At 37.9% G+C, this 107,006-nt stretch overlaps 4 protein-coding genes and 1 long non-coding RNA gene across 12 annotated transcripts; 1 reads left to right on the top strand and 4 right to left on the bottom strand.

The window, feature by feature from the left end:
• Positions 1-8,965: 8,965 nt before the first annotated feature.
• On the bottom strand, positions 8,966-12,675 carry LOC107790187 (uncharacterized). Of its 2 annotated transcripts, none has more exons than XM_075227808.1 (7): positions 12,566-12,675; positions 12,185-12,296; positions 11,082-11,121; positions 10,850-10,945; positions 10,143-10,339; positions 9,962-10,045; positions 8,966-9,626 (listed from the first exon to the last, which is right to left on the bottom strand). In XM_075227808.1, the coding sequence occupies exons 2-7, from the start codon at positions 12,289-12,291 to the stop codon at positions 9,242-9,244; spliced, it is 909 nt and encodes a 302-aa protein (XP_075083909.1). In that variant the 5' UTR covers positions 12,292-12,296; positions 12,566-12,675; the 3' UTR covers positions 8,966-9,241. The 2 variants fall into 2 exon arrangements, with proteins under 2 accessions (XP_075083909.1, XP_075083910.1); XM_075227809.1 differs by having other exon boundaries at positions 11,082-11,353; positions 12,566-12,629.
• A 39,404-nt stretch (positions 12,676-52,079) lies between these two features.
• Positions 52,080-69,041, top strand: LOC107781834 (SAC3 family protein A). Of its 4 annotated transcripts, none has more exons than XR_012697944.1 (15): positions 52,080-52,474; positions 53,306-53,380; positions 55,557-56,540; positions 58,377-58,823; positions 60,587-60,688; positions 61,844-61,941; positions 62,444-62,606; positions 63,495-63,989; positions 64,108-64,248; positions 64,432-64,491; positions 65,515-65,645; positions 66,770-66,903; positions 66,986-67,215; positions 67,430-67,553; positions 68,484-68,618. XR_012697944.1 is itself a non-coding variant. In XM_075227803.1 (15 exons), exons 3-15 carry the CDS (start codon positions 55,744-55,746, stop codon positions 68,583-68,585), a joined length of 2,802 nt encoding a protein of 933 aa, XP_075083904.1. In that variant the 5' UTR covers positions 52,196-52,474; positions 53,306-53,380; positions 55,557-55,743; the 3' UTR covers positions 68,586-69,041. The 4 variants fall into 4 exon arrangements, 3 of the variants coding, with proteins under 3 accessions (XP_016458110.2, XP_016458111.2, XP_075083904.1); XM_075227803.1 differs by lacking the exon at positions 67,430-67,553 and having other exon boundaries at positions 52,196-52,474; positions 55,557-56,073; positions 56,172-56,540; positions 68,484-69,041; XM_016602624.2 differs by lacking the exon at positions 67,430-67,553 and having other exon boundaries at positions 68,484-69,041.
• A 1,652-nt stretch (positions 69,042-70,693) lies between these two features.
• Positions 70,694-71,973, bottom strand: LOC107781835 (stellacyanin-like). Its single transcript, XM_016602626.2, has 2 exons — positions 71,781-71,973; positions 70,694-71,115 (listed from the first exon to the last, which is right to left on the bottom strand). The coding sequence occupies exons 1-2, from the start codon at positions 71,938-71,940 to the stop codon at positions 70,739-70,741; spliced, it is 537 nt and encodes a 178-aa protein (XP_016458112.1). The 5' UTR covers positions 71,941-71,973; the 3' UTR covers positions 70,694-70,738.
• A 9,247-nt stretch (positions 71,974-81,220) lies between these two features.
• LOC107781833 (uncharacterized) lies at positions 81,221-86,753 on the bottom strand. 4 transcript variants are annotated; one of them, XR_012697943.1, is made up of 5 exons: positions 85,931-86,720; positions 85,723-85,797; positions 84,902-85,640; positions 84,186-84,822; positions 81,221-81,574 (listed from the first exon to the last, which is right to left on the bottom strand). It is a non-coding gene; the product is annotated as an uncharacterized LOC107781833 (long non-coding RNA). The 4 variants fall into 4 exon arrangements; XR_001647086.2 differs by lacking the exon at positions 81,221-81,574 and having other exon boundaries at positions 84,114-84,822; positions 85,723-85,806; positions 85,931-86,753; XR_001647090.2 differs by lacking the exon at positions 81,221-81,574 and having other exon boundaries at positions 84,114-84,822; positions 85,931-86,719.
• Positions 86,754-90,019: 3,266 nt separating this feature from the next.
• Positions 90,020-93,564, bottom strand: LOC107781832 (ABC transporter G family member 1-like). The gene is made up of 2 exons (XM_016602621.2): positions 92,457-93,564; positions 90,020-91,801 (listed from the first exon to the last, which is right to left on the bottom strand). The coding sequence occupies exons 1-2, from the start codon at positions 93,198-93,200 to the stop codon at positions 90,293-90,295; spliced, it is 2,253 nt and encodes a 750-aa protein (XP_016458107.1). The 5' UTR covers positions 93,201-93,564; the 3' UTR covers positions 90,020-90,292.
• Positions 93,565-107,006: the final 13,442 nt, after the last annotated feature.

The raw sequence follows: 107,006 nt of genomic DNA, 5'->3' as shown, positions 1-107,006 counted from the left end.
AAAATTTATACTTTCTCATTTAAAGTACTAAATATTCTTCTAAAAATAAATTAATATATAACCTATTAGAAAAATTTGGGCCCCAAAATTTATGACGCAAGCAGTTGTTGCAGCAGCCTTACCCTTGGGTCGGCACTGATCCAGAGCAGCCTTACCCTTGGGTCGACACTGATCCAGAGGTCTTCAACGGAGGAACAAATATTTCAGACTATCGGCTGTTAGGATCGGAAACCCGGATAGTGCGGAATATAGCCAAACAACGGTCTAATGACAATAACAAAGACAATTGAAGTTGATAACAACGACAATTAAAGTAGATAAAGAAGACACAAATTTAACGTGGTTCGGTCAAAGTGACCTACGTCCACAAGTAGAGAGGAGCAATTTACTATAGCAATAAGAGTACAAAAGAGAGTACAAAATTAGAGTAAATACTCTAATTAATCCCAAATACCCTAAGGGAATAACCTCACAAAATTACTCCAAAGAAAGGGTTCACACAAGTGCTTCCCAACACTAACTCTCATACAAAACACTCTTAATAAAGGAAGAAAGGAAGAAACAAGAATTGAAGACAAGTCTTATTGGTGTGTCTAAAATGAACTAATGGCCTTCCCTTTTATAGGTAAAAAAGTCTTAACCTCTTAGATGTAAAAGAAGAGATACAACTTGTGCAAATGATGTCCAACACACAATGCAATATTTTTGGGTCCCAAAAAATATTGCCAACAAAGTCTATTTTTTGCAAAGATGCTTATGATTATGTGAGATAGACTCCATTTGACAAAATAATGATCATATTACAAATCTTCACATTAGCCTAATTTTGGATGATATAGTAAATTTGCTCCACCTTCTCCGCAAAAGCCCCAATGGGCATATGTCAAAATTTAATGCCATCAAAATCAGACAAGTTATATGATACCGAAACTGTAGTAGGGCCTATAACAGTGGATCCCAATAAAGTATACAACGAACCAGATGTGTGTGCTTTCATGATCAAACGAGCACCTTGAAAAATTTTCAGAACTCCACCTTCACCAGTGAATTTGCACCCAAGGGATTCTAAAGTGCCTATAGAGATGAGATTTTTCTTCAACTCAGGAACATATCTAACATCGGTGAGAGTTCTCACCACATCATCGTGCATTCTGACCCGAATTGTACCTTTGCCAATAACGTTACAAGTAACATTGTTACCCAGTTGGACAACTCTACCTGCAACTGAATCATATGTAGAAAACAAGTCCCTGCTATGACACATATGATATGAACAACCGGAATCTAAAATCCACTAATTGTCTAATCTAAAACTAGTTTCAGTTGCTAAAAATATAGTTCCCTCAATCTCATCAGTTGCTACACTAGCTTCGGCGGTGTCAGTATTTTTGTGCTCATTTTTTCTTTCCTTATGTTTTTCTTTATTTTTCAGCTTATAGCATTCGGAGATAATGTGACGTTTCTTATGACAATAGCAACACTGTAAATTATTGTATCTGGATATGGAGTCGGGTTTTCCCCTAACAAACAAGCCAACTTCCGCTTGAGTTCCACTAGCTTCCCCAGTAATATCACTATCTATCTGTTTTTTTGATTTTAAGATAGATTTAATATCCTTATAAGAGATATTATCCTTTGCATAAAGTATAGTATCTCTTATATGCTTAAAAGATGGGGGTAGAGAACAAAACAGTAACACGGCTTGATCCTCATCTTTAATTTTAGCATCTATATTACTCAAATCCATAAGAATGGAATCAAAGGTGTCAAGATGAGAGAGAATAGAGGTACCTTCACCCATACGAATTGTATAAAGCTTCTGCTTCAGGTAAAGTCTATTTTCCACCGTCCTCTTCATATATAAGGTTTTCAATTTTTCCCACATGCCTTTAGCTGTGGTTTCTACAGAAACTTCACGTAAAACCTCATTTGAGAGATTTAAAATAATACCTGCTTTTGCCTTTTTGTCTATGATGACAAACTCCCCGTCCGTCATTTTATCCGGCTTCTTCTCCTTTCCTTGCAACGCCAAGTCTAAGCCATCCTGAATTAGGATAACTTCCATCTTTAATTGTCACATTCCGAAGTTTGCTCTTCGGTCAAATTTCTCAACATAGGTTTTTGTTAGAGTCATTTTGGCTATTGAAACTAACCCGGTTAGATCCGGCTTTGATACTAATTTGTTAGGATCGGGAACTCGGGTAGTGCGGAATATAGCCAAACAACGGTCTAATGACAATAACAAAGACAATTGAAATTGATAACAACGACAATTAAAGTAGATAAAGAAGATACAAATTTAACGTGGTTCGGTCAAAGTGACCTACGTCCACAAGCAGAGAGGAGCAATTTACTATAACAATAAGAGTACAAAAGAGAGTACAAAATTAGAGTAAATACTCTAATTAATCCCAAATACCCTAAGGGAATAACCTCACAAGATCACTCCAAAGAAAGGGTTCACACAAGTGCTTCCCAACACTAACTCTCATACAAAACACTCTTAATAAAGTAAGAAAGGAAGAAACAAGAATTGAAGACAAGTCTTGTTGGTGTGTCTAAAATGAACTAATGGCCTTCTCTTTTATAGGTAAAAAAGTCTTGACCTCTTAGGTGTAAAAGAAGAGATACAACTTGTGCAAATGATGTCCAACACACAATGCAATATTTTTGGGTCCCAAATAATATTGTCAACAAAGTCTATACTTTGCAAAGATACTTATGCTTATGTGAGATGGACTCCATTTGACAAAATAATGGCCATATTACATCATCCATTCAATTAAGGTCACGAAGGATTCATAGTCTAAGGATTTGGCTGAAATTCGTTCCCTGCTACAGGAGTTAGTTGGAAACCTTGTGACAAGTAAGCCCACTCCAGTGGAATTCCGACGATTCTGTGGCGAGAAATCCACAGGCTGAACGATACTTTGCATTATATGAAATTTCAGAAAACAACAAGTTACTTCTCGCCTCGTCCTATCTCGATGGAGAAGCTTTAGACTGGTACCGATGGCTCTTCCGGAACAACCAACTGGTGGATTGGGAACATTTTATTGCGAAGGTGCGAATTCGTTTCCGTCAAAAGGGACTAGAATCAGTCGAAGGACGTTTGGCGAAGCTCCGGCAAACAACTACTGTGTCTGAGTACCGGAGTCATTTTAAAGGTATTTTATTAGGCTTTGGCGAGTCGGAGCAATCTGACTAGAGAGGCAAAACGGAAGCATGCAAGGTGTTCGATGAAATGTTTGAAAAAGGAGATCGATCGTAAGCATAACATGGATGTTGGTTGTTTGGCACAGGAAATTTCGGGAACACCAACGGCCAAGTAGTCAACATTAGTTCTCTTTCAAACGTAACTACCTTACTCCCTATAACACCAATGGAGTCTACCTTCAAGGATGGAAAGTCCGAGGAAGGGAGCGATGTGAAGGTGCTAGTCGAAGGCTCAGTGCCTGCGGTTCAACAGCAGCTGACTGCTGCTAGCCTAATCAAGGAAGCTGCAAATATCAAACAGGAATTGGTTCCAGGGCATTTTTGCCCAATCTTACGGCATCTCGCTCACAGGACAGATACAGAACATCGTAAGAAAATCCTGTCGAAACCTTTGGAGTATATTATCAAGTCTCGGGTTCCAAGTCTTCAATCTCTTACCAACCAAACTATGACTGAGCTAGAAATTGAGTTGAACCCTCTTAGAAATCACATTATCTCTGCACCAGGGATAAATTCCAAGACCTTAACTCTAAGATTCTATTCAGAGTATGTGGTTTCTAACTCTATGACTCATGTGTGGGATCCGGGATGGCAATGGTATATGTATTTCTCCATTTTTCTATTTGATTTTACATTGGTAATTGCTACTTCTTCAATTTTTAATCTCTTTTATAATTACTTAGAAAAGAATAAGCAGAATAAGGAAAGAAAGAAGATGGAATTGTTTGTGTTCTCTTATCACTGCATGAGTTTGACATATGAAGATGGATGCCAAGTCTTGCTCGATGCCTGTGCATTGGATCCTAAAGACATGGGTAACTTGGGAATTTATTTTTCTCATCGTCCCTCCCTTATTTTCTCTCTCTACAAGACCTATGAAATCATTGACATTCAAATTGCTGGTTCAGAGACTAGGGACATATTAATGAAGGATGATTCTCAAGTTGAAGCTTTAACGCTTTCTTGTTTTAGCTTGCACTCAACGGAAAATGACTTGGTATTGGTTCTAGTTGAACCTTTGTGGTCTTATTTTATAATTGTAGGTAATCACACATTGTCCAATGGGTTGTATGTTGTCTATGACTATAGTGCATCCACATGTCCTTCAATTTCAGGGGAAGAATATACAATAGTCTTAGATGAATATTCGGATGTTAAACATAAAGTTTTGGTGGAGAACTTCACATGGTCAATAGTTTCACAACATGATTTTAGTACTGCTCTTGATTGCGAAACTGAGAATTGTTACATGGTGCTTGTTGGAATGAATCATATTGCACTGCTTGATGCTGTTATTGGGTTCCAGAACTATGGTGCGCAATTTGACGAGATTCAAACTAGTGTTCGTGGGCCTGTGGAAATAGTAGAAAGAAATGGTGATGAGCATTTAGTTAAAGTCGTGTATGCCAACAACTGGTCCCCCATGATTTGTTTACGTGGACTTATCATTCATTTGTTTGTTGGAAGAAAAAGTTGGTATACTTATATTGTTACTCTAGGTGATGTTGGGGTGTTACAATATTTTGAATCTGTGGTGGTAGCAGATATTGGAGCAATATTCTCGGCAATGGAAATTATTTGTATGTTGCAGGTTCTTTATCAAGATAAGGCTCTTTTTCTGTATACCCTTACAACTATTGTTATGGTCATTAGTACACTGGTCTTTGGCTTCTTGACAAAATCACTTGTTAGCCATCTACTTTCTTATCATGACAGTACTAAGAGTATAGACTGAGAACCAAGCATCTCAAAAGATAGGCCCTTGCTTGTAATGGCAGAATCTGCAACAATCACCTTTCTATGCGCAATGGATATTTTCTCGTGTTGTTTGAAAGAGGCTCAATGCTCGCTTCCTATGCACTCCATTCCTGATGGAGGCTCAATGCTCGCTTACATCGGGCCAATATTTGGTGTGGGACGTGTTGCTAGCAGTGTTCCTAACTCGAACCTTGAGGACAAGGTTCTTTTTGAGGAGGGGAGTATTATTGTGAACAAGTCTGATCCAGTTAGGACTATTGGGTCAGGACCTAATTTAAGAGAAAACCCTAGGATTAAACAACCGAATAGAATATCGGGGAGTTATATTTGGGATCCGGGGAATATGCAGGGCATGCGAATACTGTTAAGAAAAATGTCCGGATCCTCTCCTCCCCAATTCTGAGTCTAGCATCCCTTTCTTTGGTTCTATTTTATCTTAACTTCTGCATTTTGTATTTCCATTACTGTTGTTCTACTTCGTTGAGTTGTAATCGTTAGATACTACCATCAATATAATCTGTATTTTGAAGTTGTTACAGCTATTTCTCATTAGCCCCATTAATATTGATATTAGGTAACTATGTCCACCAAAATTTAAGCAGATGAAAAGAAGACGAAAAGAAGACGTGATTTCTTTTTGCTCGTAGGTATTTGAACACTAATTTGTTAGAATTTTCACTCACTTTATTGACTACTAAACCATAACATAAAAACCTCTCTGAATTTGATGACTAGTCCCAATTGTAGCCGCGTTCTTTTCTATTTGGTCCAAATATCACTTGATGGATGTTGTTCTCTTTTTTGTTTTACTCCTGATTTCTCAAATATTAGACTATTGTGCTTTTGGTGCTTTTTCATGTAGGAACTAGGAATCGTATCTGATTTTTTCTTACTATAGTACTTATCTCTTTCAGTGATTGACATTAACGGCGAAGTCAGTAATTTTCTCTCAAATTTGAAAGAATTAAAAAAAAAATTGAAAATATTGATAAAGGGTGTTCAATATATATTATATACCTCTAAAATCTAATATTTTACCTACATACATATGCAGTATAATTTTCCGACGAGACCACCCTTACCGGAGTGTAACTTCGCCCTGATTGACATCTATTATGCATCTTATATGTATCGAACGGCAAAACCTTCATAATACATCAAAGAAATCACATCTTCTTTTGCATCTTTCTGTTTTCTGTTTTTTCGTTTTCTTGCAGCAGCAGCAGCACTCCCCCCACCCCCACCCCCACCCCCCCAACCCGCACCCCAACCCGCAAAATATTTTTTAACTTACACATTTTAAATACTAATTTGTTATTTAAGAAAATATATTTTGATTCTCAAAATACTAATAGTATTTATTTACATTTTATACATAGGTGTATAAAGGTAAAAGGCTTTGTTTATACAAAATGAGCATGGTTCTAAAACATAGGGCAAGTTGGGCGGGTTGGGCTATGACCCATTATTTAGCCCATCTTGATTCAGCCCATCTTAGCCTAAGTAAACTTTGAGCTGGATTGGGCAATGACACATTTATTGACCTAACCCATTTTGATCCGCCCAAATTCAGTCCAACCCGCCCATTTGACACCCCTACTTTTAATGACATACACTGCAAGAAATGGATGAGGTTAACTAGTTTTAATTTTTAAGCATACATGGATTTGGCCGATGCAGTAGGATTCTCATGGCAATCTTAACAAACCATCCTTTATATGGAGGTAATTCTTTGCCTGCTAAGCAAGGGAATAGCGGGCAGGGGATCTCTTAATTATCCAAAGGGAGTTCGAACGTATCAATTCCATTGAAGAATTATATTGTGCAAATAGGATAAAAACTATTTTTAGTAAATTAATAGTTGTAAATCTCTTTAGAGCATGTTTGGCCAAAGCTTCTGAAAGGCCAAAAGTACTTTTTTTTCCTCAAAAAAGTACCTTTTTAGAAAATTGAAACTGTTTGGCCAAGACGGAGAAGTACTTTTGGCCAGCAGCAGAAGCAATTTTTCTGCTTTTGGGAAGAAGCAGAAAATTCTAGCTTCTTCCAAGAAGTAGAAGCAGAAACAGAAAATTAATTTATTCAAGACAAAAATATCCTAACTATAAATTTATATTTTCCAAATTATTCTTTATTGATGTAAGTTTTTTTTTTCTAGTTTTTTCCATTCTTTTAAATTTAAATTTAAAGATATCATATACATGAATCATATTGTAACTTTCCAAAAATTTTATTGACTTTTTTTATTTTTTGATTTTTTCTTTGTGTAATATCTTGTAACTTTCCAAATTATCTTCATCTTTTCTCACACTAAAGCAAATTATCTACGTCCTTTGGATTATCAATTCTCTTCTTACAAATAATCATTTATAATTTCTTCTCTTATAGGCTATTAATTCCCCGATCTTTAAAATTATTGTCAAATCTAATTTGTGAAAATTTTCTACAAATAAGTAATAAATTTATAATTGTATTGCATAATCTATATATTATTAAAAGAAGAAGAAAAAGCCGATGCCACATTAAGCCAAATGACAGTCTCACAATAGGTCACTTGGCAATTTAGGACAAAGTTAGTTGGGTTGGGTAATAATTAGTTTTTTTAATTTAAATTTTTAAAAAATTAAATTATGCATTATGTGTTATTAATAATTAGTTACTCTTTTTGAATTTGAATTTGAATTTAAACATACTTAACTATTATTTTTTATGAAAATAATATTTTTTTTATATATTTAAATTTATTTTTATTTTACGTTCAATGCCATATTTCAAGTTTGACACTCAGAATTATCTTGTTACAACTACCATAGTTATACAAAATTTTATCCGACGAAATTCTTCTACCGATAAGGAATTCAACTATTATGCTAACGAAGACATTACTGTAGATATTGAGGAAGGAGATGGGCCTTCTGGTATTCCTTTAGAAATGCAAGGCAAGTCTTCTACTAATATAGAGGCGTTGTGTGATAGAACTAAAGATGAAATTATTGAGAATTGTTATCATGTGTGAGTGACTTTGCTTATTATTTTATGGTTTATTATCAATACATAGTAATTTGTGGAATAGACTTCTAATTCATACTGAATGATGTATTTTGATTATTCAAATCATCATGTAACAATAAGTAATTATACTAGATAATATTATATGCTTTGGTATAACTATATATGTAAAATTGATTTAAATCTTTAATATGTATATTTACTTTATATTGTATATTTTAATAAAATAAAATAAAAAATAATAAAAGTCTTTTACAATAAATATTTAAGTTCATTTTCCTCTTTAAAATAATTATAAGACCTTGATACTATCCTTTTTGATAATTTGACATTCAAAAGTACTTTTTAGAAAGATCGGTCAAACACAATTTGTTTCCCAAATATTGCAAAAGGTACTTCTTAAATGAATTAGCCAAACACAAATTATTTTGTTTCAAAAGTATTTTTGGATAAAGCCCTTCTGGAAAAAAATACTTTTCAAAATAAGCAGTTTTTGGCAGCTTGGCCAAACGGGCTCTTAATATAAGTGAAGCTTTTAGTGTAGCGGCAAGGGTAGCTAACCCTTGCCCTACAACAAGCTTCTATTCAAGGCTTATGCTTCACAATTCTATGTTACCAATTGGACCGTCCATAACCAGAAATAATGGACAATAATACACCAACTTCTTAATGCCTAGAACTGCTCTCAGAGCTTTTCGCTATTCACACAATGTCTATACTGTAGTTAAAACAAATTTACTACTCCATGGAATGGTTTAACATTTTGTTAACAGACGGTCATAAGCATGATATCTGCCACTTCCAACAACAGGTCATAAGATACAAAGAGACGGGCAACACAAATAGCAGAACGGTATTCATGCGAGTCTCACCATATTTCCAATCGATTTGCCAGATGAATCTCAAATTTGCACCAACTGCTGTACTTCAACTTCACAAATGGTGCATGCTATAATACAGTATTTAAGAAGTGATATAACAAGAGTTGGCCAACAAGGAACTTTAAGTTCATAGTTAAAGCACTTCCAACCAGTGTCCCACACCTAACCGAATTCAAGCTGAAGAAAGTAACAAGCCGCTTACAGCGTTCTCGAAGAAAGAGCATGCCATGTGCAAGACAGTTTCAAATTCAGGTCATTCCAAATAACTCAATTACATGTTTCCAAATAGAAGGAGAAATACTTTAAAAATTAAAAGGCAAGGACAATAATTACTTGTGATTAACACACACTTGCCAAGCTGACTGTATCATATGCACCTTTTAAGGTGACTCGCTGCCCCTTGGAGAACCATGATTTTCATCATCACCCATTGGGCTCCCGTTCTCTCTATGGATGGGGCTATTGCTGTGACTGCGGCCATTTTCTTCAATAGGGCTCAAATTTCTGCGTTCGTCTATTCCAGCATCGTCTGTAGGGCTCCTGCTATACTCGGAACCATTGGCTGCCCTATCACCCTTAGGGGACGGCGTACCTCTCTCTTGTGGACTTCTTTCATCAGGTGAAGGGCTGTATTTCCTTCCTTTTGATGGAGGTGGTGATGATCTTCGAGGGCGAGGACTACTTGATCTTCTCTCTTCATGCTCAATGCTTTGGTCCCTCTTCACAGGAGACCTGGAGTCCCTCCTCACAGGAGACCTGGATCGGCTGCGAAGAAATCAAACACAACATCTGTTAATACTTTATTTATTTATTTAGATAGGTGATGGTAAAGATGTTTCAATATCATAAAAGCCAAATGAGATAACCAGAATGTGTTAGTAGTGATGGCACAACAGTAACAATTTCTTGGTTTATCAATGCAAGCTTTCACATATTATCCACACGATACATCATGAAATGACAAATGCAATTACTTTTCCGATGGTATTATTTCAACCATGAGTGACAATGCCAATTCAGTATCTCAAAACATAAGGCCAAAGCCATCAACGAAGTGAAACGGGGCACATTCCAAAAGGAGGAAGAGCAAATAGAGAGACCTGTAGCTACGACCTCTGCTGTAACTGCGGCTGCGACTTCTGCCACGACGAGGAGACGGTGAGCGGGAATAACTTCGTCCACGTCTGTTTATTAAAAAACAAATAAAAAACTTGACCATTAAAGCAAACTAGAACATCAAAGAATACACAGCGTGAAATAAGATGGCAACTAGGAAAATACTTCAATTTCTTGGGGCTATTCTGACAGTTTCTTTCTATATGACCTCGCTCCCCACAGCGGTAACACTTGTTCTTCCAGTCCCCAGCCTTACAATCTCGAGCCCAATGGCCATCAAGTCCACAATTAAAGCAACGACCTGTACCTGGAGGAGGACCTCTGCCGCCAAACTCTCGAGATCCACCTGGACCACGAGGTACCTGCAATGCAAATAAATTTTAATAAAAAAAGACGTCTTGTTTTAAACAATCTGAAAACAACAGATAGATCAAGGCAGAAAAATAATGAAATCACATGATCAAGGCATACCTTGACAAAATACCAAGAAAACCAGATCCTTGAAAGCAACTTAATTACTGAAAGGGATAGCGACAAACCAAGATCCTCCTCCCCCCACCCCCGGGCGACATGCCAAAGGTAAATAAAGCTATATCGAGAATTGAAACATTATCTCCAAATCTTCCAAAAGCATGTTCCCAAAAATAATTATGTCCAACCAGCTCCATGATATTTTCCTACTCATTGGCCATACAGCCTGACAGTGTTTTCATGTATCTTTTTTACTAATATTCAAAATGCAAATGTCATGTTAATGCAAATGTCATGTGAATGTAAATTTCTAGTGTTGTACGAATAACAACATAAAGATACTACAACTAAAGCATATAACATTTAGGAACATATAGCAAATGCAGTCTGTGTAAACTCACCCCTTTTGCGAATTCCACAGTAATACGGCTTCCATCAACGTCCCGCCCATTTAGGCCGTATCTTGCATCATCAGCATCTCGAGGATCACTAAATTCCTAGATTTAGCAGTATATGAAAAGCAGACAGAAGCTTATATCTCAAATATATGAGACAAGGATTAGGTAATCCCAGTGCAACCTTAAGAAATATCATTAACAGAAAAGGGAAGAAAAAAAAATAAGAAAGACGTACCACAAAAGCATAGTCACGCTTCATATCCACATCACGTACTCTGCGTAAATGGGTTCCAGAAAGAGTAAGGCCATCAAGTCATAAGAACCGAAGGGTTGATTACTTCGCCCCTCAAAGATGAACTAAACACCACTTTGGGATTGTGCCATTTCCATCAAAAAAACACGCAATAACATTATAGAAAGAATCGCCACACTCCGCAAGAATGGGAACCAATTCCACCAAGGCAACCTCCCACCACAAACCTCCAGGATGGGCAAAAACATAGAAACCTTCATAAACATCATTCGAGTTAAAAACACTACGACACGAGGGATGTTGCTCTCACACATTTTGTACAAATTCAAAAAACAAAGAACAGCCATTTTAACGGCTTGGGTGCCCCCCCTCCCCCAGTATTATCAAGGCGAAAAGCGCAAAAAACTCTAAGGTCCGTTGGGGCTGTAAGCAAAGAGCAAATAAAGCATGGGCTTTAATGAAGAAAGGCACAAATGGAGAAAAAATAAAAACATATATGTGTAGCTTATAAGCATGAATAACAAATATGTGGACAAAGATATGGAGAAAAAGTTAGGATTAAGTGAAATATCAATTGTTTAGTGTCGCCTCTTTAGGATTACACTCATTGGCAAGGAAAAGTATGTCTTATTAAGCGAAGCAAAGCGCTCAACAGGTTTTGTGCCTTGCTTCAGGGTTTAAGTGCGCGCCTTTGACAACACTGTCTCCCACCCACCAAACCCCCCCCCCCCCCCCAAAAAAAAAAAAAACCAACCCCAACAAAAAGACCACCTTACTTCCTAGAACGGAGATCTCTGAACTACTAAAAAAGCAAAATCATATCTTAAAAGTGATCACAATAAGATAATCAATATGCACATCACTCAACTAATCAACTATATCTCAATTCTGAACAAGCTTGGGTCAGCTATAGAATCCTTAATATCCATTCTACTCTATTCAGGCCCATTTCATTCCACTACTAAATAAACCACTAAAAGTTTAGTCTTGGTCCTATTGGACCTCAATTTACAACTACTCAAAATTAATTTACGATCACATGTGTTCAATCATTAACCGAAACTTACGAATGGTTAAAAATTTACCTCCCGTATCTGCTAAAGACGTCCTCCAAGTCTCGAGATCGCGTTCTGGAAGACAAATGTCCAACATAGAGGCGTGTACCACCATACCTATCATCATACCGCGGCATCTTCTCTGCAACAAAACAATCTAATCAGCTCCATTACTTTTTTACTTATCAGTATAATTAGCTCCATTACTTTCAAATGAATTGACACAAATGGCAACTCAATTAAAACATCAAACAAAGCTAAAAACAAGAAAAACACCTCTTCAACAAATTTGTCGATTAAAAAAGCAATTCCTAAATGAATTACGCATACGCATTTCGTCTGTCCATTTATAAGTGAATGTTTTATATGAATGTGTGTGAGAAAATAGATTGAAAAGCGCAATTTGCTTACCTGAAGGTCGAAGAAGGCACAAAATTTTGCAAGAACCCTAGATCCGATTCGATCGAAGAGAGGAAGGGAGCATATTCTCTCTCTGACATTTATAGTTCAGTGTCTGGGCCTCAACAGCTAATGGGTTTGTTGTTTCGTAGAGCGGGCTTCTCACTTCAAGCCCATTGAGGTTTCCCTAATGTGGTACATTCTCATTTGGGATCTTTGCAGAAGTAGCCGGCCTAATTCATTATTTATTTTTTTTAATCGGTACACAAAGATTATACACTTATTACTCGATGAGGAAAGGCTATACGGGCCCAATATTGTAATTTTTTTGGGAAATTATCAGTTATGTCAATTTATAAGTAGCTTATTATAAAAATTAGTCAATTCAATAAATATTACTCCTATTAATATTAGCCAAATGTTAGCAATTAGTTATTTGTAGCCAAAAAGTATTAAATTTCTGTTTTTTTTTGAGTGGTTGTTATTAGATTAGACTGAGTACATTTTAAGGAGTTTGAATCTCAATTTTGGGATAATTTGGTGGAGTTTTGAGATGGTTTGAATTGAAAAATCTGAAATAGAAGATAAAACCTGATAAAAATGAGATGTGTATCGTATTGTGCATCATTTGTGTATCACATTTGTATAAAAGATATATCACATGTATATCCATATATTTTTGTATGTGTGATACATGTGTCGGAGAAAAAAAATTGAATTCGATTTTAACTACGATTTTTTATACCAAATCAATCCAAATCATCTTCAATCTTCCTAAAAAATCGTATATTGACCCATCTATTTGTTTTCAATGAATTGCAACCATACCCATTGAAAAATGTCCCCTTTTACTTAGAAAGAACCTTATTTCTTTTCGGCTTACATCTAATGTTGTTGATCACGCTTAAAAATATGGAAGGTAATCTTTGCATGTGATTCTTGGAGAGAAAGAACCTTATTTATTTAAATTTTTAATTTTTATATGTGCTTGACTAGTGTTGATAAGTCTATGATTAATGGCTAGATGTTGGTAAGTTTGAACTTATTTGAGACATTTATATAATATTCTCATTTTAAAAATGTTATTTGCCGGTGCTCAGTTAATTTTTTGATAAAAAATTATCATTATTATATCCCTTTCATCATGGATAGAGAATGATATTGGGGATCACAATTTACAATTAATTTATTTTAATAATTTACATAAAATTAAGCTATAAATTATAACCTGTTTAAGTTGCTTCAATTAGCATAAAACGATTACGTGCTATAATACTCATTTTAACCTCCGTTTAGTGTCAAACACAAACATCAAATTGAAAAATTGATATCAATGATATTATTTCCCCACTGTATTTGAATATATATTTTAAAAGAGAATACATTAAAAAGTTGCAAGTGTCGTCTATATTAATATAATTTTATAGAATAAAAAGAATACCAATCTATCTTCTATAAACTAATCTGGAATACATCCAAACTTGTCTTGCAAGTGTTTTAACAGTGGGACCAAATAGCTACTTGATGAAAGAAATGTCATTCTTTATAATACGATAAAAGATGAAAAAAGTTATGATTTTACTTCATATCTTGTATACATCAAAATTAAGGATTATTTTTAGTTCAATAAGCAAAGAGAACTTCCAAGGTGATTTGCATTCCTAATGAGGCAATTTACTACTTCAAACAAAGAGAACAATAGGCACTAAAACAAATATTAATATGATATAGATTGCCTTTTTATTATTATATTTTACATGATATAAATTGTAGGAATTCAATATAGCAGTTCAAATTATATTTCATTATAACTCATTTAAAATGATGTTAACTGGTGATAAAATAATAAATATTTGATAAAAGTCTATATAAATTATACGAATTTTAATTTTTTCCCCTCAATTTAAGGAGATGGGAGAAATATTTTTATTTTTTTACAGAATTATCAATGTTAATTTTCATAATGAAACAATATAAAAATTATAACAAGTAATATTTAAGACAATTTATTGACAGTTGAAAACTTATCATGGAAGAATAGATAACAAAAAAAAAAAAAAAAAAAATCCAGTGTAATCCCACAAGTGAGGTGTGGGAAGGGTACTGTGTAACCCCTAGATTATATTTTTACATCAATTAAGTATATAAGAGATAGTTTCCGGTAGGAACAAATCTCATTACTTAAATTAACTTTTGAGGTTTAACAAACTATACTTTTTAAAATTACTTTTAAATATAATTTTTTTTAGTTTGAAATCGCTTTCAAATAGTGTGGATAAGTGAAACCATTTAATTCTATTTACAAACTGCTTTAAAATAGTATGGGTAAATATGAAAAACTTGTAAATTTTTGTTGCCCTATTATTTAAAAACTAGTTTTAGGGTACGCGCGTTGCGTGTGTATTCTATTTTAATGAGCATAAATACTTTAAAATTACGCAAATACTATTAAACCATGTAATTGAGTTATTGAATATTATTTTAAAAAACATAAACACTGAAAAATAACTAATACTGATCATATTTAGCCAACGTAGTGCTGGAAAAAAACTATGCCACACAAAAGTAATCTAATGCTTTATTATAACGTCAATGTATGGATTATGCGTTTGCTTTAGTAGGTTAGACTCGAATATATAGTATGTTGACTTATAGTTAAATATAATGCAACAATACTATGTTCTTCATTGTCCTAGAAATATGAATTATATTTGCTCAAATACCTAATATGAACTTCATCTTATTCGTCTTGGAACTCAAATTGAAAATCCGAAAAAAAAAAAAGAGTTCATATTATTAAGTTTAGTTATCATACGAAGAACTTAATTGGATGGTAATATTTAAATCCAGCTAAATTTATTTCTGGATTGAAATAAAATATTGTCATAAAAATTTAAGGTAGAAAATTAATAAAAAGGTAGCCTAGTGCACTAAGCTTCCGATATGCGCGGAGTCCGAAAAAGAGTCGGACCACGAGGGTCTATTATACGTAGCCTTAAGGTAGAAAATTAGTGCTTATTATTATTTTATTATAGACATTCAACAATATTTTGATGGTGAAATAATTTTTCTTAGACCCTTATAATTAATAAAAAGAAATAGTAAAAACAGAATGTATCCTAATTGTACAGATTAATTTTTATCTTCCGACGAAGGCTTGACACATTCTAATTTAGCTACAACTGAAAGTTTAAGATCTTCTATTCCAATGCAAATTCAGTGTTATATTACTTGTTATTATGAACTATTCTATTTTTGAGCTGGAAAGAAAATTCTTTTTTAATTAATTAAAAAGATAAAAAGTTTTAAAAAGGAAAAGTGGTAAATTATGAATTTAGAATCCTACATATTAGCTGATTTATATTTTTTAAATATTGGCAATATCCAATTCATTTTATTTTTTTTTACTTTTTAAATTTTGAAGGACTTTTAACAAAAGAGGTCTACTTTGCTTTGGACGTTAACGTTAGTAGTTTTGATTTAGTTACATGTCGGTTGAAGTCTAAATGTAAGGACTTTTACATAATTCAAATCAGGAAAAAAAAAATAATAACTAAAATTTTAGTTGATTTCAAATTCATAAAAATTAGGAAAATAATTAAATGATTATTTTGTCTAGTGTGAAATCAAATTTTAGATGGTATAAACGGCGAAAGACATTTCGCTAAAGCCTTCGTGCTTTTAATATAGTATAGATTAATTTTACTTTCTCTATGGAAACGTCTATTTGACTAAAATAAAATTAATAATTTTACAGAAAAAAGGTTCACAATACTTCCTGCAAAAATAGTCTAATTGACACTAACATACAATGCATTTAAGAAAAAATATTCAAAATACTTCATGGAATAAGGAGAGTTGTGGCTACTGGCTAGGGGAATGCGGGGTCCACGTGTATCAAACATTACCTGTTAAGAAATGCAAGGAGGGGTATTATTTAAAAAATGCAAAGAACACATGAGTTTATGAAATGACATATATGCTCGTGGTCGACCATCTTTTCATTTCTATATAATAGAAAAATATAGCTGGCCGATTCAGTTTAATATCTGGTCGGATTAAATTAACCTAAATAGCCGAAAGTGGGTATTGTTGAAAAGGTTTGGAAAAAACTGTAAGGGAATATTGAGCCCGTTGGGAAATAAGAAATTTTTCCCTTTTTTTCTAAAAACAAAATCATGTTTTTTCGAAATCAGCGTTTGTTCATAAAATTTTCAATTTTCATTTGAAGATGCATTTTGAAAATTTTCAAAAATTTGGAAAACTCCAAAAAGTTATTTTTCAAAATTTTCACTCAAATCACTCACAAAATTTCAAAAACAACCCAAAATTATATTCATGTCCAAACACAACTCTAGATTTCAAATATCATTTTTACTTGAAAAATTTTTTCCCCCTATTTTGGAATTTTACAATTCTCATGTCCAAACGCCCACTAAGATTGATTATTTGAACTACTCTCAATTTGACATCTTATGTCTCTGATATTTCGCACCAGGAGGAGAAGAATATTTAAGAGATATCTAAACTTTATGCACAAATACCTCAAGTTTGCTTGCTTCTAGATTGGCTGATAAAAACTGGTATAATGGTATGGCATGAAATTTTCTTTCATTAAATTTATTTTTCCATTATTTGATTACTACGAGTTATAAAAAAAATATTTTTTTAAATAAAAAGTATTGTCACCAAATTGTAGAAATAATACACTTCACCCAACAACAATAACAAGTCAAATGTATACCCAAACCTTACCCATGCATTGTGAAAATAAGAATGTTGTTTTCGACAGACCCTCGGCTCAAAGGCACGAGGAAAAAAAACAGTAACAACAAGTAACAACAACATCAAAATAAGATGATAATATAATCGAAGTGAAAGAAACAACATATAGTAATAGAAATATATTAATTGGCAACTACGGAAATAGTACTAACACTACTAATATGGAAAAGAGATATGCTCGACTCCCTACTAACTTTTTGTAACGACCCGATCGGTCGTTTTGAGTATTTATGCTCCTTTCAACTATTTGAAGTCTTGAATAGCTTCATACGATGTACTATGACTTGTGTGAATTGTCAGTTTTGATTTTTAGGTGTTTCGAAATTAGTTCGGAATAATGAATTTCATGTTTGAAACTTTGAGTTGGAAAAGTTAATCAAGTTTGACTTTTAGTATTCGACCTCGGATCGGAGTTTGGATGATTCCAATAGCTCTGTATGGTGATTTTGGACTTAGGAGCGTGTCCGAAAAATTATTTGGAAGTCCGTAGTTAAATTAGGCTTGAAATGGCTAAAATGGAAATTTAAGTTTGGAAGTTTGACCGAGCAGTTGACTTTTTGATATCGGGGTCAGAATCCGATTCTGGAAATTGGAATAGGTTCGTTATGTCATTTATAACTTGTGTGCAAAATTTGAGGTTAATCGGACTTGATTTGTTAGGTTTCGGCATTGAATATAGAAGTTGAAAATTGTTAGTTTTCGTTAGGCTTGAACTGGAGTGCAATTTGTGTTTTTGATGTGATTTGAGGACACGACTAAGTTCGTATCGTATTTTATTACTTGTTGGTATATTCGGACGGGGTCCCGAGTAGTTCGGGTGTATTTCGGGGTGAGTTTTGAGCGAGTCTGGGCATTTCGGCACTCTGATGTTGTTCCAGAACTTTGGAAGTGCGCGAGGGGGAGGGGAAACATTTTGGAGTACTGAGGCAAAACCTCGGGTGCTGACCGCAGAGAAAAAATGCGGACCGCACAAATCCTCTTGCGTCCGTAGAAAGAAGATGTTGCACATTTAATGGTCCGATTTTAGAAGCTTATATCTTTTAATCTACAAGGAATTCAGAGATGATTCAAAAACGAAAGTTGTAGCTCTTTCAATCTAGTTTTCAGAAAGGTAACCCAATTATCAGTTGGATATTTGTAGAGAACGTTATGGTCAATTTACTGAAGCATGGTAGTGCAGAGGTTGTTGAAGTGCGGCTGCACAATTTGAATTGTGGTCGCAGAACCCGGAATGTGCGGACCGCACAAAAATATTGCGGTCAAAACAATGAGGGATCACATTTTGTACTATATGAAGGTGGGTTTCATCTCATTTTTTATTTTTGGACTTTGGGAGCTCGATTTGTGGCGATTTTTTATCGAATTTTCAAGAAATTCATTGGGGTAAGTGATCCTAACTCGGATTTGGTTAACATACATGAATATATCATTATTTTCATCATTTAATTAGTATTTTGAGCTGAAAATTTAGGAAAAATTGTAGAAATTTCATAACACACATTTTTGGAATTTGAATGTCGATTCGGAGTCGGATTTGAGTGAAACTAGTATGGTTGGACTCACAATGAATGTTTGTTAGATTTTGTGAGTTTCGCCGGATTCAGAGACGTGGGCCCCGCAAGCGATTTTTTAGTCCAATTTCGGATTTTGTTGGAAAATTAGTATTTTCATATGGAATTAATTCCTATAATATTTATTGACTGAATCGAATTAATTGTGACTAGAGGCGAGGCTTTCGGAGGCTAATTCGCGAGGCAAAGGCACAACGGAGTAAAGAATTACACGACTTGAGGTAAGTAACACTTCTAAACTTGGTTCTAAGTGTATGAATCCCCGAATTTGGTGTTATATCAATTGTTTAGAGGTGACGCACATGCTAGGTGACGAGCGCGTGGGCGTGCACCATAGAAATTGTGACTTGAATAAATTATGTGGAGTTGTAAAATGTAAGAATCATGTTATTATCCGCATATTCTCCACATGTTAGAGAAATTGAGCTGAGACTCGTATTAAAGATCATGTTTAGGCTATGTGCCGATATTTTGGGACCCATAGAGTCGTGTTGTTGTTGAATTTAATTGTTTTAAACTATACATTTCATACTCAGTCATGCTCATCCATTGTGAGAATATTTATGTGATCGGGGTTTCCCGCCTGCATAAGGCCTTATAGGCTTTATATATATTACATGGATCGGGGTTACCCGCCTGCAGCAGGCCATATAGGCTTTATATCACGCTTGGACTGAAGGTGCCCCTCCGGCACCCCCACAGTGAGCGTAAATAATTTATATTAGGGATGGAGTTCCCTAGTCATGGAGTTGCCTTATTTATTTATATTAAGGATGGAGTTCCCCGGGCATGGAGTTGCCTTATCTATTTATATTTGGGATGGAGTTCCCTAGTGTCACGACCCGAAATTCCCACCTTCGGACCGTGATGGCACCTAACATTTCACTTGCTAGGCAAGCCAATGTTAGAATGATATTAACCAATTTTTAAACAATCTTTAGATTTATTAATAATAAAGAAATAAATGCGGAAGTAAGGTCTGAAATATAGTAATTAATCCATAAAAATGACGGTGTCTAAATACCATCCTAGAATTTGTGTCACAAGTGCACGAGCTTCTAGAATAAATACAAATAAAGGTCAGAATAAAATAAAGCTGTCTAGAAACAGACACACAACTAAAGTAAAGTAGACGGGGACTTCAGAACTGCGAACGCTGTGCAGTTATACCTTAAGTCTCCTCTGGTAGCTGAAATCCGAGCAAGTCTATGGTACGTCTCTGGTAGCTGAAATCCGAGCAGAGTGTAGTATCAGTACAACCGACCCCATATACTGGTAAGTGCTGAGCCTAACTTCGACGAAGTAGTGACGAGGCTAAGGCGGGTCACTTACATTACCTGTACGCAATATTAGTAACAACAACAATAATAGAAATAAATCAGGTAACTCGTTTATAATAATTGAAGCCAACTCATCAGTCATAACCAATTATCATTTTCATCAATTCTGTTGCAGCGTGCAACCCGCTCTCACAATATATTCACATTCAGTTCTGTTGCAGCGTACAACCCGCTCCTCCAATATATTCATTTTAATCAAGTCTGTTGCGGCGTGCAACCCGATATATTTGCGGCGTGTAACCCGATCCACCAATAAATATATGTATGTCGACTTTTAAATAAGTCTGTTGCGGCGTGCAACCCGATCCTCCAATATGAACTTTTAATAAGTCTGTTGCGGCGTGCAACCCGATCCTCCAATATGGACTTTTAATAAGTCTGTTGCGACGTGCAACCCGATCCTCCAATATATTTATTATAATTAATTATGTTGCGGCGTGCAACCCAATCCTCCAATGTATTCATTATCATTAATTCTGTTGCGGCGTGCAACCCGATCCTCCAATATTCATTATAATCAATCCTGTTGCGGGGTGCAACTCGCTCCTCCAACATATTCATTTACCAATTCTTATAGAAGAAATTTTTCCAATAAATGCAATAATTAATACAAAAGTATAAGACAACAAATATACAATAATTGTGATTTAATTATGAAACAAACAAAGGCAAATAGCAAATTATTATGGAAATCAGAGAGAAAATATGCAGTTTAATATTTAATATGCTAAATGTCAAATAACAATTAAGGCACATAATTCAAATAGCATGTAACAATTAATGCACGAAATCAAGAATTAATATTTGACAAATAATACGAGAGAAATAATTATTATAATAATTAATTCATGTTTTAAAATAATTTAGAATTTTTCAAGTAATTATGCAACAATTAACCACAACTTCTCCTTTTAAATTTATCTCCGAAAGCTTCAAATCTATTCACAAATAATTCAATATACTCAATACGAATCATAGGAATTGATTCCATATGAATATACTATTTTTCGGATAAAATCCAAAATTTATTAAAATAGTTGGTAGTGGGACCCACGTCTCAAATCTCAGAAAAACTTACGAAATCTGAACACCCATTCCGAGACGAGTCCAACCATACAAAAATTATCCAATTCCGATATCAAATGGACCTTCAAATCTTAAATTTTCGTTTTTAGAAGAATTTATAAAAATATGATTTTCTTCCATAAATTCACGGATTCATGATATAAATGAGTATGAAATCATGAAATATAATCAACATAGGATAAGGAATACTTACCCCAATGTTTTCCCGTGAAAATCGCCCAAAAATCACCTCTTGAGGTTTAGGGTTCGAAAAATTGAAGAATGAATGACATCACATGATCAAATCAAAAGTCTAAAAATTAAACATGCACGCAAGCTTAAAAACATCATATGAACTTGCTCGTTCGATCAAATCACAAAAATAACACCTAAAACTATGGATTTAACACCAAAACTCATGAATTCCTCAAGAACATTTCAAAACTACTATCTTCTCAACCGGACGTCCGAATCACATCAAATCAACTCCGATTTCTACCATATTTCACAGACATGACTTATATATTATATTAAACCCGTAACAGGCTCCGGAACCAAAATACGGACCCGATACCAACGAGATCAAATATTAATCAATTTCTTTAAATCCATAGAATTTCAATCTTACAATTTTCATCAAAAATTCATTTATCGAGCTAAGGACCTCGGAATTCGATTCCGGGCATACGCCCAAGTCCCATATTTTACTACGGACCTTCCGGGAACGTCGAAACACGAATCCGAGTCCGTTTACTCAAAACGTTGACCAAAGTCAACTAAAAATTAATTTTAAATCCCAAAAATTATTACTTCATAAATTTCCACATAAAGGCTTTTCGGATTTACGCCCGGACTGCGCACACAAATCGAGGTAAGTAATAATAAGGTTTTAAGGCTAACAGGACCGGAATAGAGTCTTAATTCACAAGATGACCCTTTGGGTCATCACAATCTTCACCTCTAAAATAATCGTTCATCCTCGAACAGACATAGAAAAGTACCTGAACTGGCGAACAAGTGGGGATATCTACTCCGCATGTCCGACTCGGACTCCCAAGTAGCTGCCTCAATAGGCTGACCTCTCCACTCCACTCGAACTGAAGGGTAACTCTTTGACCTCAACTGACAAACCTGCCTGTCTAGAATGGCTACCAGCTCCTCCTCATAAGTCAAATCATTGTCCAATTGGACAGAGCTGAAATCTAGCACATGGGACGGGTCACCATGATATTTTCGGAGCATACACACATGGAACACCGGATGAACCACTGATAAACTAGGTGGTAATACAAGCCTGTAGGCTACTTCACCTACCCTTTCAAGAATTTCAAAGGGTCCGATATACCTAGGGCTCAACTTGCCCTTCTTTCTGAACCTCATTACACCTTTCACAAGTGAAACCAGCAGCAATATTCTTTCTCCAACCATGAATGCAATATCATAAACTTTACGGTCGGTATAACTCTTTTGCCTTGACTGAGCTGTGCGAAGTTGATCCTGAATAATCTTGACCTTATCCAAGGCATCCTGTACCAAATTGGTACCTAACATCCGAGCCTCTCCCGATTCAAACCAACCAACTGGTGATCGGCATCGCTTTCCGTATAATGCCTCATATGGAGCCATCTGAATGCTCGACTGGTAGCTATTATTATAAGCAAACTCCGCAAGTGGCAAGAAATGATCCCAAGAACCCCCAAAGTCTATAACACAAGGGTGGAGCATATCTTCCAATATTTGAATAGTGCGCTCTGATTGTCCGTCTGTCTGTGGATGAAATGTTGTACTCAACTCCACCCGCGTGCCTAACTCACATTGTACAACCCTCCAGAAATGTGAAGTAAACTGCGTACCTCGATCTGAAATAATAGACACGGGCACCCCGTGAATGCGGACAATCTCCCGAATGTAAATTTCAGCTAACCTCTCTGAAGAATAGGTAACTGTCACTGGAATAAAATATGCTGACTTGGTCAACCTGTCCACAATGACCCAAACTGCGTCAACTTTTCTCCGAGTCTGTCTTTCCAATTAGGAATTTCTGAATCAAACCACCAGGTCTCTAATGCTCGTACTTAACTTGCTGACAATTTAGACACCGAGCTACATATGCAACTATATCCTTTTTCATTCTCCTCCACCAATAATGTTACCGCAAATCTTGATATATTTTGGCGGTACCTGGATAAATAAAATACCTGGAAGTGTGTGCTTCTTCAAGAATTAATTCACGAAGCTCATCCACGTTAGGCACACAAATACGACCCTGCATTCGCAAAACCCCATCTTCCCCCACAACAACCTGTCTGGCATCACCGTGCTGCACCGTGTCCTTAAGGACAAGTAAATGAGGATCATCATACTGCCTCTCTCTGATGTGCTCATATAAAGAAGACCGAGAGACTGCAAGCTAAAACCCGACTGGGTTCTGAAATATCTAACCTCACGAACTAATTAGCCAAAGTCTGAACATCTGTAGCTAATGGCCTCTCACCAACCGGAATATACGCAAGACTGCCCATACTCACAGCTTTTCTACTCAAAGCATCAGCCACCATATTGGCCTTTCCGGGGGTGATACAAAATGGTGATATCATAGTCTTTCAACAACTCCAACCATCTTCTCTGCCTCAAATTAAGATCTGTTTGTTTGAACAGATACTGAAGGTTACGATGATCAATAAATACCTCACACGAGACACCGTAGAGGTAATGCCTCCAAATCTTCAACGCATGAACAATGGCTGCCAATTCTAAGTCATGAACATGATAATTCTTCTCGTGAACTTTCAACTGCCGCGACGCATATGCAATTACCTTGCCATTTTGCATTAATACTGCACTAAGCCCAATGTGAGATGCGTCACAATATACCGTATACGATCCTGAACCTGTGGGTAATACCAACACTGGCGTCGTAGTCAAAGCGTTCTTGAACTTCTGAAAGTTCAACTCACACTCGTCTGACCATCTGAATGGGACACCTTTCTGGGTCAATCTGGTCAACGGGCTTGCTATAGATGAAAACCCTTCCATGAACCGACAATAATTACCTGTTAGACCTAGGAAACTCTAGATCTCTGTAACTGAAGTAGGTCTAGGCCAATTCTGAACAACCTCAATCTTCTTAGGATCCACCTTTATGCCTTATGCCGATACAACATGCCCCAAAAAGGCAACTGAGTCTAACCAAAACTCAAATTTTGAAAACTTGGCATATAACTAATTATTCTTCAAGGTGTGAAGCACACTTCGAAGATGCTGCTCATGTTCCTCTCGACTGTTGGAGTAAATCAAGATATCATCAATGAATACAACCACAAAAGAATCCAAATAAGGCTTGAACACCCGATTCATCAAATCCATAAATATTGTTGGGGCATTTGTCAACCCAAATGACATCACTAAGAATTCGTAATGCCCATACCGAATTCAAAAAGCTGTTTTAGGGACATCAGATGACCTAATCTTCAACTGATGGTAACCAGACCTCAAATCAATCTTCGAAAATACCTTGGCACCCTGAAGCTGATCAAATAAGTCATCAATTCTTGGCAGCAGATATTTGTTTTTGATAGTGGCTTTGTTCAACTGCCGATAATCTATACACATTCGCGTAGAGCCATCTTTCCTCTTTATAAATAATACTGGTGCACCCCAGGACGAGACACTGGGTCTAATGAATCCCTGATCAAGCAAGTCTTGTAACTGCTCTTTCAATTCTTTCAACTCTGGCAGGGCCATACGGTATGGTGGAATAGAAATGGGCTGAGTGCCCGGAGCCAAATCAATACAGAAGTCAATATCTCTGTCGGGTGGCATCCCCGGCAAATCTGTATGAAATACTTCTGGAAATTCACGAACAACTGGTACTGAGTCCATAGAAGGAGCATCCGTATTGGGATCGCGAATATAAGCCAAATAGGCTAGACACCCTTTCTCTACCATACGCCGAGATTTCATATAAGAAATAACCCTGCTGGCAGAATGACCAGGAGTTCCTTTCCACTCCAACCGAGGTAACCCCGGCATAGCTAGGGTCACTGTCTTGGCATGACAATCCAATATAGCATGATAAGATGACAGTCAATCCATACCCAAGATGATATCAAAATCTACCATATCAAGAAGTAGAAGATCCACACTAGTCTCAAGATTACCAATAGTAACCACACACGAATGATAGACATGATCTACTACAACAGAGTCTCCCACCGGTGTAGATATACACACAGAAGCACTCAGAGAATCACGAGACATAACCAGATATGAAGCAAAATAGGAGGACATATATGAATAAGTAGATCCTGGATCAAATAGAACTGAAGCATCTCTATGGAAAACTGGAATAATACCTGTGATCACAACATCAGATGACTCGGCCTCAGGCCTAGTTGGAAAAGCATAAAATCGGGGCTGGGCCCCACCACTCTGAACTGCGTCTCTAAGACGGCCTCTAATTGGTTGGCCTACACCTCTAACGGTCTGACCTCCACTTCTAATGGCCTGACCTTCACCTCTAATGGCCTGACCTCCCCCTCTAGCTGCTTGACCTCTACCTCTAGCTGGCTGAGCAGGCGGTGAAGCAACCGGTGCCGGTATGATGGCACAAGAATCTTGCCGAGATCTATTACTCGCCAATCTAAAGCAATACCTCCTGATGTGACCAATGTTTCCACACTCATAACACACATCCTGATGTCATGGCTGCTGAAGCTGAAGCTGACCCAGATGGGTAGGATAACCACTACAGTAACTCTGGAGTGGTGGTGCACTGATAGGAGTTGAATGTGCACTAAATGCTGGCTGCCCAGAGTAATACATAATAGGATCGTGACTCCCTGAAGCACCGGGAGATACATGAAGTGCTGAATGAAACGGTCTGGGAGGATGACCCCTACCAAAATTACCTCTGTCTCTAGACGAGGCACCACTGAAACCACCGAACTGACGAGGCCTCTTATCGAACCTCTGCCTTCTCTCCTGTGCAAGAACCATCTCGATCCTCCTTGCGACATTAGCAGCCGCCTGAAAAGAAATCTCACTTCCGGTCTCCTTGGCCATCTGAAGTCTGATAGGGTGAGTGAGTCCCTCAATAAACCTCCTCATTCTCTCTCCCTCCGTAGGTAGTAAAAGGAGAGCATGACGGGCCAAATCCACAAAACGGGACTCATACTAAGTAACAATCATACTGCCCTGCTGTAGACACTCAAATTTCTTGCGAGATTCCTCTCTCAGTGTGATAGGGAGGAACTTTTCCAGAAATAGCTGAGAGAACTGCTCCCATGTAAGTGCAGGCGATCCGACTGGTCGGGTCAATGTATAATCCCTCCACCACCTCTTGGCGGAACCCGTCATCTGAAATACAGCAAAATCAACCCCATTGGTCTCAACTATACCCATGTTCCGCAGCACCTCGTGGCAGCGTTCAAGATAATCTTATAGGTCCTCAGAAGGTGTACCACTAAAGTGAACTGGAAAGAGCTTAGTAAACTTATCCAGTCTCAATAAGGCCTCAAAAGACATGGCGGGCCTATCACCGGTCTGTGCCGCAACAACTGGCTGAACTACCCCAACTGGCGGGGCTGCTGGAGCCTGATTCTGGGGAGCCATCTGCTCCGGAGCGGGAGTAGTGGGAGTTTGTGCTCCTCCCCCAGCCTGTGAGACGGCTGGTGCCACTGGAAATGTACCATTCTGGGCCACGCCCTCCATAAGACTTACCAAACGGACTAGAGCGTCTTGAAGCACTAGAGTAGCTATGAATCCTTTTGGGACCTGAACTGGTCCATCTGGTACATTCTGAACTGGAACCTCCTTCTGAAGGTTCACCTGAGGTTCTACAACAGGTGCAGCTGCTTGAGCTCTAGACTGAGCTCTACCTCGGCCTCTGACACGACCTCGACCTCGACCTCTACCCCTGGCCATAGTTGCCACTGGGGGTTCTGGTCCCTATCCATCGGTAAAGGTATTACGTGTTCTCACCATCTGCGAGAGAATAAGAGTAGAATGGTTCAATTATCGATAATAGAATAAAATCACACGACATAATAAGAAAGAAGTAATATTGTTCCTAAACTTCATAGCCCCTGAGAGATAAGTACAGACGTTTCCGTACCGATCCTTCAAACTCTAATGAGCTTGCTCGTGACCTGTGAGACCTATGTAACCTAGTGCTCTGATACCAACTGTCACGACCCAAAATTCTCACCTTCGGACAAGGCCTTATAGGCTTTATATATATTACATGGATCGGGGTTTCCCGCCTGCATAAGGCCTTATAGGTTTTATATATATTACATGGATCGGGGTTGCCCGCCTGCAGCAGGCCATATAGGCTTTATATCACGCTTGGGTTGAAGGTGCCCCTCCGGCACCCCCACAGTGAGCGTAAATAATTTATATTAGGGATGGAGTTCCCTAGTCATGGAGTTGCCTTATTTATTTATATTAAGGATGGAGTTCCCCGGGCATGGAGTTGCCTTATCTATTTATATTTAGGATGGAGTTCCTTGGTGTCACGGCCCAAAATTCCCACCTTCGGACCGTGATGGCGCCTAACATTTCACTTGCTAGGCAAGCCAATGTTAGAATGATATTAACCAATTTTTAAACAATCTTTAGATTTATTAATAACAAAGAAATGAACGCGGAAGTAAGGTCTGAAATATAGTAATTAATCCATAAAAATGACGGTGTCTAAATACCATCCTAGAATTTATGTCACAAGTGCACGAGCTTCTAGAATAAATATAAATAAAAGTCTCAATAGAATAAAGCTATCTAGAAACAAACACACATCTAAAGTAAAGTAGACGGGTATTTCAAAACTGCGAACGCCGTGCAGTCATACCTCAAGTCTCCTCTGAGTAGCTGAAATCCGAGAAAGTCTATGGTACGCCGCTTGGACTAACTCTAAAATATGCACAAGAAGTGCAGAGTGTAGTATCAGTACAACCAACCCCATGTACTGGTAAGTGCTGAGCCTAACTTCGACGAAGTAGTGACGAGACTAAGGCGGGTCACTTACATTAACTATACGCAATATTAGTAACAACAACAATAATAGAAATAAATCAGATAACTCATTTATAATAATTGAATCCAACTCAGTAGTCATAACCAATTATCATTTCCATCAATTCTATTACAACGTGCAACCCGCTCTCACAATATATTCACATTCAGTTCTGTTGCAGCGTGCAACCCGCTCTCACAATATATTCACATTCAGTTCTGTTGCAGCGTGCAACTCGCTCTCAATTCAAGGTTATCCACGACACTTACCTCGCTTTGCAAATTCCAATCAATTACTCAACCACAACTTTTTCTTTTAAATTTGTCTCCGAAAGCTTCAAATCTATTCACAAATAATTAAATATACTCAATACGAATCATAAGAATGAATTCCATATGAATTTATTAATTTTTCGGGTAAAATTCAAAATTTATTAAAATATTCGGTAGTGGGACCCACGTCTCAAATCTCGAAAAAACATACGAAATTCGAACACCCATTCCGAGACGAGTCCAATTATACAAAAATTATCTAGTTCCGACATCAAATGGACCTTCAAATCTTAAATTTTCGTTTTTGGAAGAATTTATAAAAATCTGATTTTTCTTCCTTAAATTCACGGATTCATGATATAAATGAGTATAAAATCATAAAATATAATCAATTTAGGATAAGGAACACCTACCCCAATATTTTCCAGTGAAAATCGCCCAAAAATCGCCTCTTGAGGTTTAGGGTTCGAAAAATTAAAGAAAGAATGAAAAATCCCGTCTAAGTCCAAAGCTATCAGCTACAGATGTCGCATTTGCGACATGAGTTTCGCAATTGCGAAAGATTCATCACAAATGCGAGAACCTTCACATTTTCGCTGCCTTCGCGCAATTGCGAAGGGCCAATTGTCGCAAATGCGCTACCTTCGCAAATGCGAAGATTATGTTGCATTTGCGACAATTGGCCCTTCGTAATTGCGAAGATAAACTCGCAATTGCGAGAACTGCTGGCCTAGGCTTTCTTCGCAATTGCGATAAAAACCTCGCAATTGCCATACCTGCTTGGTTCGCATTTGCGATGCCTGATCTCGCAATTGCGAGATCAGAGGCCTACAATAGGTTCAGTTATACCAGCAAAAGTTTCTAAGTTCAAAACATCCTGTATCTATCTGAAACTCGCCTGAGCCCTCGGTGCTACAAACCAAACATGCACGCAAGTCTAAAAATATCATACGAACTTGCTCGTGCGATAAAATCACAAAAATAATACCTAAAACTATGGATTTAACACCAAAACTCATGAATTCCTCAAGAACACTTCAAAACTACTATCTTCTCAACCGGACGTCCGAATCATGTCAAATCAACTCCGATTTCTACCAAATTTCACACACTTGACTTATATATTATATTAAATCTGTACCGGGCTCCGAAACCAAAATACGATCCCGATACCAATGAGATCAAACATTAATCAATTTCTTTAAATCCATAGAATTTCAGTCTTACAATTTTTATCAAAAATTTATTTCTCGAGCTAGGGACCTCGGAATTCGATTCCGGGCATACGCCCAAGTCTCATATTTTACTACGGACCTTCCTGGAACATTGAAACATGGATCCTAGTCCATTTACTCAAAATAAAAATCAATTTTAAATTCCAAAAATTATTACTTCATAAATTTCCACATAAAGGCTTTTCGAATTTACGCTCTGACTGTACACACAAATCGAGGTGAGTAAAAATAAGGTTTTTAAGGCTAACGGGACCGGAATAGAGTCTTAATTCACAAGATGACCCTTTGGATCATCACACATAAGTATGGAGTTACCTTATTTATTTATATTATGATGGAGTCCTGTATAATACAGAGTGACAAGTATCATTGATTTGTTTTGCTTGGCATGAGTGTTGTGATCCCGGGAGACTGGAGAGATTGAGTGTGATGAGTAAGAATTGAGATAGTTAGGTTACTTTGAGAGTGTGAGTACGCGAGGCTTTCATTGTGTTGCATCACATACGATATGCATATTGACATGTAGATATAGAGATGTCATATTCCTCATATCATGCTGAATTTATCTATTTTACTTGGACTAAGTTTAACTGTTGAACTTGAAAGCATGCCTACATTTCTGTACTGTTATTTCTATACTGGACCGTACCTGCTGAGCTCATCACTATTTTCAGGCCAGAGGTTAGTCTTGTTACTTATTGAGTTGGTTGTACTCCTACTACACCCTGCACCTCGTGTGCAGATCCAGGTACATCTGGATACGACGGTGGCCAGAGTTGAGGACTTATCTGTTGGAGAATATCAAGGTAGCTGCTTGGCATCCGCTGACCTTGACATCTCTTTCCTTTCTGTTATTGTACTATTCTATATTTTCATACAGTGTTTTTGTCAGTCATAGTTTGCTATCATTTAGATACTCGTGTATTCGGTGACTCCGGGTTTTGAGAATGTATTATATGTTAGTAATTGTGAGATTTTCTATGGAATTCAAATATTATGGTTTCAAACTTAAAAGAAATTGTGGTTTATTGAGAGTGTCGGCTTGCCTAGTATTCAGACATGCGCCATCACAACAAGTTAGGATTTTGGGTCGTGACAAGTTGGTATCAGAGCCATAGGTTACATAAGTCTCACGAGTCATGAGCAGATTTAGTAGAGTTTTGCGGATCGGTACGGAAATGTTTGTACTTATCTTTGAGAGGCTACCGAACTCTTAGGAAAATTTCACTTTATTGTATTCTATCGTGCAGAATTGATTCAGCTTGAAACATAACTCTTTGAATTCCTTTCACGCATCATGTGCGTTTGTGAGCGCTCGGTATCAGTTGTGCATCACTGGCTTGTGATTCCATGAACGAGGTTCGTGATATGTATTCTGTGTTTTGGTGATGGGCCAGTCTGGAGGACTTGAGGCCAGGGTTAGACCGCAGCCTAAGCTCGGTAGCTTTAGTTATGTGAACTTGTACATTTTGACTCATATGTCCGGTAGTGTCCCTATGAGTGGAATTTATGGCTCGAAGAGCGGTTGAATAGGCATACGATAAGTATGATGTGATTGCGGGATGTTTGCTTAAGAGTTAAGTGTATTGAAGTATCTTTCACGTTGTTAAATTGTGGGCCAAATTAAATTCTCATGTCTTGTCAATAAGTTTGGACTCAAGAAGGTTAAGCGATTACGTAGTAGTTGTGGATGTAAAAAAGTATAGAAAGATGCCAATTTGAGGTCGAGCAGGCGGGTTATCACATGCGGGGTAATTTATAGATGTGTGATCCTTATAATGTTGAGTGGAGAGTTTCTTTTCTACAAGCAGAGTGAATGTGTTGAGATTTAAATTTGAATCTGGTTGAGAAAGTTGACTTGACTGTCATGAGAATTAAGGCAAGCTTAGAAGATGGATTGAGGTATTTTATGTTTTATGATACCTGAGCTTGTGAAGAATTTTCGTTGAACTGACTACAGTATTATTGTCACGACCCCAAAATCCTAACCTATCGTGATGGCGCCTAACGTGGTACTAGGCAAGCCAACATCTCACAAAATATTTCCAATACTTTTAACAAGAATGAATTAAAGCAGATTTAATAGCAACAGTTCTCATAAACGGGATTAAAAACCCCCAAACATAACGCGGAATTCCCAACTATTGGGTGTCATAGAGTACATGCGCATCTACATATCACAAGTCTGGAAAATACGGTCTATAATAGTCTAACTCCAAATACAGTAAACAAGAAGATAGGGAAGGAGAGACAAGGTCTATGAAACACAGGCAGCTACCTCGAAATCTCCGAAAAATCAAATGTGCGAAGGAATCAACACCCACTGTGTCTGGGAATACCTGGATCTTCACACGAAGTACAGGGTGTAGTATGAGTACAACTAACTCAGTAAGTAACAATACTAAATAAAGAACTGAAAGTAGTGACGAGCTTAACAACTAAGTCCAATTATAGTAATTTCCAACATAAGAAGGTAGGAATGATTTCAAGTTCAACATTTAAGACTCAAACAATAATTTCATATCAAGTTCAACTGAAACAGAAGATAATATCCCACATAATTTTTTCCAAAAATGGTGATATATGACAGCTGAAGTGCAACAATAATGAAACCAATGCATCCTCTCAGATCAACAGTCACTCGGTGCTCCCATTCACTCCAACCTCACAATCATTCTTTCCTCACAGTCACTCATTCATCTCAATCACTCAGCACTCAGCACTCGGTACTCGCACTCAATAGGTACATGCGCTCACTAGGGGTGTGTACAGACTCCGGAGGGGCTCCTTTAGCCCAAGCGCTATAACAAGCCAATCATGGCATATAACAATGAAACATGTTGCGGCGTGCAACCCGATCCCATAAATATCCTCACAATCAGGCCTTCGGCCTCACTCAGTCATCAGCCACTCTAGTCTCTCGATCTCTCAAAAATCATGATAAGCAGCCCAAACAACAATGATATGATGCATCAATAATGAACAATAGAGATTGAGATGTAGTGTGCAAGTAAAACTGTGACTGAGTACAAAATAACAATTTAGCATACAATTCAACATGTACACGACCTCTGTGGGTTCCTACAGTGTCATCACATGGTTTAAACATGATTTATACTTTGATTTCTCTAATACGTGAAAAATGTACAGATATCAACAGATTATTCAACCACATATTATCATGAAATTTATCAAGTCACAATTCTTACGGTGCACGCCCACACACCCATCTCCTAGCATGTGTGTCACCTCAAAACCAATCACGTATCACAAAATCTGGGGTTTCATACCTCAGGACCAAATTTAGAATTGTTACTTACCTCAATCCGAGAAATTCTTTATTCCAATAAGCCTTTTCATCGCGATTCAGCCTCCGAACGCCTCAAATCTTAGTCAAAATAATTTGATACAATCAACACGAGGTATAGGAATCAATTCCATATGAAAATGCTAAATTTCACAATGTAAATCCGAAAATAACTCAAAAATCAACAGTGGAAAATTTACAAAATATGAACGCTCATTCAACCACGAGACCAACCATATAAAAATTACTAAATTCCGACTCTGATTCGGCCTTCAAACCCTTAAATCAATTTCTTAAAATTTCTATTCTAATCCCCCAAATCACGAAATAGGTGCTGGAAATAGTGTTAGATTCATGAATAACGGACCAAATCAAGTTAAGATTACTTACCCCATTCCAATTTGTGAAGTTTGCCTCTGAAAATCGCCCAAACTAGCTCCCCAACTATGTTTTTATGCCAAAAATGGCAAAAACAACCGGGTTATAGAGCCCCCTTATGTTTGTAGCGCCATAGGTGGCATGGGGCGTTGCCTATGGCGTCGTTTCCAGTACTCCAGAAGTTCCAGCGCCAGGGATAGCGCCCCACGCTACTCTGGATGCTGACGGAAAATATTTTCCGACATGGTCTCTCTCATACGATGTCTAAATTCGACGATTCTCTTTGCTATGACTCCGAAATTTCAATACGGATCTAATGCTTTAATCAAAACTGAATTTGAAGCTTATTTACTTAATGTGATACCACTTAAATCTTGAAGAAACGAGATCGGAACATTCTACATTCGATGCCTAAACCTAGCAAATCAAGTCTGATTGACCTTAAAATTTGCACACAAGTCATAAATGACATAACAGACCTATTCCAATTTTCAGAATCAGATTCCGACCCCGATATCAAAAAAAGTCAACTCCCCGGTTAAAATTCCAACTTAAATTTTTATTTTAGCCATTTCAAACCTAATTTAACAACGGACTTCCAAATAATTTTCTGGACACGCTCCTAAGTCCAAAATCACCATACGGAGCTGTTGGAATCATCAAAATTCTATTCTGGGGCCGTTTACACATAAGTCAATATTCAGTCAATATTTTCAACTTAAGTTTTCATCTTTAAGACTAAGTGTCTCAATTTATTCCGAAGCCTCAGCGGATCCAAACCAATTATCCCGACAAGTCACATAACAACTGTAAAGCACAATTTGAGCAGTAAATAAGGGAATGGGGCTGTAATACACAAAATGATCGACCGTGTCGTTACATTCTCCCCCTCTTAAACAAACGTTCGTCCTCGAACGAGTTTAGAATTATACCTGGAGTCTCAAATAGGTGTGGATATTTGCTACGCATCTCCCACTCAGTCTCCCAAGTAGCTTCTCCGACTGGATGACCTCTCCACTGTACTTTCACTGAAGCTATGTTCTTTGATCTCAACTTTCGAACCTGTCGATCCAAGATGGCCACCGGCTCCACATCATAAGTGAAATTACTATCCAACTGCACTGTGCTGAAATCCAAAACATGAGATGGATCCCCGACATACTTCTGGAGCACAGATACATGAACCACTGGATGAACACCCGATAGTCTAGGTGGCAAAGTAAGTTCATAAGCCACCTCTCCAGCCTTCTTAAGTATTTCAAAAGGTCCAATATACCTAGGACTCAATTTTCCCTTCTTCCCGAATCTCATAACACCCATCATAGGCGAAACTCGGAGTAGTACCTTCTCTCTTACCATGTAAGCAGCATCGCGAACCTTTCAGTCGGCATAACTCTTCTGTCTAGATTGCGCCGTGAGAAGTCGTTCCTGAATCAATTTAATCTTTTCCAAGGCATCCTGAACTAAATTAGCACCTAATAGCCTAGCCTCACCCGGCTCTAACCAACCCACCAGAGATCTACATTGTCTCCCATACAAAGCCTCATACGGAGCCATCTGAATGCTCGACTAATAGTTGTTATTATAAGAAAACTCTGCAATTGGAAAAATTGATCCCAAGAACCCCTAAAATCTATAACACAAGCACGTAGCATATCTTCTAATATTTGAATAGTGCGCTCGGACTGTCCGTACATCTAAGGGTGAAATGTTTTACTTAACTGAACTTGTGTACCTAATTCTCACTGCACTGCTCTCCAAAAATGTGATGTAAACTGTGTGCCAAGAGTTGTTCCTAAACCTTCGAATCACTATTCCACCTTATCACGCACATACCCGAGGGTGATCCTACGCCATCCTATTCTATATAGGTCTGACAATACCACGTAATTGAAGATCATTACTTCAACCTTAGCCCATAACCCTTGGAATTTAATTTCCAACATTATGAATTTCTTTTCAAGATCCGAATTTCACATCTATACATTGTATAAGTATGAACAAACTATATCAAGCCATATCCATAACTCCAGATATAATCGCATAACATACTACACAACTCGCATACTCGCAGAACCATTCTCGATCACAGTAACTACTCAAAACCATCCCGGTACTGGTATTAAACCCCATATCAAACAAAATCTTATTCTAAAACCTTCGTACACTGCTAATAATGAAAGAAACACGCGGAATCTCATAACCTATTATCAGATCAACAAGTCATGGAGCTTTCTCGCCCCAACTAGAACCATAATCGCCTTCTAAGACGACTTTCAATATTATCCTCCCAATATACCGTAATAAAATCTGATAGTACCCATTCTAGGTTTAATGACCATATATTATTAAACACAACTATCCCACAGACATGCTATACCAATACAACTTAAGCCACAATTGTGCAACCTTGTACCCAAAATGGAAGATGTCTCAAAGAAGAGAACTGTATTGCAAGTTCAACAAGCACCACCACAACTGCAACGCTATAAGCTCATTATATATAGTAGAACCAAGACATATGAATTTAATAATAGTAACCAGCTCTTTTAGAGCTCACATTAACATCACTAGCATAGACAACTCACGTGCTATAGTATCAGTATCTGGACCCGCACGGATAACTCACGTGCCAATAATATCAGTATGTAGATCCGCCACGGACAACTCACGTGCCAATAATATAATCTGCCTGGCACGGTCACAGGCCTCCAATCCAAGCATATCATACAGGAGCAATCAAATAAGCACACATGTATATGATAAACAAATTAAGATCTGCATGCTCCTGGACTAGTATAAATAATACGCCATAGAGTAAGCAGGTGCAAAGTGTGTTATCACCACTCAAATCGGCAAGTTAACGCAGAAATAGTAACTACCCAATTTATTTAGGGAATTAGCCTCTTTGTAACCTCGAGTGTATTCCATATAGTTCTCGACAAAGGTACAAATACGAGAAACGTTATAACTTTACGCTTAACAGTCAACTCTAGGCATATCTTTGCCTAAGCATTCTTCCGAGTATGAATACTTGCCTCGATGCACACACATGGCTCAAACCTCCCATATGTACGCACTCGCGGAGCGCAGCTATCATAAATAATTAACGCAATTAGTGCCTCCACTCAGTTTAAATAAAATACTCACCTCAACCAGGTCGCAACCCTAAAACAATTTTCTTCTCATAACTCTGAGTACCCAAATTCATAGAACACATGAACCACCATAACTGATCCCAACTCCAGCACTCGAATGACCATCACATCCTTCATGCACGATCATTCCACTAGAAATACTTCCATAATAGCGATAATTGGAATATCAGCAGTCTATCACCAAGGTGAGTACCGCAATACCGATGAACATATGTAAGTCAAAACACAATGCACCTTTTGAAATACGCACCCTTCTAAGGGATTACCGAGCAGTTATAACATAAATCTAAATATTTGAAACTGGCCATTCTGTCCAAATTTTGTGACCTTCCCTTCAAGAATAAACTGCCACCTTGTACGTGTAAATCTTAATCCCGCACAACACAACACATCTATCATGCCATCATGTGACAAACACGAGAATCTCATTATCAACTCTGAGTCACCAGCAAATTACATACACGGTCAGTTAGAAACCTCCCTCTTGCTTCATTCCACGAGAAAATCACAATAAACAACACGTTCCCCACACCGGTATAAAATATCCGGCTCAAACCATGGTAGAAACCATCAAGAACACTTTGAAATCCATTTGCAAATAACCAAATTATCAGAACTGAATCTCTTTAACTTGAACAAGCCACACATGTCACCAAACCCAAGAATATTGCCACAAAAATATCAGTAAAGTCTCACCACATCATAATTACCCAATAGAACCGAGCATACCATTACCATATTGGTCTAGCCTACTACCCAGCTGTCCTATTTACTTCTAGTTTCTTCTGAATTACCCTCAAGTTGACACTTCTCCTTGTAAGAACACTACGATCCTTCCCCAAAGCTCACTACAAGATATCCTAACATAAAACCATACCCCGCCCTAAGGCCCATAAGCCATTGTATTCTTCTTAAGCACCACAAAAGTACCACAACCGAGACCCTCACACTGAAAAGACCTTATGTGAACTTAAAATTATTCCTTTTTTTTACCTTTCTTGCACTGAAATGTAGAATCCATAGTCATACAGACTTACCGCAAGTCTCGAAACCACCCAGTGTAAATAAACGATTCTGGCGATATACAAATTCTGAAAAATTTTGAATTGATACATATACATTTTGAATCCATTAGAACCCTTTCAAAAGTCACCCACTATTCTCAAATCTAAATTTCACCTCCCAAACGGGCCGAAAGACACAAGCCTCATTAACACAGCAGCCCCCAAAGAAGTAACCCTACCTTAACACCACTAATCAAATTCATACTTCGTGTGCACTACATCCTTCAAAATAACAATTTAATCATTTCATGATTTTTCATATTTTCATAAAGTGCAATATAACCCGCATTCAAAAAAATTTCTTACTCGAGTCAACCCCGATCTCAACCTCTACAAGTCATAACTAATCAACAAGTATGCCTCGGACCAAAACCAATATTGCACATAATCGTGCAATCGAATCGTAGATAGCAGATCTCCCACACTTAGCTCAAAGCCATATAACAAAACATCTGATAACTCACCATACCCATACTCTACTATTGTCATAATCTCGCAGTCAATTCCACAATAATTCTTCACAAGTTCATGTAACACAAGCCATAAAATACCTCAAAGCATCTACTAAGCACGCCTTCATCCTCGTGATGGTCAAGTCAACTTTCTCAACTAATCCAACTCAAATCTCAACACATATACCCCGCTGGGATAAAAGAAACCCTCCAGTCAACATTATAAGGAACATACATACGTAGATTACTCCGCATGAGATAACCCACTTGCTTAGCCTCAAATTGGCATCTTGCTATACCCTTTCGCAACCACAATTACTACGGAATCACTTAATATTTTTGAGTATAAACTCATCAACATGACATGAAAATCTACTTCGCTCTACAATTAAACAGCATGACAGATCCCTCAACGCACTCACAACTCAAGACCGTACGTCACATCAAAACATGAATCAAGTACACAATAGCAAACTCTTGAGTCACAAGTAAACTTTATTTGTCTCATTCAACCTATCTGAAAACATCCCACATTCACATCATACTCATCATATAGTCATCCAACCGCTCATTGAGCCACAAATTCCACTCATAGGGATACTACTGAATGCATAAGTCCAAACGTACAAGTTCTCACAACCAAAACTACCGAGCTTAAGCTGCGGTCTAACCCCGGCTTCAAGTCCTTCAGACTGGCCCATCACCAAAATACAGAATACTAATCTCGAACCTCGTTCATGGAATCACAAGCCAGTGATGCACAGACGATACTGAGCGCTCACATGCGCAAACGAATGCGTGGAAGCGATTCAAAGAGTTATGTTTCAAGCTGAATCAATGTCGCACGATATAATACAAGAAAGTGAAATTTCCTAAGGGTTTGGCAGCCTCTCGAAGATAAGTACAAATATCTCCGTACCGATCCCCAATACTCTACTAAACCTACTCATGACTCGTGAGACCTATGTAACCTAAGCTCTGATACCAACTTGTCACGGCCCCAAAATCCTAACCTGTCATGATGGCGCCTAACATGGTACTAAGCAAGCCAACTTCTCACAAAATATTTCCAACACTTTTAACAAGAATGAATTAAAGCAGATTTAATAGCAACAGTTCTCATAAACGGGATTAAAACCCCCAAACATAACGCGGAATTCCCAACTATCGGGGTGTCACAGAGTACATGAGCATCTACACATCACAAGTTTGGAAAACACGGTCTATAATAGTCTGAGAGCAAATATAGTAAACAAGAAGATAGGGAAGGAGAGACAAGGTTTGTGAAATACAGGCAACTACCTCGGAATTTTCGGAAAATTAAATGTGCGAAGGAATCAACACCCACTGTGTCTAGGAACACCTGGATCTGCACACGAAGTGCAGGATGTAGTATGAGTACAACCAACTCAGTAAGTAACAATACTAAATAAAGAACTGAAAGTAGTGACGAGCTTCACAGCTAAGTCCAATTACAGTAATTTCCAAAATAAGAAGGTATGTATGCTTTCAAGTTCAACATTTAAGACCTAAATAGTAATTTCATATCAAGTTCAACTGAAACATAAGATAATATTTGCCAGAAAATTTTTCTAAAGTAGTGATATATGACAGCTCAAGTGCAACAATAATGAAACCAATGCATCCTCTCAGATCAACAGTCACTCATTCCTCCTATTCACTCCAACATCACAATCTCTCTTTCCTCACAGTCACTCATTCCTCTCAATCACTCAGCACTCGGCACTCGACACTCGTACTCAGTAGGTACCTTGCTCACTGGGGGTGTGTACAGACTCTGGAGAGGCTCCTTCAGCCCGATCCCATAAATATCCTCACAATTAGCCTTCGGCCTCACTCAGTCATCAGCCACTCTAGTCTCTCGATCTCTCAAAAATCATGATAAGCAGCCCAAACAACAATGATATGATGCATCAATAATGAACAATAGAGATTGAGATGTAGTGTGCAAGTAAAACTGTGACTGGGTACAAAATAATAATTTAGCAGATAATTCAACATGTACACGACCTCTGTGGGTCCCTACAGTGTCAACACATGGTTTAAACATGATTTATAGTTCATTTCTATAATACATGAAAAATGTACGGATATCAACAGATTATTCAACCACATATTTTCATGAAATTTATCAAGTCACAATATAAATCTGAAATTAGCTCGAAAATTAATAGTGGGGCCCATGCCTCAGAACCCAACAAAAATTACAAAATATGAATGCACATTCAACCACGAGTCTAACCATATAAAAATTACTAAATTCTGACTCCGATTCGGCCTTCAAACCCTCAAATCATTTTTTAAAAAATTTCTATTATAATCCCCCAAATCACAAAATAGGTGCTGGAAATAGTGTTAGATTCATGAATAACGGACCAAATCAAGATAAGATCACTTACCCCAGTCCAATTTGTGAAGTTTGCCTCTGAAAATCGCCAAACCGAGCTCCCCAACTATGTTTATGCCAAAAATGGCAAAACCCCCCGGTTTATAGAGCCCCATTATGTTTGTAGTGCTACAGTTCCAGTACTCCAGAAGTTCTAGCACCAGGGATAGCGTCCCAAGCTACCTTGAACGCTGACGACGACGGGAAATATCTCCCGACACGGAAATGGGCATAACTTTCTCATACGATGTCCAAATTTGATGATTTTTTTACTATGGCTCCAAAATTTCAATACGGATCTAATGCTTCAATCAAAACTGAATTTGGAGCTCATTTTCTTAATGTGATACCACTTAAATCTTAAAGAAACGACGTTGGGACATTTTACATTCGATGCCAAAACCTAGCAAATCAAGTCCGATTGACCTCAAATTTTGCACATAAGTCATAAATAATATAGCGGACCTATTTTAATTTCCAGAATTGGATTCCGACCCCGATAGCAAAAAAGTCAACTCACCGGTCAAACTTCCAACTTAAATTTCTATTTTAGCCATTTCAAGCCTAATTTAACAACAGACTTCCAAATAATTTTTCGGGCATGCTCCTAAGTCCAAAATTACCATACGGAGCTATTGGAATCATCAAAACTCCATTCTGGGTCATTTGGGCGGTGAAATTTTAATTTGAGCAGAGTGGATGACTCTCTAGAATGTTCTAATGGGTTCGAGATTTATATATAGCAATTAATATTTTTTCAGGATTTGTGTATGGATAGAATCTAATATTTACATTTGATGGTGTCTGGAGATGCGGTAATTCTGTATGACTATGGATTCTACATTCCAGTATAAGAAAGGTAAAGGAATAATTTTAAATTCACATAAGGTATTTTCAGAGTGGGCATTTCAGTTGTGGTACTTATTGGGATGCTTAAGAAGAATACAATGGCTTATGGGCCTTAGGGTGATGTGGTTTTATGTTAGGATATCTTGTAATGAGCTTTGAGTAAGGATCGTAGTGTTCTGACAAGAAGAAATATCAACTTGAGGATAATTCAGAAGAAACTCGGAGAAAATAGGACAAATAGGTAACATACTGGATCAATATGGTAATAGTATACTCGGTTCTTATGATGAGGTGGGGCTATACGGGTGTTTTGTGGCAATACTCTCAGATTTGGCAACCTGTGTGGCTTGGTCGAGTTAGAGGAATTCAGTTCTCATAGCTTGGTTATGTGCAAATGGATTTCAAAGTGTTCTTGATGGTTTCTATCATGGTTTGAGCCGGATATTTTCTATCGGTTTGGGGAACGTGTTGTGTATTGTGATTTTTTTCTGGAAATAAGAAAGAGAAAGGTTTCTAACTAATAAAGTATGTAATTTGATGGTAACTCGGAGTTTATAATAAGATTATCGTGCTTTTCACATGATAGATGTGGTGTGGTGTGCGAGATTTAGATTTACATGTACAAGGTGACAGTTCATTCTTGAAAGGAAGATCACAAATTTTGGACAGAATGGTCAGCTTCGGATATTTAGATGAATGTTATAATTGCTCTGTAATCCCTGAGAAGGGTACGCATTTCAAAAGGCGCATTGAGTTTTGACTTACGAATGTTCATTGGTATTGTGGTACTCACCTCGTTGATAGACTGTCGATATTCAAATTATTGCTATGTGGCACACAAGAATTATGAAAGTATTCCTCGCAGAATGATCGTGCATGAAAGATGTGTTAGTCATTCGATTGTTGGAGTTGGAATCAGTTATGGTGGTTCATGTGTTCTATGAATTTGGAGACTGTGAGTTCTCTGAAGCATATTGTTTCAGGTTGCGGCCTGTTTGAGGTGAGTTTTTATTTAAACTCAGTGGAGGCACTAGTTGCGCTAAATTATTTGTGATAGCTATGCGCTATGAGTGCTCATATATGTGAGGTGTGAGCCCATGTGCGGGCACCAGAGCAAGTATTCATAATCAGAGGAATGCTTAGGCTATGATATGCCTAGAGTTTACTGTTAAGCATAAAGTTCTAACGTTTATCTTATTCGTACCTTTGTTGAAAACTATTTGGGCTATACTTGAGGTTACAAAGAGGCTAATTCCCTGAATAAACTGGGTAGTTAGTATTTCTGTGTTAACTTGCCGATTTGAGTTGTGATAGCACACTTTGTACATGCCTACTCTATGGCGTATTATTTATACCAGTCCAGGAGCATGTGAATCTCATTTCATTTATCATATAAATGTGTACTTATTTGATTGCTCATGTATGATATGCTTGGACTGGAGGCCTGTGACCATCTAGGCGGATTATGTTATTGGCACGTGAGTTGTTCGTGCGGATTCATATACTAATATTATTGGAATGTGAGTTATCCGTGCGGGTCCAGATATTTATATTATTGGCACGTGAGTTGTCCATGTGGGTCCAAATATTGATACTATAACACGTGAGTTGTCCATGCTGGTGATGTTAATGTGAGCTATAGGAGAGATGGTTATCATTATTAGATTCGTGTGTCATAGTTTTACTATATATGATGATCTCATAGCATTGCGGTTGTCGTGGTGCTGGTTGAACCTGCAAAAACGGTTCTCTTCTTTGAGATATTTTTCATTTTTGGGTACACGGATTGTGCAGTTATGGCTTGAGTTATATTGGTGTGGCATGTCTGTGGGATAGTTGTGTTTAATAATATAAGGTCATTGGACCTAGAATGGGTACTATCAGGTTTGATTATGGTATATTTGGAAGGATAATACTGAAAGCCGGCATAGAAAGTGATTATGATTTTGGTTGGGACGAGAGAGCTCCATGACTTGTTGATCTGATAAGGGGTCATGAGATTCCGCATGTTTATTTCATTATCAGTAGTGTACGAAGGTTTTGAAATGAGGTTTTATTTGATATGGGGTTTAATACTAGTACCATGTTGGTTTTGAGTAGTTACTTTGATCAGGAATGGTGTTGCGAGTATGCGAGTTGTGTAGTATGATATGTGATTATATCTGGGGTTATGGTTATGGCTTAATACGACTTGTTCAAACCTATACAACGTGTAGATGTGAGACTCGGGTCTTGTAAGAAATTTTGGATATTGGAAATTGGGTTCTAAGTTTTACGGACTAAGGTTAACGTAATGATCTTCAATTGTGTTGTGTTGTAAGGCCTGTGAAATAGGGTGGTGTGGGATCACCCCGGGTATGTGCGTGGTAAGGTGGAATAGTGATTTGATGACTTGAAAACAACTCTTGGCACGTTCGAGGATAAACATATGTGTAAGTGGGGGAGAATGTAACGACCCGACCGGTCGTTTTGAGTATTTATGCTCCTTTCAACTATTTGAAGTATTGAATAGCTTCATACGATATATTATGACTTGGTGTAAATTGTCGTTTTGGTTTTTAGGTGTTTCAGAATTAGTTCAGAAGAATGAATTTAATGTTTGAAGCTTTGAGTTGGAAGAATTGACCAAGTTTGATTTTTAGTATTCGACCTCGGGTCGGAGTTTTGATGATTCTAATAGCTCTGTATGGTGATTTTGGACTTAGGAGCGTATCCGGAAAATTATTTGGATGTCCGTAGTTAAATTAGGCTTGAAATGACTAAAATATAAATTTAAGTTTGGAAGTTTGACCGAGGAGTTGACTTTTGATATCGTGGTCGGAATCCGATTCTGGGAATTGGAATAGGTCCGTTATGTCATTTATGACTTGTGTGCAAAATTTGAGGTCAATCGGACTTGATTTGATAAATTTCGGTATTGAATGTAGAAGTTGGAAATTGTTAGCTTTCATTAGACTTAAATTGGAGTGTGATTTGTGTTTTTGATGTTGTTTGATATGATTTGAGGGCTCGACTAAGTTCGTATCGTATTTTAGAACTTGTTGGTACATTCGGACGGGGTCTCGAGTGGCTTGGGTGTGTTTTCGGGGTGAGTTTTGAGCGAGTTTGGGCATTTCGGCACTCTGATGTTGTTCTGGAACTTTGGAAGTGCGGGGGGCACATTTTGGAGTGCCGAGGCTAAGCCTCGGGTGCGGACCGTAAAGGAAAAATACGGATCGTAGAGGAAAAGTGTGAACCGTAGAGTAAATATGCGGACCGCAGAAATCCTCTCACGGCCATAGAAAGAAGATTCTGCTCTTTGTGTCTAGTTTTCAGAAAGATAAACCAATCACTATTTGGACATTTGTAGACAGCGTTATGGTCAATTTACTAAAGTCTATTAGTGCAGAGGTTGCTGAAGTGCGACTGCATAATTTGGATTGCGGTCGTAGAACCCAGAATGTGCGGACTGCTCAAAAATATTGCGGTCAGCACAATAGGGGATCAGATTTTGTACTATATGAACGAGGGTTTTATTTTTATTTTTGGACTTTGAGAGCTCGGTTTGTGGCGATTTGTCGTGGGATTTTCAAGAAATTCGTTAGGGTAAGTGATTATAACTTGGATTTGGTTAATATACATGAATCGATCATTGTTTTCATCATTTAATTTGTATTTTGAGGTGAAAATTGGGGAAAATATTAGAAATTTCATAAAATAAAATTTTGGGATTTGAATGTCGATTCAGAGTTGAATTTAAGTGAAACTAGTATGGTTGGACTCGAAATTGAATGGGTTGTCGGATTTTGTGAGTTTTTGTCGGATTTCCGAGACGTGGGCCCTTTGGGCAATTTTTGAGTGCAGTTTCGAATTTTGTTGGAAAATTATTATTTTCATATGGAATTAATTCCTATAATTTGTATTGACTGAATTGAAATAATTGTGACTAGATACGAGGCTTTCGGAGGCCAATTCGCGAGGCAAAGGCATAACGGAGTAAAGAATTACACGGTTTGAGGTAAGTAACACTTCTAAGCTTGGTTCTAAGTGCATGAATCCCCGAATTTGGTGTTATATCAATTGTTTGGAGGTCACGCACATGCTAGGTGACGAGCGTGTGGGCATGCACCATAGAAATTGTGACTTGAATAAATTCTGTGGAGTTGTAAAATGAAAGAATTATTATCCGCATATTCTCCACGTGTAAGAGAAATTGAGCTAGGACTCGTATTAAAGATCATGTTTAGGCTATGTGCCGATATTTTGGGACCCATATGGTCGTGTTGTTGTTGAATTTAATTATTTTAAAATGTATATTTCATACTCAATCATGTTCATCCATTGTGAGGATATTTTATGGGATCAGGGCTGCCCGCCTGCAGAAGGCCTTATAGGCTTTATATATATTATATGGATCGGGGTTGCCCGCCTGCGGCAGGCCATATAGGCTTTATATCACGCTTGGACTGAAGGAGTCCCTCCGGAGTCTGCACCCCCACAATGAGCGTAGATGATTTATATTAAGGATGGAGTTCCCTAGCCATGGAGTTGCCTTATTTATTTATATTATGGATGGAGTTCCCTAGTCATAGAGTTGCCTTATTATTTATATTTGAGATGGAGTTCTCTAGGAATGGAGTTGTCTTATTTATTTATATTGGGATGGAGTTCCCATGTATGATATGCTTGGACTGGAGGCCTGTGACCATGCTAGGTGGATTATGTTATTGGCACGTGAGTTGTCCGTGCGGATTCATATACTGATATTATTAGAACGTGAGTTATCCGTGCGGGTCCAGATATTTATATTATTGGCACGTGAGTTGTCCGTGTGGATCCAAATATTAATACTATAACACGTGAGTTGTCCATGCTGGTGATGTTAATGTGAGCTCTAGGAGAGATGATTATCGTTATTAGATTCGTGTGCCATAGTTCTACTATATATGATGATCTCATAGCATTGCGGTTGTGGTGGTGCTGGTTGAACCTGCAAAAATGGTTCTCTTCTTTGAGATATTTTTCATTTTTGGTTACACGGATTATGCAGTTATGGCTTGAGTTATATTGGTGTGGCATGTCTGTGGGATAGTTATGTTTAATAATATAAGGTCATTGGACCTAGAATGGGTACTATCATGTTTGATTACGGTATATTTGAAAGGATAATATTTAAAGTCGGCATAGAAAGTGATTATTGTTTTGGTTGGGACGAGAGAGCTCCATGACTTATTGATCTGATAAGGGGTCATGAGATTCCGCATGTTTATTTCATTATCAGTAGTGTACGAAGGTTTTGAAATGAGGTTTTATTTGATATGGGGTTTAATACTAGTACCATGTTGGTTTTGAGTAGTTACTTTGATCAGGAATGGTGTTGCGAGTATGCGAGTTGTGTAGTATGATATGTGATTATATCTGGGGTTATGGTTATGGCTTAATACGACTTGTTCAAACTTATACAACGTGTAGATGTGAGACTCGGGTCTTGTAAGAAATTCTGGATATTGGAAATTGGGTTCTAAGTTTTACGGACTAAGGTTAACGTAATGATCTTTAATTGTGTTGTGTTGTAAGGCCTGTGAAATAGGGTGGCGTGGGATCACCCCGGGTATGTGCGTGGTAAGGTGGAATAGTGATTTGATGACTTGAAAACAACTCTTGGCACGTTCGAGGATAAACATATGTGTAAGTGGGGGAGAATGTAATGACCCGACCGGTCGTTTTGAGTATTTATGCTCCTTTCAACTATTTGAAGTATTGAATAGCTTCATACGATATATTATGACTTGGTGTAAATTGTCGTTTTGGTTTTTAGGTGTTTCAGAATTAGTTCAGAAGAATGAATTTCATGTTTGAAGCTTTGAGTTGGAAGAATTGACCAAGTTTGATTTTTAGTATTCGACCTCGGGTCGGAGTTTTGATAATTCTAATAGCTCTGTATGGTGATTTTGGACTTAGGAGCGTATCCGGAAAATTATTTGGATGTCCGTAGTTAAATTAGGCTTGAAATGACTAAAATATAAATTTAAGTTTGGAAGTTTGACCGAGGAGTTGACTTTTGATATCGTGGTCGGAATCCGATTCTGGGAATTGGAATAGGTCCGTTATGTCATTTATGACTTGTGTACAAAATTTGAGGTCAATCGGACTTGATTTGATAAATTTCGGTATTGAATGTAGAAGTTGGAAATTGTTAGCTTTCATTAGACTTAAATTGGAGTGTGATTTGTGTTTTTGATGTTGTTTGATATGATTTGAGAGCTCGACTAAGTTCGTATCGTATTTTAGAACTTGTTGGTACATTCGGACGGGGTCTCGAGTGGCTTGGGTGTGTTTTCGGGGTGAGTTTTGAGCGAGTTTGGGCATTTCGGCACTCTGATGTTGTTCTGGAACTTTGGAAGTGCGGGGGGCACATTTTGGAGTGCCGAGGCTAAGCCTCGGGTGCGGACCGTAAAGGAAAAATGCGGATCGTAGAGGAAAAGTATGAACCGTAGAGTAAATATGCGGACCGCAGAAATCCTCTCACGGCCACAGAAAGAAGATTATGTCCTTTGTGTCTAGTTTTCAGAAAGATAAACCAATCACCATTTGGACATTTGTAGACAGCGTTATGGTCAATTTACTAAAGTCTATTAGTGCAGAGGTTGCTGAAGTGCGGCCGCATAATTTGGATTGTGGCCGTAGAACCCGGAATGTGCGGACCGCTCAAAAATGTTGCGGTCAGCACAATGGGGGATCTGATTTGTACTATATGAACGAGGGTTTCATTTTTATTTTTGGACTTTGAGAGCTCGGTTTGTGGCGATTTGTCGTGGGATTTTCAAGAAATTCGTCAGGGTAAGTGATTCTAACTTGGATTTGGTTAATATACATGAATCTATCATTATTTTCATCATTTAATTTGTATTTTGAGCTTAACATTTGAGGAAAATATTAGAAATTTCATAAAATAAAATTTTGGGATTTGAATGTCGATTCAGAGTTGGATTTAAGTGAAACTAGTATGGCTGGACTCGTAATTGAATGGGTTATCGGATTTTGTAAGTTTCGTCGGATTCCGAGACGTGGGCCCTATGGGCAATTTTTGAGTGCAGTTTCGAATTTTGTTGGAAAATTCTTATTTTCATATGGAATTAATTCATATAATTTGTATTGACTGAATTGAAATAATTATGACTAGATACGAGGCTTTCGGAGGCCAATTCGCGAGGCAAAGGCATAACGGAGTAAAGAATTACACGGTTTGAGGTAAGTAACACTTCTAAGCTTGGTTCTAAGTGTATGAATCCCCGAATTTGGTGTTATATCAATTGTTTAGAGGTCACGCACATGTTAGGTGACGAGCGTGTGGGCGTGCACCATAGAAATTGTGACTTGAATAAATTTTGTGGAGTTGTAAAATAAAAGAATTATTATCCGCATATTCTCCACGTATTAGAGAAATTGAGCTAGGACTCATATTAAAGATTATATTTAGGCTACGTGCCGATATTTTGGGACTCATATGGTCGTGTTGTTGTTGAATTTAATTATTTTAAAATGTATATTTCATACTCAATCATGTTCATCCATTGTGAGGATATTTTATGGGATCAGGGCTGCCCGCCTGCAGAAGGCCTTATAGGCTTTATATATATTATATGGATCGGGGTTGCCCGCCTGCGGCAGGCCATATAGGCTTTATATCACGCTTGGACTGAAGGAGTCCCTCCGGAGTCTGCACCCCTACAATGAGCGTAGATGATTTATATTAAGGATGGAGTTCCCTAGCCATGGAGTTGCCTTATTTATTTATATTATGGATGGAGTTCCCTAGTCATGGAGTTGCCTTATCTATTTATATTTGAGATGGAGTTCTCTAGGAATGGAGTTGTCTTATTTATTTATATTGGGATGGAGTTCCCTGGGCTAGATTGGCCTATATATATATATATATATATATATATATATATATATATATATATATATATATATATATATATATATATATATATATATATATATATATATATATATATATATATATATATATATATATATATATATATATATATATATATATATATATATATATATATATAACCATATACAGTATTGAGTGATTGAGTATTATGAGAGTGTGAGTATACGAGGTTTTCATTATGGTGCATCACATACAACATATATTTTGGCATGTAGATATAGAGATGTAATATTCTTCATATCATGGAGAAATTATCTATTTTATTTGAACTGAGTTTAACTGTTGAACTTGAAAGCATGCCTACATTTATGTACTGTTATTTCTATATTGGACCGTACCTGTTGAGCTCGTCACTATTTTCAGCCTAGAGGTTAGTCTTGTTACTTATTGAGTTGGTTGTACTCGTACTACAACTTGCACCTTGTGTGCAGATCCAGGTACATCCGGATACGGCGGTGGCCAGAGTTGAGGGCTTATCTGTTGGAGAATATCAAGGTAGCTGCTTGGCGTCCGCTGGACTTGACATCTCTTTCCTTTCAGTTATTGTACTGTTCTATATTTTCATACAGTGCTTTTGTTAGTCAAACTTTGTTATCATTTATATGCTCATGTACTCAATGGCACTAGGTTTTGGGAGTGTATTCTATGTGAGTAATTGTGAAATTTTCTATGGAATCCAAATATTATGGTTTCAAACTTAAAAGAAATTGTGATTTATTGAGAGTGTCGGCTTGTCTAGTATTCAGATAGGCGCCATCATGACAGGTTAGAATTTTGGGTCGTGACATCTTCTATCATAATTTTCGACATCCATACCCTTATATCAAGAATTATGTCCTCGGTAAGCTAAAGATGTGTCATGTCTTGCCTAATCACCTATCATCAATACTACTTGGGCCTACTTCTACGTCTCCTCATGCCTATCGTGGCCAACCTCTCACACCTCCTCACTAGGTATCAATGCATATCCTCTCCACATGCTTGTATCATCTCACTCTTATTTTTTGCATCTTATCCACCACAAAGGTCATGCCTACCTTGTTTCGAATAAGTTAATTCTTTATCCTATTTCTTCTGGTATGCCCATACATCCATCTCAGTATCTTTATTTTTGCTACTTGCAATTTCTGGATATGAGAATTCTTGACTGACCAACACTCAATATCATGCGACATAGTCTGTCTAACCACCACTTTGTATAACTCACCTTTAAGTCTTAGCGACACATTATTATCATACAAACACCGGTTACAAGCCTCCATTTCATCCATCCCGCACTAATACAATGAGTGACATTCTCGTCAATCTCCCAATTATTTATATTACTGACCCTAAGTACTTGAAATTTTCTCTCATAGGGATGACTTGTATATCAAACTTCGCGTCCACGCCCGCTTCATAAGTCGCGTTAATGAACTTACACTCCAAGTACTATATTTTGGTCCTGATGACCTTAAAACCTAGTGTATCTCCAAACCGTCAGTATCGCGTTAACCCCGCCCCGCACCTTGTCAATCAGTACTACGTCATATGAAATAACATGCACCATGACACCTCCCCTTGAATATGATGTGTAAGCACGTTCATCGCCAAGGCAAATAAAAACGCGATAAGAGCTAATCGCTGGTGTTACCCCATCACGACTGGAAAGTGTTCCGAGTCTCCTCCCTTGTTCTTACCCAGGTCTTAATTCGATCATACTTGTCCTTAATCACCTTAGTTTATACTACACACACACCTCTAGCCTTCAGACATCTTCATGGAGCCTCCCTCGGTGTCGTATGTATTTTTCAGGTCTATGAACACCATATTCAAATTCCTCATCCTCTCTCTATACCGCTCCACTAATCTCCTCACAAGGTGAGTAGTTTTTGTAGCCGATCGCCCTTAACATGAATCTGAACAGGCTGTGTTAGTAATATTGGGATTCGTAATACTGGAATAATTTCTTATCGACTATTTGTTGTAGTTTACTATTAAATAATTTGAAAGGACAATTTTATCTCTATACATGCTTATCCATGTATTAAAAACTATGGTATTGCTAATGCCATAATTTTTCCATGTATAAAAGTGGTACTAATAGGTTAAAAATCATTACCAAACAAGGGATTAATAATACCAAAACTAATACATATATTATTTTTACTTGTACATCCTACCAAACTACCCTAAGAATAATCAAATATTCTCGTGACAACTTTTCATCAGGATTCTTTCTTAAAAGAATTTACTAGTATTAGATTTTCATATAAAAGAAAGTTAAGCTAAACAAATTTAGGAGTCGTTTGGCCATAAATTTTATTCACTTTTTTCTCGGAATAAAAATTTACTTTATTTTAAAATTAATATTTGATTATAAAATGTTCAAATCCAATTTGGAGTTGAATTCCAAAATTAGAAAAGTGCTCTAAATTTATTTTTTCAACTCCATCTTTATAAATTTCAAATAAAATATTCTTTTCTCTCATTTGCAAAAAGTATAACCAAACGCAACTTTATTTAAAATTCCAGCTTAATAAATTTCAAATAAAGTAAAAATTATTTAGGATTTATGGCCAAATGCCTACTTAGATTCGTGATTAAAATTTCAAATTATGAAACAGCTAAACTATAAAAACTTTACAAACTTAGATTATTGTCTAAATAGCTAACATTAAGACTTTGTGCACTTCGCCAGACCAAGGACACAAACCTTGGCCAAACCCCCAATCACGACCCGAATAAGTCAATCGGGTTGGGAGTTTTCCGACTAAAATCAAGTCACGCATAAATACACACAACTCATCTGAAAAATTTCTATTTCAATCTCCATAATTTTTCTTTACCGACCGACGTTCATACATCAAAAATCTCCTTCTCTGCATTGAATACTATCTGTTCTTCAATCTGAATAATTTTACTTCTTTCTCTTCCCAATCAATCCATATTTGTTGTATTTCTCCTTTTTCTTATATCTATTCTCTGTTTTTTCTTCTTCTTTTTGTTTTATTTTTTCTCAATTTGTTGCTGCTTTATTCGAGGCTGATTGTAACCACGTTCCTTGAATGCTCAAGCTGTTGAATTATTCAGATTTCGGTTAGTCCTTTTATTTTCCTTTTTTTGTATATATTAAATTTCTTAGAATATTAGGTTGCAATTCCAGTCCCAGCTAGGTTCTTCTTTTTTGAACCTGTGAGTTGTGGAAAATAATATTAGAATATTACACTTGAAATTTGAACCTGTGAGCTAAAAGTTTTTTAATCATTTTGCCACTACACTAGAATTTTACCTTAAGACAAGAGATTCAACAGTTTATATATATCCCCAAAAATTCCTTTTTTTCTCTAGTTGCGCAATATAATTTCCAATAAAGGGGATCCAATCCCCTCGGCTTTACATAGCTTTGCCCTGAGGCGAATGCAGCCTTATAGTACTCGGTTCTTTCGATGCGGTGTATAAATTTGTGTATAAAAGTTCACTAATATTGCAACAAATAGTAGGTCTGTAACCATATTTTAAAATATAATAGGTTCAATACTAAAAACCTTAAAGGCTGAACCCTTAGAGTTTAAATTCTGGATCCGCCTAGTCCGCCCCTGGGTGAGCATGTAAATAGTTCGGGATAGAATTTAGGAAAGGACACCTTTAGAGGATTGGAACCGTGCACCGGTGACACAGGTAGGTGGATATATGTGAACATTAGGCTGCAATTCCAGTCCTAGCTCGTTTCTTTTTTTCTGCAATAGTCGGGATGGAAGTGCAGAAAAGAAAACTTTTGTGGGATTTGAACCACCTGCGATGTAAATAAGTAGAGTTGTAACCATTAGGTTGCAATTCAAATCTTAGCTAGTTGTGTTCTGTTTATTGTTTATTTTTTTCGGGTTTTGTCATAAATGTCTGAATGCGATTTTTTTTTTGTTTAAGCAGGATGCTAATGAGAGGATGATGAATCAAGGAAGCACTACTAACACGATGGCCACTTTGGATCCCAGTCCACAGGAGGTAACCACCCGAATTTTGCTTTCTTTTCTCTTATTCAAACTTTCAGACCCCATTTATGGGATCAAACTGGATTTGTTGTTGTCTCTTATTCAAACTTTGTTTCTGAAAGATGTATATTGTTATGGCCCATATAGTTTTCTCCTTGTCGCATATTCTTGTTTTTTTGGCTTTATGCATACTTAGCATATGTGATGATTTTGTCAAAATGAACACTAAGATAACGGCGGGATGAGGCCGATGGAATTAAACTTTTTGTTTTTCTTTTTCCTTTGTTGTTAGATAAGTGAGTTTTTTGGTTGTCCTGCTATTGTTTTTCCTTTTTGATATTATTTATATATTTACTCCATCCATACCAAAAATAATTGTGGTGTTAGGAATATGAGGGTAAACACAGTGGCAGATGCCGAACTTAGGCACCTTTGGTTTCAAGTTGAAGAGTGAGTTCTAAAATGTTTATCTAACTCTATATTTTTCACACACTTATAGGGTTCTACCAAACCCGCGAACCCGTACTTGGATCTGCCACGGGTAAATACATCTAAAAGCTCTTTTTAATTTGGACATCAATTCAGAATATTTTAAGTAAAATTTTGTATTAAAAAACTATAAGAAGTACTAGAAATCACAATCATCTGTTTTTCTTTTAAATTTATGGAAAGGTAAAGGTTTTATTAAAAAAAGTACCAAAAAGGTAGTGAGAGAATACATAAAAAAAGATTTTATTAAAAGAAGTACCAAAAGATAGTGAGAGAATACAATAAAAAAGAGCACATCCTCCTACAGGTGGAAAAAAAAAAATCCTACTATTAGAGTGCGGAAGATCTATTAGACGAAGATATGAAAAAAAACCCTATAGACTGAAGGAGTACGGAAGGTCTAGCAAAGAGTCAAAATCGGATACAATACTCTTCCTGCCCCACATATAGAGACTATTTAAAAACCTAAATTGTTTAAATACTTCATAGTTAAAGTACTTAAGATTGTTCAAAAAGATCATAATTAAAGAAAAAGTTGTTTGGCTTCTCGCATGGTACCATTCTGGATTAGTCGGGCCAGCGTGTTCCACATTCTTGATAATTAAACCAACAAAAAAACATTGCCGTTTTTTGGGGATTGAGAGAGTATATATCTGTTCTGATAACCTCAGGAGTTTGTAAATTTAGCTCGATACATAATTAGTAGGTAGGAGAAAGTAAGTGCAAGAAACTAACTAAGAAGAAAGTATATGAAACTAACTTAGGAGAAAGTATAAGAAACCAATTTAGGAGAAATTTAGTGTAACAGGTAAGGTTTTACCGTTTTAGTGCAGAGTAGGTGCCATCTGTTATAGCTTTGGTATCACGTTAGAGATTTCTGGGTTCCTTTGATGGGACCAAAGAGGCTTATGGGAGGTTTATTCTTTGAAAAGCCAATTACTTCATATGAAGAATTTTTTTTGGGTAGGATTGATGTTTGACATGCTCATGCCGGCCTTAGATTTTAGCTCACTTGCATAAATACTCTTTGTCTTTTTCTTTCTGAAATGTATATACAACTTTAATAGTTACTAATGAGATACGGAAAGGTAAGAATTCCTGATGCAGCTACGAAAAGTCACTCAAGAATCTCTGATACTGAAGTGATGTTATTGACTGTCTTGTGCTAGTGGTGTTTGGAAGTAATAAATCAAGAAGCCTTGTCAGTTTAACCATCAGTATAAGTATGAAAGGCAATACTATATTTGGTCAATTGGTGTGGCATGTTGATGTTTAAGTTGCTGGTTGTGGACATTATTGTGAAACAAGTGTAAATAGATCTTGTTAAGGTCATGTTTGATGCAAGACTATTGACTATCTTTATGTTGAGAAACTGGTTCCTATGAGCCGCAACTGTGTGCATAAAAGTTTGTTAAGCTGTAAGCTAGTCTGCTCTTGCCTTTTATGGATAGGGCATTCACTACATGTATAATTTCTGGTCATTGTGCATCTTGTGATAAAAGTTTGCTCCACTTCAATGGTGAAAGCATTTAATGCTTCTCTTCATTCCCGGCCACTAAAGCTCGTTTAACGTGCTTATATTTACTATTCTTCCTGAACTGTATTGTGTACCTCTCTTGTTGTACTTTGTTCCACAGTATTTTCAGGATAGGTGGGTTGATTTCTCGTTATATGACTGGAATCCCTTTTCTCCTTTATAGAATCATCAGGTTGTCGATGCAAACCAACATCACATGTCTTCATATTACGCCGCTCCAAATTCTATAGTCACACCATGGGCACATAGTGCAGATAGCTACGCCAGAGAAAATGGAGCTCTCTCACATTCTGGTTATGATCATGACCAACGAGCTGTGCCGCCTTCAAGGAATGTTCAAGATGGATTGAATGTTGCAACTAGTGCTACTACACCAAGTTCCGGTGACACAAATGTACAGCAAGACTATAGTAGCTATGCCACCTATCAAAGTACTGATCCTTATGGCTACAGCAATACAGGATATGCTGCTTATTATAGTGGCTATCAACAGCAATCTAATCAATCATATTCTCAGCCATCAGGTGCATATCAAAATACAGGTGATAATGGCTATCAACAGCAATCTAATCAATCATATTCTCAGCCATCAGGAGCATATCAAAATACAGGTGATAATGGCTATCAACAGCAATCTAATCAATCATATTCTCAGCCACAGGGAGCATATCAAAATACAGGTGCTCCTTATCAGCCCCTTTCCTCATTTCAGAATACTGGGTCTTATGCTGGGCCTGCAAGTTATTCAAGCACTTACTACAATCCTGGTGATTACCAGACATCTGGAGGTTACACAAGTGGTGCTTACAATAACCAGACCAACGTATGGCACGAAGGGCAATATGCGGCATACACTTCCCATCAGTATCCCAGCTACAGTTCTGATACAAATGCCGCATACAGTTCGACCACAGCCCCTGCAGCTTCACAGTATCAGCAACAGTACAAGCAATGGGCCGAATATTACAACCCTACACAAAATGATGTCACCTGTGCTCCTGGAACAGAAAATATTTCTGTTTCTAATGTATCCAGTCTGAGTTGCCCCGTCCCTGCTGGATACTCAGCTTCAGGCGTCCAAGCCTCGGCATCTTATGCTCCACCTGGCAAGCCAGAACCTGGTTTGTCCGCATCGGCTGCGGTGCAGGTTTTTCCTTTACATGCAATTCACAAATAAGTTGCTCTGTACTCAGTGTTAGATTACTTAACTTTTATGCAGGCCTAGAAACTCCTATTTGAATACCTGTCGTCATGTAATTCACATATAAATTCAAAACTGGTGTGTTAGCAGCCTAAGAGATGGGAAACATGGATGATAAAGCATGTATCATGCTCATATAAATATTAGGATTCTTGCATCTAGTAAGTAAATTTGGAAATATCAGTAGGATTTTCCTGAGTCATTCAAGGCACCATGGGTGTCTCAACTAAACTAATGCAGAAAATGTGAGTCTACTGAATGTGTCTCTGATTGATGGATGTACTTCACAAGTGCCCCTATGAAGTGGTGCCTTAGAAAATTATGAACTCTGACATTAAGGAAGATTACACACTAGCACATTGAAATGTCAAACTTGACAGTTGAAATTTTTCTTCTTCTTTTCCCCCCTTTCTAATCCATATATATACTTAACTTGACAAGGCTAAAACTATTGTATTTTCTATTTATGTTTCCATGTTGAAATTATATGTTTTTTCTGAACTGGTAGGTAAGTATATTATAGAATAAACAGCAAAGGACTAAGAAAGTGCTTTGTAGGTACAAGGAAAACACCTGTGCAATAACAAAAAGAGGGGTACCTATCTATGCAGAAATCGATTCCTGAGTGAATTGATGAAACCTAACATACTGTTTTCATCCTTTACATCCTATGAGTAGCACCAAAAAGCAAAAAACCAAAGACGTTTGTACTTTAACATTAGTATAGAGAAAGCTTTCCCTTCAAAACACCGAGCATTTCTTTCAGTCAACAAAACCCAACAGATACAAGCTGGCACTGTAACCCACAGATTTCTTGCTGGTTTCCTGATCCCACTTTTGCCCCAAACGATCAACAGGTCTTTCACAGTGAAAGGCATGACCAAAGACAAGTTGAAAAGATTGAAAAAGAGATCCCCTAGTTGCCTTGCCACTGTGTAATGCACAAAGAGATGGCTGCTGAACTTTCCTCCTTGTTGCATAAGTAACATCTGTTGCAAATGTTCATTCCCCTTCTCTGTAAATTGCTTTGTGTCAGACAAGCATTGTAAGCTAACAACCACATAAAGCAGGATACCTTTTGAGGAGCTTTAGTTTTCCATATCATCTTCCAGGGCAAGTTGACTGTACTGTTCAGCACCTTGTTTAACTCACTGTAGCAAGAGCCTATTTGAAAAAAACACCATTCTGTTGCCTCAGCCAGAGTAATTGATCAGCTTCATCAGTTAATAAAGTCATCTTATCCAGATCTTTTAGCAAGAAAGCCAATCTTGGAATTTCCCAATCACAACATGGTTTTCTAAAGTTGAAACACCAGCTATATAATTTTGGAATAATTAAATGTGAAAGTCCTCTAGTATAATTACAGAACGCTGCTTTCTAATTAATTAGTGATACAATCTTACATACCTAAGTGGATCACATTTTAGGTTAACTTGCTATTTTAGTTTTTCTTTTGTTCCACAAGCTGCTAAAGATCTGGTAAGCAGTACCTGTATGCTCTTTTAACTCTGCTGTCTAAATATCATTTGTGTTTACTGTACCTTTGACAATCTGGATGTTCAACAACTTCTATCCTGTATTGTTGAGTGCCTACTATTCACCAGAAGAAGATATGTTATCTACTGTCATTGCAGTCAGCAGGGAGTCCCTCATTTTTTTTTGCTTTTCACTACTCAATACACTGTGAAAAGCCATTTCAAATTACTCTTCATTTCACGTTATGCAAACTTTGGAGTTCTTTTATTCGCCTGATGAACTCAACTATCAATGGTTTTTTGTCAGTCTCCTGCTGTAGGTGGCAGTGTTCATGATAGTTACTGGAAACATTGGGCTCCCTCTTTCCAAATTCAGCAGCCTGATCCAGTACAGTCTTATGGTCAAAAGCCTTTAGACGTGACCCCTTCTCATGACAATCTTCTTACTCAACAAAGTTCTTCATGTCCTCAAGGACCAAGCACACAATATCAGGCCTCTTATCAGATGCCCCATAGTTATCAGTCATCCTTGCCCACCGTACAGCAAACTGTTACATCAGCAGACACGAGCAGTGCAAGCAAACTACAGATTCCCACAAACCCTAGAATAACTCCAACTTTGACCATGGGATTAACAAAGCTGGATAAGCAAACCTATACAACTAATGCAGCGGCAAAACCTGCATACGTCAGCGTTTCCTTACCAAAAACTGTTGAAAAAGTATCATCTCATGCTGCTGATAATGCTCTCAAGGTCAGACACCTTTTCCTTGAGCATTTTTTTTCACTTGCTTCTTGATAATCTTTCGTCATGCTGGTTAAGAATACAAAATGTAGATCAGTTAGAAGTTAACTGAGCTAGCGTCCCTCTCTGTTATATTTGTTGTAAGCTTCTCTTAGAATTGGTTAAGTGATAAATATAGATCAGTTTAGAAGTTAACTGAACTAGTGTCTCTTTCTGTTATATTTGTTGTAAGCTTCTGTTCAAATTGGTTAAGTGCCAAGTGACTTCTTATGATCTGTTCTCTAATATAACTTACCTAACTTTGTCTTCAAAAAGAATGATATGGTTCTAAGGAAATCCTTTTAATAGCAAATGATCCTATGTTTGACAAGAATGATATAGTACTAAGATAGACCTTTAAGTAGCCAACGAACCTCCGACAATCTATTATTTATCAAGTGCATTTGGTGAGTAACTTGTCAGAGCGTATTTGGTGAGCGGTATCATTTTATTAACACCAGCAAGATTAACTTAATTTATTACGCGTGCTCCATATATTCTTGGATGCGTGTGCTTTTCCTAAGGGAGATTTTTGAAAAAGCTATTGGCAATATTGGCGGAATAGTTATGCAGAAAATATTTTGATAAACAGTGGATTGGTAGCTTGGGTGGTTGGTTGTGGATGCTTTGCTACAGATGAAGTTAAGGGCTTTTAAAAGCTCTCACTACCATTGGTGTAATAGGAGAACCTTTTGAGTTGTTCCAAATGCGTCGCCTATGGACAAGCTCATATATTTAATCCGGGAGAAAACAATTGCACTCGTAGCTTGGCTCTTTCAGTGGAAGATATATTTTATTTGATAATCATTTTCTTGGTAATCTACACGTGTCTGTTATATATCCATTTATCTACAGATTGAGATAGTGAACAAATCTACTGAGATTTATGCAAGTTCTGGGTAAATATAAATCCTGTTATGGTAGAAGCTGGGCAACGTTTTTCCCCGTTATAAATTTCGTTAAGTTCAAGTTTCAGGAGTAGGTTGGAGAATAGCGGAACTACTTTTTCCTGCTTGGCATCATTGCAGCTTTTGAAGTGGAAAACTACATGCTGGCTTGCTAAAGTTGTTAACTCAGTTAATAATTAATTGATTGGTCTATGCATGTTGGGCTTCTTGTAAATGCAGTGGTGTAAATACCATCTATTGTTGCGTATTTCTTTTTTTTCACTTATTATTATTATTAATATTTTATTATTTATATTTTGAAGTGTTGACCTATTTTATGCTTCTCAAGTTTAATGCTTTTGCTTATTTTATAGTTGTACTTTCTTAATTCTTAACTTTAATATTGTCATTCATATTGCAAATACAGCATTTCAGCTAATTAATTTCTTGCACAATCTTTTTTACCTCTTATCTTTGTATTAAGTTAGTCTAATTACTTACGCAAAGTATCTCAGTATTGGTAAGACTACTGTTTTTTTTGAACATCCAAGGAAGTTAATATTCTTGGCAGCTTTTTGCTATATGATACTTTGACGCTGCAATCTTCTATGTTGTTATGATTGATCATTCAAATGTTAGGTCTCATTGATGGAAGTTAGTTTAACTACTCTTGCTTGTGTATTGTCTCCACACTATCTGGGAAACCTTGGTATTTTATTGTACTGGTGACTATTAGTTAGGATCATTGTGACATGTCGTAACATGGTACTTGTTGCATTGCATCAAATGAGTAGTGGATTGTCAATTTTCCTTGTGTATTCAACGTGATCTTTCTGTTGTCTGCAGCCTGATGCTTTTCCAAAATCACTTCGTGGTTATGTTGAAAGGGCTTTGGCTCGTTGCAAGGATGATGCTGAAATGGTGTCATCCCAAGCTGTCATGAAGGAGGTATCTTAGTGTATTTTTAAATTTTCTCTCTTGGTCCTTTTCCAGTTCCTGCCATGTAATACATTCTACACAGATAATTCTAGACTTATGAGTTTTCAGATTGTATATTTTCAGATAATAATGGTAGAACATAGAGCGAGGAGTGTCATTCAGCTAAAAAACAGAAGTGGTGTTGATGATGAAATTGCCGTAGAATTAAAAAGAATTCAAATTAGAGACATGAATACACGTCTCTTATCGTCTTTTTCGTTTTCTTGAGCCGAGGGTCTATCGGAAACAACCTCTCTACTCCATCAGGGTAGGGGTAAGGTCTGCGTACACACTACCCTCCCCAGACCCCTCACCTGTGGGATTTTACTGGGTTGTTGTTGTTGTCGTTTTTTAGCACTACATAGACATGACCTTTTCCCAAAATAAGGATTTTGAAGATGGTTAAAACATGATTTATTAGAGGTTTGACAGGCTGATTCAGCACATAAATACATTATTGGGATTTGAATGAAGACAAAGGTTCCTTGTGCTTTAGATACTGAAGTATGCCCTGTTAGATTGAAGTCCTCCCGTCTCTTTTAAGTTTGAGCCTTTGAAGGAACTATGTTTTAGTAGTTTTTCTAATGTTATACGGGCCCTCTTTTTATGTTTTCAACGGCCTCCTTATATGAAAATTTCACCCTTTCTGTTACGTATCCCACCTCTTAGGGCTTCCGTTCCTTTATTGGGTACGGAGAGCCTAACTTTGTGCTGTTTGTGCTTCTGAAGAGAATATTATGGTTATTCTGTCTGATAGCAATCTGCTTTCTTTCACCATCCACATCGACATTGTGTTCATTTGTTTCCAGTTGACATTCATTACTTAAACGGCATGTTCAGTCCTGTCCTCACAGCTTTGGATAAGGAAAAGTGATAAAAAAGTTTGAGTTATATGTCTTGGTGGGAGCATGTCTTGTGTCTTCCCACTTGATGACACCTAGAATTGAATTGCATAATGCGACCCAAGAAAATCCTTTATTCACATTTTGTTATGCTTTTCCTAATCTGACTTCTTGATATTATTGAGTAACGCTTGAGCTGTTTGCACTATAATGATATGTCGTTTTACCGAGTTCTGGTTCTTTGCCTTGTCCTTTTGTTACTTAAATGTACCATAATCTGCAGGTTATCAAAAAGGCAACTGCTGATGGTACACTTCATACGAGAGACTGGGACACTGAGCCTCTTTTCCCCATGCCCAGTGTGGATGCAGATAACAAAGAGTATGCTACCTCACTCTTCTCAAAACTGCTATGCAAACCATGTGCATGCACATGCTATGTGCTTACACGAATATCTAAATCTGTACAGTGCACGCGCGTGTGACTTACCAAAGTAGCTGTCATAGAGCATGAATGGACTAATTACTGCATCTTTTTGTGGGATGTGGACTAATCACAGTATCTTATCTCTGCATTTGAACTTCACCTAGCTTATGGTTGCTATCTTACCGCAATTGCTAAACGTAATAAGTTTTGCCGATAGTAGTTAGTATCAAACAGCATGCTCCTCTTCCTTTTACCATTTAAAATTTGTTTTTTGGCTGAAGTATTTGTTAACAGTCAAAAACGAAATGCTTCAGCATATATAGTGTAGTTTCCCGGATTAGGGTACAGAATCGCGATCATGAGCCTTTTGCTGTTGATGCTGGTGGATTTGCTCTCATATTTATTTATCTTTGACAAAATTCAAGGGATTATTTGGATTTTATCTTTTTCTCTGCAGAAGAATAATATTCTCCGCTCCAGTTTCTTCATCTCCAACAAGTAAAAGAAGTCCTAGTAGGCGATACAAAAGTAGGTGGGAGCCTTTAGTAGAGGAGAAACCAACTGTTCAACCCGCATCAGTCACTCCTGATGCTTCTAAGTATGGGAGTTGGAACAGACAGGTATTGGTTTTCTGCCTTTGAAGAATTTTTTTTCCAGTTCTCTCTTTCTATTTTCACCAGCTTCAGCCTCTTGCCTTAAAAGAAGAAGCTAAGAGGTGGTCTAGGTTGTTGACTGGTTTATTTCTCAGCTCTAGGATTCTCCAGCTTCGTGAATCTACTTTCTGTTCTGGCCCATTCCCTGGTTTACTGATCCTGATTATTTTTGTCCCTTTTGTCTGGCGTATTGGCAAATCTGAATGTGCATAGTATCGGCCAAAAAAAGAGATGTTGAGTAGCAAGTAATGTTGAATATCATTACTTGCTACTCGACTTCCATGCCATCTTGTCCCTTTTATCATAATCTTATTGTGAATTGTGGCAGAGATTGGAAATTATATTATCCAAAGCCTATTTTCTTAGAATCCTCCATAATTCATGAAAAGACTATTCATTTTGTCCAGGTTTCTTAGAGCATATTAACGGTATGCTATTAAGTGAAATCTACCAGCGACTGCTTTTTGGGTTAGGTAGCATACTGTGTTTTTCATCGCATTGCATGAACCAAAGGTCTGCGTACACACTACTCTCCCCAGACCCCACTTGTGGGAATACACCGGGTATGTTTGTTGTTGCATGAACCAAATGGACTTCATTATTAGGCAAGATCATTCTGGACCTATTACTGTGTTAATAGATGTTAAATTGTTGGTAAAGGTACGTAAGTAGAACTCTGTCCTGACCTAATTAAGGTTTTCTGCATGAGCTTGGCACATCTGATACTGGTCTTTTTTGGCTTAGTGCTGCTTACATTTGTAGCCTGGGGGTGTTTTAACCTGTTGGCTTCTGACAATTTGGCACTAGATCCATATGACCAAATAAAATGTCTCTCATTTGAGTGAGTTTGAACAGTTTTCAGGTGGAAAGTCAGATAACAAGGTGAATAATTCGAGTCATATGAAATTCTCTTTACCACAGCGGAAAACCCTCAAAACTGATGTCTTTAGGCCAGCTAAGAGGCAGTGTGTTGGTGACGGAATGGATACGGCAGATAATGGTGAGGCATCCAGTGATAGTGATAAGGAACGTAGTCAGTCGGCCCATAAGTCTGCTGCAGTAGCATCGACAGATACTCCAGAGGAAAGAAAGAGACGTGAAAACCGATCGAAGCGTTTTGAAAGAGGGCATGGAAGTCGAGTAGCAAGTAATGATATTCGATCCAGAAATGATGGAGCTGGAAATGTGTACGCAAGAAGGGCTACTGCTTTGGTGCTTAGCAGAAACATTGAGGAAAATGGTAACCATGCTGTCGAAGATATTGATTGGGATGCACTTACTGTCAAAGGAACATGCCAGGAAATTGAGAAACGCTACTTGCGTCTTACTTCTGCACCAGATCCTGCAACGGTAGACTTGTTGATCCTTTCTGTCATTGCTTGAGATTTAAGGGGAATGCATTATGTCTGTCAACACTCTTCACTTTGCAAGTGTTGATGATTTCTCAAATGTAATTCTGCTTTTGCAGGTGAGACCAGAAGAAGTCTTGGAAAAAGCGTTAAATATGGTTCAAAGCTCTCCCAAAAACTACCTTTACAAATGTGATCAGTTAAAATCAATACGCCAAGATCTTACAGTCCAACGCATACGCAACGAATTAACAGTCAAGGTATTTTCCTTATGCTCTTGCACATTACAAATGGAGCAAGTTATAAAATTTTTGTCATCATATACTCTGGCACTTTTAGGCTCTGAAGATATTTTCTGAAAATGATCTGTATGATCTTTTCATATTGTAGAAGTTGTATTGTTCTTTCTTGTTAATATCTTCTTCTTCTGCCTTCCGTTTCAGGTGTATGAAACACATGGTCGATTGGCAATAGAAGTTGGGGACTTGGCAGAGTATAATCAGGTATGTCCTTTCCGTGGTGGGAACATCTCAGAATTTGACATAACTTCTCAGAAGCTTCTTAATCTTTCTATGAAGCTTCTGGTAGGTTAACGTGTTTGAAAGTATTCCCACTCCATTTATGTTTTAGTTCGACTCTTCTTCATTTGATGTATTATTAGATGCTGGATCCTTTTCAAGTCAAATTTGTATACTAAGCTGTAGTATTTGGTCTTTAGTGAAATCCCTTACTGGGGCTTCCAGTCCAGAAGTTCAAGTATATCAGGGTGAATTGTTTTTGGCTCTCTGAGGATATAATTTATACTGCCTTTTCCCATGGTTCAAATCCTTTTATACACCTGCATTACATGCAAGGAAAGTTAAGCTGGTAAAATGCAATATGATTATTTGGTGGATTAAAAAAAATTATTTGGTGGTGTTGCCATTATATTTCTTACAGCCAATGATTCAGGGGGGCTGCTGGTATAAGAATGGTCCACTTCATGCCAAAAATAAATCCTTATATTGAATTATGTCTCCAGATACATAAATGACACTGTCTCACTTGGTGTTTGCTACTAACGTTGGGTCACTCCTTCCTGATGCTTTTGTACTTTGGCATTACTGGATTGGATGACTGCCTACAGTTTTCCCCGGTTTCACCTATATCCTAGTTCTTTTCTAGCTGGCAGATTCTTTCTGTTAGCATTCTACTTTCTTTGGTCATCATCAATAAGCAAAGCAGTAGTGTGTTGTGAGCAGTATATTTATATTATTAGTTGGTTATTTATTTTGATTAAAGAGATGTAGATGTTCCCCATCTCCTCCCTGAGATCATTTGGTGTTGTTGAAAAGTTGTTTCTGAACTATCCCCTTGAGTTGTTTTTTAAACTTTTCAGTCTTTTTCTTGTTTTAAATGAGTGTGCATGCTGGAGCAACTGCAATTTTAAATTGCATTTTAAACGTGCAATTTGTTGCAAAGACATCATTGGCATATCTGCTTCAATGTTACTTTTGGACTTACTCTCTTAGTTCTGGTATATGCAGTGTCAGTCACAGCTAAAAACACTTTATGCAGAAGGAATCAAGGGATGCGATATGGAATTTGCAGCATATAATTTACTCTGTGTGATTTTGCACTCTAGTAACAACAGAGATCTGCCATTAGCAATGTCTAGGTTAGTCAACTGCTTACTGTACTGCCATTCTTGCATACTTTTTTGGGGAACTTCTGCAACACACTTGTTCTGCCGCTTATTTCTCTGCTTCCAGTCTCTTCTGTTATTTTGTTCATGAGCACCAAGAGTATTCTCTCAGTTCCTCTGATTAGTCCTTTTCAGCTATCCTTTGTCTACTTTCTTGGGCATCTGCAATACAAAAAAAAAAAAAAAAGAGGAAGAAGAAATCTGGTTAGATTTGCGTGTTACATAATCTCATTGGTGACTTTCTGCAACTTAAGTATGATTGTGAGGTTAAATTGCAGCAGACACATGTAGTTGACAAATCCTCTATGATATTTTCCTTCTAGTTATGACTTAGCTGTGCGACATGCTTTGCCAATGTGAATCACCAACTCATATTTTTAGCTAGTTATGAGTCTGCATTGAAGATTATTCACTGGCAATCAAAATCATGCACTTCAATCCCTGCCTCTGAAAGTATACCTTTTCACTCTTTGGCCTTAATATGCACATAAGCTTGTCAAAGTTAGACTAAATCGGAACAGATTAGCTCGTGTATAATTTAGGAGAAGAGTGTCTATTCCCCTGTTCATCTTAATTTGTTTCGTACCTTCAGTTATGTAAATAAAATGGACCGAAAAACGAAAAGGGAAGAAAGAAAACCAAAAGAAAGAAGAAGATAGAGATTTGAGGTGGGAAGGGATTGGCTTTGGTGTTGGTGGTAGTGGGAAGGGGGTGGTGGAAGAAGACAGAAGAGATAATGAGTGCGCAGAGAAGATGGAAAGGTGGTTTCCGAAATGACCTACAAAAAAAGGGCATCAAGCTATGTTTAAGTTGGATGGAAATCTCAAATGCCACAATTTAGTCCATAATTTTATGGAGTTTATTTGTATATTGCAAAAGGTGACATAGTGCCACAGAGCGAAATTGAATGGTGGTCTTTCTATGGCGTAAATACCATTTCTTTGTCTTAACTCATAGTATATTTGGCCATCCTGTCAAATTTTCATACACCTGGGTGCTGGTAGCTTGAGAAAATCTGCTCAAAACATGGTTAGAACTATCCCCTCTTATCAAATGTGGAATGTTAAAGTATTTTGTTGTGCATTTTTCTTTTCCAGATTACCAGCAGAGGCCAGAGAGAACGAAGCTGTCAAACATGCTTTATCAGTTCGAGCAGCTGTGTCCTCTGGAAACTATGTTGCCTTTTTCAGATTATACAAGACAGCTCCTAACCTTAACACTTGTCTTATGGGTGTGTTTTGTTCTGAATGGTGCAAATTTAGCTACTGCATTAATAATGCTAAAATTTGATGATGTATACTCGTTCTTTGCAGATTTATATGCTGAAAAAATACGATATGCGGCTGTTAGATGTATGTCTCATTCATATCGTCCTACTGTTCCGGTCACCTACATTGCTCAGGTTTTAGGCTTCACAAGTGTCTTATTGACAACTGAAGAAAGTGAGGACGCAGATGGGGTGGAGGATTGTATGGAATGGCTGAAAGCCCATGGTGCATGCCTCACTTCCGATAATTCTGGAGAGATGCAGTTTGATGCAAAGGTGCGTTTGCTTCCTGATTTATATGGATCTAATGCAAACTGCTCTACAAGGATGTGTGGATAGGTGATGACTGAAAGAAATAGTAAACAAGGGAAATTCTCTAAGAAAATAAGAATAGAGTCAGAAGAAGAGATAGAAAGATATGATCTAGGAACCAAATTGATAGAAATAGGCCACAATTAGTATATAAACTAATTACATCGTAATTACGTAGCGATTGATCCAAAGATATCAAAGATAAAGGAAGAAGATCTATACCTTCAATGGCACCCCAAGGAGTTCTTCAAGCATCCAAAAGGTCTTTACAGAGCCTCACATAAACGTATCACCAAAAAAAGGTAAAAACCCTACATTACTCAAACTTATACTATTACCTAAACAATGGTCTTGGGCCCAAGTCCAAGTACTTAACATAACTAAAGTAGTCATGGGGCATGTAGTAGAACCACCATGTTTGAGACATCACAGAAATTTCTATGGTTAAGTCTTGGTCAATGTGGTCAACACTGGTCAACCCAAACTTGGTCAACTCTTGATCAACCCTCTGTAAAGCCTTCCGGTCTTCTTAATGATGCAAGTTCATGGTCATGTTGTCATCAATAGGGTACATGTCGCAAGGTCGAAACTTGCCATTGACAAGGAGCCAGGTACTTTTGTTAGAATAGAGGGATGGGCTCATACTCTCCCTAGTTTCGAACCTGTTGGCCAACTGGGGTTGGGCCAGCTTAGTCACTGGGGATTTCTTGGTCATGAAATAAAAAGAATTAAAAAAAAGAATCTGAAACACCTGAGGATCGCTCCTAACCGGTTCATGAAGTTCAGGTTCCTTTCTCCTTTCTGTTTGAGACTTGCAATTTGAATACGAATTCTTGAACTTTGACTTCCACAGTATCTATCTGTAGGTGTTCTACTTCATTGTTCTCAGCGACATTGTCTTGATTGTTTTAACTTCATGAGCTCGATTTTTCTTGTGTTGTTTCCATCATGTATAAATGGTGTCAACCCTATTCCTTTGCTCCTCTTACTCTGCTATTCCAGAATAATTCTTTTCTCAATGATTATTGAGAATTACATTTCTTTCTTAACAACTGTTTTTGTAGATTATTTACCCCAAAAAAACTGTTTATCTATATGTTATGATCTGGGGACATTATTTTAGCATCTTAACTTGGTCCAATCTCTGTGCATTCTTTTTGGTTTAACTCTTTTTTTTGTTTTCTTCCCCAAAATGTTATATGCTGATGGTTCATTTGTTCCTAAATGCGCAGGCATCTGTGTCAAGTCTCTACATGCCAGAACCTGAAGATGCTGTGTCACATGGAGATGCCAGTCTCGCAGTTAATGATTTTTTGACACGAAATCCGTTGTAGGAAACCTCGTTCTCTTGCTGATAATGGTGGGGATCCAATACTAGGAGAGTGCTTCTGCTCCAGATAGATGGCGGAAGTAACTCAAGTTCTAAGTATTCATACGGGGAACTCGACAAGGTTCGTTGCATTATTACAATACTGAGTTGGATAAACTGTAAATCATGTATGCAAGCAACTGTTTCTACTGGTGTGGGGGTGTATCAGTAGCGGCTCGATCCTGTGGTTTAATCTCTGATTGGAGAGTTCTTGATTCTTTTCATGGATAAAGCTAATACATAGAGATAGAGGGACCATAATCATAAGCAACAGCTACCTGTACTGTAGTTTGGATCCAGAGTAGATGTAGTTGCTTACCTAGCCTGCAGTTGTAAGATAGGCGATTCAATATTTCGCCAATTTTGTTGATACGACTTGTTGGAATTTGGCAACCTTAATAATACCACTTTATATTATTCATGCCTTTTTCTATTGACCAGTTTTTACGTTTACATTGTTCATATTTGCATAGGTTGTGATGCCACTGAGAACTTCCTCTTCATGTGTTTATACCCTGATATGAGTGAAACTTCCCTTTGATATGTATTTATTTAATGGAAATGAAATCATATAAGTTGATGATACCGTCTTTCCAGATATATCTTCTGAATTTTTTTTTGTTTCTTCTATCATAAGTTGATTACTGTAAGGGATATAAGAAGCAGAATTCTGGGCTACATGGTAATAGTAGAAAAGGTGAAATTAACAATGGGACTGAGTAACAGAGAGGAACCAACCACCAAGTGGTGTGGCGGGATGGTTAACGACCCTTAACCAGAGCTCTCGGGTTTGAGCCTTGGGAATTGAGCACTACTTGGTAGGGAGTGTTTGTGCTACTGAGCTTGGGATATCGGATATTAGAGTAAAATTCTCAAAATTAAACCTAAAAGATATGTAGAGGAAGCAAACAAGTAAAACTACACCTCCAAAAAAGAGACAGAAGAAGAGAAAAAAATGAATCAAACCCTGCAATTATTAATTGGCCGGTAGAAGTGGAGATGACTTTAGGTGTATCAACATATTTGCTTCCTTTGATTGATATAGGTAGATTTGGTCACGAATTCACTTTACCTAAAAATGAATGTGTATGCATGTGGTACTAGATTTTACCCTTTTCTGTTTCTCTATTTCTTTTGGTTCTCTTGGTTTCTATTTTGGCTCTTTATACGTAACTGGTCAGCAACATTTTCTGCCTTATGGGCAGCACAAGGAGTAAATACATCACACAAAGTTTTTGACTATGTATGGTGCTTGCTTGTGAAGTGTCTGAAGTTTGTTTAATGTCTCTCACATTAGGAGAAGGGAAACAAGAAAAAGAAGATGAAATATTATGGAATGAAATCATCTCCAATTAAATAAAGTAAAAACAGAGGCGAATCCATGATTTTAAACCAGCGAGTGTAAAGTAACACATTGGACGCATCGCTCTTCTATAACAATGGATGCACTTAAGATACTCGTATACTTTTAAAAGTTTTCAACTATACACAGAGGCGGATCTAGGATTTTTAGAACAAGGGTACACCATCAATAAAAAGAAGGGCGGATCTAGGATTTTTAGAACAAGGGTACACCATCAATAAAAAGAAGGAAAAAAAGTTCTAAGTGGAAATCAATCCTTGATCCTTTGGGTTATTAATTCAACACCCAACCAAGTGCACAATTCAGCATTTTTGGAGCATAGGCGCCATCAAGTTATATTTGATCAATTCTAGGAAATATGTACATAAAATACTTGGCAGAATGACCATGGGTGCACGTGCACAATTAATAAAGCATTAAATCTGCCTATGCGGATCCATGACTTAAATTTTATGGTTTCAACCTTTAAGACTCTTATATTGAACCCATTATATTTTTAAACTTATGAGTTCATACCTACTATTTGTTGCAATTTAATGAATTTTTACATATAAATTTATACTCTACGTCAAAAGTTATGGGTTCAGATGAATCCGACGCCACTACTCTATATCCGCCCTTGTATATACTGTAACTCGAGCTTGGAGCATCGGGTGCGCCAGCACCGGCTGCTGAAGGCATAAGTCTGCCCTCGAGTAAAATTCAAAAAATCAAACAAGTCAAAATACACCTTCAAAATGTGAAAATCCTCAACTTTACACTAGTGAAATTGCCAAGGACAAAAGGCCAAGAGTTATAAGGAGTAGAGAATCCAATCTAACATGATTGGACAATGCAAAACTAGGAACAACTGAGGGATTATTGCTCTTAGAAGAAGGAAATGAGGCCCCTGCTTCTGCTTCTGGTGCTGCAGCTGGTGATGCTGCAATGTAATTGTCTACATTTACATGAAGTTTCATTCCTCCAAGACAATGTAGCCTATTCCCACTAACAAAATATCTGTCCCCTGGGGTTGTCAATGGGAAAGATGTGTTCCCATTTTTACTAGAATCTAGCACGTTGCTCGTGTTGCACCCCTCGAAATTCTCCTTCGTTACCTCAGACACACTATCGAACGACGAATATTGAAACACTGCAAAAAAGGAAAAAATCGATAAAACTAAGATCAAATGAAATTATTGATCATCAAATATTGAAAGAGTTTATGCTTTGTGTACCCTCATAACGTAGGAAATAGACTAATAACATTTCTTTTTTATTTTTTTAAATTTTTTTAGCGGGGTGCGCCAGGCCCGTGCTGTAGTGCAATGCACAACCGACGCTCAAGAGCCTAAGGTAGCAAGTTACCTTAATGGATTCCCCCCTTCCCTCTCCCCCTCCCAAAAAAAATTGGACTTTTTTCACTTTTATCCCGTGCCAGAAATTATTTATATTCGGTAGCCGAAAAAGTGTATAAAATTTATAAATTTTTTGTATATAACATACATAATGTAGGAAGTAGTAGACTAATAATATTTTTTTTTGTATTTATTTTTTTAGTGGGGTGCGCCAGGCCCGTGTTGTAGTGCAATGCATAGGCGATGCTCAAGAGCCCAAGGTAGCAAGATACCTAGACCCCTCCCCCCCCCCCCTAAAAAAATGAGTTAATATTGTGTGGGCCGATGACCCCCCATACCAGATATTAAACCGATAAGAACATACTAATAACATGTTATGATTGGTTAAATTGCACAAATAGTATACAGTAAGTGTATACTAATTTAAACCCATGTTGAAATAGTATATAATAATACTTACCAAGAACATCACCAACATTGAATTTCTTTCCTACTAACCATGTATCAAGATCAGTACTAATATCCCAGCCAGAACTATCACCCACAATGTAGTTAGTAGCTGAACATGAAAATATAAGACTTAGAATCAAAATTACAAAAATTAGAAGTGGCTTTGCCATATTTGGAATAATATGAGAAGAATGATGAGAAAGGGGAACATATTCACACACACATATATACACTATATATTACAGGTGAACTTTAGTTAGATTACCTAATAAATAACTACATAAGATCATAAAGGCTTATTTACTTGAAATAGCTTATGAGTTGAGTTATGTTATGGACTAATGTTATTTAGGTTTGAGTGGTTGAGAATAGATGAACTTGTTGGAAGGGTAGTTTAACACCTAACTCCAAATTCTTTCTTTTTGTCTTGACAATATAATGATGATCTCATCTGGTAAGGAAGCTATCAACCAAATAATGAATATAGGAATTTAGAAGGGGAGCCTTAGATCAACGGTAAAGTTATTTTCGTGTGATCTATAAGTCATGAGTTCGAGCCATGCAATTAGCCACTGATACTTGCATCGGGATATGTTAGTACATCAAACCCCTTTGGATGCGGGATGCTTCGCACACCGATTTATTATATTTTTAACTTCATCGAGTTTGATAGTATCTAAATCCAAAATTTTAAGGTAAGTAAACAAGTGATGAACGAACAGAAGATATTTTTGTTAGAATATACTTTACTTATTTTCATTGAAATGCTATGCGGATTACTTGGTTGGTTACTTTTAAATTATGTAGTATAACTTCATCTCGTTGATTTAGATAATCTTATAAATCCTAATTTAGCTGGCTAGATATCAAATGCTTGGAAATTCCTCTATTCAACTCTTTTCCTGCTTTTTGTTGCTGGATATCTCGTTTGTAGTTTGTACATTCTTTTTTTTTCCCTCCGCCTTTAGTGAGTTACAGACAAATATGAAAAGAGTCAAGAAATTAACATAGCTCAATCTATAAGAAATTTTTTAATAATAAAGAGTACGTAAGTTTTCCTAGCGCCTAATCAATAATGCTTGGCTAGTCTCATGGATTGTGTACTAAACCAAATTACCATACACTTCAATTTTGAAATATTGTACATAAACATGGCTTCTCGGTTAGTGATAGAGACACCGTCATATATAAAATAGGGGTGTACATAGGTCGGCCTGATTCGAGTTATTAAATCACCAATCAAATTAACTATGTAGGGTTTTAAAATTTACAAACCACACAAGACCAACAAAACTCGGGTTTTTAGATTTCGGTTTTCTCGATTTTTTTTTTGGTGTTCTCGGGTTTTACGAGTTTTTTCTGGTAAAGTCTTCATCGCACAAAACGTATAACTTGTGCTCCAAATATTTCTTTAATCCTAGTAAGATGCAACTATATAAAATATTTTCCAAAAAAATAACATAAAATGTAAGATAAGTTATGCCATTATACTAAAATATTCAACAATAAAGATTATAAAATTACAAATAAATAAATATGCTAATTAATAAACCATAATAAAAATTATCATAAACTAAAAGTATTAAATCATGCTAAATAAGTATAACTAGAAAGTCCTAATTACTTGACTATTATTTAAACCATTGCAAAGCTAAAAAACAAGTATCCAATACTATTGTCATTCCTATTGTGTAGGTAAAAACTTCATGTGACATATTTAACTCGGTCAACTGTAATAAAACCTACGACTGTGGTGGCGCGTCGAGATGACTCCAAAAGGTCGAGATCAAGGGTGAAGGATAAAGCGCTGCCGAGGTCGAACTGGCTTGGCAGAAGACGAGGACGATGACAAGCATCCATTCTCAGCACGAAGTGACGTCCATCATTAGAACTAAATTTCCTAGAGAATATTCTATGGATATTCTCTTCTGATGGTACTATATAGGGTTTTGTGGCCCATACGCCCTTATAAATGTGAAGATATGTAGATCAGAAAGGGGATTGGACCTTTTGTAAAGAATTTCACCAACATTCTCTGTACAAGATTGAATAGAAATAAAGCTTGACTTGACACTTTTCTTCTTTTATCCCTTTTCTCTCGGAATATACGATTGTTTATCACCATTCATCATTATCAGAAAGACACTCAAGGAACTCATCTTTGTCGGGTTATCCTTGTCTCATTTGCTATTTGATTGTCATTTCCCCCCTCATTTATATTTTCAAGTCATTATTGCTCAATTATTATCCTAGGTTGTCTTCTTTAATGTTATATGTTGAATACTCACCGTAAAAATATTATATCTATCTTTGGATATTAATATTGACTATGATTAATCATATTTTTCAATAAATCTAATTGTATAAAATCAAAATTCATTTTTTGGGTCACACACTTTGGCCCCATGTGTGGGGATTTCATAGTCAAACTATTAGTTTTCATTCAGATCTACAACGTTCATAACTTGCTAACCTAGTACACTATAAGACTATCCCTTTTTCTTTGCATACAAAAACTCCATGGCAGGTAACCATGGAAGAATCGACCGAGGAAAGGGAGCTGGAGCGGCAGACAACACCCTGCTCAATCTAATGAGTTCCATTGATGAAAGGTACAAAACTCAGGACGAGGAAATGGCCCCTACGCCATCCCCCAGGCTAAGAAAGTCATCGGCACCTTTCTGTAGCACGACCAAACCCAACGCAAAATAAGCTTCCACGTCCCCGGAGGAAGGAGCACCACCCACCATAAAAAAACTCCTAGAGGCCTGGCTAACTGACACATTGGTTAGCGTAATGAGTAAGCATGTCCCGTGCATGATCTTGGAAATCCCAAAGGCCCTTGCAGCCCAACATAGGAGTGGGCAGGACGACCAACTAAACCCTCCAACTTCAGGTAATACCCATAGGACTTCTGATAGTGCAAGTGATGGCGTCCTCACCACTGTATTAAAAAAATGGAGGAGATGGAGAACAAGAACATGACACTCAAGGAACAGATGAAAAAGCATCAAGAACGGGTAGACAAGATACCAAGTGCCCCCAAATTAATACCAAAAAGAGATGGCGATAGGTTTGTAGAGCAGCCGTATAGGTAAGAAGCAACCCCTCATGCCATACCGAACCCGTACCTCAGAATCTATGATGGGATGACTAATACCGAGTACCATGTGACCCATTACGTCCTCGCAGTAAAGGAAAACGACCTTACCAAAGAACATGTGTCCTCCATCCTGTTAAAACTATTCGGTGAAACCCTCACAGAGGGAGAATTGATGTGGTATTCATAGCTGCCGGCCTACTCCATAGAAATATTTGAGGAGATAGCGGACAAGTTCGTAACAGCACATGCCGGAGCTAAGAAGGCTGAAACTGGGGTAAATGACATCTTCGCCATCAGACAATCCATAGGGGAAGGGCTGAGGGACTTCCTAGCCCGGTTCAATAGGGTAAGGATGACCTTACCAAATATCTTTGAAGGAATGGATGTAGTAGCTTTCCAGAACGGGTTAAACAGAGAAGGGTCGAGGGCGACCAGAAAGCTACTCAACCGACTGATGAAATTCCCACCGGCCACCTTGGACGAGATTCATAACACCTATTGTGCCGAGGTTATAGCCAACGATGAAAACCTCAATGGGCCAACCCGATGACTCACCTTAGTGTAGTTCGAACCCAAGAGGGAACATAGGGATAATAAGAGGAGAGGCCCTCCAATGATGCGACCAGTAAGCGATCGACATCAACCCTGCATCAGACCACCCGTTCCTAACTTCCACCACCAAGACGTGCCCCTCTAGGCCAAGATCAGAGATCTCCAGAAGTGACTGAGGTATGGTTCCTTTACTATCTGCTCATAACTTCTGTGTGTTACCTACATATATGGTCTATGCACTTGAGAAACTCAGATCAAAGGTAAAGTGGCCATCGAAGATGAGGTCCGACCCGAACACGAGGAAGTCAGACTCCTTTTGTGAATTTCACCAAAACCGAAGGCATAAGACTGAGGATTTCCACACCCTGAGGTTAGAAGTTGTGACTCTTCTACAACAATGACACCTCAAGGAGTTACTCAGTGACAAAGGCAAAAGCACCTTAGCAAAGGGGCGAGAACGCCCAGGCCCGCCAAAGTCGCCATTCAACATGATTATCAGAGGCAGTGATGACACCTCCATCAATGGCATTGGGTTCACCGCCACTCACAAAATCAAGAGATCAATCACCCACGATCAGTATGACAAACTCGAAGAAAGTATCATCTTCGGTAAGTCAGATACCCCAAATTAATATCAACAATGATGCACTTGTTATTACTTTACGCATTTTTGATATTGATGTTAGGAGGATTATATTTTACGATGGAAGTGGAGCATGCGTTATCCATGCTCGAGTCCTCGTACATATGCGACTCGAGGAAAAGATAGTGTCGTGCTGTATCACACTAACCAATTTTAATAATGCAGTTGAACGAACTTCGAGCAAGATCACACTCCCCGTCCTCGCCGGTGTGGTGATGCTGGAAACCACATTCCACATCATGGACCAGGATACGTCGTACAATGCTATCGTGGGTCGGCTATGGGTACACCTCATGAGGGTAATCCCTTCCAGCCTGTACCAAGTAATTAAGTTCCCAACCCCTAGGGGATATTCAACATACGAGGGGAATAACACACATCCAGGAAATGCTAAAGGATCGCCCTAGATAGTATGACCACTCAACAAAAGAAAGAAAAGATAAAAGAATCATAACAATCATTAGGGTCGAGGTCCCATCGGGTCAAAGCCAAAGATGCCATTACAAATTTAGAAATGATCGAAGTTGCAGGATCGACCGTAGAGGACCTATAACCCACCCAGATAGCCCCAAGTGACCACAGCGAAAATGCCTACATAGGCTACAAGCTCAAGGACCCCGGTAAGTTCAGTCAATTCTTAATAACTAACACATACTTGTTTGATTTTAGCCATGAAGATATGCCAGGCATCCCCAAAGAGATAGCTACACATAAGCTAAACATCTCCCCCTACAACCCTCCAGTAAGGCAGGTCCGACAAAAGTTCAACCCCGCCATCAACAAGGTCGTCCATGAAAAATTAAAGAAACTCCTGGAAAACGGCTCTATCAGAGAGTCGAGGTACCCCAAGTGGATTGCTAATGTAGTAATGGTTAAAAGAAAAATGGGAAATGAAGGATGTGCATGGACTTCACCGACATGAACAAAGCATGCCTGAAGGATTCATTTCCATTACCGCATATTGACACGCTCATCGACGCCATAGTAGGACACGAGTTGCTGAGATTCCTGGACGCATACTTGGGCTACAACCAGATACTTATGGATGAGGACGACTAGGAAAAAACAACGTTCATCACTCATAGGGGAACGTACTGCTATAGGGTTATGCCATTTGGGTTAAAGAATGCAAGGGCTATGTACCAAAGACCGGTCACAAAGATGTTAAAAAAACAGATTGACAAGACCTTGGAAGTCTATATCGACGACATGTTAGTTAAATCCTTGAGGGCCGAGGATCACATCGACCATATGAAGGAAGCATTCGAAATACTGAGGAAGTATGGGATGAAACTAAACCCCAAGGAATGTGCGTTTGGCGTGACTTTGGGAAAATTTATGGGTTTCCTAGTATCACAACGCGAAATCGAGGTCAACCCAGATCAAATTAAGGCCATCGACGGGATATCAGAATACCTGACCACCAAGAAACAAGTCCAACGACCGACTGGTCGCTTTGTCGCCCTGTCCAGTTTTATCTTGAGGTCATCCGACAGATGCCAAAGATTCTTCAATGTACTCAAAAAAGACAACGGCCTCGAATGGACGCGTGAGTGCAAACAAACACTGAAGGAGCTCAAGGAATACCTATCATTACCACCCTTACTCTTAAAGCCTGAGCCCGAAGAATTTCTCCTCGTCTACCTCACCGTTTCAGAGGTAGCATAAGTGTCGCACTGGTCCGAGAAGACAAATGTGTGCAATCTACAATTTACTATATCAGTAAGACACTTATTGACGTCGAGATGAGGTACACTCACCTCGAGAAATTGGCCATGGCCCTTGTCACAACTTCAAGAAAGTTCAGACCTTATTTCCAATGCCATCCCTTCTCAGTCGTCACCACGTTCCATTTGAGGAGCATACTGTATAAACCCGAACTGTTGAGGAGGATGGCTAAATGGGCAAGAGAGTTAAGTGAGCACGACATCACTTACCATCCTCGCATATCCATAAAATCACAAGTACTCGCTGACTTCGTCGCAACTTTTAGCACCAAGGTAATGCCCAAGGCTGAAAAGGAAGCCACACAAGCTTCCAGCCGAACGCAAGACCTTCGGGTCTTGCACACCGATGATGTGTCCAATTCATGCGGGTCTGGACTGGGACTCATGCTTGAAGTCCCCATCGACGAATTATAATCTATAGGGTGCCAATGACTAATAATGAGACAGAGTATGAGGCAGTAATTGTAGGACTGAGGCTAGTAATCGAATATGGGGCGAGGCACCTAAGACTACGCTGTGACTCCCAGTTCATAGTCAACCAAATTTACTAGGACTTTCTAGATCAAAGAGCAGATGTTACAGAAATACTAGACCGAGATCTGCAAACTGTTACCCAAATTTGATGACTACCAGCTCTCCCAGATTCTACAAACCCAAAACGTCGAGGCGGATGACCTCGCAAAATTGGTCGCCGCAACAAAAAACATAACCAATGGGGACAAAAATATGGTGCATCTCCCCAGCTCAGCCTTAGATCACGTCGACATAAAATCTATAAACTTAACCCGGGACTGGATCAATTGCATTATAAATTACTTCGAGGATGGTTTTCTCCTAAATGACAAAAAAAAATCCAGGAAGGTGAGAATGCAAGCGACAATAACCTCATCAACAACAAATTGTATAAAAGGATGTATGGGGGCCCTTGGCATAATGCTTAGGCCCAATCCAGACTCAACACATCCTCGAGAAAGTCCATGAAGGTCATTGTGACAGTCAGTTCGGTGATCGAGCACTTGTTAGATACCTCATACCTGCAGGATACTATAGGCCCACCATGAATAAAGACGCTTTGAAATTCGTAAAGAAGTGCAAACAGTGCCAGAAGAGCGCCCCAATAATCCAACAAGCAGGCGAACACCTCCATTCTGTTACCTCGCCATGGCCGTTCATCAAATAGGGGATGGACATCGTGGGAATACTCCCGCCGGGATGAGGTTACGTTAAATTCCTTTTAATTTTGACTGACTACTTCTCTAAATGGGTGGAAGCAAGCACATTTCCCCAAATTTGTGAGCAAGAAGTAATCAACTTTATCTGGAAGAATGTCATCTGCCGATTTGGCCTGCCCAAGGAAATAAGATGCGACAATGGACCCTAGTTTACAGAGAGGAAAATCACCGAATTTTTCAAGAAGTGCATATCAAAAGAATACTCTCAACCCCGTACCATCCAGCTGGCAACACGCAAGAAGATTCCTCCAACAAGTCAATTTTGAATATCATGAAGAAAAGACTCAAAGATGCTAAGGGATTGTAGCTCGAAACACTCACAGGAGTATCGTGGGCACACAGGACAACCCAAAAAACAAGCACGGGAGAAACACCTTACTCCATAGTCTATGATTCTGAAGCAGTCATACTAGTCAAAGTGGGAGAACCCAGCCTAAGGTACACCAACGAGAGTAGCAATGACAATGATGAGAGCAGAAGATAGGATCTTGACGAAATCGAAGAACGAAGAGACATGGCGTATGTAAGAATGGTCGCATAGAAATGACAAGCAGACCGCTACTATAACAGAAAAGCCGGGGAATACGTGCTCAAGGCCAAGACCCAAGCAGGAAGAGACTCTCTAGAAGGGAAATTAGGAGCCAATTGGGACGGACCGTACAAAATCGTAGGCAAGGCAGACAAGGGGTCATTCCAACTGGAGACATTGGAAGGAAAGATACTACTAAACAATTAGAATATCAGCAACCTCAAGTAATTCAACTTCTGAAAAATAAGGAATGCTCCGTAAGTTGTACTCTTTTTCCCTCACTTGAGTTTTGTCCCACGGGTTTTCTCAAGGAGGGTTTAACAAGCAAACGGGTGGGGCATTTCGAGGTTGAGTATGTGGGGATGGCCGCATTTCATTGCCCCACTCCTCAAGAATCTCCAAATCGAACAATGAAGGGACTAGATGCACTGGGATTGAAAGGCTAGCCAACACCCAAAATATGTAATTTTCTCAAAAAATGCCTTAGGGCGAAGTGATGTAATCAACACAATGTGATTGAAATGAATGAGATACCTGTTTGTTAGAACTGTTCTCCTAAGTCTCTCAATTAAGATGTACGTTCGACCAACTCGAAAAAACTCCTCGGAGCTTGGCCACGTCTCATCTAAGAAGACGTACGTTCGACCAACTCGAACAAAACTCCTCGGCCCTTCGCCATATCTCAATTAAGAGGATGTACGCTCGACCAGCTCGAACAAAAACTCCTCGGCCCTTGGCCACGTCTCAACTAAGAAGACGTACGTTCAACCAGCTCGAATAAAACTCCTCGTCCCTTGGCCACATCTCAATTATGAGGACGTATGCTCGACCAAATCGAACAAAAACTCCTGGGCCCTTGACCATATCCCAGTTGAGAGGACGTACATTCGACCCGTTCAAACAAAACTCCTCGGCCCATGGCCACTCTACACCTACACAAAGGGCACTCACTCAAACCATTTGACTAGAATTCCTTGGCCCCACAACCATCACAACCCAAGAAGTAACAACAAAAAGGAAAGAAATACATAAGTACATCCAAAACCACAAAGACGAAAGAAAAAAGCTATTTAAAAGCACACAACCACTGAACAAAAAATATGCAAGGATAGAAAAGGTAGGCATCAAACAAAAGTTAACTTTAACATTTAGATAAGATTCTTTACAAAGGCGCATGAAGACGCCAACAAAAAAGGAAAGAATAGTACAAGGGGCTAAACAAAATTAAGCACGGAACACCTAAAATCTGCCTTCGCCTTGATCTCTGCCACCTGCTTCATCATGATCTCGACCAAAAGCAGAGTCACACGAGGCGCTATCTTCAAGATCAGGAAGATCTTCTTCTCCATCACCCTCTGAGTCATGCTGAGGGGTGTCAGGGTTGTAACCGCAAGACAATCGGGCATCACGAGCTTTTATTCGAGCCTCCTCCAAGGTAGTTTCATAAACGAAGCCCGTCTGGCCCAAATCTCAGATCACTTCTACCTGAGCCTCAACAAGAATCCACTCTTCGTACTGTTCTCATGGAATGGGCTGGAACTCAAAGGCACGTGATGTCACGACCCAAACCGTAGGGCCACGACAGGCACCCAGTGCCTAATTCAATCGAGTACTAACGTAACGTATCCTTCTTATCATATTATCATTGGTAAATGAACCAGAAATGCCGTCATGAGATAACTAGAATTAAACATAAGAGAATACTCGATATGGGATGGCCCAACATGATATAGAAGCTTATGCATGTGACATATGGGCCTATAAAGCCGACATGATCATTTGTATACTCAAACCTTAGGCCGACAAGGCCATATAAGTATTCATATACATGACATCTGTCTACAAGCCTCTACGAGTACATACATATCATAAAGTTCGAGATATGGCCCCGCCATACCAATTAATACATGTCCAAATCATACTGACCAAATAGGCAGCTCGGGAGCAAGTGGAGTGCACCAACACCTTCTGCTGAGCTGATAACCTACTTGGAGGACTCTCAGCCTATCTATCGGGACCTGCAGGCATGAAACGCAACGTCCCCAAGCAAAAGGGAAGTCAGTACAAATAAATTACCGAGTATGTAAGGCATGACAATAGTATATAAAAGACATGAAAGAAACATGGAGTAAAGAACTCAACCTGTAATTTTGAATAACTCTATAAATCATGAAATTTTTTTAATGTCATGCATGTGCGTATAAATGCCATACCATGCATAGGTATATGCGTACATAACATCATAAAGCCTCTAAAGGGATCCTATCATATCATCTCAGCCACTGTGGGCGAAATCATCAACGTATACCAGCTGATCAGGTGGTGGTGCGTATATAACGCCATAACCTTTTTCCATATCCCATATACATATAATATATGCATATATAGAGCTATCCGGTCATGGGTCAATGTACATGTATAAATAAATGCAATACCTAATGAAGTAAGTCAGTAAGATTTCTCGGAATGTCATAAGATCAATATGCCTTCGGATAAACTTTAGCAACTTATGTATTTTTCTAATACCCATGAACAGAAGATATAATAATATGACACATTGGGAATCAAGAACATAGGCACCCCTAGTACTTCTATGAATAGAGTCATTTATGAAAGTTCCGCGTTTGCATATTTCGTTTGTATCATATGGATCATGCCAAAAGGAAAGAATGGATAGACTTAGCATACCTTAAATCCATTGAGTCCTTAATACCTTACAATCAATTCTTCAAACAACTCAACTCAATCTACCATAGCATAAGGAGATTCAAAATCAGTGTTGAGTAAATGATAAGTCTGCAACTTAAACTAGTAGCTCGTTTATGTAAATTTGGGCAGCATCTCCCCTATAACAAGAGCCTCCTCCAATACCATATACCAACAACAATGACAATGACCAGATAAATCCAACAATACATAATTATCAATAACAAGACACCATATAATAACAACAAGTCACAACTACTTCACGACGAGCTACAAGTCCAATTGGAATATATATACCCCACATCACCCTTTATAGACTTCTTACTTTAACTTACTAGTATCATTAACATGATAATGAAGTCATTCATCAATGATTCCAGCCTTATACCATATATTTCTAACAAAGAAAACAATCCACAACTCCAAGTATCTTTAATTAGCAATTTTATTCACTAGTTCATGTCTAGTCTATCCATTTAACTTAATCAATATCAAGATAACCTTAAGCACATCTAAGAACACAATATACATACCTAATACAGTATTTTAAAGAACAAATCTAAGTTATATTTATCTTACAACAACCCTCAATGGCAATACAACGCCATAGAAGTGACTTAAGCTAATCTTCACTACCAATCTCAAGTTTCATATGCTTCTTTCACCAATTCACTTGATAAACATATAGACATTCATAACAATAGAAACCATATCATAATCAAGTTATTTTTCCCATTTTTCAGCCATTTATAGTTCTTGGAAACAACCTTTCCAAAACAGTCCATTAAAACCCATAACATCTCAAACTATTTCAAGTCTCCTCTTGTAGTATTTTGCTCAAATAATGTAACCAACACACAAACAAATTCAAGTACATATAGTAGGATTTTATACTCACCTTAAAAAGTATAAACAACACGAAATTTCAGCCAAGCACATCCCTCAACTATTCTCAATAACACCACAACACTATAGGTATTGTATTCTCTTCTTGAATCAACTTTTGGTGTTCAAGTTGGTGTGTAAACACTTGTAGTTCGCCTTGAAAATCTAATATATATGAAGAAGGGACTGATTATTACCTTAATAAACAAGAACAACACGAAATCTGAGGTTACTTACCTTTGAAGAACCCTCCAAAATAGCCACAAGATGAAGAACTACGATCTAGCAAGCACCACGGGATTTCTAGCGTTGGATTCATGTCTTTATCTTAGGTTCTCACCCTAGAATTATGGAGGAACCATTGAAGAGCATTTAGGAACTGTTTTGGACCAGAAAAATGAGATAAAACTGTGGAGAATTGACTTAAATACAAGCTGAATTTTTTTCCCGACTTTGTGGGTCCCATGGGTGCTGCTTGTGCAGTCTCGCACAAACGCGAATATATCTCTCCTCCGATATCATATCGACAAAAAGTTAAATGTGTTATACAATAGACCTACAGACCTTCAATGTGGTATATAATATGTCCCCAAAAGACATCATAAGGGTTACGAAATGTATTACTTAAAAAGCTTCATTACAAGGAAAATCCTTAGTCGGTTTTTTCGCAACTTAAATCCGATTTTTCCCAAACTTTATATTTCATATCCAAACATCATATATAGTCATATCATGACTTTAAACTCATTTAAATCATGATTAACAAGTCTCATATTCATCTTAACTTAGTTAAGACTTCGGTAAACCTTTTTTTATCCTTGTAGAACGATTTCGTCCTTTTTGAGCTTACATTAGATAATCCTAATGACAGTGATGTCTAAAGTACGGGATGTAACAACATGTCCTCTTAGAAATATTTGTCCTTGAATGATAACTCTTAAAGGCTTGCGAAAATGGGACGTAACATCATTAAATCACTTTATATACTTTTAAAGATGATCTCATTTTCAAGCTTAAATCAATTGACTTACGACGTACTTTCACGTATAGAAACATGGGGTGTAACACGTGAAATGGAAGACCGTTCAAGCAACTCAACATTCTCATTCACCGCAGAAGAAGCTCGCTCATGCAATTTGGCATTCTCCTTCTCCAGTTCGCCAATCCTCTCCTCAAGCCGAGCCTATTTAGCATCAACCGTCGACTGAATGTTATCCCTATCAGCACAGAGACTTCTGTTTGCCAGCTTAAAAAGGGAAACTCTCCTCCGAGCTTGTCTCTAAGAAGACTACGCCTCTTCCAACAGTTTTTGCTTATCAACTACCTCCCTCCTGAGCCCATCCACTTTGAACTGACACTCATTCAACCGATCCTACAGCTGGTCGACCTAGCTCTAGAGATTGCGGCACTGAGCCTCATCGCCCCTACTTAGCTAAAGCTCCTCATCCTTCCTCTTCAACGTTTCTTTCAGGGCACTGAGCTGCTTCACAGATTCGAGCAACTCTTCGTCCTTCTTTTTCAGCTCCCCCCTCAGAACGGTCACATCACCCCCTCATGAAGCCTCCTCTTAGCCTCCTTGTACCGCCCTTGGTACTCCTCAAACTTCATCCTCATTTTGTAGTAAACCTGTTTCCGCCTATGATCTACGCACACTCTCGATCTCCAGGATAACGACCTACACGTAAAGGAAAATAGAGGAAATAAGGTAAGATTCAAAAGTGAACCAAAGCCAGAAAAAAAGTAAAATGACTTACCGTGAGAGCAAGGTCGAAAATGCTCTTAGATAGAGTGTTGTCACTCAACTCCTCAGGAATATGATGCTCCACATCGAAACAGAAAGGGCTGAAGGCCTGAATCACGACCTCAGTATTTTTAAGTAGGTCATGATATACCGGGATCATGATCGTCCTCGACCCTCCTTCTACTCTCACCTCAATTTGAGTCGTCCCGCTATCAATCATCTCACGCTCTTCAGGATCGAATTCAGAGTGAGACTCATCTCCAATGGACTCAACCCGCTCATCGCACTGCTCGACCGGCAGCTTGTCCTTTCCTTTATCAGTCGGGGAAGCCGCCTGAGCTTGTTCGGAAGACGGAGTCTCCTTGCACCAACGAAGTGCGGGATCATCGGAAGAGGCATTCATGACGGCCTCATTCCCTTCAAAATAACGGATCATCGTTATCATCTAGGGTCACACCTACATCCTCCATGACCAAAGTCGTCGCAACATCCTTCACCTCAGCCTCGAGGAAGGCTTCAGACAAGTCAACCACCGCTGGTATACTAGCTCCCCCATCTACGACCCTCCTCTTCTGGGGCCTCATATTTGTGCCGCGCGGGGAAACATCATCGTCCACATCCTGGGAAGAAGCCGGGGGGAAGAGCAAACACAATAGTCGAACCAGAGGCAGGAGTAAAGAAGGTGACATCACTCATTTACCTGAAAGAAGGTGTCGGCACCAGGTCCTTCTTGACAGCCTTCTTGGAAGGACCTATTAAGAAGCACAAAGTTAAACACAATAAGACCGACGAATCTGAATGCAACATCAACTAAATATGACGTACCCATATTACCTCTTGAGGGGGAATCAGTATGTATTTTTGCCAAAAGCTGGGCCAGTCCCGGATCCTTGCAGTATGAGGAAGGACCTGCTTGACCTAGTTAGCAAGGTGAGACACCAATTGGAGATTCTGAGCAGTAGCTCTAGAACAAGAAGGATCCAATCGCAAAATCAAACACACATGATCATAGAAAGGAACATGAGCGAGTAGAAACACTTACGGGCACAGTTCCAAGCCTCCGGGAAGTCCGTGACATCAGCCATAATGGACTCGATCTAGACAAAGAAGAAGTCAAGCCAAAACTACCGACTACCCTTGTCATCCATCTTAACGACCATGGATTTGCTTCCACGGTGGCGAACGTTCAACATAGTTCACCGGTAGAAGCTGTGCATATACAGGTGCACGATGTGCTGTAGAGTAATCTTGATGCCGGCCAACTTGACAAAATTAGATAGAATCTTGATTATTTTATACATCAAGGGCACGAGTTTGTTTGGACAAACTCGGTAATGGCGGCAAAATTCCTCCACCAAAGGGAAAGAGGAAAAGAATAGCCGATGGTGAAGAGGTAGGCGTACAAGGTATAGTACCCTGGACGGTGAGTGTACACATCATCATCGCCCACATGTACGAGCTCCACTTGGTCGGGAATGCTATATTCTGCCCTAAATTCTTCCAAACGCTTCGCCATTAAAGAAGACCGGAAAGCCTCAACCACCCCTCCGGCTGCCGTTGCAAGTCCGGTTTCGCGTCAGGATTGCGTGGAACTATATCATCCACCGAGGGAAGAACCTCTGCTTCAACAGCGGCGGCGTGTCTCCCCCGCAGATGGAGGACGTAACAACTAGTAGGGTGGTCAAAACCCCCTTATTCATATTGGGGTCATCTCCGCCATGAGCGCCGGAAAGAGAGCTAGACATGTTTACGAAGAAATAGAAAAGGGGTGAAAGAAAGTTAAGTAAATGAAAGAAATAATTAGTAATTAATCGGCAAAGCAAAGAGGTTTGAGAGAAAATGAAGAATAAATTCAAAATAGTGGTGATAAAAGGGAGGACCTCGGGATTCGAAGCGACTCATCAAGATGGCAGCCGCAATCAAAACAGCATAGCCAATCCAAAAGCTACGCGTGTTCTGACGTGAATAATTGGGTCACTATGATGCCTGACGTCACGTCTCAGCCACGTCAGGTTCCCTCCAAAGGTCACTCGGGAAAACCAAGACGACATATATTTGAAATATGTGTCTCTCATAACGCTACGTCGTCCGCCTCTGACGATGACCACATCCATCATTATCCGTTTATCCAACTTGTCCCTAAGGATGACCTCGACAAGCGGATGGACTAACTGTATGGGTAAAAACTTCATATGACATATTTGACCCGGTCAACTGTAATAAAGTCTACGACAGTGGTGGCGCGTCGAGATGACTCCAAAAGGTAGAGGTCAAAGGTGAAGGATAAAGCGGTGCCGAGGTCGAACTGGCTTGGCAGAAGACGAGGACGAGGACGAGCATCCATTCTTAGCTCGAAGGGATGGTTAACCTTAGAATTTAGATTCCCATGTGCCCTTATAAATAAGAATAGATGTAGATTAGAAAAGGGATTAGACTTTTTGTAAAGAATTTCACCAACATTCTGTGTACAAGATTCTCACTTTATTGAATAGAAACAAAGCATGACTTTACACTTTCCTTATTTTATCCCTCTTCTCCCGATCCAAGATTATTTATCACCATCCATCATTATCAGAAAGACATTCAAGGAACTCATCTTTGTCGTGTTATCTTTGTCTCATTTACTATTTGATAGTCATTTATTGTCATTTATTGTCCTCATTTATATTTTCATGTCATTATTGCTCCCTTATTATCCCAAGTTGTCGTCTTTAATGTTATACGTTAAATACTCGCCGTAAAATACTAGATCTATTTTTGGATATTAATATTGACTATGATTAATCCTATTTTTCAAAAAATCTAATTGTAAAAAACCAAAATCTATTTTTTGGGTCATACACCTATGTTGAATTGAATTTCTTTTGTTAATATTAGTATTAATTTGATTTTGGTTTGAACTTCATTTGAGTTACTAACATCTATGAGCTTTAAAACTTATGGCAAAATACAAGATTGGCCGGTCGATCAAAACAAATTACATTCGCTAGTCAAAAAGTAAATATGATATGTATATTTTTATATATAATATGCATATATACAAAAATATATATTTTACTGGCTATTATATTTTAGAGCGACAAAAAATTTATATTTCTCTAAAAATTATTGGACTATTCAAAAATTCTATGTCCAAACTTGAAATAATATGTTAAAAGACAAAAACTATGAAAAATGTAAGAAATAGTTATAAATTACATTACAAGAAATAATTTTAAAAATTGAATACATGTAATGCCGGGTTGGTTTAGTTTCAGTTTGACTTTATTTTTTAATATTTAAAACTATATCAAACCAATTGTGACCGAGTTATTTTTTCTTCAATACCAAATCAAATCAAATTGAATTTTTTTCAATTTAACTCGGATTATCAATTTAATGTGATTTGTTAATTTTCTCGGTACATTCCTATAAAGGATGTCATATGTTCTAGTAAGAAACGACATGTAAATACGTAATAGATTGGAACTATTTTTTTTTGGTTTCCCATCCGGTATTCGGTGTCCACATTGGAGCTCGACTATATCCGAATTTGCATTGCGTAGGACCCCATTCGAGGAGAAGCGCTCCCTACCAAGGATTTTTCCATACCCAGGGCTCGAACCCAAGACCTTTGGTTAAGGGAAGAATAGTCTCATTCACTGCACCACATCCTTTGGTGATAGATTGGAAACCTCTTGAAAATAAGGTAACGAGTAAAACTAGAAAATTGACATCTGTATACTAAAATCAGTAGCGGAACCAGAATTTTCGTTAAGGGGTGTTAAAATATATAAAAGTAAACATACCAGAAAATTAAGGGGAGTCAATACATAGTATATATACATATAATTTATTTTTTTTACCTAGTTACACATTGTATTTTTTTCGCGAAGGGATGTCATTTGACATCCCTTCCTATAAGGTGGCTCCTCCACTGACTAAAATTACCGACATATAAATTAAGTTTTGATAATAAACCAACATCACTTACATTGAATCTTCTTGAAAAATATATCTTTTTAGCCGCTTTAAAAAATAATAGCCGACAAAATATATATTTTATATATATAATACATATTTTTATATACTTTTTAGCTAGGGAATATAGTTAGTTTCGATCGACCGATCAATTTTTGTATTTCTCTCTTGAGTCTTGCGGAAGTTTCTCGGACAGAAGTTTGCTGGGGAAGCTGCCATTACTGAGATAAATATAGACGTTTGGTAATGTTTCACTTTGGCTAAAACTAACACGAAACCACATTACCACATGCATGTGCTGCCAGCCGTGAGTGTGGAAATCTTCTCGTTTGGGTTTGGAGCATATTGTGGGCAATGAATAGACATCTGACTGAAAGTTTGAAACATTTATCAATCCGTACCCTAATTAACTGATTTTATCGAAAAAATTATTTTTTGGGGTCAAGAGGTTAATAGCGAGATCTCGAATCAACTTATTAGTCTTATTGTATCTGTATTTATTTATAAATTTTAACTGGCGCTGGGTAATACTTGCGCTGGCTATTTAAGTGCACTATTTATTAATAAAAATATAATTTTTCAATTAAGCATATATGTATCATTGTTCTATCTACGAGTAATAATTAAGCAAATTTGACTAGATATAGTTTCTATACTATTGATTAGTATCTTCTCCGCGTATATATCCATTAGTATCTTCTCCGCGCATATATCCATGCAATAATTAATTGCTTTGGCTTGCATTGACTTGTTTTTTAGAACAAGAAGCATCAAATTGAATAGTGACACATCTCTCTATTTGATTAATCACAGATAAACTCAATTCCTTAAATTTTACAAGTTCAAATTCTCCAATTGCTCATATATATAGTGACATTAATTAAGATGCAAATTTAAGTTCATTAACGTTACTTTTGGTGACCTACATATGGTGCGATGCGCGACCAAAATTATTTATATTCGGTAGCCGTAAAAATATTTAAAATTTGTATAATTTTTGTATATAATACAGAAATGTATGTGTGTATTGTGTGTATATATATACACACACACATTTTTCGGTTATTATTTCAAGAACGGCTATATAGTGTCACTTTTTCTATATTTTACTTCAAGCAACTTACTTTTTCTTGTCTTAAATTCCAATAATTCCAACTGTTTTGCACCTAACTCAACTTTGAAATAATAATCATTTAGTCGATCAAACTGTCAAAAAAAAGTTACATTTATTCTATTACAATCAAAAAGTACCTTCAAGTGAAAAAGAAAATCTAGAAGAACAAATTTTTTATAAACTAAAAAAAAAGAAGAGACAAATATCCCGCCGAAGAGGGACTTCATTGTTTACAATTCAAACACAACCCTTAACGATGATAGATCCAGTGGACGCTCGAGCTCGTGCTGTATTCAAATTCTAGATTCACCTCTGACCTCGAGTAAGACGTTACCTTCTCTTGTTCTTACTTCCAAGCAACAAACTGAAGTAAAACAAAACCCTAAAGAAAAATCCCCATGCAATAGTAATCCACAAACAACCCCACATACTTAACTCAGTAATCCCTTGTTGAACCAATATATCAGCACCAGTAGTAACACAAGTAGAACCAGTAATCTTGACATTCAATGTATTACTCATTGTACTCAACAACTTCTCTTTCAAAGCAATTGGCACTGATCCAAGTGGTGAATTATCAAACATTTGAATTCCCTTAACAAAACATTTTGTTGGATCATCAAATTCATTTTGTAATACAGCTTCATATGGATACTTCACTAAGGAAAGATAGTGAAACCATATCCAATAAGGTGGGATTCGATCGCGATTCATAAAAAATCCAGAGAAGAGCAAGAAATAGGCAAGAATTGCCACAACAATTGTGTATCCTAGCATAACACTAGGTACAACTCCAGAAAGGAATGTGACAAATGAATTTCCAGCCCAAAAAGAGGCTAAAATTATCCCAAAATAGAACAAGAAACCAGAAAATCCACCATCAAGTCCAACTGCCCAAAAAGTTATAGCAGCAAATGCAAATGATAGGAAAATCAATGCTGGTAAAGAAACCAAAGCATGAGATAGACAATAAGAAGATCTCCTATATGCATTATAAGCTGTTTCCCTCATAAAAATGTACCTTTCTTGTAGAAAAACAGGCAATGCATCAGCACAAGTATAGAAAGTTGTTGACATTGCAAATGCAAAAAAACCAAGTCTTTCTTGAACACCTTTAGGTGAATTGTCAAGTTGCCAAAACATGGTAGCTAAGATGAACCCCGTGACAACGATTGCACCTAAACGAATGCCAAATAGCTCGGGCACCCTCCACGAATTAGTAAACGATCTCTTGGACAACGTAGTCATTTCGATCCAAAAGGGATTCGCGTATGTAGGAACCATTGAAGCAGGGGAAGTGTGATCACTTGTTGTTCCTGAAACCAATTTACCTCTTGAAATGCTTGCACTTATTGCTTCCTTCAATGATAATCCATGTGTTGGAGTTACTATTTCACAATTTTGATTGCTCTGCCTTTTTGTATTTTGCCATGTTTTATTGAACTCAACCAAACTTTTTGTCCCTCCTGGGGATCCTTCTAGCTCACGAATTAAATCCAGGGCGAACTCTGTCCGATTTTCATTATCTGGTATCGGATGACCAAAATCAGCAAAGAAATGTGGAAGATTCATAGGGGATCCACTATAAACAGTTTGTCCACGGGACAAGAAAAGCATACGATCCAATAAACTAAGAATTCTATAACTTGGCTGATGAATTGACATGATCACAATACTTCCACTTTGAGCAATTCTTTGAAGAACTTTCACTACCATGTATGCACTAGTGGAATCAAGTCCTGAAGTTGGTTCATCGAGAAACAAGATGATGGGGTCATGAATAATATCAATTCCTATGGAAACTCGTCGTCGTTCGCCCCCGGACACTCCACGATGACCCTGTTGGAAATATAATTAGACCTCTATAACAATCATTCTTTATAACAACATTTCATTATAATGGCTAAGTTTTATTTGAAATCGGTCTTTACTGTTATATTATATTATATGCTTTATATAACAACATTTCACTATAATGATCTAATATAGCACCTATATATATGTGAGTCTAGTGTACTATTTTGTAAGAGTGAAATTTATCGTTATATTATCAATATGCATGTTTATTTTCCCTTCCATACTCTATGTGCCTCAAGAGAAATAAAAGATTTGATAATCCAATCAAATAATATTAGAACTATGGTCGAGAAAAAGTAACAATATCTACTCGAATATCACAGTGAAAGTGTGTTGAATCAAGAATAGACCGTAAACGTCTTTATTATGAACGCTTTATTCTGTCTACACCTATGAAAGCTAAGCCAGACAACAGCTAACTATTGCGATGCAAAGAGCTCTACTTAGAGAAATAGAATGAGCGTGTGAGTCTAGTTTACTATTTTGTAAGAGTGGAATTTATCATACTCTTATATTATTAGTATGCTTTTCATGATATTGGATGTTTACTGATTCTATTTATTTGAATGCGCTCTATATTTATCAAGTTCGTAAACTCAAAATTGTGATTATAATAATTTATGAAAAGCTTACGTACCTCATCACCTATGATAGTTTTTGCAGCATTTCGTAACCCTAGTTGATCAATCAAAGCTTGTACTCTCATTTTCTTCTTTGATTTGGACAGAGTACGAGGAAGTCTGAATTCAGCAGCAAACATTAATGTTTCTTCAACTGTTAACATTGGATATAAAAGATCATCTTGCATGACGTATGCTGAAATTACTTTCAACAATCTTGAATCCAGTGGCTCCCCATTTAACGTTATAGTTCCTTTCAAGCTTTCTTTTGCAATCCGATTAGCTAACCCGTCGATGAGTGTCGATTTTCCCGAGCCTGACGCGCCTAGAACGGCGACGATTTCTCCGTCACGCGCCTCGCCGGAGATGTTGTCGAGGAGCACTTTTGTTCTCGTGAACAAGTTTTCTCCGGGAACAGGCTCTCCGGTGGCTGCGGCGGTTCCGGCGACGGGTTGCCGGAATAACGTCGGGAAAGTCATTTTACGACGGACTTTTACGCTGTATGTGAGGTTATTGAAGGAGAGTACAAATGGAAGAGAGTTTTGTTGAATGCCTGGATCACTCATATCAAGAACTTGGTGTACCGGAGTTTCGTCGCCGGTGACTTCCTTTCTGACATCGCCCACGCGCTTCAATAACTGACCAAGGGTCGGTGAACTGTACGCGCTGGCCTGTGACATTTCCATGGGTTGTACTCTTTGATCATAAAATTGTACACTTTCTCCCCCTTGCAATGTATTCTCCGCTACTATCCGTGACATTTGTTACCACTCTGACAGTGTGAAATTTTTTTATCGAAACCCTCAATTGAAATATTTAATTCCGTCACTTGAGATGCTCAGTTGAATTCTTAACCTTTATAGGAAGACGGGTTATTCTATAATTTGTGATAACATTTTTGGTAAGACAGAATTTGAGAGCACTGAAATGAAATGGGAAGAATTTTGTGGGAACTTATAATGGAAATGTGAATGATATATAGTTTTTGAGACTAATGTTATGTAGTAGATTGAAAGTAGGTAAGCAGTTTGTGTATGAAAGAGAGACTGAATGGATTGTCTAAAACAATTTCAAACTCTTGTATTTCTCTTCAAGAAAAGCAAAAGAAGCTGGCCTACTGCCTGTTCTATGATGTGTTACTATATATAGAGAGATTTTGATTTATGATTTTGATATCTAATTAATTTAATCTTCATATTCCGTATTAAATTCTTGGGTCATGGTGGGGTAGGGTTTAGCGTTTAAGAGGAGGATATCCTATTTTATCACATAACACCATATATATATATATATATATATATACACGTATTTCATTTGAATCATTTTTCAGTCTTGAGGGTGAGTGGGGTTCGTAAAAAATTACCGCAATTGGTGTTCAATGAATGCAAGATATGATTAAGTGATAGGTAGTCTCACTTTAATTTTTAACTGCTAATATTAAATTACTTTATTTGGTGTAAATTCCGTATAAGGATAAATATTTATTGTTTTGGAGGAAGAGATTAATATAACTATCACTATCTTGCAATCTTGATATAAAATCAATGCATATTAAAGTTTTGGGGATGAGGGTTTGGGAGGTGGGTTAGGGTTTAATTAAAGGATCCTCATTAAAATTTGTCAACCTAAAAGATTGTTAATATGATTTCCTAAAATTTGCTAAATATTTGAAAGAAATAGATTAATTAGTAGATTGTGTCTCACGCATATATCTTTATTAATTCATATCATATTCAAAAAAAAAATAAGTAAAAAACACGTTGATTATATCAAATTTGGGGGGGGGGGGGGGGGGTTGTAATGTTTAAGAGGAAGATATTCTAAAAATGTTGTTAAAACGAGGCTTAGTATAAGAATATTGAATTAATTAAATTGTGGTGAGAGCGGACTTGAGATAGGTAGTCAGGTGACCTAAATCTCCTAATCCTTTTTATCTACACGTTTGGCTTTGTTGGTATGGGCGTTGGGGGTTGGGGTGCATAGCGGCAAAATTCAACATACATATATATATATTAAGAAATTTAATAAAAATTTATAAATATCTACTGTAAATTTAATTATTATTATATATTAACTTAAAATCGTTATAAAAATCTATAAACTTTAAATCATATTTACATTAGGATAGGTTGTGTATATCACACTTCTTGAAGTGCAGTCCTTTCTCGAAATCTATCACCAAAAAAAAAAATTATCAGTTCACGCGATTTTATTAACATACATTGTATTAGGTATAAAATATATTTGAGGAAGATGAGCAACATATTATAATATCATACAATATATAATGATAAAGTCTTGGGTCCTATCTCTTATGGAAGTAGGTAGGGATGGTTATCTACTGTTTTGCCAAATATTATTGGTGGAAAAATGCGGCAGGGATGATGATTATGATCTCATACAATCCGGGTGACCCGATGAATTTTGTGGCCTAAAGCTAAATATTATAAGGGGCCTTAACTTTTTAAATTTATTTATTTATTTATTTAAAGTTCATTTTTCTAGCTTTTCTTAAATACAAAGTTCTTAATAACATACTTATACTCGTACTAATAAGTATTTTTCAATTGGCAATATAACTAATCCACTTAACTTTTCTTGAGACATTATTGATCTTAGGTAAGATTTTAATAATTTTAATTTTGAAAACTTCTTTCCAATTAAGCAACGGTAACATGAGTTATTAATATTATTCCATAAGTAATATAGGCATTTGGAAAAGAATCAAATCTTTTTATTTGATTGAGTGTATCAATTAAACATCTATCTTCTAATTGTACTATTTTCCTTAATACTTTTAATTCAAAAAATAAATGTAAACCATCAATATCAAATTGATTATTATGCTTTGAGGAACATTTAAGATTAAATACAATATTTTTTTCAAATTTCCATCATTGAGTGATCTTAGTTTTTACCACTAAATAGAAAACCAAAAATATTTTCATATGCTTTGAATTGTTCAAATATATTTTAAAGTGAAAAAATAGCCTTGTCTACTATATAAAAGTAATCAATGGGTAACGTAGGAGACATCTCTATTTTTTTCCCGAGGAATCCCACTGCTTAGCTATCAATTCGCCTATGACCATCAAATGAAATGTGAATAACCCGTTCTCTAAAGGACTTTTCGAAAGATCTTGAGATTTCATTATCAACATACTTATCAAATTGTTACTTTCTATACATCACACGTTTCTTATAAAATTCGGGTTCGATATTCATTTCAAGTGCAATTTCCTTGGCAAAAATCATAACAGTTGCAAATTCTTCTTCTCTATATTTGTTAAAGAAAGAAATCAAAAAATTTCACTTCACAATTTTTATTTTTAAACTTAAATATAACCTATTAGGTGTAACAAAAAATGAGATCTCCACAAATATAGGGCCTAAAGCAGTTCTTTAGCTTGCTTTATGGAAGGACCCGTGAATCCATCAAACTTTCTTAAATCATACTATTTGAATATTCAATTGACCAGATGAAATCTTTGCTTATTTTAATAAACTTAATTCCCAAAATTGATTCATCACGGTAGAAAGTTTTTTTTAATTTTTAAATAAATGATGGTAGTGTTAGGATCGATAAACTAATATTCTATTGGGTACCTCTTACTTTCACCAATATAGATATGCAATAACCTAACTCTATCTATCAAAACAACAATAACAACAATAACATACTCAGTAAAATCTTACGAGTGAGATTTGAGGAGGGTACGTAGTATGTATGCAGACCTTACTCCTACCTCATGGAGGTAGATAAACTATTTTCGATAGACCCTCGGTTAGAAGAAAAAAATTATGATAGTAAGTCATGGAAAAGAAGCACTAAAAATATTAAGAAAAATAGGATAAATCTATCAAGATTTAAACAAATAGAAAAAAAAAATATACAGAATTTTTTTGTCTCTATTAGTAACTAAATCCTGGTTTCCCACTGTGTTTCTAATTTGATGCATGATGTTACCTTATTAGTTATCTTTAAATTGTTCGAATAAAGTAATGTTTAATTATGTCTTAATTGTTCATATTACCATAGAAATTAAAAAAATCAATTCATTGTTGGTTTAAGTAACTAGAAGCTGGTGAGTTCTGTGGTTAACCAGGCTACTTGACTTTCTTAGAATAAACTAATAAATGTTCGTATCATACACCGGTACGTAAGCAAAAAAACGGTTCAGCATGCTATTTAGATGAATTTGGGACTTACCGACAGTTAACACATGTGGTTAATCAAACATGTTTACTGCAATTTCAAATCCCAACATGTAAGAATTACAGTAACGATAAGAGTTGTTTCTCTGTGACTATTGAGAAGTTACAAATAATTTAAAGCAGGTTAGGAAGCTTATCATGACAGAGCTCGAGTCGAACTAGACTAGTAGATAGTGATGCGATTGGTAGTTCAGACTATAAAAAAAAAGACAGGAACTTATTAGGATAGATGTCTTACTTGCATACCTTCTCCGAAATATAAAAAAGGGGTTCAGATACAAATTGTCATTAAAGAAAATATTTTTTTCAGAATTACAAAATAAAATTGCGTACAAATTTTAAATTTTTTCGCACTTGTTAGAAATTCTAACTATCAAGAACATGAACAAACACATGTTCCTCAAGTAAATATGTATGGTCATATATCAAAAAATGCTTCAGTCACAAAATACTTCTTCTTTAATCTTTATACATATTATACTTGCATTGTATTAGATACAAATAGGGAGTTTTAGATTTAAGGAAACCTTCAATTTCCTATTTATAAAACAAATCATCACTTACCAAAAACGGAATGAAGTGAGTAAAAAATAATATATTGAGGATTAAAATTGATTTTGATGTATAATTAACTGGTCATTGATAGTAATATATTGATTCAATGAGCTCCATCTTCTCTAAACTACGAGACATTTTTTCATATATATAAAACTCCTATATATACACTTGACATAGAATAATTCAATTAATGCAAATTAATGAATTGTACAAGTTATTTCTCTACATACTTTTTTTACTCAACTTTATGAATAATATCTTATTTTAAGTTTTAATTTGGCCCACCACTTTATATATATAGATCCATTTAAAACAGCAAAAAGATGGAAGCTCTTTTTTGATACTATTAATTGTTGAAAACTTGAAGGAGTTAGGTAAGTTACAGATAATATTCAGACCAGCTATTTTCTACTCTAACCGAATTGTTAGCTAATAGTTACAAAGTGATCATACGTAGTACATACCATAAATAAAGCCACGCCCTATTTTCATCACCGTCACCTACAGGAGAAAAAGTCAAAAGAATGATAAATGCAGTTAGATCTTCCTTTGTATATTCATACTTCAACTGTACAAACTTCCATCAAATTAAAATTCAACTCCTACACATGCATGAAATGGCTGTTTTGGACAGTGGATTTAAGTTTTAGTTGTATATATAGTTGTGAAGTCTTTCACTATTACTGTAATTTAATTAGTAGTTGTAACACACCACGTTGATTGTAGATGGAATAATTGGTCCCTATATGATCTTGGACAAATATCACCTTGTAAGCTACTTTTAAGGATTTACTTAGACCCAATGTCTATTTCTTGATTAGGCAGGACATGGCGATACTTCAGCTTACCGAGGGCATGACCCTTAATATGAAGGCGTGAATATCGACAATTAGGGTATAAAGTTAGTGGGTAGTCGTGTTTTCCTTGTCCATACCAGTAGTATTAGTGTTTGTCTTGTACTTTCTAATTTTTAGATTTTTATTTTACCTGTTGTTTCTTTCGCTTCGATTTTCTTGCTATCTTGTTGTTATTACTTCTTGTTGTTATTACTTCTTTTTTCATCTTTTCTTGAACCAAAGGTATATCGAAAACGGCCTCTATATCTTATTAAGATAGGAGTAAGCCCACCTACGTACACACTTCCCTTCTCATACATGTTCGACCAAAAAATATATATCTTGGTTCAACTAATTAAATTTATATAAATGAGGGTTAATCTTAGTTAACAACAATATCCCAAAGATGAAGTACTCAGAAATGCAATAAATACTACACAGGAATATTTTAATGGTGGCGGCATCACACACCAATATTTAAGAAGTCAAAGGAAATAATGTAGCATTAAATATTGATGAATAGCAATAAATAGCATTCAAGTAAATAGAACGAATGAGACGCCCAAGAAAGGATGGAACCAGTGAATGTTCTTTCTGACAATGATGAGTGATGGATAATCCTTTGAATATCGAAGTTATTCTCTGATCCATGAAAAAGTATAGACAAGAATCTTAGTGAAAAGGTGATGTTTATATGCTTGCAATAAGATCTGATTTTCTCTCTAAAGTCAAAGTGTATTTTTTACAAATGAATATCACATGTTCCCTATCATTGTGTCTCTTTCTATTTATACGGAATATGTTCCTAAAAACCCTAACAGTACAAGTGTAGAGAATATCTACTAGAATATTCTCTCTTAAATCCTACTTTGAAACTAGTCGTTATAACTCTGTCAAGTGTACTCGACCCCGGCCTTGTTCCTTGATGAATCTTCGACCTCAGGCTTCGTTGCTAATTAGATTACTTTGACACGTGGCGTCTCAGAAATATTTTACTAATACCATTTCGACTAAAGATGAATTTTGACCCATACAGTTAGTCCCTCCGCTTATCGAGGTCGGTAAGTGGACAATGTCATTTGTGATACAATTCCATAGAGTTGGTTATGTAAGTCATGGTCGTGAAGACATGGCTACGTGGCCTTCTGAGGTCCGCGCATTTTGAAATTTTTGAATTTCCCAGGAAGTTTGTTTGAGTCATTTGGTCCAAGAGAAAAGGTGATGTCATGACACCATACGTCATAATGACGCTATTTCCCGATGCATTAAATCGATATAGGTGTGACCCTTGATTGGCTATGTCATTTTGATTTTCGTGCTAATCATGACCTGTCATTTCGATTCTGGTGCCTCTCAAACCTTATAAATAGGGGAAGGTTTGTTGATTTTGAAACTTTTTCCAAACTCTTCCTTCTCTTTAAGCAATAGCTTCTCCTTCATCTTCTTCGCAGAATCCTTTCAACCCTCTATTTCCTTCGACAGTTATTCTCCTTTGCTTCACCATCTTTTCTCTGCAACAATGTCTTTGTAATCGTCAGATGTTTATATGGAAGATCACTTTGTTCCTTTAGATGTTATTTTTCCCGATTGGTGGGAAGAGGGTGGAACTGCTGCCGATGAGGAAAGTTTACCCACTGTAGAGGAGATTATGCCTCGGTACCCAGATGCCAAATCGGACTTCCATAAGGCGCCGGAAGTGGTGATGGAGCGGTTCAAATCTACGATGACAGTTGAACGATTAGCCGAGCTCAAGGTTAGATGCAGCCTTCCGGGTCACGTGTACTTGATCCCAACAGGTAAGGACGAGGTTTGGGTACACCGTCTTGGCTTCTGCGCCCTTTACGCATACCGTTCCTGATCGGGTACTCATTTTCTTTGCCGCCGCTGATAGAAACCTTGTGTAGGTACTACAACGTGTGTCTGGTGCAGCTCGCCCCTTATGTTTTTAAGGTGGCCATGATGTTGACGAAATTCGTCGAATTAGCCAGCGTTGACAACACAGTGCGCCACCTGGTCCATATCTTCGCCCTCAATTCTTCCGAGGGACATTGCTGAACGTTCACCACCGTGGGGGAAAATGTTTGGAAATAAGGATGGATGACAAAGCTAGTCAGCACTTCTAGCTCGACTACTTCTATGTTAGGACCGAGGACGTAGTGTCCTCCACCACAAACTTTCCCGAGGCTTGGAACCGTACTCGTGAGTATTTGTACTAGATTACATGCTTCATGTGTTTAGTGTTTTACTTGTTGTCAGTCGGTTAATCGGTTTTCTTCTTTTTACAGCTACTATTCGGCCTTTTCAAATGGTAACCCACCTACGGATTCCCCCTCCCCCCCATACATCGGGGGTGTTCGACTGATCGAGCTTCTATCTAAGATTTCGGTCATCTCCTCCCTTGGCATGTAATTTTTTCTTTTTATCATCAGCGCCTTGATTTCTTTGCTCGTTTTCCTTCGCTGATTTTCCCTTTTCCTGTTTTTCCATAGCTTCGACCAGGGGGTCTATAAGGAGGTTGAGAGCTCCCGCGTCCTCGTTCCAAAAGAGGAAGGCAACTACGCCCTCAATTTTTGCCCATTCTTCAACCGCGGCTGATCTTATATTTGTCCCAGCTTCTCTTGTTACCGCGCCCGACTCTGTTTCCACTTCGGCCATGGAGACTTCGGTCGCTCATCTATATTCTCTCATTGACAAGGACGATGAGTTGTTTCCTGGTGATGGAGATCTCTAACCTCGAAAAATGAGGTCCGTGGACGCCGGTGAAGGAGTCACTCGAGCCGTTGATGTGGCAGAAGGAGACTTTTCGCTGCGTGAGATGGTGACTATTGTCGTGGGGGATGATGTCGAGCCAAGTTCTGAGGCTCCAAGGTCGGTGGGAGACGATGTTGATATGTCTCTTCCCTCTGTGGTGATGGAGACCGGAGAGATGGCTATTGATATTCTCGACCCTTCACGGCGAGTGGAGGCATTGACTTCTCGGACGACTGTAGATACCTCATTGCTTGCTAATAATTGGGGCAAAGGCGTCGCTGAGGAAGTAGATGAGTCGGGTTCTGACTTTGATGCGGAAGATCTGAGGATGATGGAAGAAGGGCTTACCTAGCTTGAGATAAGGTTGGAGGAATCTACGAGGACTATCGCGATCCCCATGGATCGTGACCTATTAAAGAACACTGAGGACGTAGTCCCTGTTGCGTCAAAAACTAAATCATAAGTTTCTGATAAAAAACGAGCAGTTCTAGTAAGATTTGTAATATGAATACCCCTGCCCTCGACCCTCTCTGTTCCGAGATAGAGGGTAAGACCTTTAAATATATAGATGATGGTGCTTTGTCACGGAGCATTGCTGGCCCTGATCTTAGGGTGAGTGTTTGTGTTTCGACCTCTTCTCTTTTTATTTTATTTTTTAGGGCGTCTTTGGTTCTGACTTCTTTCTTCTATTTCCTTTTTATGATTGCAGACGGTGATTTTGGAGATTGAGAGCGCCCATAGAGAGAAGAGGCATAAAGAAATCTTTGTGAAACTGAAAGATAAGTATTTTGAGTATCGTGGCAAGTATCGAGATCTCCGCAGGCAATTTCGCGAAGGCGGCGATATGCAGGCCCTTCGGGACGAGTTGAAAAAGAAAGATGATAAGTTGGTAAAGTCCATCGAGAAATGTAGCATCCTTGAGGGGACGTTGAGGAGTAGGGAGAGGAACTTGAGGTCAGTAGGGGAATGGAGACCCAATGCAGCGACCTTCAAGCTTAAGTGGTCGAGTTGCGGGGGTAGTTAGAAGAGTGTCGACTTCAGCTGAAGGCCTTCAATAGTGAGATCGCTGAGAAGCAAAATGAGCTTGAAAAGGCGGAGTCCTCTCGTTTGGATGCTCGGAGGAAGACGGAGATGCTTGAGTTGGCGAATAGGACTCTCCGAGCCGAGCGGGAGAATGATCAATCAATGATGAGATCTAAGTAATATCGACTCGAGGAGAGGATCGAAGTGCTGGAGAAAGATAATTTCGTTCTTCATGATCGAGTGGCCGCTTTGGAGGCCGAGAAGGCCCAATTACTTGCACAGTCATCCTCTTCCCTCACTTCAGATTTTCCCAATGTTCCTCGGAGTTATATGAGGAATGGATTCATGTCGAGGCCCAGTTATTTGTCTTTCGAGATTTGCATGCGGTGGGATCCGTTTCTGAGGCTGCCCTCGAAGATGTTCGTGTTAAGTCTAGTGAAGCTCGAGTCGCTTGTGGATATGATCCCGCTATGCCTGAGGTTGATGGGGATGCGGGAAATGAGGGTGTAGACCGGCGTGAGGAGAACTCCTGGTACGATACCGCTTATCCTGAGGGCAAAGGTAGCGATGTCGAGGGGGACCGAGATGGTGAGGGTTTCGGTGGTTAGGGTAGCAACACCATTGAAGACCGAGTTGGCGAGGGAACTGAAGGTCGTGATAGCGGTGACCAGTAGTTTTTTTTTTGATTTTTTTATTTATTTTTGTCGGCGTCTTCACGAGCCTTTGTAAACAGTTTAAGTATGAAATATCAAAGTTATTCCTTGCATCTTTTTCCTTCGTGTGGTTTATTTTATGTACTTGTATGTTTTTTGCTTTTATTGTTTGCACGTTTTGCTTTTGTCCTTCTTATTGTTGTTGTCTTTTAGCTGGTCGTGGCCTTGGAGCTGAATATTTATGGGTCGCATGCGTTTCTTTGTTGTGATGTGTCCTAGGGACGATAGGTGTTTGTTCGAATGAGGTCAAATATAACCTTGTCTTAGATCGCGGTCGAGGGTCGGTAGGTGTTTGTTCGAGCTTAGTCAAACATAACCTTTCGTTAAATCGCAGCCGAGAGTAGGTATGTGTTTTTTCGAGCTTAGCCTAACATAATCTTTAGTTAAATCACGGCCGAGGACCGGTATGTGTTTGTTCGAGATTAGTCAAATATGACCTTTCATTGAATCGCGGTCGAGGTCCGGTAGGTGTTTGTTCGAGCTTAGTCAAACATAACCTTTCATTAAATTGTGGTTGAGGGCCGGCAGGTGTTTGTTTGAGCTTAGTCGAACATAACCTTTCGTTAAATTGAGGCTGAGGGCCAGCAGGTATTTGTTCGAGCTTAGTCGAACATAACCTTTTTTTAAGGTGCGGGCGAGAGCCGGTAGGTGTTTTTGCGAGCGAGGTTGAGCATAACCCTTCATTAAATAGCGGTTGAGGGCCAGCATGTGTTGTTCAGGCGAGGTTGAACATAGCCTTTCGTTAAATCGTGGTCGAGGTCCGGTAGATGTTGTAAGTTTCTTATTACTTTGACATTGTTGCTTTGGTTACGTACTTGGAGAAAGTTAAAGATTTTGTGTGTTGGTTGGTGTTCCAGTCCCAGTCCCAGTCTACCTAGTCATTTCATTGTTTGACTTGGAGAGCATTGAGAAGTTGAGCAATGAAATAGTAACAACGGCCCTTTCCTTGATTTCTTCAACTCGAAGTGTTCCCTCCGCCGCCTCGTTAAAAACCTCCTTGAGAAAACCCAAATGGGACAAAGCTCAAGTGAGGGAAAAAGAGTACGACTTGAGGACACGTTTTCTCTTAGAAGTTGAAGTGTTTGAGGTGGCTGATGTTCCAGTTGTTTGGCAGTTGCTTTCTTTCTATTGCCTCTAGTTGGAATGAACCCATGTTCGCTTTGGCTGTGATCTTGTACGGACCATCCCAGTTTGTTCCTAACTTGCCTTCCTAGGGGTCTTTGCTCACTTGAGTTTTCTTTCAGTACGTAGTCCCCGACTTTAAGCGGTCGGGCCTTTGCTTTCTTGTTGTAATAGCGTTCTGCTTGTTGTTTTTGGGCGACCATTCTTATGTATGCCATATCTCTTCGTTCGTCGATTTCGTCAAGTTCCTACCTTCTGCTCTTATCATTACTCATGCCGCTTTCGTGGGAGTACCTTAGGCTGGGTTCTTCGACCTCGACTGGTATTACTGCCTCGGTCCCATAGACCAAAGAGTAGGGCGTCTCTCCTTTACTCGTCTTCAGAGTTGTTGGGTAGACCCATAATACTTATTGTAGTATTTTCGGCCACAATCCCTTGGTGTCTTCGAGCTTTTTCTTCAAGATATTTAGTATGGACTTGTTGGAGGATTCTGCTTTTCTGTTACCCGCTGGGTGATATGGGGTTGAGAGTATCCTCTTGATATGCTATTTCTCGAAGAACTCAACGTGTTTCTTCCCCGTGAACTGGGATCCGTTGTCACAGCTGATCTCTTTGGGTAGGCCGAATCGGAAGATAATGTTTCTCCATATAAATGTGATTACCTCATGTTCCCGTATTTGGGCGAATGCTCTTGCTTCCACCCATTTAGAGAAATAATTAGTTAAAACCAAAAGGAATTGTATATTACCTCGCCCTGTTGGGAGGGGGTCCACGATGTCCATTCCCCATTTGATGAACGACCAAGGGGAGGTGACTGAGTGGAGGTGTTCGCCCGCTTGGTGAATCATTTGGGCATACTTTTGGCACTGTTCGCATTTTCTCACGAAGTCTGTGGCGTCCTTTTTCATGGTAGGTCAATACTATCCCGCCCGTATGAGGCATCTGACCAGTGCTCGATTGCCGAAATGAGCACTGCAATAGCCTTCATGGACTTCTTCGAGGACGTATCGGGTTTGATTCGGGCCCAAACACTTCGCCAGAGGGCCGCCGTAAGGCCTTTTGTATAGGTTGCTATGAAGGAGACTATATCTGGCCGCTTGCATTCTTAATTTCTTGGCTTCTTTCTTGTCACTTGGGAGTGTGTCATCCTACAAATATGCGATAATGCGATTGCGACAATCCCAAGTGAAGTTTATAATTCTTACCTCGATTTGGTCTAGTGATGAGTTGAGGAGATGGACTACGCTTTTATCCCCTATCGTGATGCTTCTGGTACTGCGGCCAGTTTGATGAGGCCGTCTACTTCGGCATTCTGCACCCATGGGATCTGGTCGAGCTGGAATTCATCGAACTCAGGTAACATCTTGCATATTTTAGTCTGGTGTTTTTGCAACCTTTGTTCCTTGATTTGGAAAGTCCCTGTGACTTGGTTGACTGTGATCTGGGAATCACAATGGAGTTTCAACTATTTTGCCCCATACTTGAGCGCTAACCTCAACCCTGCAATTACGACCTCATACTCGGCCTTATTGTTAGTCATATTCAGGCACCTTATGGAATATGGACTGGCAAATTACTTCGCTTATAGGGACCTCGAGTACGAGTCCCAGTCTTGACCCTGATGCGTTAGATGTGCCATCGGTGCACGGGACCCAGAGGTCTAGTGTTTGGAGGGAAGCTTGGACGGCTTCCTGTAAGGCCCCGTAAAAATATTGCAAAAGAAAAATAATGTTTCATGGTGCCGGACTAGGCTTACGTGTTTGAAGATTGTAGAAATTCTTTGCGGCTCGGACTTTTTGGGTTGAACAATGCACCAGAAAGTAAAGGAAAGGTTTTGGCAGAAAAATACATTTTTGCGGTCCATTATGCGACCGTAGAATCATTCTGAGGGACGCATAATGGCCGCAGAAGTGAGGAAGGAGAGGGCCAGTTTGGATGCAATTATGCGGACGACTATGCGACCGCATAACTGTTCTGCGGTTCATTATGCGACCGCAGAACAGGTTTGCGGGCCGCATAGTGACCACAGACACGGACAGATTTTTGTCGGTTCTGGACAACAATTATGCGACCGATATGCGGCCCGCATATCGATTATGTGATCGCAGACCTTGTTCCGAAGTTTTATTTTTGGATTTTTTAAAACCCGACCCTACTTCATTAAATACACGCTTTGGGCTATTTTTGAGCTAAAATCTGACATTATAGAGTGAGAGAGAGTCCCCTAGAGTGAGAAGGTATTCTTCAATAATTGTTCTTCAATTCATGCTCAAATTTTGGAAGATTAAGAAGGGAAACTCACTAGGTCTTCATCCTAGAGGTAAGATTCTACACCATAACCCCTAATTTCGAAATTATCTGAAAATGGGTAATTAGCAAGATAATTTTTGGGCATGAGAGTTGTTTATTTTACATGCATGTGATATTAAGGGGTGTAGGAAGATTGTTGAACTAAGCATGGTAAATATTGGGTTGTGGGATAATGGAATCTTCCATAAAAGGACCTTGAAACCTTAATGCACACCTAGTGTTTGATAAAATGCTCAAATGAGCTAGAACTATAATCATTTTTCTAATTTTGATTCAATTTGTTATATTTCTACAATAGATTGAAGTTGCTAAGAATTCTGGAATATTTTAGAGTTTAAGGAAGCTCAATAGAGGTATGTTGGCTAAACTCTTCTCTTAGAATTGAATCCCACGATATTCATGTAAACTATGTAAGACCCGAATGGTTCATTATAAAATTGGCTTTCCGAGTATGTTTGTGTTGAAAGATATATATTCAATAAGTATCCTAAATGCTTTATTCATGTTATGTTATCAATTGAGGATGTGCTCAAGTATGGGTTGTGCATTAAAAATGTTTTGACTTCAAGTCAAGTTCAAACGAAGGCTATTATGCCAAATTTTGTGAAATATATCTATGTGCCTTGGACTCTTAATTGCTCACATGTGTACTACACACCTTGATTTGAATTGTATTTGTTGTTAATGATGATGATGTTTGAAATTGAAAGGGTGAGCATGAAATACTAAATACGGCCAACGTGCCAAGAATAATTTTATAATTGTGGCCACTAGTGCCAATGAAATAAAAATATATGAAAGAAGTATAAAATTCTATGATTGATATAGAAAGGTTGATGCCTCGAATAAGACAGCCTAGCCGATCGGGTCGTGATCGGACACCATGCCGCACACATGGTGGTGATTGTGCTGAAAATTATAATTGAAATAGTGATTGTGGTTGATGTCTCCAATGAGATAGCCTAGCCGATCGGGTCGTGATCGGACTCCGTGCTAAAATTACGGGGGTATTGGTATTGATAGTAATTGTGATTGATAT

The sequence above is a fragment of the Nicotiana tabacum genome, chromosome 13 (assembly GCF_000715075.1).
Source record: "Nicotiana tabacum cultivar K326 chromosome 13, ASM71507v2, whole genome shotgun sequence".
In the NCBI taxonomy this organism is placed as follows: domain Eukaryota; kingdom Viridiplantae; phylum Streptophyta; class Magnoliopsida; order Solanales; family Solanaceae; genus Nicotiana; species Nicotiana tabacum.
The sequence above is the reverse complement of the archived record's forward strand: the minus strand, read 5'-3'. Positions and strand labels throughout refer to the sequence as shown.

Bases quoted from the DNA above. Each gene is read 5' to 3' on its own strand.
- LOC107781832 (XM_016602621.2), bottom strand. From the start codon at position 93,200: ATGTCACGGATAGTAGCGGAGAATACATTGCAAGGGGGAGAAAGTGTA. The intron at 91,802-92,456 runs GTACGTAAGCTT...TATTTCCAACAG, and splicing joins AAACTATCATAGGTGATGAG to GGTCATCGTGGAGTGTCCGG.
- LOC107790187 (XM_075227808.1), bottom strand. From the start codon at position 12,291: ATGCCGCGGTATGATGATAGGTATGGTGGTACACGCCTCTATGTTGGA. The intron at 10,946-11,081 runs GTACGTCTTTCT...TGCTAAATCTAG, and splicing joins AGCGTGACTATGCTTTTGTG to GAATTTAGTGATCCTCGAGA. The intron at 10,340-10,849 runs GTGAGTTTACAC...TTTGCATTGCAG, and splicing joins CTGTGGAATTCGCAAAAGGG to GTACCTCGTGGTCCAGGTGG.
- LOC107781835 (XM_016602626.2), bottom strand. From the start codon at position 71,940: ATGGCAAAGCCACTTCTAATTTTTGTAATTTTGATTCTAAGTCTTATA. The intron at 71,116-71,780 runs GTAAGTATTATT...CCTTTTTTGCAG, and splicing joins CAATGTTGGTGATGTTCTTG to TGTTTCAATATTCGTCGTTC.
- LOC107781834 (XM_016602624.2), top strand. From the start codon at position 53,321: ATGATGAATCAAGGAAGCACTACTAACACGATGGCCACTTTGGATCCC. The intron at 62,607-63,494 runs GTATTGGTTTTC...GAGTTTGAACAG, and splicing joins ATGGGAGTTGGAACAGACAG to TTTTCAGGTGGAAAGTCAGA. The intron at 64,492-65,514 runs GTATGTCCTTTC...TGGTATATGCAG, and splicing joins ACTTGGCAGAGTATAATCAG to TGTCAGTCACAGCTAAAAAC.